A 117257-nucleotide genomic window follows, 5' to 3' on the forward strand; every position below is an offset into this window, starting at 1 on the left:
CCCCCAAAGGGCTGGGGTGGCTTGCGAGCCACCTCCCGACCACTACACCTCTGGGGGTGGCTCATAGGCCACCCAATTTTCCCTATTTTTTTTGAAAAAGAAATTAAGATTTTTTTTTTTTTTTTCGTTTACTTTTTTTTTAAAAAAATATTTTTTTAATTAAAAAATGACACGTGGCAGGGGTAATACGAGAATATTTCGTCAAATGTGACATTTTTCAAAGGTTTTGGTAATTTGGAGGGCCGGAGTCGGAGTGTGGCAGTTTGTGGAGCTAAACGCAAAACGAGTAGTAATTTGGAGGGCTAAACTGTAAATTTTTCTATATTTTATGTTTTCTAACCGTCACTAGTGAAACTCAAATCTATGGCCTTGAAATCACCAAATCATATATTGGAAATAAGCTTTATCACTAAATCATCAGTAGCCATTGTAATATGTCAAAATAGTGGAGATAAACCCTTAACCTCTCTAAATTAGGGAGGTTACATCCAATTTGTGGTGTTAAATCTAACCTCTAGTTAAGGTTATGATTAATATATATATATATAGGCTCCCTTCTAGCAGACAATTTTCGGATGATGACTACAACGTAAAGAGTTACTAACAGACACCTTTTGGCTTATTATTACAAGGTAATGTGTTGGTATATATCCAAAGTTTTGGAAGAGTAGGCATATTTAAGCCAAAATGATCTGATCACTATAAATCACCTTTGATTATATGTAATAGACTGCAGTAATCCCACATGGCAAGGATAGTTTTTCACTTGGATTACTTCATTATCTGTATAACTCTTGCATTGTCAATCAGCTGCAGGGCATGTGGCTGTACAACGGAGAATACTAGTCCCTTCTTCATATTTGGGGACTCAACTGTTGATCCTGGCAACAATAATTACATCAACACTATTCCGGAAAACCAGGCAGATTACAAGCCATACGGACAGAATGGCTACTTCGGAGAACCCACAGGACGCTTTTCTGATGGCCGTGTGATTGTAGATTTCATAGGTAATCATAATTCTCTTTAATTAATTACTCTACCATGTTTCAAAGCAAGTATAACATGGGTTTCTTAATTAATTAGAACTTTCAACTTTTTTATTTAATGGAAAATACTAGAAATACTCTCATTTATGCCCTAACATTGCGTTAGCCCAAAAAAATTTGCCGAGCTGGCCTCTTCCATGAGTAGCCGATCGACCAACCCCCAAACAAATCTCCGAGAGTGGTCGCACCATCTCTAGTATCATCGGGGTTGTCCTGACCACCCACACGTGGTGGTTGAGGGTAGCGCCGACTAGCTAAGTAAAAGTGCAAATTTTTTTTTATTAACGTTACAATGCCACATCAGCACGTAAGAGGGGGCTGGATAAAATATTAAAATAGGAGTATAGCCAGCATTACTCTCTTATTTTTATTTTTTTTTCATATATGCCAACAAGCATGAAACTTACCAAGCTTAATTATCCTGTTGATACAGCGGAATATGCAAAGTTGCCAATTATTGCTCCATTTTTGCAACACTCAGCCGAATTTATCAACGGCGTTAACTTTGCCTCTGGTGGGGCTGGCATCCTCCCAGAAACCAATCAAGGACAAGTAGGAAATTTACTAAAACGTTTTTCTTTTTTACCATTATTTGATTTGTGAGAAAAACATATATATCTATGGATTATATTCCTTTTTATGAGAAATTTCATCAGGGGCTTTTTAAAGTAATTGATTAATGTTGTTATTAGGTGATTGATCTTCAGACACAAATAAAAAATTTCGAAGAGGTCGTTGAAAAATCATTAACAGAAAAGTTAGGGGACGGCAGAGCAAAGAAGCTGATCTCAGAAGCTGTTTACTTCGTTAGTATCAGAAGCAATGACTATATGGGTGGTTATTTAGGTAATCCAAAAATGCAGGAATATTATAACCCTGAACAATATGTTGGGATGGTAATTGGGAACTTGACTCGGGCAATTCAAGTAAGCTTTTTCCTTCACAAATAAACTAAGAGTAATTAATGTTATTCTTCGTACCCGTTAATTATATATTACGTACAACTCTAGCTAGCTAGCTGCAGATGTCGTATTAACGATTGGATCTTTTATTCAGGTGCTGTATGAGAAAGGGGGTAGAAAATTTGGGTTTCTAAGCTTGTCTCCACTAGGTTGCTTACCAGCCCTTAGAGCTCTAAACCCCAAAGCCAGCGAGGGTGGTTGTTTTGAAGAAGCATGTGCACTCGCACAAGCACATAATAATGCTTTAAAAGCTGTCCTGGCAAACCTTGAACATCTATTGCGAGGATTCAAGTACTGCAACTCCAAGTTCTATGATTGGCTTCATGAGAGAATAAACAATCCCTCCAAGTATGGTACGTGTGCTATCTGCATGCATGCAGAACTCAGGGTTCATTTTTGTTCGTGCATCAGTGCATGTCAATGTATTGCCATATATATAGCCATAATCTGCAGAGGGTACTGTAATTAATAGATTAGATTTCTAATTAATTAAGAGTCACAACTTTTGCTCGTGAAGGTTTCAAGGATGGAGTGAATGCATGCTGTGGAACCGGACCATACGGGGGCATCTTCACCTGTGGAGGCACAAAGAAGGTCCAAGATTACCAATTATGCGACGACGCCGGCGATTATGTATGGTGGGATTCTTTCCATCCAACAGAGAAAATACATGAGCAATTTGCCAAGGCTCTCTGGAATGGTCCCACTTCCTCTGTAGGGCCATTCAACCTAGCTACAAGACCTCTTCCTTAGAAAAGATCAGAACCTCACCATTGCTGATGAAGTTGACGACCCTGATAGCCAGCACTTCCCCTACGAATCAGGATTACTTTCGGGCCCAGTGATCCTGTTTTCTCAGTATCGATCAACATGTTATTTGAGCAGTGCTTGTTTGTTACTCACAGTCACTGCTACCAGTTGAGCTGAAAACTGCAATGTCATGGATTTTAATTAGGACAGTAAAATTCTGTACTATTCTTACTTAATTGCTGTACTTGATTAATTAGGTACCCCCGCCCGCTTGAATTCTAGACCAGAAAATGTACTGAATATTTTGGATAAAAATGGGTTATAATCTATGATACACCTGATTTTACCCTGGGCCTGGGTAGACAGTCCATTTCGAGCAGTATAGCACTATATATTAAGTATCCAATATCTCCACTCGCCTAAAAGTGCCCAAAACCTCGATGTGTCAACTGATTTTCTGGATAACCCACGACGAAGAAGGTATGAAACACCACTCGATCTCTTTTGTCACAGAGGCAGTTGCCATTTAATATTACCTGACCCATGACAGAGAGAATTAGGTTATCAGGAACACCTCTTGTCCGAGCTGGTGAGCTACCCCATGAACAAACTATACACAACCTAGTTGAAAGGCGACATGTGACAGGGTCCTACGAAGACGATCGACATGGCCTTCTATGGGAGGGAACCAATTTTTTTTTTTTAAAAAGAAGAGGTTGAATTACACACTAATTCCAGATCTTCATATCTGCCTCTCCAAAAAAGAGAGTTAATTTTTTCAAGTTTTTACCTATTTAGACATCAAAGTATCCCGCCGGCCAGGCGCCAGCTCACTGCATCAAACCATTAAACCAAGTCTTCTTAACGATTGCAAGTCCCCTCAATATAGAATTGATCGATGGTGCACATTTCAGCTTCACTGCAGGCTTGTGGCCAGCTGATAGCCACAGCCGGGCCTGATCGGTCAAGAAGGCTAGCTAGCTAGCTAGCTCATAGCTGTAGATACTTTGATTTGGACAAACACGTATCATTAGCAGTTAGACTCTTAGACTCACCCACCCAAAACTCGTACGGAAGTAGTCGAAAATCCGAACACTTAACAGGTGACAAAATTCCATTGGGCGGGTATATGTGAAAAGGATAAATAAATTGAAAGAAATTCATGTTGTACGTAGGCTAGCACACAGTGGCTGACCAGGAAATATGATTCTGCACGTGCGTACGTTTAGAATGATATTTTTTTAGAGATTAATTACGTTTACACATAATTGTGGATTGGCACAAATAGATATATTATATGGTCGATATCAATAGTTTTTCAAGTGGTATATGCTTCACGTGCCGGCAGCCCAAATGGTATATACTACAAGCCTACAATTTCCCATGAGGAGAGGCCATATTGATTAGAGTTCCTAATTACCCCCCGCCCCCACACGCCCATAGTGAACAAGGAAGGCAGATATTTTGTTCACGTACGGCAATCCTAAAGACTTCTCTACCGTTGCCTCAGACGCCACCATGTATTATATTTTCTTCTTCTTCTTCTTCTTTTATTTTTTGTTTCCCTTTATCTTGTTTAATCACGTGTGTGTATATCATGTTCTTTTATTTATGGCTTCATAAATGCATATATCTTTTTCTACTCTTAGATGTGACCGGCAAATATTTTTAAAAAATTATAATTTTTTTTTTTTAAGTTATTAAGTAAATTATTAAACGAATGGAATAGATGAAATCCATATCTAATGTCTACCTTCAAATAAGTACTAGAAAGAAACGTAAGTTAGATCTAAAATTCATCACTTATAATTACGGACTGAGTATGTAGCTCTTCATTATATATTCCAATTGGCGGGCAACTCCTCTTCCTATAGAACGAAGCACGGGCGGTCAGTAAGCCTTTGATCCTCCAACTGAAGGCTCTAAAACAAAAACTCATTCTCTTTTTAAAATTATTACCAAACAACTTTTCTTCACCTTTTTTTTTTTTCTCACAAAAAAAAAAAATTCAATTTTATTGTGTATCACATTAATCATTTCTTTCTACTATTCAAACAAAAAAATCTATTACAAAACTCTTTACCAAACGATCTCATTAAATGTTAGTCCCTTTTTTTTTTTTTTTTTTTTTTGTGTATCTTATTGATTTTGGAAATTGTGAGGTATTACTATTTTGCAGTCTGAGGGATGGGGCGACGCACATTTAAGGGTGTCCCAATGTACGGTAAATGGTCAACGGAAATCAATTATTGGCAGGCTGCCTGTTACCAATTTTACAGGCAATCGTGGGTGCAACTGTGTGAGCAAACATATCAGAACTGGTTTGGTTTGATGACCGCACTGCACATCACCATATAATTCTTTTTAATTGCAATGAAAGGCGTGAGTAGATTTATAAATTGCACAATCAATTTTCTGGTAAAGCCATTGAAGTCAAAGCTACGTGACCGCCCCGAGTTTCGATGAGTGACTCACTCGGTCGAGGCCTATAACGTTTTGGTTGTTAGACCACAATGACACGTATTGGGACAAGTCCCCCTAATCACGCCTTCGATCACCCGCCTCCTTTTAACTAATAGCCGGATCGAAGGAAATGGTTTCATCCTTACTCCGATCGAGTCCAAGGCTTTCTTTGTTAAAGGTTTTTTTTGGAAGCTTTCTTATGATAAATTTTTATTATAAGCTCTTCTTACGATGGACTTAACTGAGCTCTTTTATGTTTTAAATCAATTTTTCGAATTAAATGATACCTGCCTTCTAACTTCAGTTTATATAAAACGTTGAATAAACCATCAGCAATATTTCTTTATTTAGTAATAAAAATAAATAATTAAGCTTGGGTATAAATACTATATATAATGAGTAGTCTAATAATAGATCAATAGAGACATGCACTAACATAAAAGCAATTTCTTATCCCACAAACAGAATATTGAAATGATAAAGTTTCCTTCAAGTTAAATTGAAAGAAATTTATTTACTTTAATTTATTAAACTGAAATGAATTGGGATTTTTACATGTATTTTTTATTCTCAGGTTTACTTTAACATATATTATAATTTAATAAATTGAATTAAAAGAATTTGAAAATTGTATATATATATATTTTTTTTTTGTCTTTACTTGAAAGATAAAAGAATAATGACGAGAATATTGATAAAAGTGGTGAGGCTAGGTCGGGTGGATGCCCCCAATAAATACGTGGAGAACTTTGCAAAGTCCAGTTATTGTCCATATCACAAGAATTAGTAAGGCTTTTCTTCTGGGCAAGCAAAGACAAGTTAAAAAGGAACACGTTAAATGTTAATAAGGTTGGTGAAAAAAATAGCAATGATTAAAAATGGGAAAATTCAAAAAATTCCGATATTCAAAAGAATATAATAAAAACTATATAAGTATATTTATGATTATGTGTGGATGGATCGGTGACCGAAGTTGTGGTGTTGATTTGATTTCATACATCTCTTTTGGATCTGGGCTTCCCCTTTCTCTGTGTCTCTGTATCTTTGAAAAACAACAACAACAACTACAGCTCCATATAAATAACACCGCCAATTATTAGCTGCTCCCTCTTTCTGGTTTGGACCTTCTCTTCTGGAACCTCCCATCTCTTTCCTGCTCGGATCTTTTCAAACCTCCCTCATCGTCTCTATTTCTGTACGTATATATTCCGTAAATATATTTTTTTGGTACATATTCGATCTCTCTCTCTCTCCCTTTATTTGATTCCGTTGCCTTCCCCTTGATTAAAGATCTCTGCCTCTCTTGCCAAATAAGAGCGTTGGCCGGGAATGGAAGGAAAGGAGTTGGTATTGGAATTGTAAGGAATAAGAATAAAAACAAAACACTTAGTAATAGTAATAGGGGAAGAGGTCAAAGAGCATGTTGTATTTGAAGCAGCCGAAGTCCATTCACTCCATTGTATGCGAGACTAATTCGAACATAATAGCATGCCATTCTACGAGTAATCCCTGAGCCTGAGCCGGAGGCTCGGGGAGGGGCTTGATCTGGAACAAATACACTATCAATGGCGTCGCCAGAGAATGGGCCCTCCCTCTCTTCCTCTGCCGCTGATGAATCCCTTAGTCCTCCGCCTGCTCACGCTTGTATGTACAAATTCAAGCTCTACGAGACTCGATCGGTAATCTCTCTCTCTCTCTCTCTCTCTCTCTCTCTCTCTCTCTCTCTCTCTCTCTCTGTGTTTTCTTCCCGTATGCATTTATATATTTACATCTCTTCTTTTCCAGACAAATTTGGTTTATTTTAGCATTTGGATTTGTTCTGCTACATTATCAAATTCGGTGTTCAAATGTCATGTTTAAAAGGAAGTGAAACTTGTTCTTGGATAGCACAATAAAACTAATTCAAGTTGTATGCGCTAGTGTTTGTACTAGAAATAGAACAATTATTAGAGGTCTAGCTAGTTGGCGCATTTTTCATATCTTGTTGGATTGGAGTCTATGGTCGAGTTTTCAATCGGTGTAACCAAATGCTCAGCTACTGATTTTTTTTTTTTTCTTACTCCTTTTTACTAATTATCTTCTATGAAATGCGAGTTGCCATTTTGATATGCTTGTTACCATTTGGGAACAATTTTGTTTAGCTTATTGCACTTTTCAATCATTAGGAGCCTTAATTTATTTATTTATCATATGATAGAAGACCTTTTATTTATGAAAAGATATTTATATCGTCATCTTTGCCTATTAATAATATGTTAAATAATTCGCATGAAAGTCATCCTTTAACCGGTTTATTGTGCGTTGCAGAAACTTGTCATGGACAAACCGACTTAGGTTAATACTTACTATGTTTTATGCTGCAGAACTTTTACATGATAGGAAGGGACAAGAGTAGAACGTATTGGAGAGTGCTTAAGATTGACCGGCTGGATCCATCAGAGCTAAATGTCCGTGAAGATTCGACCACATATACAGAAAGTGAGTGTTCTGACCTGTTGAGGCGGATACATGAAGGAAACAAATCCACTGGTGGACTAAAGTTTGTCACTACTTGTTACGGAATCGTTGGTATGTGGACTGAAGTATGCATTCTTGTATCTTATTAAATTATCAATGTTATAATAGTGCTCATAGTGGTTTGCTGTTGCAGGGTTCATCAAATTTTTGGGGCCTTATTACATGTTGATTATCACGAAAAGAAGACAGATTGGTGTGATCCGTGGTCATAATGTATATGCCATCTCCAAAAGTGCGATGATTCCGCTTCCAAATTCTACTGTTCGGTCCAGTATCGCTAATTCTAAGAATGAGAACAGGTCTTAGTCCCTTCTGCATGTAAATGTATTTTTTCCATGGTACTTGTGAAGAGAACCATGAATGTTACTCGGCTTTGTATCTGTATTTTGAGAAAGTTAGTGCTTCTGTTGTGATTCTTCCATTCTTAATTTCCCTTTAACTGTTTGGGAACAGGCCATCTGACTTTGGAATACATTCTCATATTGCTAGACAACTTTTGTGCGCTTCAAATGCATAAGTTAGAGCATAATAGTCTTGTGAATACAAGAATATGGTTTGACAATGTTAAATGAATTTCTTTTAGTCGGCACCATGGAAATATTTTACTCCTTCCTAGTTTTAATCTTTCTTAGAGATAGCATGAATTGTATTGGTTAATTATCAAGTTAAATTAATTGCTTCATCGTTGATTGGTTTTGAATTTTTTGAGGCTATATGTTGTTGAAGTTCTGCAAATTACAAGTGAAGCTCAATTCGTTTTTTCTTGTGACAGTTTCTTATTTAAATGTACATCTTTCTTCTTTTTTTTTTTTGATAAAAAATGTACATCTTTCTTCTTAACCAATTGTTCTTGCTCCAAACTTTGTTGCTATTGACGCTAACTTTTTATTGTATGTTGGATTGATGGCTTAGATACAAGAAGCTCCTATGCATGGTGGATCTCACAAAGGACTTCTTTTTTAGCTACTCATACCATGTTATGCGTAGTCTTCAAAAGAACTTGTGTAATAAGGAGACTGGTCCTGTTCTCTATGAAACAATGTTTGTCTGGAATGAGTTCTTGACTCGGGGAATCCGGAATCACCTCCAGAATACTTTTTGGACAGTTGCTTTAGTATATGGCTTTTTTATGCAGGTAAGGAATTAATAATGTTTTTGATGATTGGACAGTAATAAATAAGTTTGGGTGGATGAAGGAAACTTTAATTTTGCCAACTTCTGATGCTGTTCTTGTGAGATTTAATTCATTAATTGAGGTCTTTCTCTTTGAAAATGAGATCATTCAGTACTTTCCTCTCAATTGTCTATTTGATTCTACTGGTCTCCTAAACATGCTTTTGTTCTTTTGAGTTAGTCTTATGAAGTGGGTGTAATGCAGATGGATGATGTTAGATTACTTTCCTAGTGCCAAACGCTGGATCAATTCACACCTGCAAAAAAGAAAGAACGTAAGAACTAGAGCCTGTCATTGGGGGATAGCTTTGATGCTTTAGTTAGTATTGTTTGAGAGAAAGAGCTGAATGCACTACGTATGAGTTTTGAGCTTAGGGCCAAAAGTCCTTTTTACCTCGCTTGAACTTACCCTTTATAGTATTGCTGCTGTAACTGCCTTCATGTCATGCTTTGGCCTAATCTTGGGTTATTTCCCACGATGGCCTAGGTTTAAGCATCCCACATCCTCTCAATTAGGAGCGTATCCAGCATAGTGGGGTTAAGCGTGATGATTTGGCTTGGAGTGCAATTTACTGTTATTGGGGTGGATTCCCTGCTATGCGTGGTATGATGGAATTGGGTTTTGGACCGGTCTTGGGCTTATGGATCGGTTTTACGGCTTTTGTATATGAATTTTATGGGCCGAGTGTGCATGTCAGCCCAATTCCCAACACGTTATTTTGGAATGTACCAGTGCAACTGATTATTGTTATTGCTGGTTTGGTAAATTCATGAAACTTGTTGAATCTGTCCATTGCCTACCCAACTATGCAGATAATAACTGGGTCCTTTTTGAGGTTCACTATTGTAGATTTCTCTAATGGATACTTGCTGTTTGAATCTAGGCAAAACTTTCTCTATCCGGACGAGAGTTCAAACTGACCCTCATTGCAAGACGTTCTCGTCACTATGCAGGCACCAGGTAGGAGTACATGCAGACTTATTTTTTCCTGTATATGGTTTTGATACCTTCCACAAGAATTGGATATTGTGTTCTCTGGTAACCATTGTTAAAGAATAGTAATATGGTCAAGATTGGGACTTTATTTATATACTCAGTTGACTCCACATAACATATGAAGCCTCTCACTTATTGTTTACTTCTTATTTAGGTATCTGAAACGAGGTGTAAATGAGAAGGGCAGAGTTGCTAATGATGTCGAGACAGAACAGATTTTGTTTGAGGATGTTCCAGAAGGTTTTCCCATGCAGATAAGCTCTGTTGTCCAGAACCGAGGCTCAATCCCTCTTTTCTGGTCACAGGAAACTTCACGCTTGAATATTAAACCAGACATTATATGTATGTCCTTGCATAAGTACTAGCTGCTGAGGGTTTGCCATATATTCCTTTTACTGACTTTTGCCCCATTCCAGTGTCAAAGAAGGACCAAAATTATGAAGCCACCAGACTTCATTTTGAAAACCTTGCTGATAGATATGGAAACCCCATAATTATTTTGAATTTGATTAAGGTGAGTTTCTTTATTTGATTGATGGGTTTTGTATTTTTCATCATCATTGTTATTCATTGCCTTCACATCATCATGGTGTCACTATCAATTTTTTTTTTTTTTTTTTTTATACACTTGCAAGTATTATTTGGGTTGCACTTGTATACATCCTGTGTATTTGGGTTATGTCTTTGTGCTTTCAATGATAACTCGTTTACTTATAAGAAAAAATACACTTGATTGTCTGTGTTTGATGTTTTTTATTTTTTAACGTCCCTCGCGGTTGCTTTTTGAATTTTGCCAATCAATAGACACACGAGAAGAGGCCTCGAGAGTCCATTCTTCGTGCAGAGTTTGCTAATGCAATTGATTTCCTTAATAAAGATTTGTCAGAGGAGAACCATCTTAGGTTTCTTCATTGGGATATACATAAACATTCTCGGAGGTATATGTCTAACATGCTCAGTTCTTGTCCCTTTGTACTTTCAAATAATGCTATTATTTATTTATTTACACTTTGACTTGTACTGAAAATCATTTCTTTCCCCCCCTCCATTTCCAGCAAAGCTACAAATGCTTTGCTACTTCTGGGCAAAGTGGCTGCATATGCATTGACGCTAACAGGATTCTTTTATTGCCAACTAACACCAGTCTTTAGGCAGGAAGGGTGTCTAAGATGGCTTTCCTCTGAGTAAGTATTTTTCCATCTCATCCCAGTATCTTCCTGAATCATGTGTGTGATTTTGATCATCATGACTCTTCATGCATACTTGAGACTTACATAAAGGAAATTAGTAAAACTTGCACATGGAAAGCGAGTGCTTAGATTTTTTTTTTCCCAATGATCATCTGATCATTTCATCAAATGTAATAATTAAGACACTAGTTTACATGTTTTTTACTATTACTTTTCGTATCTGATAGTGTAGCTGGCATTTCAAATTTGACGCAGGTATGTGGACAATGGTAACTTTTCTCCCCAGAGATACTGCAACAATGATAACAATGATAACGGGGATGCTGATAACCTAGAGAGGAAACTCAGTGGTGATAATAATGGTGCTACTAGTGTTGCTAATGGGTATCACTCTGTCAAGCCATCCATGTTCCAAAAGGGGGTGCTCAGGACCAATTGTATTGACTGCCTGGATCGCACAAATGTTGCACAATATGCTTATGGATTAGCAGCTCTTGGACTACAGCTTCATACTCTCGGAGCCACAGACAACCCAAAGATAGATCTCGATGCTCCTTTAGCAGATGATTTGATGGGTTTTTATGAGAGAATGGGTGACACACTAGCTCACCAATATGGTGGCTCAGCTGCTCACAATAAGGTAATTCTCACCTTTGATGCTCCTTCTATGTGCGTAGTGCTTAGTACTTTCATAACCTTAAGTGTGGTGTGTTGGAATTATGTATAACTTTCTTTCCTTTTATTTTCGCCCTCCCAAATTTGATCATACAGAATTACTGGGTTATATTGTCACTTTAAAAATTGTTCTACTGGTCTAGGGTTTGTCTATGGATCTAGTTTTGATTTCAGTACCCATTTTGTTTAGGGGAGTTCCAATATGTTAATCCATTGAGAAGCTGAATGTGCTAAATTTTCAACTGACAAATCCAACTTCTTTAAAAGTTAATTCTTTTCGAGAGCAGTTTGATCCGATTGATAGCTTGTATGTTTCTAAATATAAAATAATATCAACCATTATGTTACCCAAGAACTAATGGGGGATGTAAATTCTGTACCTGCCATTAGATAAGGTTGTGTTTCTTTTCAAAGAAGATGCATTTGGTAGCTTCACTAGGGGATGAGAAACACTTCATTGTCACTGGCACTCCTAAAATCCAGGAAAATGCAAAAAATCTACTCAAGAAGAGAAGGATAAGCAGCAAGAGGAATTCTTCCAAGGATGACCTTTAAACGTCCTACCATTCTCTCCCCCCAAACACCACACTAGGCATAAAGGAATAGCCTTCCAAATCTTACTACTACTATGCCTACTAAATTGCTCTGTCCAACTAGCCAACTTGTTTGCCATCGACTTGGGCATATACTCAGTTTATCCCAAACAAACTAAATACAAGCTACCAACACTCTCTAGTCAAATTGCAATGGAGTAAAAGATGGTCCACAGTCATATCTTTCCTGATCTTGTGTCTCACTTATTACTTTGTAAACGTTTCATCTCTAACCCTTCTATGTATCTTCCTTAGTCGAGTCAAATTTTCTATATAGGATGGATTTTCTCTTTTGTTGATTAGGGTTGGAGTTGTTTCATTATTTGTACTTTTTAACCATTTGCAATGTTGTTAGACCACTTGGGATTTCCAATGGACCAATGAAGAGAAGAATTCTTTCCTTGTTAAATCGATCATATATACACTTCCCTTCTTCCCCCATGGTGCCCCCTAGATTCTTCCCTCTCTTGTGGCAGCGTGTGTAGGCGCATCCCCCCCTTTTCTCGTCTTTGGTGTTCTGGTTCTTTTCGTTTCCTAGCTTTACTTGACTTGGGTAGGCTCATGGTTAGCTAGGAAGTTGTTCTCAACGCTGTTTGTGGTGTTTGCTGCCAGTTTAGCCTGTCAGAGTGATTAGTTGGTGGCTTTTTTTGGTGAAGGAGTTGGCATTGCTTTGTCAACAATGGGGCTTGTTTCTCGGCGATTAGGAAGCTAGAGCATGGGCCATGCACCGGCTGCTCCATCGTGTCTTACAAGGAAGCGTTGTTGGGTTGTAAATCCAATGCGCCCAACAACAACGAGGCATGACTTTTGATTCATACGGACAGCTGTAAGGGGGGTATGGGTGAGGCTAGTGTCATTTTTTGCACTGATGACATTTGTCAGAAAGGATGCGTGGCAGAACGGGAGAAGGCTATTTTGGCTATTGTCGAGAAGCAAAATCCCAATTGGAGCGTATGAGAGAGGAACTGGACTGTTTGATTAAAAAGCTGGATATTGGCCTGGGTCTCTTTGGGTCGGCCCAAAGGATGGAAGTTAACACAGATGAGGGACTGGGCCATTCTAGGCCCGGTTCTTTTAGTGATCTTGTGCAACTTTGCAATAAGGGGAAAGGGATTCTAGGTGTCGACGTCGATGTCACGGCCGATGGTGGTCCTTTGCCTAACTCGCTGTTCGGGTGGTACAATTTCTTCTAATCTGGATGGTTTGGATGTGTGTGGTGCAGAGAAGATTGGTGTGGCAGGCTCGGAATTATCTCTTTTTACAAGGGACGAGCCCATTATGTGTGAGCCTTTGAGCTGCCACTCTCCTTTGGCTTCTAGCTGGGATCTACAAAAGGTGAAGATCATTCAGCATGTAGTTGGGCTTTCTTGTGATGGGTTTGAAGGATAATTTATGGTGTTCCTCACAGCCATTGAAATGAGTCATAATCAGGAGAAGTGGAATTCCAATTCCAAATTAGCCGTCAAAAGCCGTAGAGTGCTGAAAAGATTATCTTGCTCTATCAACTATGACTTTATGGGTGGTGGTTCAAGTCGTAGCAGAGTTAGAATCAGAAATTTGGAAGCAGGTGTTATATGTCTCCAGGAGACCAAATTGGAGAATATGTCCTATAATGTTGTGCGTAGCTTGTGGGGGTGTAGTCGTGTAGATTGGTGTTATCTAGACTTCGCGGGGGGTCTGGTGGTGTTTTGCTTATGTGGGATAGGAGGGTGGTGGAGAAAATTGATGGGTGCGTGGGTGAATTCTTAATGGCTATTTCCTTTAGAAATGTCGAGGATCATTTTTCTTGGGCGTTTTGTTTATGGTCCAAATGCCGACGGTGATTGAAGGTTTTTGTGGGATGAATTGCTTGTTTTCTAAGTTGGTGGGATACCCTGGTGCATTGGTTGGGGACTTCAATGTAACTCGCTTTCCGAGTGAAAGATCGGGTGAAGCCTGTATGTGCCAAGCTATGTTGGAGTTTTTTAATTTCATTTATGAGCAGGTGCTCATGGACATTCCCCTTGTGGGCGGTTCTTTTACGTGGTCTAGTAACAGCCTAACAGGGACCCTCCCTCTTGGTCTCGAATTGATAGATTCCTAGTTACCTAGAATTGGGAATTCCAATTCCTTGATTTACTCAAAAAGGGCTTTCTAGACTTTGTTAAGATCGTTTGTTGATTGTGGAGGCATTCCTAGAGCTAAAAGATACTTCAAATTTGAGAACACGTGGCTAAAGTCAGAGGGTTTTGTAGATCGGGTGAAGCAGTGGTGGTCCTCTTATCACTTTCAGGGTTCTCCAAGCTACATTCTAGCCACAGAGAAAAAGAAACAACTTCTTTTGGCTGATTTATGGGCTCTTGAAGGTATGGAGGAAGAGATGGGCTTAGATGAGCAGGAGACATTGAGGAAGGTCGTGGTGACTAATGAATTGGAGAGGGCAACACTTTTGGAGGTGTGTTGGAGGCAAAAATCGAGAGCACTTTGGTTAAGAGAGGGTGATAAGTGCACAAAGTTCTTCCATTGAGTGGCCAATTTGAATAGAAGGAATCATTCCATGGAGCAGTTGGTGGTTAATGGCACAGTTTGTTCAGACTAGTCAAGGATCAGAGATCAAATTGTGCAGTTCTATGATAGCTTATTTACCGAGCAGTTTAGTTGGCGTCCCAGGTTGGATGCCCTCTCACTTGATTCCATTGGGGGGAGGAGGCCTATTGGTTGGAGAGACCCTTTGAGGGTGATGATGTCTTTGAGGTGGTGAAAGCCCTCAATGGTGACAAGGCCCCAAGTCCAAATGATTTTACTATGGCTTTTTTCTAAGCTTGTTGGGAGGTGCTTAAAGCAAACATCATCTTCCAAGATTTTCGTGCTAGCAGCATATATGTTTTTCATGTGCCCAGTGATTAAAAAAAAAAAAAAAGTACGTTTGTAAAAAATTTCAATGCCACCTTCATTTCTCTTATTCTGAAGAAACCAAGGGCTGTTGACATTAAAGAGTTTCGACCTATTAGCCTAGTGGGTGCAGTGTGTAAGATTGTGGCCAAAGTTCTAGCTAATAGGTTGAAAATGGTTGTGGAGAAAATCATTCTAAGCCTCATAATGCTTTCATCAAGGGTAGGCCAATCCTTGACTCAATTCTCATTGCCAATGAGTGCATTGACAGTAGGCTTAGATTTGAGGTTATAGGTGTGTTGTGCAAACTGGAACTTGAAAAGGATTTTGGCCATGTCAATTGGGAATTCCTTTTGTATATGTTGAAGAGATGTGGTTTTGAGGAAAGATGGTGTAAATGGGTGGCTTACTATATTTCCTCTATGCGCTTTTTTGTCTTGGCGAATGGGACCCCATCGGGTTTCTTTAGTAGCCCCCGTGGCCTGAGACAAAAAGATCCTTTGTCTCCCCTTTTTTTTGTTATTGTCATGGGGGCGTTAAGTAAAATGATTTCAGATTTAGTTGATGAGGGTCTTTTATCGGAGGAGTGGTGGTGCTGTCAACATTTCTCACCTTTTGTTTGCTAGTGACACCTTGATTTTTAGTTATGCTAATCTAGATCACCTTCACAATTTGCACAGTTTGTTTTAATGCTTTGAAGCAGTTTTTGGTCTAAGGATTAATCTAGCTAAAAATCTGCGTCAGTTTCGGTTGTCAATGTAATGAATGTTGAATGTATAGTATTTTGGGCTGCATGGTATCTTCCTTACCTATGAAGTATTTAGGTCTTCCCTTGGGAGCTTTGTTTAAAGCTAAGACTATTTGGGATGACATCATTGAGAAGGTAGAGCGTCGTTTGGTTGAATGAAGGAGGATGTACTTATCAAAGGGTGGGAGAGTTACTTTGATTAAAAGCACTTTATCTAATCTGCATATCTATTACATGTCCCTTTTTCCCCCCTTCCAGTCGGTGTGGCCAATCGCCTAGAAAAGTTGTGGTGAGATTTTTTGTAAGGTGGCATTTGGTGAAGATTTCAAATTTCACTTGGTTAGCTGAACTAAGGTATATACTCCGATATCTCAAGGAGGGCTGGGTGTTTGGAATTTACTTGTGTTCAACCGGGCTCTTCTAGGGAAGTGGTTGTGGCGCTATGTTCATGAGAGAGATGCCTTATGGAAAGTGGTTGTGGATTGCAAATATGGTAGTGCTTAGGGTGGGTGGTGTTCTAAGAAGTTGGAAAAATATTAGCAGGGGCTGGGGGGAGCTTTCTTGTCTCGCCACACTAAATTTGAGATGGGAGATGGCTCCAAAATTTGGTTCTGACATGATGTTTGGTGTGGGGATCAAGTTTTCAAGACACCTTTTTTGGACTTGTCTAGCATTGCCCCTTTTAAGGATGCAATTGTGGTAGACCATTTGGAGCTTTCTAGTGCCTCCCATCAGTGGAATATTATTTTCCTCATAGCGGCACATGATTGGGAGATGGATCTCTTTACCTCTCTCTTCACTCTATTGTATACCATTGGAGTGAAATGGGGTGGTGAGGATAGACTTTGTTGGATTCCTTCCAGGAGATGGTTGTTTGATGTTAGATCTTATTATAATGTTCTTTTCTCCCATGATAACATTCATTTTCCTTGGAGGAGTATTTAGCGGAACACGGCTTCCTTGAGAGTAGCTTTCTTTGCTTGGTCGGCCGCCTTAGGGAAGATCTTTACCATGGATAATATAAGGAAACGATATATTATCGTGGTTGAGTAGTCTTGCATGTGTAAGAAGAATGGGGAGTCAGTGGACCATCTTCTACTCCACTGTGATGTCACAAGTGTGCTCTAGAATACTATCTTCAGCACTGTAAGGCTGGCTTGGGTAATGCCTAAAAGGGTGGTGGATCTCTTTGCCTGTTGGAGAGTGCCAGGGGATAGGTTTCAGCTTAATGCTGTTTAGAAGATGATCCCACCTTGCATTATGTGGTGCCTATGGAGGGAAAAAAGATTGTAGCTTTGAAGATCATGAGATGACCTTACTGGAATTAAAGGCTATATTCTTTAAAATTCCCTTTCTTTGTGCTGCTGCCTCAGATTTTAGTCTTTCAAACTTTCATGTTTTCTTAGATCTTTTCTCCGCTACTAGCTAGGCTTCTCTCTTGTATACTGCCTGTATACTTGAGTTGCGCCTTTGCACTTTTTTATGAATTGGCGATTACTTATCATAAAAAGTTCTACTGGATCTGATTTGATCACAGGCCTAATTAGTCAGAAGTGCATCCTACTAAGTCTCCTGGTGTGAGAATATCGTTTTAGTAACAATCAAGAACTTGACAGGCTGCAAAATTATATTATGGATCAAATAGTTTGCTTTGAAGATCTGTTCTGGTTTGTTTCTGGGAAGAGAGATCTATGTTTTTCAGAAATTTATAATTGTGGGTTTCTAAGCTACACTTATGTTCAATAGGAAGGGGCTGTTGTTCTTGGCAAGAGCAGCTCCATGTAATGGGGAACACGTGCATTTAGTGTTCTTGCTTAATACTAAAACGTAATGCATGCCTGTTTATCAAATTTTGAACTAAATGTGGCTGCTTCACGCTCAAAACAGAAGTTGTCAGAATGAGGGTTCAGAAGATTTGAACTAAAGAACAACTAGACTTCATACCATGATGGTGAACGTTTAGTCCCCAAAGCTTAAGTTGTTAGGAAACTGCTGCACACTTGTAACACCGATAGCTATGCTCATATTTTGGATGTAAACTGGAACAATAGTCTTTGGGGATTTGATGGTGATTTATGCAGTCTAATTTGACATGGTTACTGGTTAGGTACCTGGTTGTGTATCAATCCATTGACACTTCTGCGGGTATTAACTATGTTAACTATGCCCTTTTTTGTTTTAATAACTATGTTAACTACGTTGCCTAAGTAATCATGTAAATCTTTACTAATGTGCTTCATTTGTTAACTGTTTTATTTTTCCGATGCCATAGATTTTCTCGGAGAGAAGGGGTCAGTGGAAAGCGGCAACCCAGTCTCAAGAATTCTTCAGAACTCTTCAACGGTATTACAGCAATGCTTATATGGATGCAGAGAAACAAGATGCAATTAATGTGTAAGTCTTGCATTTGAAACCTTCTATAACTTTCTAGGAGCCAGTTGTATACTTTTTTACAAGTTGGAAATACTTGTCAGTGTGATTCTCTAGTTGGGGCATCTGTTTTCAGTGTTTTTCACTATCTTGGCTCAAATTACATAACTTCTCCTCTTGCCTGTTCTAAGTAAAGATTCAGTGGCAGTGAAATGAGGCTTAGAGAGTGTGCCATTACTGAAATTCCATTACGTGCTGGCCTTTGGAACAAGTTGTAATTTAACATGGTATCAGAGTGGAAGTTTTGAGTTTGAACTTTGTCCCCGTAATTCATCTCTCATTTTAATTAAATATTTCACGTGTTAGACATCACTTATTAAGGGAGAATTTGAACTTACACGTGAGGAGGAATGTTATATTATTAATTAAATGATTAAATTCATCATTTCTTATTGGCTTAAGCTTTTGGGACAATTGGTAATTTAATAGACCTCATGTCATGGGTATCAGGTGAGGAAAGAGTTGGAGGTGGGTTTATTCCTTGTTTTTTATCCCACTGCTGCCATTGGTGAAAAAAAAAAAGGAAAAACAAATATTGATACAGCTAATTCATTTTGCTTTTACTTCAAGTATAAAAGTCTGCATTTTGTATTACAGTTTTTTTATTCCAATAACTTGTGCAGATTCCTGGGGCACTTTCAGCCCCAACAGGGCCAACCTGCTCTCTGGGAACTGGATTCAGACCAGCACTGTGATGCTGGGAGGAATGGGCATGCAAATGTGGATGAAGATGGAAGGTAAGTAGCTGGCTAAATGAAGCCTTGAATTCCATCAGTTGATCACACACGGTGGATAAAAGATAGTCTAAGGCAAAAATAGATGTATGCCTTTGAATGTGTTAATCTGCCATTCTGAATCTCAAGTTAACTTGATCTCTTTTCTTTCAAGAAGCATTCTTGAAGAGGCTTGGCTTGATACTCAATGACTGCTAATATATCCACTCGTGAGAATTGAGGTCAAAAGTTAGTGGTCCAAATATACTTCATATCATTAACAGCATTCAAAAATATGATTTTGATAAGAGGCATGTAAGGTATACTTTTCAGTTATCGCTTATTGTACTATGAGGCAATTGCTGATAAAAAATTTGGGCCCCTAAGGCATTAATAGAACCAGTTGTTGCTCCATGCTCTTGGGTGAGTTATGTGGTACCTCTTGAGTGGGGCCTTTTTGCTTACTGCCTTTGTACTTGGGCTTTGTCTGATCTATCTTCTTTTCTTGAATGTAATTTTACTCATAAAAATGATTCAATTGTGAAGTATAGAATGGAAAATAATAAATCTTTTTTAAGATTGCAATGCTTTAGTGGTTAAGATTCCACATACTTAAAGGGAAGCAATAGATCAGCTGTTTATTTGACTAAAATACGACATGATATTAATGAAAATAAAATTTGCATCACGATTTTCCAAGAAATTGAACTAGGAAAATATAATGGATTGTGCTCTTTGAAGGTCGTGCCTGACTGCCTGTCTTAATTCCCCCCCCCCCCCCCCCCCCCCCAAAAAAAAAAAAAAAAAAGGAAAAAGCTGAAGGATTTGATAGATTTCTGGTTTTTCTAATGGTTATGCATAGTTTATGGATTGCTGAATTGAGAATAGTTATGCTTACTTTAACCAATATATCTTTCACAGACATTTGGTGCTGCAGAATATTTGATGCTGCTTGTGTTTTGTATTTTCTAGGTCAATTTTCAAACGATCCTTATCAGACGGGAACATTCTTCAAGAAAGAGACTCACCTGCATCAGCCACAAAAGAGAAGCATGTTTCTAACTCAGTTTTGCCCGACCGATCACAAGGAGCGAGCAACTTTCTATCTGAGTCATCACCAGAAATATCAACTTGTGAGAGTGATATAACTTTTTCAAGGTTTGGTTACATCATTTTTTCTTTGTTGGATTCATTAAAGTTCTTGTTCAATTAGTTTACCTGCTTTTTTCCTTTTTCTTATTTCCTTGGCGAGTACATTTTTTAGATTGAAAAAGAAAAGAAAAAATACTTCCCTGCTCAGCTGCACTTTTAAGTTCAGTTGAAGTGTAAATGTGAGCTTTGAAAGTCTCTTGCCTAGCAGGTTCTGTTAACTGAAGTACAGCTATGTTGTCTTGTTAGTAAATGACTATATAATTAAAGTTTCACAGCAGTCACTCTATCAGTCATTCAATTAGTGTAGTTTATTTTGCCTTGATGCAATGAAGTAGTCTGGATTCATGTTCCTTGTGTTGATTAATAACGGCATGTTACCACAAATCTTTGGCTGTTTAAGCTTTCCAAATGAATTGGGTCATGGAGAAAGTCAATACAAAAATAATGGATGGGAATTTTATGAAATATGAGTCAGTCCATGCTTCCTATATTCTAGCACTCTGTCCTTTGGGACTAGGGTTCTTTTGGTTTCTTTGCATATATTACAATTATGTGACCTATTTGTTGGATCCAATAACTGGGGTTGAGTTGAAAACATTAACCAAAAAATATTGAAGAAAAAACACATTTATATGCATATTGGGTGGGACTTTCTGGCTTGGTGGGCGTCATATAATTGTCAAAGTCTGCCAAAATACAGTCCAGTTTGTCGGATTGGTGGCAGGCACATGATTAGGTCCATGTTTTTCTGCTTGGATAGAGAATTTTTTGCTTTGGTTTTGTGTTATACATGTTTGAGAGTTACAAAATAGCTATTTTGATTTTGTTGATTACTTTGTCTCATATGCCAGCCTGTATTGACTTTTCCACCGTATGTCTTTGAATAAGTATGTATTTAGTTAGTCTTACCATCTAATTTTGTTTATTTAGCAATTAATTGAATGATATTGCCATTTGTTATATTCATATGAGCGAATGCAGTATAATGAACGGATTATATGCTGCAAGGTTTTTGTTTTGGGGTACATAATCTGTAAGTTCCACTTGATTCCTTGCCTGATTTGACTCCTCCCCTGTGGATGTCTTTGTGTAGGTATACTCCCTCAATGGCTCGCAGGCAGCTTTTTGGAGATGTGCAAAGAGATCGATTCATTGAGACCGATCATATGTACTTCTCGGAACATATGTTCAACTGCTCAAATTTTGTTGACCTTGACTGGTTATCTTCCTCTGGGAATTCATGTGAGGAAGAGCAATTTGAGAGGTAATTTTATTATTTTGCTTTAGGAAAGTGATAATCTTGTTTGTAAAAAGAGCGACCTAAGCATGAGAAGGTTAGTGCAAGGATCCCAAATTTCTTTGGTAAAAATCCCAGATGGCCAAGCGCAGGTGCACAGTTTTGATGGTTTAGAGCGGCCACTTTATAAAAATAGGCTTGAAGTTAGGATCATATCCAAATTACCCTTCCCAATGCCCTACTTTGGAAGGATAGATACTTGGTACTGGCCGTTCTTTTTTCAATAATAAATCAGTAGCTGTTTGATTCTCATTACTAGTGTGATTAGTAATAGTGTTGGTAACGAGGGTGTTGTCTGACATTTGAAATATAACTGAAGAAGTTCACTTCCCTCCATAAAAAAATGGCCGCAGGTCATCAATACTCACGAACTCTCCAGTTGCTGGGCTATCGTCAGAAAATGTTGTCAATGGAGTGATAGGAGAAACTACCCCATCCACAAGTGAATATGCATCCAGTATGAAAGTAAGTACTTTTCTTTGGATCTTTGTAGTCTTTATGTAAAACTGTTATTGCGTTCTCTATGGAGACAGGATCTAGCTAAAATTTGTAGTTCTGGATGAATTGTACATGCACTGATTTCTTGTACATGAAACTCGAAAGATGAGTAGATAAACTCAAATATCTCATTTGCAGTCATCTCTTTGATTGCCATCTTTATTTCAGTTAAATATACAGTGATCAAGGAGTTTTATTCTGAGTAGTTGCTGGAGGGAGAAACATTTAGTTATAGTTGATTGAGATGTGAACTCAATAATATGTCAGATTTGATACTAGTTATACTGCAAAACCCAGAATCGGCATACGGTGATATGTGCTAATGTTACTCCTTTTTTCCTGTGCCATGTCATGTAGGGAAGGGAGCGTACTGGAACAGAGCTATCCTTTGGTACAGCAGCAGAGAGTTCCGAAGTTCTCGAGGATTTTTCAGATAGCTTTGTGCACTGGGTGAACAATGGAGAGACAATCTGCCATTGAAGTTGGGCTAATTTTCCCCCCCTAATTCGGTATATTCCCACTCTCGTATTTCAGGTTGCTGTAACAATGCTGATCCACAGAGAGTATAGCAAGGGTAGCGGGAACAAGAGAGACCGGTGCTACGACTTGCGGCATTAAATTCCTTCGGAGAAACCCCAATCAGAACACGTCGATACCAACGTGCAGTAGTAAATAGGCAACACTTTAAAAAAAAAAAAAAAAATTCTTTTTGGAGCTCGTTGTTTTCTTCCTCCACTTGTCGCTCCTGTAAATATTATCATTCCACTCTCTAGAGCTCCACTTTTAGAATTGCAGGCCATTGATTCTTTATGTTATTTGTGGTGAAGCATGCATGCGATCCAGATGCTTGGAGGAAAGTCCTACCATTGTAGCAACTCCCGTCGTTTGAGCTGTGTCTAGTCGTAGAGCCTGGAGATCGAGCCCGTATAGACGTACTTGTCTAGACTTTTGTTCATTTGACGGACGTTTCTTTTTAAGCCAGGCTTTTGTAAGTTTTTGCACCATCCATTGTAAACTTAAGGCACAAGTAATCTGGTAAAAGTTAATACATAAATAAATGAAGAAATAAAAGATAATCATAATATTCTCAAATTACCCAATTGGACTCTCTTTTCCCTTTCTGTGAGAGGTCGCAATTTGGATGTGAGAGACGGCAGGATAGCGTAAAATACAAGAATAATGTACGTAGACAACATTTATTTATTATGTTATTAATAAATAACATGGTATTATTTATTTATTAATAACATAGGCGGAATTAGAATCCGTCGAAACCAATCCTCCTTTGGACCATCTATATTATCGTTACCCCCCTCCCCTTTCTGAATATGTTTGCCGACGTATTTGGTTTTACTTTTGTTTTTTGTTCTCAAAATAAATAAATTAGTGCACCGGAAGTTTCAATGGGCAAGTTTATACTTCAACCAGTCCACCACCAAAGATGCGCTAAACATCATCTTTGATGCAATCTCTTGGAAAAAAAGAAAATTTGTCGAGGGAGCAGGATCATCAACGCCTTAATTCGAGCAGCATAAATTAATTTTTCAACATAATCCCAAAATACAAGAAAAAAAGAGTTAAAAGCAGTGCTCCAAAGGGTAGCATCTCAAAAACATGAAGGGAGAATATGAGGACGGCACCAGAATCCCAAAGCTTCCGCCGAGAACATGCAACAGAACTGAATGATTCTTAGCATCTGGCAGAAAGGTCAACCTCCAAGAATGGGAAAGATACGAGTAATGTGCTCAAACGGGACGCTATCTGCCGCATTTTTCTTTAGCTCAGGCTGGTTGAATTCATTGCGAGGTAGGACAATGAGTTGGCCCCTGCCATGACCTTTCTGAAGAATCCAACCACAATTTGCTACCTGCTGCTCAAGGAATTTGTCCAAGGACAGACCTTCAATGTTGATAGCCTGCAACATTCCAATGGGAATAAGTTCGACTAAGGAAGATAATTATACAAAATAGTTATGAGATGTATCTATAAGCTGCAGGGAAAATATAAATAAAGAAATAATCAATACCACACTCAACGACTAAATCAAATCTAGGGCACAATAGACTTAAATCTCATGGCCTTTTCTTCCAAAATATCATTAAAAAAAGAAAAAGAAAAAGGATCAATGCTCATGTCACACAGCCTATCACACATAACCTTGAAATGTTTGGTTTCCATTATCATGCTGAGTCTTAATACATCTTTACCAGCCAGGTGTTCTATTCCTAAATGACACAAGACCTACACCAGCTACAAGGAAAACTAACCATCAAATCACATTGTGCAGAAAGCACACAGTATCAAGGCATACCTCAGCGAGCACAGGTCTGGGGACCTTTTGATAAGTCAAGGAAAGGACATGAATTGCATAGGCTTGTATTGCTTGCTCAAAACCTGCATTTTATTTACTTATAAGCAATAACAATGCATGGGCACTCTAAAACCAATAGAGGAACAAATAAAAAACAGCAGCAGGAGCAGAATCAAAGAATGACAGAAACAATATAAATTGACCAGCAGAGAAGTCACACTTTCCAATTGTTTCCTAGAGTGGCAAATCAGAATAATGAGTCATGAGCCATTTGAGCAGCAAACGGAAGACCTCAAATGTTGATAGCACAACAACCTTAGCCAACAGCAATACTATGTTGGGCCAAGAATGATGTCGACAACAACAACAATAACCACATCAAAGGTTTACATGCTTATGAAAATATCATACATACAACTATGATACCAGCAGTTGGATCAATATGATCCAAAAATCATAGCCATTAAATATCTTAACAAAAATATCTGGAAATTCATTACAATAGCTGTAACGTGTCCAAAGGAGATATAATTTTTTTTTTTTTTTTTTTGATAAGATATAATAAAGGGGGAAACCATAAGATTATCCATATCTATAACCATCTAAAAAGTGTTATATCAGGAGTTTATTCTTGTAGTTGTATGAAAATGTCTCTCCAATGTGTCAAAGGCACTCTCTATGAAATAATCACGCCCCCATGTTTTCTTCATAATTCCATGATCTATAGGTATAAAGTGATTCTTCTACTAATACCACGATTTTTTTTTTTATATAAATGGAACAATTATATTTATTCAACTACGTAATAGAAATATTTAAGTAACATATATGACCAACATATACCGACAATTTTACTCCACAATCCATTACTACCTGGCACAGCTTCAACTATGTGACGACTCTTAGCTGCTTCATCCCAGAATTGACGGAATCTTCCTGTCTGCAAACAAAGTAGGTAAGGGGCATTCATACTGGAGGCATGGCATATATGAGCCAAGAAACAAAGCAGAAAAACATACCTCCAAGTAGTGTGAAAGAACTATAAGAGTCTTGAACTGCTCCTCCATTTGCTGATATAATCAATCGAAAGAAAGGAAAAGTTTCACCAACAATGGCTATGTAGCCCAAAAGTTGAAATAAATAAACGTCTATCAAATGATATATGAAGAAGCTTATGAAAAAACTGAAGAGCTAAAGCAGTTTAGCGCATCATAAATATCAGGACGCCATTTGCTCTGTCTCGTGTAATAGAACCCTATTTATACATAACCTCGATCTCTCTCTCACACACACCCACCCACACACATTATATATCTATATATCTACTTGGCCAAACCCCTGCGAGAAATCCATAGCAGGGTCATAAACCATGTGATATTGGTAGCAGAATGCATAAGAAAAAGGGAAAATATGCAAAATGAGAGAGAGAGAGAGAGAGAGAGAGAGAGAGAGAGAGAGAGAGAGAGAGAGATTTACCACTCGTTCTGGAATCAAAAAGAGACATAGACTGAAATCCGGAGCTGGCATAGCCATCAGTGCCTGTTCAACCAACCAAAAGAAAGAAAGGGGAAAAAAAAAGAAGAGATTTTATCCATCTATCAATCTATCTAGGCAGCAAATGTGTTGGAAAATAATACTAATCGGTCGAAGGCAAAGAGGAATCAAGCAAAGACCTTAACCAAGATGCGGGACACAATTTGGGTGCTCATTCGCTCTGGCTTAAACTGCAACAACCCAATACATGAAAAGGTTTTACTTTTATTTTAATTTTTTAAAGCAATTAACAAAGAAAGCACAACAGCAGAGAGATCTGCCAAACCAATTATACATGAATGAATGAATGAGTAGACAAACTTGAGAATAAAGCTACCTGATAAAGGCGAAGAAGGCAGAGATTTGCATCAAGGCTGTATGTTTGAGACGACACCTGGTTAACCAAACAAAAAGAAGCGCCTTCTATTTTTTAATCTTCTTCGTTCGCTTCATTCAAAGCCAGAAGACAATCGCATAATTCAAAGATTAGCGTAGGTACCTGCTCGTTCACGTGGTTCTCCAGATCATTAAGGATGTCCGGATTGTAAGGATTCACCGCCACCAGCTGCTCCACCGTGTACTGCACATCCACCTCTCTTCCCATTTTTATTTTTCTCAATCGCAAAACCCTAAAAACTTCTCTTTTTTCTAATGCTTTCTTTAGTTTAGAGAGACCGAAAGAAAAAGAGAGCAATTTGGGTTTCACCGGTCTTCCGGATACAAGAACCAACGTACGAGGGTTTTAGGCGACGCGTCAACTTAACCACCGCCCCCCCCCCCCCCAAGGCTCTATATTTACCAATATGCCACTACTTCCTTTCTTTCTTCTTTTTCCACCGCTCTCTCTCTCTCTCTCTCTCTCTTTTCCGGAATAAAAAAGAAAATAATATATATTTTTATTGATTTAAAAAAAAATTCTTACAACTTATACGTAATAGTAACGTGTGTCTCTTGATAATGTGAAAAACATTTGTTATTTTAATAGTATATATTTTTCACATATTTTTTTAATAACATTAATAAAAAAAATAAGTAATTCTCAATGCTTAAAAAATATATATTACTTATACGTGGATAGTAAAAATTTTCTGTCTTATATGTATATATATATAAAAATGCTTATTTGAGAAGAATATTTACTATTTAGAAGAGAAGTAGGTTTAAGCTCCATGTCAACAACTTGCTGACGCGGCCACACCGTCCCGTCAGAGAGGGAGTATGACACCAATTGTTATTTCTATTACAACTTCAATTTAATTACAAAAATTCTAACTCTGGGCAACCCAAAAAATGCTTCTAGATTTAACATAAGAAAGATTTAATAATGTAGTTAAACCACAGAGTGTCTGTCTGGTTACAGATTTAAGAGATTTGAAATTAAATTCCAGCCCATCCATGTCTTCTTATCGGAAGGGCGTGAAAAGTTGAGCTCAAACATCTCCTTACTAACATGTTCGCCGGATTCGCAGAAGCCCACCAACTTGGCAACAATTTCAGCACTCTCTTGTACATGCTGCATGTTATGAGGGTCCGTCCACAATTTGTTCACTAATTGCAATCTCCTTTGTTTTCCTACTGGAGGAACTTCCCATTTTGTGTAAAGCATTTCTCTTTCCTCTGTTGTTAGCTTAGAGCTCACCCTCTTGGCCAGATATTCCCTTTCTTGCTTAAGAGCCTTGATACTGCATTCAACACCAACAAAAAATACATAAATAAATAAAAAATAAAAGGGGCACAATTAGGATGAAATAGCATACAAATTAGTGCAAATGCTTGAATTGAGAAATACCTTGCCGAAACAGAGCCTGCAGGTTCATCGCCTAGAAGTGCGGGACTGGCATTGCCAAGCTCTGCAAAGTGCTGCTCCAACCATGTCAACCTTCTAAGTTCCACCTCCATATATATCTCATCAGCAGGGTCTCCCCTGAATAACACGTAAAATTGAGTACGATGCACAATTGAGACATGGCACAAATGCCATAACATGACAATTTGCTTTCTCTCATCCTCAAACTTTAAGTGCCATGGCTTTGGTGGAGTCTGATCAATTACATTGGGCTCGTCAGTTCCAGCCACATTCTCCAGCTCCAATACCTACCAAATCAATATATGGAACGAAAGTAGAAGTTAAGGCACCCGCACTCCTTGTGTTGGTTCAACAACATAATGGAAAAATGAGAACTTATATAGAGATTTCAGAGACATCCAAAAACAATCAATACAGCAATTGTACATGTTCTTCTCTACATGCTGGCATAAGACACCCACCCCCCTGGAGGAGAAATAATGATCAAATACCTTTAAGCATCCATTAAGCATAAACATTGGACATTACAAATCAATTATCCATGGGCAAGATGCTTGAGGTTATGATGATTAATAAGGTGATCGCTAAATTTATCTGCATGCAGTTGAAGCTATGGCTCAGAACACAAGTAAAAACATCTGACGATGTCCAGCATTGGAGCACATTTTCAGCCATGACATTGGTGGGCACGGAATATAGTGCATATATTTTCTCAAGAGGCAATTTCCCTTAAAAGAGTGCATAGAAAATCAGCCCAAGAAATTGAGACTGAAGGCCAGACAGTAATTTTCTCAAAAACCGAAACTTAATGCCAAAATGATCTAATGGTAACTAGTATAGCTTAATGACTCTTTATACATACCTAGTAAGAATTTGAATTGTGAAATAAAATATATGGAACTATGGGACATATATGTGCTTTTTACCTGGCAAACAAGAAGCTGCTTTTGGTATTGCAACTTTGCCACCCGTTCTTTTAACTCGGTAACATAGGCTCTAATGCTCCGAATGTTCTCCTCAGCAGCATTCTTGAACATCCTCTGCATTTTCTTCACATTAACTGAATTCAATTGCTGTGTAGCAGGAGTTCCCTCTCTTGATGGGTTACAATGACCATGTTCATCACTCTTTACTGGAGTTACTTGACAAGGCCTTGGGAATGTTACATTACTAGGCAAAACACCATTATTCTCAGGGACTTTGTTCTCTGTCTCATAATCCATCATCTTACGAGAGGACGACAGAGGTGAGCATGGGGATCGGATTATGTTTTGCATGTTTGCATTGTTGCTCATGGCAAAAGGAAGAAACTTCTTCTTTTTAGATTGGGTCTTGCACTCAGGAGTCTCTTCGCCACTTGGGAAAGATGAAACCAGCTTGTCTATAGATTCCTGAACATTCTCAAGCTTCTTTTCAAGAGATTCTATAGTGCCTCCTTGAGACTTTAATCGATTTATTTCTTCCATCAGGTTGGCCTTATTGCCGATCACAATTTCTTCAGATGCAGAGCTAACTACTTGCATGCCCTTTATTTCAGATAGCAGCTTCGCAATGGTTTCAGCAGTTTCTCCACTCCCTATTCTGTGTGAAGCAACCTCGTTATGCAGTACTTCTAGGGCCCGATTTGCTTCCTCACCAAGCTGCCTCTGCAGCTGCTCGAGTTTTCGGATTTCATGCACAAGCATGGATGGATCTGTTGAAGTAACCGATTGCCTCGTCATTGCCTGTCTTCCACCTGCATTTCTGGGCCTAGTTACTGGCGTAGATTTACTGGAAACTGATTCATTCTCACCCGGAAAAGAAAGACACCTAGCGACTTGACAAGAAGGCCCACATTGGTCTAACCCCTGAAAGTGTTATATGATTTTTAGACAAACACTCACATGGGATAAGGACAAAACTATAATTATAGACATGTAATAGTAATCACCATGGTACCTTCTGCACTTTGTGCGATTTTCTTTGTAGTTCAAGTTGGGATTGTGCAAGGTCTCTCTGGCGCTTTAGGTCTTCCATCTCCCTTTCCATCTATAAAATGGAATTTTCTTTACAGTTAAATGTATAAGAGCTTGAAGAAAGTCATGTTCTTTTTCATTTTTCAAATCATACAAATTCTTTTGCCACTTTTTCTGTTGTCCTTTTGGTTGATATAAAGACTAATAGCATATACCACTTCCTGATCAAGCTAATGCTCAAAAACCAGAGTCAATTAGATCAAAGCCCAACTCATATGCGATAATGTGAAAGACACAAGACGGTATAAACAGTAAGCCGTATGTCATCATTTGTGTCGCATTTATATCTAGCCTAGAATTGAGTAGAGAAAAAGGATTCATGTAGCCATAAACCTTTAATTGAGACTGAGTTAAGTTCATTTGAGTTGGACTTTTTTGAAGCCGTTTACCATAAGGCACGACTCAAACAAAAGCTAAATAGTTATCAAGGCACCAGGATTAAGTCATGTCATTTAAGACATATCTAGAAAAAAGTATGTCTAAGACTTCAAAAGATAGACTAGTGTCAATATTGATATATTTCACAAAAGAGAGGCTCAGGAACAAATACATTAATATATATATATTTTTTTTGATAAGTACATATATATATATATATTCCTCAAATACAATACTCTGGAATATGGTCACCTCACCACGTTTTAGAATAGGGACACTTGTCCCTTTCTTTCTAACAACTAGCAGCTTAACAAATAAAGAAACCTATAGTTATGGAAGTTCCAAATTATTAATTACTCAAGAAAAAAACATACCCGCTGTATTTTTAAGTCCTTCTCCTCTAGTATAGACCTCAAACATGAAGATGAAGAAGGCTCAGGACTTCGCAGCTCTGCTTCAAGTCTGGCCACTTCCTTCTGTAAATGCTTCACTAGTGTCTTGTCGGAAACAACCTACACAAAAATCCAGTGGCATATTTAAGCTCTATTATTGTTCTATGTACTTTCATCATGCAGACAAGGTATCAACACAACAATCACTATGGATAACAAGAACCTGAATCACTATATTTTTATTGTCGTTTGACAAAATAGAAAGATCCAACATTACATATACAAATGAACAAATAAATACATATACATAGATAGATCATTATTTTATATCTGCGTATCTTTGGCTATCAAAATGTTTAAGTATATATGTCTACTTAAGAAACAATGGATAGATCAATATAACAATATATTGTTATGTTCTCATTAAAAGCAAAATCTTGAGAAAGAGTCCACAATACTTCCAATCTTGTGATAGACCGCATACTGCCAATGTAATATGTTTTCAGCAATCCCCAAGGGGTAGCTCAATCAGCTAGAGACCACGCCTCATGAAGCGGAGGTCACTAGTTCGAATCTCCCCTCCCCTTCTTGTGTAGACATGTCAAAAAAAAAAATCCTGAAAAAGTAACTATATAGATACATGTAGACATAAATACATCCGCTTATGCTGACATGCATACACATTCTGACATTCATAAAAGATGTATGCCCCTAAGTGTCCTAATAAACTTTTATACTTTCCAAAATAAGTGTCTTGGTTCAAATACACGATTATTAATGAAAAGTAGAAAGTCTAATTAACTTCCTAAAATATTAGAGGTGAGCACAACTTTGAGAAATTTGTTTACTTTTTCGAAAACGATGAGGGTAGTTTATGAAAATGTCAAAGTAAATGTTTCTAACTAGACATCTATTTTGAGATATTCTAAAAAGGAAAACAAAAGATTTAGATTGAAACGAAGGGAGTAGTTTCTAAAGTCATTAAAAATCATTCTTCCTTAAAGAAGCCTCCTGATTCAGCATAATCTGATCTCCATTGCAAAATAGCAGCCCATTTACTTTATTTCTTGATAAGGAAGAGACCCTAGCTTCAAGCATACTATATTAGCTTCACTTTTTCTTAGTTTCTAACAACCTTATCAGTGTGATAGTTGACCGAACAGAATTTATTTTTTTAAATGTCAATATACAGCATGTAACTACAAGACTTAAGGACAGATAACAGAGTAATTACTGTCACAGATACCATTGACATCAAGTGTTTATGGCCAATATAAAGTACAATTCACCAAATGAGTTATAATTTGTTGTTATCATACCATGTTTACTTGAGCATTGTTGGTAACTTCCTTTGCACTAGTTGCAAACAAGAGCGTATTCCTTGTTTGCTCCACATGGCTCAAAGCTGGACTCATGGTACATATAATTGCGGTCCGAGCATTTCCCCCTAGTGATGACTGCAAGATTCGTGTGAGTTTTGAATCCCTGTATGGTACATGACCACTCCTTTTGCCACCACTGCAAATAGAAAAATCCCTAAGATAAATAATCACTTTGCAGTTGAATTTTCACAAATCAAGATATATTTCAGTTCCAAGAGTTTTCAATTTTTCATAAAAAAAAAAAATAAAAAAAATAAAAAAAAAAAATAAAAAAAAAACCAAAGTTTTCAAATCCTATGAGATCCATTCATCAGAAACTTCTAGTTAGTCTTCAACTGAACTGATTTTTCAAAAACTCCTATCTTCAACTATCCAGTTCAATAACAAATTGTTTTTTATAGGTTTATGGTACTGGTGCTTCAATAGTTTTCACTTGAAAGCAAGCAACTTGATACAGCTGTTAACAAGTATTGAGGGATTTTTTTCTGGAGGCCTTTTATGTTTCTAATAAAGTTAGCAGATTTCACTTGACAGCAAGCAACTTGATACAGCTGGCATTAACAAAAACTGAGGCTTTTTTTGTTTCTAACAAAACTAGATCGAGTTCTCAATAGTTCAGTTTGTCTCGTGAATGTCATAATATAGCGCTAAAACAAACTCATGAACCTGAAGTTCCAAATGTATTGAGCAGTGGTGCTTCAACATTTGCACTTGCTTACCTTAATTTCCTGATCACTGTTGTGAGTGTCAACAAGCTACGGTTGATGTGACTGCCTTCCTTCAATCTTGTACCGTCCGCATTTGTTTGAGAGGCACGTTCACTTCCAGCAAGGTCCACAAGATTCTGCAGAGTTCCAGAACTCCAATCAACATAATTTAACAATTCTTTTCTACCAAGAAGCCAAAAGAGGGGGAAGCAGATACCATACCAAACTTGCTATGAAAGATTTCACACGGCCTGAACTTTCCCGCAGGCTACTCTTTATGGTCTGAAACCAAAAAAAATGAAAATTCCAGCTTTATGCATGAATATGTAACCATTAAACGTATACATCATTATAAACAAGTACAAGAAGATGATGGATTATATCTGAAACCTAAGAAAGTGAGAAGGATATATCTACACTTGCTAGTTAAAGACATATCATCCTAGAACAGGATGGAAGAGTGCATAACAACCTAGTCTATCCTGATCAAAATTAGAAAAATAAAGGAGGCCTCATACAGTAAGAAAAGGCTAATTCTAATTCAAATAAAGTACATGATACCATTGGTGTGCATATGTGAATTCGTGAAATTTAGGCTAAAAATAAACAAATAGACAGAGTTAGCACCACCTCAACATCCTCCCCCAAAAAGGGAGAAAAGAAAATTGTGGATAAAGGTATTGTAATTGTAGTTAATAGTTTAGCAACACGTGCATGCATTATTTATATTGGAAAAAATCTCATACAAAGTGCCCATTAAAGAAATATACCAGCCTGATTATCTGATGTGATCTTGAGCTTTTATCGTTTAGAGCAGTTTCTCCCACCTGCCTTTGAGCTGCACCAACAGATCTTGTTACTATAAGATCATATGTAACATTAAACACAATACAAGGACTATCTTATTAAATGCAGTAGGCTTTAACTCTCGTTGCCCATTCATATTCATGTGGTAAACATAAGGAGAAGGAAAAGCTAGTTGTTATTACACAGTATAGTGAGTTAATTCTAGTAGCTAACAAAGCAAGATTGGATTCTGGTAGATAAAAAATTTCATTTTAGAAAACCAAATCAAACTAAAAAGATACGAGCCCCCTTCATGAGCTCAAGTATTTTTATGCATTGCCCACAGACTGATTGATCATAATACAAAAACCGAAACATGTGCCTCTCGGATGTTGATGTGAGCGCAGTAGGAACTTCATGCAAGAAAACACCTTGTAGTTGTAGAATATATTTATCTTAGACTCATACATTACCTTCACAAATGGCAACTAAATGCCGAAGATGTTGGCCATCCTTAACAACTTCTTCAACAAGTTTTTCCACAATGGTCCCTTTCTATGTGTTAAGAAAAACAAAAACAAGAAACGAAGGGTTACGGCAAAAACATTGTGAGCACATCTAAAAGCTCTTCATTATATTCTTGCAAGTACCTCAGGATCATCTAGAAGTCGAAGAGGACCAGATTCACGATTCAGAAGGTCTATGACAGTTTCATTGTAGATCTCCATTGCAGAAACTCTCAAAACAAAATCCCTCTCAGGGTGCTGTGAGATCGAAATAATTCACACGTGCAGAGCAGATACAAAATCAACTTGTAAATCTTTTATACCAAGAATTTATATATTTTTTTTTTATAAGTAAGAAGAACTTTATTAAAGAAAGCGTAAGGCGCCCCTAAGTACACAGGAAGTAAGCACAGGAAAAACCAAAGCTAACCCAAAAAAAACCCACAACACCAAGGCCCCAGAACACGAAAGAACCAAAACAAGCTACAAAAGAACCTGACTAAGAACAATACTATCCACTACCCGTTAAGGCACAACAAACCTACAACATGTGTGCCTTGCCTTTCCTACGCCTAGAGGGGTAGTTCGCGTCAAAAGCAAGAAACAACTAAAGTTTTTGTTGATAATAAGAGATAAGGTTTAACGTGAACGAAATAAGTCCTTTCTAAATCCAATATCATAAGATAGTATGACATTGAACTTGATTTATGAGCTTGAAATTATTAGTCTTGTCCTCATTTTGTTTTCAGAAATATTTTTCAATGACGAAAGTTCCCTCTCACATTATAAATGGGATCTAGAAGAACTATAAGGAATTTTGATATGAATTAAACTTACATTCCTGATGTGTTCATAGATGTCCTTAACAGCATTTTCAGTAATTCCTCTCATGGTAAATGTCTTACCACTGCTAGTCTGCCCATATGCAAAAATCGTTGCTGCAAGAAATTGTGAAGTACTTAGAATCATGAAAAGGGCCAGTATCATAAGGGAAACATAATTAAAGCTTGAAGTTGCTGGCTACATTTGCAGTAACTGTAGTTACCATTCATTCCTGTAAGTGCAGATAAAGCAACATCCTTAGCACCTTCTTCATAAACCTTCTGAGTTGAGCATTCAAGACCAAAAATTTTATCTGTGATGTGTAAAAACAACAGGAAATAAAGCTTTCAATTTATCTCAAGAAGCTAAAGGACGTCAATTTTACTGCCTTCAAATGTTCTAAAAATCCTTTCCAGTTAATGTTAAAAAGAGTTTAAATAGAACATAAAAATAAAAAAACAAATGGAAAAAAAAAATTAGACAAAAGCACAATGAGAATAGAACAGTTCCCAAATAAGTATATAACATATACCGAAGGCGTAGGTAGTTGCAGTGCGCTCATGATTTGGGTTCTTGAATACAATGGTGTGCTCATCTATGCAATCCCAAGCAATAAGATCATACATTGCTTGTTCCTTCCGGCTGAGAGGCCTCATCCGAACAGTGACTAATATTTTCTCCTCGTGAATTTTTGGACCACCTGGGGTGAATGAAAGGGTCCTTTGTATCTTAGACAATGGAGTCGCTGGAGTCCCAACCATCTTCTTCTTTACCTGATCCTCCACTGTGCAAAATTGATCATCTTATGTGTTAGTGGATGAATGCACTCTATCTAAGGCAAAGCATTCAATATGATCACCTCATTTCACTATATAATAATTGAAAAACAACAATATTATAATCATTATCACCAATAAGTCCTTTCTATTTTAATTTTTTTTTACTGTATTGGCAAGTCACACACACATGACGCGTCCAGTGCACCTTAAACCCATGATCTCATCCTGTACCCTATTCATATAGAGGGAATAGGTGCCATTTGAGCTAGAGATCATTGGCATTAATAGTCTGCAGTTTTTTGAAGGTAGACAAACTAAATTCACCGGCAAGTCACACACACATGACTAATCATTGCTTGATTGTTCTGCCGAATTGTTGTAATGCAATACCAAAAAAGAATTAGACTGTACAGAAACCTACTTCCAAGAGAGAAACCCTAGTTTCTTGAACAAAACTAGGCAAATTTCCTATGTACTCGCATACGAAATAGAGTTTTCCCCAAGAAATCCTATACTCAGCGAGTCTCACACATAGCATAATCAGCAACAATGTAAAACCTCACGGAGGACCTATCAGAAAATGCACATTTAAATTTCTTGCGAATTCAACAAAATTCACCTGAAACTGATTTTAAGAAGAAAGTAAATCTATAAATGAAAGAATAAGATCAAAAAAGAAAACAGACTTTTCACTGCATAAAAACTCAGAATAAATTTCCAAACTCCAAAGGATCGCTACACTTGAAATTTCTAATATAAATTTCACTGAAATTTATATTTATGAAGTAAATATATAAATTGAAGAAGAAGAAGAAGAAGAAGAAGAAGAAGAAGAAGAAGAAAATTGTTTTCCGGTATTTAGCAATTCCAACAAAAAACAACTGAAATGGAAAATGCAGAGAAAAAAAATTTAACAATAGAGAGAAGAAATGAGTTACTCACAATGATATTTCAATTCCTCCAAAGTCCTTGAAAACGGACGAAGAATCCAGAACGTCAGCAGAGGAAACGGCGGAACGAATGTTTGTTAGGGTCTTTTGGAAAATTATGTGAAATCAGTGATCACCGAAAGAGAGAGAGAGAGAGAGAGATTCTTGGCCTGTGGGCGTGGGGTTGGAGCAGAGAGCAAGAGAACACGTAACAGTTAACGGCTATGAGTGTTTCTTTATTTCGTTTTCTTCCGTTCACGTCTGTATGCGCGCACCTGAAAACATGCCAATTTGAATTTTGAGGGGTCCACCTCCCACATTATCTTGCATACACGTCTACGTATCCCCATTGCCCTAAAGACAAATCCGATGTTCCCCATTCCGGCCTGGATGCTGTTTGGGTTTAGTTTTCATTGACCTTGGGGTAGGCCCAGTTTAGAAAATGGCCCAATACTGATGGGTCCGATCCAATGTGTGATAAGATCCTTTAAACATTTCAACTATTATTCTTAATAGAATAATCAAGATTTAAAATTTTCACAGTTGACTAATATTAAAAAGGGTTAAAGATATATTTGGTATCAGTGGATTAAAAATTTTATTTTTTGGTACTTTAGTTTTATTTTGCTTCACATATGGTACTTGGGTTTTGAAAAAAGACTGACATGATACCTCCGTCTATTTTTCTGTCCAAAATTTAACGTTCTGCCACGTTGCACAATGTAAAAAAAATAAAAAATAAAAATCTTTAAAAATTAATAAAAATAATTAAAAATAATAAAACTTAAACAAATATATATTAAAAACAAAAATAAAAAAATTGAACAGTCACCCCCAAGGGCCAAAACTCCTTCTTTTAATTTTTTTTTTTTTTTTTTCTTTTCTTTTCTTTGGCTCTTGGTGTTGGCCGAACCACCCTCGTGGACCATGGGGGTGGTCTAGCCACCTCCAAGGGCCAAAACTCCCTTCTTCAATTTCTTTTTCTTTTTCTTCAGCCACCCCAAACCGGTCAAGGGGGTGGCTTCCCACCCCTCTTATTTTTTCTTTTCTTTTTTAATTTTTTTAATAATTTTTTTCTTTTACGTTTTATTATTTTTAATTTTTAATTAATTTTTAAATATTTTTATTTTATATTTTAAATATTTTTATATTATGCCACGTGTCAATCAGTTAAATTTGGACTGAAAAATAGATGAAGGTACTAAAGTCAGTATTTTTTCAAAACCCAAGTACCTTCTGTGAAGCGAAATGAAACTGAAGTACTAAAAAATAAAGTTTTTAAATTATAAGTACCAAATATGTTTTTAACCCTATTAGAAAATCCAATACTTTCAAACAAATGTCATCACAATTAATTTTTTAGTAGTTTTATACACACCGATGAAGTAGATCCTTATGAACAGCAAAGTTTCCTTTTTTAGGAAATTCTTTTAATTTAATCTATTAAACTAGGATGTGCTATTATAATATGTAATTTTCACGTGTATTTTAAAAAAAAAAATGTGAGAATTACATACTCTATTAAAAATTCATGTAAAAATCTCAGGTTTTAATAATATATATCAATTTAATATATTAAAATGTAAACAAAATCTGTAATCAAATTTTGAATCCTTCATATCTTGACATGTTTAGTATAAGATGCTTTGAACTCTTCGGTCTTAACCAACTAAGAGCATTCACATCCGGCTCAATAAAAATCTTCTCTTCAAACTTGCTCTTCATTTTAACTAAAAGATTACATTTTTTTTTTCTTTCTATTTTAGCTATCTATTTTTTCAAAATACCTACATCCATCCAGCTGTATGTTTTTTTAACTATCTACTTCTACTATTATATTTCGATCTTACTTCTCAACGATTTCTTTATTTTTTATTGAGATGAGAGATAACGTTATAAATTAAATAATGTTTTATTTTTACATTTAGTAGTGAACAATGCTCACAAAATTTGATAAATAATTGTAGTAGCTCACCAAATGTTATTTTTTTTTTTTTTTAAAAAAAAAAATTGCTAAATTAAAATGCAGCTCTTTTTTTGTTCATATTTTAGCATCTCCACTGCCTAAAATAATATTTGAGCAGCCAAATGAGAATATTATAACGTGACAAAGTGGTCATGAAAGATCAATGAGAGTAAATTGAAGAAAAAAGAAAAATCGATCATAATGCCATGTCAGGTGGTTGGAGGCTGGAGCCTACTCACACGGTGCATGGTCAGATTGTTCGCAATTCGCATGATATGAATCATGAATGGCTTGATTGAACACACACGCACAGTACTCCCTTCGTAAGGAATAATATATCTTTCCGATTGGAAGCCGCTTGCATATGCATGCCGTAAGGAATACTTAACACCTACCACTTTTTCATCCCCTCATCTCCCGCGGCCAAAAGAGAAATTAATCACTTTTGCGTCAAACAAATCTCAAGCCAAATTAGAGCATTCTCATTCCACTAGCTAAAGTTTAGCAAAATTTTAATTAAAATTTTAATTTCTTTTATTTATCTATCAAAATATCATATATATATATATATACCTCACTCTCTAAATCATTATATATTTTTATTAAATTATTAATTTTAATAATATTCTCATAACTCTCTCTCTCTCTCTCTCTCTCTTGAGTGGCTTGAGTTCCTCCGGTATTGCCACATTTGCATGCACCTCCAAACACTTTATCTCGTTCGACAAAACGATATCGAGTTCTGGTTCACCATGTGCAATCGTCAGTGTGTTAAAGTATATTTGAATTATCTTGAAATTAGGAATTTGATGAGTTTATAATACAATTCTCATTAAATATCTGACTTTAGGTTATGTAATCCAAATATACTTTAATACAGTAAAGCTTTGAGACTCTAATTAGCTAGGAAATGTGATAATAATAAGATTGCCCATCACTCCTCTACAAGACCCACAACGAGTGGGAGAAACTTTGTCGGCTTTTGGCACCATTATGATTAATTAGTGACCCAAATTTGCCGAAATCTCATCACCCGGTAGAAAAAAATTAAAAGTGTTATAGTTGCTAGCTATATTTGGTAAGCACGTGCAGCAAAGTCCAAAATATCTGTAGCAATAACAAAGTCCAAAATATAAGGGTAATTCTAAGAATTTTAGCCCAATTTTAACTAAAAAGTTTATTTTATTAGTTATTCCATGGAGAATATATCATATATACTCTTAAGCGTAGAGGAAAAAAAAGGTCCACAGAAGTCAGAATTAATCCAATAGCGATTGACAGTAACAGATAACCACCTCTTATTTCTTTTGAGGCACGAGGCAAAAGTGGGCGCTAACAATATAGCAACCCAACTACTTCATGTCATTGATGTCACCAACATGTCCCACTCGGCCAGACCTACTTATTGCATTGGGTTATCACTTATCAGAGACAAAATTTCACCAAATTTTCAATCCAAATCAACGTGAACATGTCTCTTTTTATATATATATATATATATTAAAAAAAAAAAAAAAAAACTCCACTTACCACTTAAGCTAACACATCTTTTTAAATATGTCTCTTAAATTTTAAAATTTTATAATGTGGGGTGCAAATTTATCAACTCGTTTCAATTACCTGGCCCATCCGTTCAAAGTTTTCATTAAATCATAACCGAAGTGACAAAAAGTATCAAGAGAAGTGATACTTACACTTCTTGTGCACAATAAATTCACTCACAGTTGACACATTGAGGTGGGGCCCAGTCATTGTGTCAACTGTGAGTGCAGTTGTTGTGTTTGTGATGTTTTTCTATCATTTTTGAAATATCAAATACTCCCTCAAAAAAAAATAAAAAAAGACCCATTTAGTGATCCATGGCCTTGTCATGGGTGGGTCATTTTTTTTAATTGTTTAATATTTGGGGATATTTGTATTTTTATGAATTCTATAGGAATATGACAAACAGTTTTCATGTTAATTAGAGCATCGGCAACAACTTTCCTAAAGTCATTCATTAAATATAGGGAACAAAAATAAATAAATAATAAATCACAAAAATTCACCTGCAGTAGTTTACTTTTTACTTCCCTAAACATTAAGAATGTTGTGCTACCAAATATATTGGGTATCACTTTAGCTCTCCTAAACATTATTTTAACATAATATATCTATCTTCTCTCTCATCTCTCATTTTTTGCCTTTCAATAGGGATTGTGTTGAAATTTTATTAAAAAAAGAAAAAGAAAAATGTGATGATAGATAGGAAACTTGTATTTTGTTAAAAAAAAATATTTTAATGATATACAAAAAGATAAAGGGAGCTATTATAAAGTGTATTTAGATAGATAAATAAAAAGTAATTTTGTTCCATAAATTTAAGAAAAATTAAAAGGAAACTATTACAAGTGCTTTCAGCCATTTAATTTGAATTAACAAAAAATTGAAAAGGTAGGGAGTGATTAAAAGGGGTTGATAAATCAGCATTAGAAATTGTAAACTTTTAAAGTTTAGGAGAGTATTGAAAAATGACTGATAGTTTAAGGAATGTGAGTAAAGTTTTCTCTTGTTTGTTTATTTATTTTTATTTATATAAATAAATTGAACAACAACAACAAAGGTAAATAAAACCAAAACAAATAGGAATTCGAGAGCGAAAACGCTCTCAACTTCCCAGCCTTCCTCCCTTGAACAGTCTCCTGGTCAAGCTTCTATGGGAGGAGGGCCCTTCCTTCCCTCCCCCTTTCCCCAGCTTTCGCCTCTTTGGAGGCTCCTATTCGGCAAGAGCTCGCTCTTGTCTTATCCGCCTCTATGGAGGTTTTCCGGCTAGATTTCTTTCTAACCCGATATGCCTCTTCATAAGATTTATCCTTATTTTTGCTCCCAACTTCACAACCCTTGCTGAGCAAAACCATCATTCTTCTTGTTCACCGCCGAGTTAGGTTAGGGATGTGGGTCGATTTTTTCACAACTAGATCTACACTCCTCAGTCGATCTCAGCATCACACCGACCTCTCCACTGTGATCCTCGTCGTCTCCAGACTCCGCCAATGCCAGAAACATATCCACCGAACCATCCTTCGCCAGTGCGTGTGGATCACGTTCCACCGCCTCTGTGATTGGCAAACTACGACGGTTCGCGGCGATTTTAGTGAGAAAGAGGTCGTCTCAAGCTGGCGCGTGTCCTCCACGCGCTACCTCCGACGGCTCCCATCCAACCAGTTTGATGTTGTTTTGTTAGTTTTTTTCCCTGTGTATTTTTGGGCTTGTTGTTGTAAATATCCTTATTGTACAGATCTTCCTCATTCTCTATGTATTGGCTACAAAATTGGTATTGGGGTTCTTCGAACTCCATTAACACCTTTAATGACCACCTTTTGGTGGTGCATTTTTCTCGCATCCGTGCGTCAAAATCTTTGGCCCGCATCTTTGGAAGCATTACTATCGTGTACTTTCATTCTTAGGTTTATTTCCATGTATTTGCTGTTCTTTCCATGTCCCAACCCAATTTTAATGTAATGTGCTCTTGGTATCTTTAATTTTTTTTTTTTTTTTTTTAAAAAAAAACAAAACAAATAGACTAAAAAAGAACACGATCGTTAACCGACTAATCGCAATCTAAAGCAAATCACCCCCCCCCCCCCCCTCTCAAAAAAAAGAAAAAAGAATGCCTCTAAATGTTATTTTTTTTAATGGATTGAACTGTTGAACCCCCAAAATTACACTACAAAAGAATAGATGTTTTGAGCTTTTTTTTTTTGGGTCGTTTTAAGTACTTTAAACGGCTCAAAACGATTTGAGACTTTTTTTTTAGCCGTTTTGAACGGCTCCACATATCCAGTATTAAAGTCTCGGTTTGAGCCATTTTAGTAAAAACGGCTCAAATCGGTTGGAGTTGTTTTAGAAAAAACGGCTCAAACCGGTTTGAGCCGCTTTAGTAAAACTGGTTCAAACTGGTTGGAGTGGTTTTAGAGCAAAACGTCTCTAACTAATTGGAGCCATTTTAAGTACCCTAAAACGACACTATTTTTTTAGAGCCGTTTTAGGTCCCTAAAACGACTCTAAATAAAAAATTAAAAAAGAAAAAAAAAATTGAGTCATTTTAGGAACTTTAAAACGACTTTAAATAAAAAGAAATTAAATATTTTTTTTTGGTAATACCTTATATAGCAAGATTACCAAAAAAATGAACTAAAACGCCATCGAACTAAAATGCCAACAAAAACGATCCAACCAAACCCTAAACTAGAGTAAACTCCACCAAAATCTTTACAAAACAAAAGAACATCCAGCTAAAATGGACCCCCTGCCATTGCATCATGGTCCAGGCATTCTGCCATTACCAAAACTCCACCACTCTAGAATGAAAATCAGATTGGAACACAATCTCAAAGACACAGAAAGCCAACTCAGAGGCCAAAAATACAAGCCTAAAAACAATTGCAACCTCAATGTAAATGTAGCATAAGTCAACATGAACAAAGCCACAAGGCCAACAACAAATACAGCCCGGAAAAAACACAAAACATAGCAACACCAAACTGGCACAGGGACAACAAACAGCAAAAACACCCCCCAAAAGACCACATCCTGCAACCAAACAACAAAGTCACAAAGAACATAATAGGCTAAAACTCTCAATGAATCCAAAACAAGCTTTACAAAAGGCTATTTAAGCCCAAAATAACCAAAAGATATTACAGTAGGAAGGCCCGAGATTTCAGGCGTAAATCCAGCCCATGCACATTCAGGCATAAATCCGCTATTTTCGAATCTCCCAAAGCTTAAATTCTCCAAACTACCGAATCAGTGATTTTCTTGGGAAAATCTTGGAGTTCTACTTAATCACCAAAGATCTGGAGCAGGAATCCCAAGCGTTCATGGCCGTACAGGTGTCTCGCACGCCCCTCCCCCCCCCCCCCCCCCCCCCCCCCCAAAAAAAAAAAAATGTTAGAGCCATTTTCTACAAAACGGCTCCAACTGGATCCGTTTTATGGCAAAAAGAGCTCCAATCACTAATTTTAATTTTTTGATAAAAAAAAATTATATATATACACTAAATAAGCATATAGTATACTAGCTAATTAAATATAGTATACGACTCCAATAGTTTTTAATTTTTAATAAATTTATTAATACATTTTTTACTCAATTTATTAATATATGTTACATATGTTACTTAATATTTATAAGTGTGTGTATTAGTTAACATATATACTAACTACTTAGCTCTAAATAAAAAAAAAAAAAAAAAAAACTACTTAGCTTATAAACTAACATATTATCTAATTAATTAACATATACTAAATAAATAAGCCGAGCTTGAACACACATTTCATAGATCTTCTATCGATCCTATCATGACGATCGGACTAGTACTTAGGATCAATCACACGTTAGATCGAACTTTTACTTTGTTAAGATAGATTGATCGAACCCTATTACGATTGATCAGACTGATGCACTAGGATTGATTAGATGTTCGATCGATCAAAGTAATACACTTGGATCGATCAGATCGTCTAGCGATCCAATAATCCTATCATGATCGATCGGACTAGTACTTATGATCGATCAGACTAATGCACTAGGATCATCCGATCGATCTGTGAATCGATTATATTATTCTATCATGATTGATCAGACTACTACGCTAGGTTTGATTGGACGTTCGATCCAACCTTCACCGTATCAAGTCTGATCGATCGAACTCTATCATGATTAATTAGACTAATGCAATAGATTTGATTAGATGATTGATCGATCAGAGTAATACACTTGGATCGATCAAATCTTCTATCGATCTTATGATCATGTCATGATCGATCGGACTAATACTTAGGATCAATCGCACGTTAGATCGAATATTCATTATGTCAAGTTTGATTGATCGAACTTAATCACGATCGATCAGACTAATGCACTAGGATCGATCGGATGATCAATCGATCATATTATTCTGTCATGATCGATCAGACTACTACACTAGGATCGATCAAACTCTATCATGATTAATTAGACTAATGCAATAGATTCGATCGGATGATTTATCGATCAGATCAGTAATACACTTGGATTGATCAAATCTTCTATCAATCCTATGATCTTGTAGAGTAATACACTTAGATCGAACATTCACTATGTCAGATAGGCAATTATGATCCTGTTATGATCGGCTTTAGTTCAAGATCAATTATTTAATTAAGCCCAAATCATAAATGAGTTAGTCTTAAAATCTCAAAGCTCGCATCATCTTGATTACAACCCTAAATACAACTTATGTAGTGCTATATATATATATATATTAAGTTATATATAGTATATAGGGTTAGAGTTATTATAAATGGAGTCGTTTTTTATTTTTTTTAAAATGGCTCAAATTTGAGACCCTTTTTTTTTTTTTTTTTTTTTTTTCAAAATGACTCTAATTGGAGCCGTTTTGATCAAATCAGCTCCATTTCGAACCCCTTTTGTTAAAACGGCCTAAATTAGAGCCATTTTAGTTAAAAACAGCTCAAATTAGAACGGCTCCAATTAATTTTGTTCATAAAGCCATTTTTTTTTTTGTATTGTTAATTTTTTACCTCCAATAAATTATAATTATTTTTAATAGAAAACAAAGTGACGTTTTACCATTTTATAGCATATATATGTTTCATAGCGTAAGATGATTAGACAACGCAAAGCGTAGTTTTTTTTTATAGAAAGCAAAGTGACGTTTTACCATTTTATAGCATGTCCATTAAGATACGTGTGATTGACCTTTTTTTTTTTTTTTCTAAAAAAAAAAAAAAAAACCAAGGAATTAATATATCAAAGTGTCTGGATCGATCTGAGTCAAGTGAAAAAGTCTGGAGCTATTTTTTTGGGAAGGTGCCAATAAAAAGTTAAAAAAAAAAAAAGAAAAAGAAAGAAGAAGAAGCTAGTATTATTCTATTTACGTCTCTGTTTTCTTATTTATTTATTTATATATTTTTTGTTGGAAAGGTGCAAAATAGTAGAGAAATGTAAATTACTCTAGTATCTTGATGATTCATTTGATAAATGACTAACAATAGATTAATCTAGAGTTTGCAGTGGCCGGTTTGGCCTCTAAACCAACAAAGAGGTACCTGTCAATTAATTATTTCTTTGTTTTCGTGACACATTAACGTACAATTGTTTCTTTTTTCTAAATTTTTGGACGTGAAGTAAATAATTCTTAAACAAATAATTTAGTTTTTGATCGGCTTTTGAAGGAGCTAGAGAGACTAAGGTTTTCGACGTAAAAAATATTTTTTGAATATATATATATATATATATTTTTTTTTCTGTTTTTGAGTGTTTGGTTTAACATAAAATATTGTTCAAGCTGATTAACTTAGGAAAATAACATTTACGAGATAAAAGATGGTTTATGCTTCTCATATACTTTAATTATTTTTCACCGCTATCATGCATACACCCTCAGATAGGCAATTATGAAAGGGTTCCTTATGAAACCTATATACCTGAGCAAGTCTCGGGTTACCAGAACAATTGCCGAACATATGGGCTCCATAAAGGCCATCTCACAATTGTGTGCCCAAATTGAATATGGGCAAACAATTATATTGAATCTTAATCTTACTATCGAATGCCTTTTATTCTCTTCCTCTAGAGCTCTTATTTGTCGTCACTCTCTTTCTTCCTTGCAGCTCTTTAGTTTAAAAACTATTTGACGCTTTATCATACGAGTCAAACATCGAAAAATATTTTTTTAACCATTTTCAATGTTGAAAACAAAATTACATAAAATAGTCATTTCTTCCAAAAAAAAAAAAAAAAATTGTTTTGAAATAAAAATATTTTTCCTGACAAAACAAAAAAATTAATTAAGGTTGAAACAAACAAACGTAACCTAAAAGATAACAGACCCGACAGAAGAGGAGTCCTATTCAAAGACTGAGAAGCAAACAAATGAATAATTGTCCACATTATATACAAACTATATCTATATATATATATATATATATATATATATATATGAGAAAACTGATACGACTCACAAGCCTGTCGAGTGGACACACTAAATAAAACCCTTGTAAAGCCCAACATGCATGCATGCATGCACCATCAAAGAAATTAAGAAGCATTACAAATAAACCAAACACATGCCACGTACAGGCTGTGGCAGGCCTTTCAAGTGATGATATATATATATATATATATACATAATAATGACACCTGAATTGAAGGCTGAAGGAAGCATATATATATATATATATATACACACACATATATATGGAGGCAATATATAAGAGACTGAAACCGTCTCATTTCAGGCCATTTTTCAAAAAAAAATTAAATATAATCAAAAAGTATTTTTTGATATCACATCAAATGACATTTTTTGATTATATTTGATTTTTTTTTATTAAAAAGAGCATGTTGGAGGACGTTTTTGGTCCCCCAAAAATCATTTCCCATATAAATATATATGCCCTCATCCCTTTTGCACTCCAGTTATCTTATTAGCTAGGAGAAAGCACGCCATTAATTCGACATATATGCCACCTTAGATTCAACCTCTCGTAGAACTGCATTTCAAGATATATAATATATATATATATATAATAAAGTAGAGTGGTGGACCATATATATATATCACACCAATGATCGATCTATTAGCTAGTCATGACGCTTGGAGTATAAGAAAAGTTATATATTCAACAACAAACAGCTCAAAAGCTAGCGATTAGTATTTGAAGTTGGTAGGCGACAAACCAATCAAACTACCCACTGCCACCGGTTTAATTTCTCACACAAATAGCTAGCTATAGTAGTTAATTATAAGGAGGTTAGTACCGGCCAGTGCAATTTTGGTGCAAAATCTTCTAAAATTGACAATTATTGTAAAGTACTCCAGCCTCACTAAATATATAAGTCGCTTTTTTTTTTCTTGCTCTTATCAGTTATATATAATAAATTGATTTGCACCTGGTAATAACAAATTTGCCTCTAGGATATATACAATTAATGCTTCGTTTGTTTCGACGTAAAATGATTTTCGTCGTAAAATGGTTTTAGGGAAATCATTTTTCAGAAAACCATTTTCTGTCGAAAGCATTTTCTGGTGTTTGGCGCGTACGGAAAATCGTAAATATTTTTTAATATTTTTATTCAATCATATTAACTTATAAAAATCAATTTTTATTCACAACATAAAAATATTAATGTAAAATAATATAAAAATCATCGATGACGAGATTCGATCACTGACCGACAAGATTCTGATAATTTTTACCTGATTCCGGCTAATATAGCCAGAATTCGAGATAAAGGCTGGAATCCGGACAGTTTCGTCGGAATCTGGGATAGCCGGATTCCGGCGAAAGTGGCCAGATTTTGGCAGTTTCGCCGGAATCCGGCACAAAGGCCGGATTCGGGCCATCTGGCACAAAGGCCGGATTCGGGCCATCTGGCCAGAGAGGCTGAATCCCGGCAGGCTGGCCAGATCCGTCCGGCCAGAATCCGGCTCTCTGGCCAGATCAGGCCAGTCTGCCGGATTCCGGTCAGATTGGTTGCCAGAATCTGGCTGACCGGATTCCGGCGAAGGTGGTCGGATTCCGTCGCCAAATTCCGGCGACATTAACCGGATGTTGTCGGATTCCAAAACCGGCAATATTTCGATGGTGGTCGGCTGCTTGAACGTGAAGGTCGACTGTGCCGTTTAAAATAGATCGACTGCGTCTGGTGTCTTCAGAAAACGATTTACGCTTTTAAATCATTTTTCGAAATTTACTAAGCATTTTTGGTCAAACAGAAATCATTTTCCGGTTGACTATTATTTTCGCCCCTACCAAACACTGAAAAATACCGAAATTATTTTTCAGAAATCATTTTACGCCGAAACAAATGGAGCATAATATTGAAATCCAAAATTATTCTCATGTTTGAATATTGTGTCATGGACAAAGAACAAAAGTCAAACCAGATCGAACAATTATCATATTTCTCTATGATATTATATATTAATATCTAATGACGTACCACGAATTAATATATGTTTTGAATCATATATATCTCACTTGATTTTATTTTACAATTAAAATTATTAATGGTTAAGTAAAGTACTCCACCATTGGATCATACCTATAACATCTTACTATATAATCGATCGACCCGGCCACTAGATTATATTGCATAACCACAACCTAGCTTCCAAGGTTAACAATATTCATGATTCTGAGAATCTGATTACTCCCCTTCTATCGCAATCTATGTGTATTCATTCAAACATTATTTTAAATATAATTACTTGATGTGAATTGGAATTAAAAAAGTACTTTCATTTTCTGTTAACTGTCAGAACAAGTTCATTTGATTTGATTTTTTTTTTTTTTAAAAAATAAAAATAAAAATCCAAAACACATTAACAAACATTCTAGGAAGAGTTTTCCTCCCTCCCTAGCTCCCCAAAGAATTAATAGTGGAATGGCGAGGACATTAATTACAACTTTGTTTGATGAGAAAATGCCATAATTAATCGGCGCCAGCAGCTGGTGGAGGCTAGGCCGGCAGAGAGAAGTGGGTTGCATGTTGCGGGTCCTACTTTCTGTGAAAGTCAGTCATCCATTTCTTGAGTGTTAATTTCGGGCGAGTTCTCAAGTGTCCCTTAAAATTGAAGGCAACTAATTTTATTCTCATAATTTCAGTAACGGGTACAAAGGGGCGGCGCGCGGATTGGGTGAAATTAATGAAGAAAATTAATACTCGAACTTCATAAACAGAGGTTGATTAAAAAGAGGGCTTCATTTTATTAAAGAGTACGTAGAGAGTAATTAATTAAGGACCACGACCTAATTAATTAAATTTGAACATTATATATGTAGCAGCTAGCAAATAACTAGGTTGGCGCAACGCAACAACATTAGTCTAATCCCACTGAAGAAAAGAATGTGGCCATGGACGTTCCACTAATTACTTCATGCAAAATGACGTGAAAGGTTTGAGAATGACCAGCCGGTATATATATGTATATCTATATATAGACTAGCTATATATATATATATATAGAGAGAGAGAGAATAACCCCTCTTTTTTTACCAAAGATCGGCAATTCCAATCTGCATGGATTCCAATATGCTGTTTGTGGAGAAGTAGTCTTGACTTTACGTTAAAGGTGTTAGGCAAACCAAACCAAACCAAACCAACCATCCATTGCGAAAAGAAAAACAGCCTGTTGGAATCACAAACATATATTGGCCCCCCCATACGTAAATCATACATCGATCGCAATTCGCACACTTTCCAACTTACCCTACTTTTCTTATTTACTGGGGCCCTAACTTGGACGCACTTTATGAAATGACCCTCTCTGCTCAATTTCTTGGTAGATTGCTGACGTTAACAATCAATTGGGTCCAATCTCAGAATTGGCATCCATTTTTATTTATTTATTAGAAATGAGAGAGAGAGAGAGAGAGAGCTTACGTACGTACATTTTATCCGTTCAAATAAATAAATTTTAAATTGTTTCCGCCGCTTTAAAAAAAAAGTCCAAATCATTTTTTTTATATATATTATCAAAAGTATTTTTGTGATTTTGAATTGAGGAAGGATAAATAGTGACTCCTAGTCTCCTATATATGATAGATCATTGCAAAAAAAAAAAAAAAAAAAACGTGTTTATATGTCATGTTCGAGAAGAGAAATACAAGTTTGTATAAATTAATTATAATTTGATCTATTTAATTAAATAACTCTTAATCTTAATTTTAAGTTCGTGACGTCGAAAATTGACAAATCTGGTGACAAGTGAGAGTGGACCCACAAGATGCTTACTATTTAATTTGATGATGGAAAATAATTATTACATTTACATTGCACAACTTCAGTACTTACACTAGACACAAGGAAGTGGGACCCAACACACTTCCTTGTGTCTAGTGTGAGTGTTGGAGTTGTGGAGTGTGAATATAACAATCACTCTTATTTGACGATTATTATTATAAGGAAAGATCTTTGCCCTCTTAGTGCACAGTTTCACCCAATGTGCCTTAGTGTTGTGTCATTGTTGTGCATGGAAAGTATTTTAATCATTTTTCTTGTTATAAAGCAAGTTGAAATTGGGTAGTACCAAACTTAATTGGCGTATTTAAAATGGGCCCAAGTATCCTGATCAAACAACCTGTCCGAGTTGGACTTGCCCCACACCTTGATGACAAATCTAAGGGTGCCTCAAGTTTATCCGTCCAGATCAGACTGGTCCCCAAGTCCCTTAACTCATGAATCAACGAATAATGGGAGGCTACCTAGAAAAATAGAAAAGTATATAATGGAAGGCTAGCCCCACAACCCGGTGGGGTTCCTCGTTTTACTTGTTGCACTTAACATTCTTGTTCCAGAAATGCACTGCCAATGTCAAGCGTTAGACTGTTGTAACACCTGTAACCCATAATTCATGCGTACAGCACGTGATTAAAGAACCATGCATCATCAATAAGTCTATGTCCTAAAACCACATATGCAGTTGTGTAGCCAACAGATTTTGAAGAAGCTGGTCTGACCACATTGGATCAACGAAAATATTAGAATTTTAATTAATGGGTCGGCTCCTTTTTTTTACTTACCTCAAAACAACCAACCAACCCCCACCCCTAGAAAAATAGGTCAGGACTCGGGGTTTTCTTTCCATTCAATTCCGTTGAAAATAATTATATTAAAAAAAAAAAAATGCTTCTTACATATTATTAAAAAAGAAAATATATATATATATTGTACCTCATTTCACTAGGTTTATAACAAGAGCGGATGGACACCACCACATAAACCAAGTGTAATAAAATAAGATGAAGGCGTAATATAGAATATTGTTTATTAAAAAAATAATAATACTAAATACCATATTTTTATCTTATAATTATTTTACAATGCTAACGTGATAATTGTGGTTAAAAATGCAATATTTAAATTTTAATGGTTAGTTTAGAATGTCATGCAAAAATTGTAAGATTATTATAAAATAAAAATGTAGTTTTTAACTAATTTTTTTTTTATAAATATATGTACTTTTTACTTTTTACATACTAAAAGAGACGAGTTTCCTCCTGATTCATTTTGGACAGTTCGAAAAGTCAATAGAAGTGCAAACTTCGGTGCCCACTATGTGGCACATTAGGCCGTAGCTCGATTCCAGTCAAGCAGCATTCCCACTTCATCATCAGCATTCTCTCCTGCTACTACTCCGATTGTCAATGTTATTCTAGATCCCGGGCATAGTTTTTCTGTTCAAGTTAATAGTTAGTTGTAAGGTTACTTGTCCGCTTTATTGTATTTCAATCGTACTTATATAAAAAAGATAAAGAAAAAAATCCAATCAAATTCGTATAATACCCTATCCAAACAAAAAATAGTTTAATAATGTCGGTGCTATTTGCCACATCAGACATCAACAACCAAGCCCCATTACTCCGACGACTTTTCTGTCCCTAAAACAATTCTGGGGTCATTCCCAAAACCTACGTGTACGAGTGGGACCAAACGATATCTGAATTGAAAGAAATGATTATATATATTTCACATGTGGATTATACGGATCTCTAGTGGTTAATTTTAAAAATATATATATAAAAAATATAAATATAACATGTCTTATAAATTTTAAAGTTAAATATCTTACATCATTTAAAAATTTTATCTTTTGTTTTTATAGTTTTTATTTTTTTTCATAAGTGGTACATATGATATGAAAAAAGACAAAAATGGTATTTCCGTCCTTTTTTTTTCATCTAAAACTGATTGATTTCTACATTAGCGACACATGACACCATTAAAATTACGATACGTAATCTCAATATTTTTTTAAAAGAATTTATGATACTTTTTTTGAAAAATATAAAATTTGTAGAAGTGACTCAGCCACTCCTTTGGGTCACCCCCACTTTGCCTTTGGAGATGGCCGAACCACTCTCAGGCCAAATGGGGGTGGCTTGTCAAGCTAAATGAGGATGGTTTCGGCTACCCCCTAAAATTGGCCTTGGGGGTAGCTTACCTTGACCAAAATGGGAGTGATCGGCCATCCCATGTGGCCCAAAAGCCCCTCCTACAAATTTTTTATTTTTTTAAAAAAATTAAAATTTTAAAAAAATATATGGGGGCTATATGTTGTAATTTTAATGATGACATGTGTTACTGACGTAAAAATTCGTTAGTTTTTGGACGAAAAAAAGGACAAAAATACTATTTCCTATAAAAGATAAAAATAATATTTTCGTTCATTTTTTTCAAAGAAGACATGTACTATGAAAAAAATAAATAAAATATGATGAAGAGGCAAAAAAATAATTTTTTTAAATTTATTTAACTTATCAGATAAACTCGAGTCCCTCCGGTTACCTCAGCTTTGTCAGGCATGCAATCGCCATATGCCACGTCATCATTAATGAGATGTTAAAAAAAAAAAATGTGTTATTTCACTGTCCCGACATCATGACCCAACACCCGTACGTACCGTGACTGGCGCCCTGTGACTTTCGCTCAGAAAGCACAGTCATCTCTTTTTTTTTTTTCCAGTTTTCAATTATACGAATTGAAATTTTTATCTAATTATGAAATGACGGAGAGGTCCTTGTGTTTCAGTGACATGGCTAGCACTCACATGGGGAGATTTTTGGGATACAAATAATCCGCGCCAAAACCCGTACGACACCTTCCAGAGGAACGGACAAGAAAAATCAAAAGAAAGCAAAACCATCTTTGAGTCAAAGACAACAGGAAGAAGCACAGAAAAACCAGGCGCAACTTTAAAAATTCACATTCACCTAATTAAATATTACTACTAGTATTACATTGATGAAGGCTTTGATAACACGAACAAATTTGTGTAGATAAAGAAATTAAGGAGGGAGAAGGAGGCGGATAAGGGAATGAGTAAAAAAATGGGCCATAGGGAAAGTGGTGATGGTGAAAAGCGGTTTTGTGAAAGCAACAATGAAACCACAGGAAGGTGTGGCGGTAATAATGCCTTATTTTATTTTTATTCTTTTTTCACGGAAACAGAGGCACTATATTCAAATCTAACCCCCATTATTGGCTGCAAGGAAGGTGGAGGGGGAGTATGAGCTCCCTTCTCTTTTTTAGTATATAAGGGTGTCTAGGCCTCTCAGCTCTTTCATCCAAAGCCCCATTTGTGCATTTCTTTCATTCTTCGCAGTCTTGCGTTTCGTGTGTGTTGAAGATCTGCGTTCATTTTGTTTGTTTTTTTTTTTCTACTTCGTCAAGTTCCTGGCATATTCTTTTGGCATTTTTGATTCCTAGGTAAGCGAATCGTCGCTTCAAATCTTTATTATTATTACTATTACAATTGTCTGATCCATATGCTACAATATTATACTTGAATGGATCAATTTTTTTAAACAACTTTTTGTATAATGTTGTTACGGTAAATATCGAACGTACCGAGGGTCATCATTTTCACACCAGCTACTGCAAAAACGTAGTAGAATTAAGGTCTAAAAAGTCTAGTCTGTGATCATCACCAGCACCACCATATGAGACGACAGAGGGCAGGCCCCACCTCTGCCTTTGTAGCTTCTCGGTGCCTTCTCTACCCTCACTCATTCACCGTTCATTAATTGTTCCCAAAGATATTTTATACATGCAGAGGCCCATCGATTGAAATAGAATCTTTTCTAATTTCTCGATCTATACTGTTGGGTTTCTTGCTTGGGGATCAAGGTCGGTGTAAGACTCTAAATGCAATTTCTTGACCCCCACTCTATTTCAATTTTCAATAACGCTCTCTCCTAATTTACGATATTTTATACGCAAATTCTTTGACCGCAAATCTCTGGCTCAATTTCGGAAAGAAAAGACAAGGAGATAACGTATATTTTGAGGTAAAAACAGTAGTACATTTACAAGAGTGTCCCTGTATTCTCTTCTAAGTTCTTAAGATTTGAGAAATACATAAGGCAAAGAAAAGTAAATACGGCGAAACTGTGATGTATTTGACCCAACTACCCTTGTCCCCGCGAATCGCTGAATATCTGAAGATATAATACTTTGACAAAAAAGCAAGAGATTTTACGGTGATTTGTCTTTGGCCACTTTTACCCCTTGCGGTTTCGCGCTCCTTCGCCGTCTATAAATTGCGTAGCCACCACCCTCGTTTCATTCACATTACTCTTTCTTTCTTGCCTCTACGTTTCTCATTTTTGCGTCTCTCTAGGTACCGTACGTCCTGGTTCTTTTTTCTTTCATGCTTTTGTTGTTTTTCTTGTTTCTCCTTTTCAAAGTCTTTTTTTTTTTTTTTTTTTTTTTTTTTTTTTTCTGTGAGAGAAAAATGCGTATTCAAAATGTTATCATGGGTCAAAACTTTCATTCAAGGCAGGAGTTTCTCCTTTGATTTTTCCTTTTCTACATTTCAAAGATGTTTTTCTCTGCTTTGATCCGCTCATTTTATTTTTCCCATGAAGACTAATTTGAGCAGTGGATTTGCGCTTTATTAACTGGCTACCACTCGTGGATATTTATATGTATATTGTTTAATGGTGATTATGGTGTCGCATGCTGCCCAAGGCCACTGGATCATACGCGCATGCAGCACTCATTCTCTGCACTGTTAAGGCAGAAATCTTAGTTGAACCATAAATCGGTGTTTAATATTTTTCTATGTGGTTGGTGGGGTTTGTGGTAGGTTTAGAAATCTATAATAGCCTCCCTTCTAGAATAGTATTAAATCTTCCTCTGTTCGGATCGTTTGACTTTCTGGTGTTTATCCGTCTCCTTAAAAGGTCTGTTTTCTGTTTGGATAAAATTGGATCTGTTGCTTAACACTTGTTTCTTTGCGTTTGCTAGTTGAGCGTTTTCTGAGAATTAAGCTAGTCATGGCGGAACGTGTTCTGACCCGCGTCCACAGCCTCCGTGAGCGTTTGGATGAGACCCTGGTTGCTAACCGCAACGAAATTGTGGCACTACTGTCAAGGTGACTGATCTAACTCTCTCTTGTGCATTTGATTCTTTCTTTTTTCTTTTTTTCTCTTCAACAAAATCACGCTTCGCTTTGGTGATAGTGTGATACAGTTAGTTCAAGTTTTGATGATGACTTGTTGTTTGTTGAAGAACTAGTGGTTTTTTGGGGGGTGTTAATGAGAATAAAACGCATGCTTACATGTGGGTGATGATGGTATTGTAGGATCATAGGCAAGGGAAAAGGTATTCTGCAGAACCATCAGCTTATTGCTGAGGTCGAAGCAATTCCTGAGGCCACCAGAAAGAAACTTCTTGACGGGGCCTTTGGTGAAGTTCTGAGATCGGCTCAGGTAAACATAGATCACATTGGTTTTTTAGCATTCCATTCTTTTCAAAGGCTTTATGGTTGTCAATTAGTCATTTTTTGCTTTTTTTTTTTTTTTGGGTTATTTAGGAAGCAATTGTTCTGCCTCCGTGGGTTGCCTTGGCGGTTCGTCCAAGGCCTGGTGTTTGGGAATACATCAGAGTGAATGTCCACGCTCTTGTGGTGGAGGAGCTGCGTGTGCCCGAGTACTTGCACTTCAAAGAGGAACTCGTGGACGGAAGGTGACTTCTTGTTGTTGGGATTTACTGATCATTTGCTTTAAGACTTGCTGTGTTAACTTTGTTGTTCATCTCTATGCAGCACCAACGGCAACTTTGTGCTTGAGTTGGATTTTGAACCCTTCAATGCGTCTTTCCCCCGCCCAACTCTTTCAAAGTCCATTGGGAATGGCGTGGAGTTCCTTAACCGCCACCTTTCTGCAAAGCTCTTCCATGACAAGGAAAGCATGCACCCGCTGCTTGAATTTCTCAGAGTTCACTGCTACAAGGGAAAGGTCTCTGTCCGTGAACATGTTCTCTTTCTTTTTTCCTCTCATTTGAAAATGTATGACTTCAATTATCTTACAAAATTATTTGGTATTCTTCTGCAGAATATGATGCTCAACGACAGGATTCAAAACGTAAATGCTCTCCAATATGTTCTTAGGAAGGCAGAGGAGTACCTGACTACAATTGCCCCTGAAACACCATATGTTAAGTTTGAGCACAAGTTCCAGGAGATTGGTTTGGTGAGAGGTTGGGGTGACACTGCTGAGCGTGTACTAGAAATGATTCAACTTCTTTTGGATCTTCTTGAGGCTCCTGATCCGTGCACCCTCGAGAAATTTCTTGGGAAAATCCCTATGGTCTTTAACGTTGTAATTATGTCTCCCCATGGGTATTTTGCACAGGATAATGTCTTGGGATATCCTGATACTGGTGGTCAGGTTAGTGAACAAACCTGATCCATTATGTTTAAATTAGTTGTTTTGTGCCAATTTAGGTTGACTAACTACTTGGTTTCTCATTCAGGTTGTCTATATCTTGGATCAAGTACGGGCCTTGGAGAGTGAGATGCTTCTTCGTATCAAGCAACAAGGCCTGGATATTACTCCTCGTATCCTCATTGTAAGCTCTTCTAATGTTTTTGTGGAATACTTTTAGCTCATACATTCATGTTATTTTGTGACTTTTTTCCTCCATTTGATGCTATATTTTATTGCCATTCCCAGGTCACACGACTCCTCCCTGATGCAGTAGGAACCACATGTGGTCAGCGTCTTGAGAGAGTATATGGGTCAGAACATGCAGATATTCTTCGTGTTCCCTTTAGAACAGAGAAGGGCATTGTCCGTCAATGGATCTCAAGATTCGAAGTTTGGCCATATCTTGAGACCTATACCGAGGTAAACTTTAGATTAGAGTTGTTTTTTTGCTCATTTCTAGTGTCAGTACTTCTACCCTTATTGTCCTATGTGATTCTAAAGTTGAACAATTTACTTCTTATTAGGATGTTGGAGTTGAACTTATTAAAGAGTTACAAGGGAAGCCAGATTTGATAATTGGAAATTACAGTGATGGGAACATTGTTGCCTCATTGTTAGCACATAAATTTGGGGTTACCCAGGTTTGTCAAAAGATATTCTTTTTATCTCTTGCGATTCTTGCTGCATTTGGTCAATGATTTTTGCACCCTGAACTACTGAATAATTTTCATGCATTCCTGTCCTTTGCAGTGCACCATAGCCCATGCCCTCGAGAAGACAAAGTATCCTGAATCTGACATTTACTGGAAAAAAATGGATGAGAAGTATCACTTCTCTTCCCAGTTTACTGCTGATCTTATAGCCATGAATCATACTGATTTCATTATCACCAGTACTTTCCAAGAAATTGCTGGAAGGTGATATATCCCTCTTGCATTATGGAATTCGCTCTTGTCGGAAATTGCTATTCTCTCGTGAAACTAATATTGTTTCCCTTCTGTGGTTTCAGCAAAGACACTGTTGGTCAGTATGAGAGTCACACTGCTTTCACCCTCCCAGGACTCTATCGTGTCGTGCATGGAATTGATGTATTTGATCCCAAGTTCAACATTGTTTCACCTGGAGCGGATATGAGCATTTACTTTCCTTACACTGAGAAGGAAAAGAGGTTGACATCCTTCCACCCTGAAATAGAAGAGCTCCTTTACTCCCCTGTGGAGAATGAAGAACATTTGTGAGTCTCCATTTGTTTTGCCACTTATATTTCCAATTCCCATGTCTATTTGTACAAATTGTTATTCATCTACTGCTGTCTAACAGGTGTGTCTTGAAAGACCGAAACAAGCCCATCATATTCACAATGGCGAGACTGGATCGCGTGAAGAACATCACAGGTCTTGTTGAGTGGTATGGTAAGAATACTCGTCTTCGTGAGTTGGTTAACCTTGTTGTTGTTGCTGGGGATCGGAGAAAGGAGTCTAAGGACAATGAGGAGAAAGCTGAGATGACGAAAATGCATGGTCTTATTGAAACCTACAAGTTGAATGGCCAGTTTAGATGGATTTCATCGCAGATGAACCGAGTGAGGAATGGTGAACTCTATCGATACATTGCTGACACAAAGGGAGCCTTTGTGCAGCCCGCTATATATGAAGCTTTTGGCTTGACAGTTGTTGAGTCCATGACTTGTGGATTGCCAACATTTGCTACTTGTAAAGGTGGCCCAGCTGAGATTATCGTACATGGTAAATCTGGCTTCCATATTGATCCCTACCATGGTGAACAAGCTGCCCAGCTCCTTGTTGATTTCTTTGAGAAGACTAAGGCAGACCCTTCTCACTGGGACAAAATCTCTCTGGGAGGTTTGCAGCGGATCCATGAGAAGTAAGTGAACTGCCTTTCCTCATCACTTCTATATCGTTATTGATACTGTTTATATTCAATTTTCTGATTCTTTGTATGGTTCCATAGGTACACATGGAAGATTTATTCTGAGAGGTTGTTGACCCTGACTGGGGTTTACGGCTTTTGGAAGCATGTGTCTAACCTTGATCGCCTCGAGAGCCGCCGTTATATTGAGATGTTCTATGCTCTCAAGTACCGTAAGCTGGTAAGTTTCCATCTAGTTTGAATAATTCCTACACCTTTGTGTTTTGGGTCTACCATGTCAAATTTTTGAGGTGGATTTGAAAATTCGTGCTCACCATGATTTGGGCCAACCTACTGCCTTATGCTATGTAGGTTTTTTAACTACTCAAGATTATGTTAATATCATATGTGCATGCATGCTTGGGTATATGATATATTTGTTCTGGTTATGATCCATTTTCTTGTAACATTTCAGGCTGAGTCTGTTCCTCTTGCTGTCGAGTAAAGGAAATTTGAAGAAGCAAATGAAGGAGGAAGCATTGGGGTGGCAGTGAAGTTTTTTCTGGGTTTTGGGGAATAATGTCCATTGTTTTTGAGATTGTGATTAGACCATGGGACAAGGCTTTTTATTTTCATTTATTTTCTTGATGCTTGTTGGATATATTTGAACTTGGGTGTTTGGCCTCCAAATATCAATTCAAGTCAGAGTGTTGACTTTGTTTGGCTGCCTATTTTGTTGTTTTCAATTAATTTTCAATTATCTTCTTGTGATGGAAGTTAAACAATGCCATTTGTGCCATGCTCTCATCCTCCCAACCATGAGTAATGGAGCTTAAACCCTTCAAACATGGATTTGTTCATGTGATGTGTGTCAATAATAGTTGGACTAGTTTTCAGAGAATGGTCTAAGGTTGTTGAGCCATCTCATATGTTTCTCAATCCTAGCATAAGAAAGCCTTGCGCTACAATATCTAGGCCTTGTGACCTTGTCTGCCCAGTCTCCTGCTACGATACCATGCAGGCATGAAAATGGTTCAGATTTTTTGTTTCCATCTTTATGCACATACTTATCCATTCTGGGTTTTGTGCGGTTGAAGTTTGCATTAGGGTTTTATTCCGTTGTTGGTTGAAGTTTGCATTAGGGTTTTAATCCGTTGTTGGTTGAAGTTTGCATTAGGGTTTTAATCCGTTGTTGGAGTCCACTGCTTCTATCCTCTATCTGGTCATTCACGCAATGGATCATGCCTCTCCACTTCTCTCCTCTCTGTTTTTCTTTATTTATTTATTCTTTTCTTTTCTTTTTTGAAGAGATAGTAGATCAATTTCATTCAAACTAAACCAATTTTTCTTTATTCTCTCTTTGCTGTCCAATTCTGTGGCTTCTTTTACCATATGGCCACTTCAGTATTATCATCATCATCCCCACCGCAATTATTAAATCACAATAGAAACTGAATGAGACCATCGATATCATCTTTCAATAAGATGGAAGAGAGCACAATACAATGATGTCACCAGCTCATGTGCTTTTAAAAGGAGTCAGATTACCAGAAATATTTGAGTTAAAAAACATCTGAAAATTTTCTGAATATCTAGGTTGAGGAACATCTGAACTTTGCTGCCGCCTATTTCTTTTTGTGAACAACAAGATCATTCCTCAAGTGTACAAATGGAAACAACCTCATTCTATCTAATCCATTGCATATCTTGTTCCAATATGTTACTGCTTTTCAGCTTGAAGGTGTATATTAACCGAACCGGGCACTTGGATGCAGCATGACTAAAAGTTTAGTGAAGCCCATTTAGTAGGCGATTCAACCACATTTATGGGTAATGCTAGATATTACTTTTTTATTCTACAATGGCACAACAACTCTAACTAATATTTTGGATTAATTTTTGTTAAAATATATATATATATATATATATATATATATATATATATATATCCAAAGGTTGGTTTGAGTTGCCACGTTATTATTGTGAGATAAAACCGTGACATCTAGAATTACTCATACCCAAAAAATTCAGAACATAACAATATCCAAAGACAAAATTCATCTTACATTTGGCTTTTGGAATTCCGATCTCTATGTGACAATCTCAGCATCATGTTCCTAAATGTATATTCAATACACAATACACTCCACGGTTTATTGGAGAAATATGGATTTGGATCTCCAACAATTTGCTACCTGAATTGCTAGTACACTTCACAATGTATTGAAGAACGATGGATCCGAATCTCCAACAATTTGCTATTTGAATTGCAAGCAATCTGGACAGCAAATGCGAGAAAGCCTTTATGGGACTCACCTGCCCAAGTGAGCGGGCTGTCTGAAACCTACTCGGATAGGTGAGCCCCAAAAAGACTCTCTCACATTTGTTGTCCGAATTGCTAGCAATCCAGACATCAAAAATGTTGAGATCTCTGTCCGAGAAAGAAGGTATAAATATGACCAAAACCACGAGACAAAATCTTTTATACACGTATATATACATCTCAGTTTCGGGATTTACCAACTGTACACCACGATCAAAGCCTCTGGTCTTTGCATATATAGCATTGGAAACCACACTGGGAGAACAGAGCATTGTACTTTGAATTTCTTCACAATCTCTTCTCGTCTGTGCTGGTCTTTCTTTTTCCCTACTCGACCACAGCCGACAAAGGCATCTACATGAGTGCAACATAAAAATCTTCACCAATAAATTTTCACTTATTTATGAATAGTCATTCTCAGTTTCTCACTTCGCAGAGGCTGTCTTGGATAGAGAAATATTGCCAACACTAAAGCAAATGCAAAACCAACCGCCCCACTAAATGGTTGGAAAGGGTGAGTTCCAGTTACCCAAAGAGGAAATTTGGGCTTGTAGGTTAAAAATCCACCCTTCAGTAAAACAAAACTTGAAGCCATTATCCCGGCACGCAACCCTATAGGAATGGCGAGACTGCCTTCACTTCTTTGATGTGCACCTGCCAAACCTAGAGATAAAAGCCAAAGCCCAGGTATTGCCTGTGGAGACCTGAAATCCCATCCAAATAAAGGAGTATTACATTCTGACTACTAGGGAACAATAGAAGCATAAACTCCAGAAAAGTATTTCACTAATTTCCAGATGTAAGGAAACATGTCACAATTAAGAGAAGAAAGTTCTAGGGGACATGCTTTGGACGATCTGGTTGGAACCTTAGAAATAAATACAAGCCAAATGTGATGGTTAATTGGAAACTGATCACAGACACATACAAAGGCAAGCAAGATGTCACTCAGCAAATCAATAATATACCTCTGGAATAACGAAAATGCAAGCCCTGAGATAATAATTCCTCGATGGTATCCCAGATCCACTTCAATTTCCTTAGGCAACCATGATCTGAAAAGCAGTTCTTCCACAAGCGCAACACAAGTGGCTGTTACAAGTCCTTGACCAGCTACCACAAGCATTTGCCCATATACTTTCAACCGTGTTAAGGCATCTAAAGGAGATGGAGTAGAAGGCCAAGAGAGATTCACACAACCAAGTAATGCATTGACAGAATTTATTGATAAAACAAGCAGGACTCCTCCAATCAAGCCCTTCAAAAAGTTATGGATCTGCAAGCAGGGAGCTCAATATTAGCGCATTTTGGCCAAGATACACAACGCCAGAGAATGGTATATACCCCCCCTCAAAGACCACAAAATTTAGCAGGATATTGAATGAAAACAAGATGAGGGCAAGTGCATTTATTGCGGAATGAATGATATGTAAAAAAAAAAAATGGGTGCATGATTTAAGCTGCTAAAAGGATTGTGTGTTTGCATGTGCTTCTGAGTGTGTGTGTGTGTGTGTGAGAGAGAGAGACAGTACATATATGTATCCTAGATCCTCACAACATTTTCTCCCTATCGAGCTGCTGAGACAGCTCAGAACTGCTGTCGTTTTGACAGAAAAACAAGTCGAAATATGTACCACATATACATCTTCAATATAACAAGCTAATTTTTTTTTGATAAATAAGAGAGATATCATTAAAAAGCGCAAAGCGCAATCAAGTACACAGGAAGTATACAAGAAAGGCAACTAGGCTTCAATATAACAAGCTAATGACCCTACATCTAGATTTCGCCAGGCAGATTTAGCTGGAAAGCACACCTTTTGTGATGATGTCAAGTCCAGCCCATATTGCTCAAGTGCATCTTCATACCCACGTATTCTTCTCCCCCATAACATAACAAGGATCATAATAGCAGTGTAAAGGCCACCAATGCAAAAAAGCTCAGCTATTCTTGAGGAAGAATTTGTCGTCCAGGCCCGCATCAGTGTAGGAAGCAATGGAACAGCAACTGGGGACCATAAAACAAGAACCATGCCGACAAACCCAAGAATCCTAAGGAAGGAGAAAGCAGGATTGTCAAGTTAATATAAACACTGAGCAGAAAAATACAAAATTCTACAGATGTATATATCTATAAAGAAAATAAAAGTTCACAGAAAACTGACACGAACATTAGAACCAAAACAGCCATGAAAAGATATGAGATTAAGAATCAAAACTGCAATTTATGGAGCATATAATAGATATTTACATAAGTTCATCATTTTGAATCCCCAAGAAATCTAGTATATGTAACATCGACCGAAATCATGTTAGTATATGTAACATCAACCACATACCTGGCTCGCCTTTAAAAAGAGTCTGTTAACATTGATTCAGTTGTTTAGTTGCTCTTCACAGGTGAAGGAAAAAAGAAGCAACGATTGTTATATTGCCTTTGTCAAGGAATAGAATTCTAGTATGGTCCAGGCACTGCGACTCAACAAGGCCTTAATTTAAACTATGAAGGCACTCATTTAGTTTTGTAGTTAAATATTTGGATACAATGATTAACTGCTTAGTATATCCTAATTGTGTTTTTTCTTCCTCTAGTACATGTTCCTTCACATAGAGGTATATATTTTAGCTGCATCCTGCACTTTGCAATGTATTGCAAATTCTGAGTACAACTGCATAATACATACACCATAGCCCCGTAACTTTGGGAGAAGGGGTGCCCCCAGCCACTAACAAGTGACAGATACATGTATCTTTTCAAGTTTCCCAAAAAACAACCCATTGTTCCATTCGATTTTACTCCATGCAACAGTGCCTAACCAAATCATTAAGAGTTGGGCACATGATTACTTTTCACCTCTGCTACAACTAGCACCCTATCTTCTATTTAAAAAACAGCAAAACATAATTATTTAAAACAGATCAATAGACAACCACAGTGGAAGGAAGAGTTAAGCACAGATGAAAAAAATAAAAGCAGAAAGAGTCAATTTTGCATGGCCAAGTTGCAGAAGCACATGGCTGAATCAAATTTCTAATCAAATGCGAAGAGCAACAGATAACAGAAGTTGCACTCCAATATGTAAAATTACGGCTCACATATTGAACCTCCAATCTGGATTATATATGCATAAGTGAATAAACTCTATAGCAAGCTAGGGAGAACATTTCTGCTGAAGCATGTTAAAAAGAAAATAGATTATAACGATTACCAGTAAACAGCAGTCAGGCTCCCCACCAAAATTGACAGAATTCATAATATGTGGATGGATTAAATCATCACAGACAGATTACAACAGTCCCAAAGATGGTAAACTACTAATGTTCAAGATGCATTGGTTTAAATCAAGCAACATTCTTTGACAGAATGGAGGGATGGTGGACTGTGACATCAATCAATTTAAACTACCTCTGAAAGAAGGGTCGTTCAGCTAAACGAAGAAACAAGATAAGCTTTTCAGTCAAACTCATTGCACCCCGTAAACCTCCCCATAGCAAAGCCAGTTTGCCAACTAGCTTCAACAAGCCACCTTTTTGACCCAAATCTGCCAACATTGAGACTAGCCTATTTCATGTAGGAAAGAAAAGAGTTAATATAGTAAAAGTAAAACAAGAACAGTTTAATCCACACATAACATATGTGTTACATGTTAAGACCTTGCTTGATCCACTTCACCATCTTCGTTCATAGGTACTACTGGACCAGCAACTGACATGGCTTTCTCAGCAAGGCTTGTAACTATGTTATTCTGGTCCTTTTCAGATACCGACTCCTCAAGCTTGTAAGGCCCCTGATGATGATTATCATTCACCTTGAAGGATTTTGATGAAATTTCAGCAGTATCATTGCCTTTGTAAAAACCCTGTGTGTTCATACATAGCAAAAAGTATGAAAAGTGCACAAATACCAAGAAGAAAAAAGTCAGATTATAGAAAAAAAATCCTTCTATGGGAGAGTATAGGCCAATTTCCTGTTGCAATGTGATATACAAGTCTATCACTAAAATATTGGCCAACAGATTGCTTCCTGGTCTAGATGAGGTTATTAGTCCCAATCAAGGGGCTTTTATCCCTAGACGAATATATTATTGGCTCAAGCTTTGGTTAGTGAATATCACAAGGAAAAGGGGTCTCCTAGATGCACTTTGAAGGTTGATTTGATGAACGCATACGATTCGGTTAGCTGGGATTTCATCATCCATTGCCTTGTCTGTTTTGGTGCTCCTCTCAATTTTGTTGGATGGGTCAAAACCTGTATTTCTACTCCTAGTTTCTCTATTGCCTTGAATGGATCTCTTGTTGGTTTCTTTCAAGGTAAGAAGGGGCTAAGGCAAGGAGATCCAATATCTCCTTATTTGTTTGTCTTGGCCATGGAGGTTCTATCTCGGTTGCTTGAGGCAGCTTGCAACAATCTTGACTTCCAATTTCATCGTAAGTGTTCTTCTCTCAAGTTAACTCACCTATGCTTTGCTGACGATTTACTTATATTTTCAGCTGCTAAGGTAAGTTCACTTCGAGTATCAATGGAGTTTTGGCTGAGTTTGAAGGGTTGTCAGGGTTAAAGTCTAATCCAGCTAAGAGTTCTCTGTTTGTTGCTGGTTTGACTTGGCCTGAGAAGAGTGTTCTGCATGAGTTTATGCAAGTTCCTGAAGGGTCTCTTCCGGTTAGATACTTGGGAGTCCCTTTGATTACGGGCTCGTTCAAGCACCTCTCGTTTGCTGATCGGTTGCAATTGATTTCTTCAGTCCTTTTCAGCTTACAAGTGTATTGGGCCCAGGTTTTTATCCTCCCTAAGGTCATTTGTTTGCTGGAACATAAATTGAATAGGTTCTTGTGGTGTGGCCAGGATACTAAGGCTAAGGCTAAGGTTGCTTGGGAGAAGGTGTGTGTCCCTAAGAAGGAAGGAGGGCTTGGTCTTAGAAGGTTAGAAGTGTGGAACAAGGCAGCCATGCTTAACCACATTTGGAACCTCTTTGCTCGAGCGGGTTCCTTGTGGGTGGCCTGGGTGGAGATGACTTGGCTCAAGGGAAGGAGTTTTTGGCAGGTCTCTGCCCCTCATCCCTGCCCTTGGAGGTGGAGAAAAATACTAAAGCTGAGGGAGATAGCTAAACAGTTCATCCATTTCAAAATTGGAGATGGGAGCAAGGTTTTTCTGTGGTTTGATAAATGGCATCTGGATGTGTGCTTGATTGATAGCTATGGATTCCGGGCTGTATATGATGCTGGAAGTCAGCTTGAAGCAAAAGTCTCTTCTATCATTTGTAATGGAGATTGGTTCTGGTCTGGTGCACGTTCTGAAAGCGTTGTGGCTACACAATGCATGCTGCCAGAGGTGAAGATTGGGGGCACTGACATGCCGGTTTGGAACTCTAAGAAGGGTGTCTTTTCTTGTTATGAGACTTGGGATCTTCTTCGAGAAAGGAGGTCTATTGTATCTTGGTGGAAAACGGCTTGGTTTTCTAAAGCCATTCCTAGACATTCTTTCCTCCTTTGGTTAACCTTCCGGGATGCTCTTCCTCCTAAGGATAGAATGTGCCAATGGGGGTATGGAGGCAATAGTCTTTGTCCATTCTGCTATAGGAGACAAGAGAGTAGAGACCACTTATTTTTCAATTGCAGTTTCAGTAGCCGAATCTGGAGGAAGCTGATGTCTTCTTGTTTTATTAGTGATCTGAAAATGGAGTGGGGGGATATAGCAACCTGGAGTTCCGTTGCTCTTAAAGGACAGGGTCTATGGACCACTTTGTGCAGGCTGAGTTTGGGAGCTGCTGTTTACCACATATGGAGGCAGTGTAATGACCTGGTTCATGGGAATACTCCTCAGACAGAAGAACAGATTGTTGCTCATGTTAGATGGGAAGTGAGGTCGAAGATCATGAATAGCGGTTGCTTTAAAGATTCAGTTAGAAACCGGAGGCTGTTGCAGGAATGCAACTTGTAGGGTGATGTAGTTGTTAGCTCTGTTTGTTAGAGAGCTGGTGTTTGTGTTTTGTTGGGAGCCTGTCTGTATTGCAGATATGGCTTTTGTGTTTGATGTTGCCTGGTGGTTTAGCAGGTCTTCTCCCCTGTTTGGGGTGTTTGTATCCAATTTTTACTGGAGAGACTCTTGTTCATTGTGTTTGGTATAAAATGTTTTAATTCATCAAAAAAAAAAAAAAAAACGCAAGCAGAACTTTAATATGAAAGAGAAAATAAGAGAATAAATCAACACACAACTAAGAGGCTTATATTTTTCGTGAGGAAGATATTTAAAGGAAGTCGCAATAAATGAGAAGACCAAGGATAAAGGTTTTTTAATTGCAAATTGGATCTCCTCTTTGGGGGTGTGATTATTCAATAAAAGGATATAAGATATCTCAAAAAGAGGGAAATACTGAGCAGCGGAAAACCAAACCAGCTCATGTATGTTTTGAGAATATAACAAGTACTTAACAATCACCACAAATATTAGCGACGTTTTACTCTCAATGAGAATAGACAGTTTATTAAATTACTAGTTATCTCAAAAGTTTAACTTAATGGGAAATAGTGAATTTAAATAATTTAATTAGTATTCTAACACTTACATCATGTGTGAATTCAAACTCTCCCCTCAAGAAGTGAGGCCCAACACGTGACGTATTTAATTGAAATTGGGGTAAACTATATAATTAGGGTTCGAACTCAGAATCTTTGCTTTGATACCATATTAAATCATCAGTTACCCTAAAAGCTTTACATAGTTAAATTTCTAAGCGTATGAAGCACAAACTGCAAACAAGATTGATGTAACAGACACACCACCTAGATCTACAAAGATATTTACAGCAAATCTAAAAAATAAATCCTCAGTCCCCTCTAGCCATGGAATCCACTTTACTCAGCCATGTTTTCATATAAAACTTTAAGAAAACAAATGAAGAAAAATATGAAAGCATTAAAAAAGAAAAAGAAAAAAAGAAGACAAACAAACTATTACCTGCTGCTTCACCAGTAAAGCAGATGCCCCTAGAGCAGCTGTAACAGCACCAACCATGACAGTGTTATTCTTTAAGTATCCCGATTCATCTTTTCTCTTTTCTCCGCTCAAGGTACTGTCCAAACTAGTACTATGACCAGATTTATCAAAAGAATTTTGATCAGTCTCTGCCACGCTGACCTTACAATGAGTTTTTTCCCTAGACTTATTGGCTTGAACATGGGTCAGAACTTCTCTCTGACTATTACCATTTACAGTAGCAACGTTGAAAGATTTCCTTAAGGCAGCTAAGCTAGAGCCTACAACAACTCCAATTGGGAGCGCTCTTCTCAAGTAGCTCGTGTCCTGAACAGCAGAGGAAATGGCTCTAATAATATGATCTCCATGAAGAGTACCAAGTTTTTCTGAAGTACATTGAATACTACCATGCTTAACTTCCACACACCGAATATGCTCCTTGTCATGTCCAACAGCCAACGACACAGCATTTGCCACAAGTTCCAAATCTCTAGCAAGCCTGGGTTTCATTTCTTTCATCTTAGATGTAGTAATCCTACGACCAACTTCAAGCTTCAAAGAATCCATAACAATACTTTTCACAACGTGCATCAACTCCTCTAGTTTATCATCGCTGATTTCAACTTTGCTATTCATATGGTTAATTGTTTCATTTTCTGAAACTTGTTCCTGTTGCTTTTCCATATCAAATATTACATATGGGGGTTCAATAAAGTTGTCTGTATCGTTTGATTTTGCAGGAACGTGAGCCTCAATCTGACTCTCATCAACATAATGAGTTGCAACATCACTGGTAGAGATTCCACTATTTCCTGGTTGTTCCAACAGCTTCCATTGACCTTCTTCTGGAAAATAGTCAAGCAATAGAGCAGTTGTTGTATCCAAGTCAAGTGATTTAGTATGTTTTTTTGAAATTAGATATTGACGTAAGAACTCGTTAGGAAAGGCCCCATTTCGATTTGCAGTTATGTACGGTGGAATACTACTTACATGTCTAAGCTTTTCTGGATTATCAGCAAGTACTTTACTACCAACTAATTGATCCTTCTTTTCATTTTTGTCCTTACTTACATTGATATTGTTCTCACTAGCCCAAGATCTATCCATACTTTTCCCATTAAAGGAATTGAGGTCGTGCATGGTTTCCTCCACTACCCTTCCAGTTCTTGGAACATCCTGTGACTGCATGCTATTCTCACGGTGATTATATACAGGAAGGTCACCTAAAGTATCAGACTGCATGCTTTGTTCACCTTCACTCTCTCCTTTCTTTTCCAACTTGTGGTCAATAATGCTAAGTTTCTCATCCACAGAATCAGTTTTCTTGTCCTCAACACTGTTCCTATCCTTGAATCCATTTTCCTCATCCCGACCCTCCTCCAACTGAACTATCATATTTTCTATTACACCAAAAACACTGTTAACAGCCACTTGGGTAGAATCATCCACCTCTGTTAAAGCATCCAATGCTTGGTATACACTGAAGGTGGGGGGACTAGGATCAGACGAAATAGGCTTAGCTTGATCCTGAACAGGCTGCATACTTTTATTGTCCCTCTTCTGATTATCATTACCTTCCGCTTCCAATGCTTGGGCCTCAGAGGAGGACTCAGTAGGTACTTCTTCTGTTATCCTGGCCGATGCCACCTTACTTTGGTCAGTTGAAGAATCTATGGATTTCTCTTCAGTTTTCAGGTTACTATTATCCTCTTTTGTCTCTGTTTGAGCTATTCCACCATCCTGGTCTTTGTGCTCACTAACTGTTGCTTCCTTGGTGCTACCTGCGTTCTCAGCCTGACTGGGAAAATTCAGGTTAACACCTGTTTCTGATTCCTTTTCACTGTAGTCAAGAACTGGAGCAGGTTTTTCTTTAGAGAACTCAACATATTCATCATTATTCCCCAACTCACTGGTGTCTTTCCTGACTGAACCAGATATATCAACTTCATCACTACTTGCTGATTGAGACTCGCCAAAATTGCCAGTTCTTGTTGATTTCTCTGAAGAGAGATCTGATTCCATTTCTCCAGTAGGTTTGTCTGTGCCAGGTTGAGTGTTATTCAAGCTATCTGCAAGTTCATCAGGCTGTTTTATTTGGTCTGAAGAATGATGATCTTTATCAAAACCTTCTGCACCTGATATTCCTCTGACTTTTTCTTGAATCTTTGACCTTAATCCTGATGAAACATCAGGGATCCGAGAAATATCAAGGAGTCCATCAAATTTTAAGTGTGTGCCTTGGGTATGCATAATTCCACTTACAGCAGCTGTAAGCTTTCCACGAACATCTTCTGGCACAGCATCTTCCAAAGCTTTCATAAGTGTCTCTCCTTGATCCACAGCAGTCAAGACCTGGTATATTACTAGATCAATATCAAAAAATATCCAAAACTATGGTAATTAAGTAACAATGTGACTGTAAATACATGTGAGAAAGTGATGAATCTAAATTAGTGTACCATTTACCCACAGTCACCAAGGAGCCAAGAGAACCACCAAAATTTCTGAAAATACAATACATTCTATCAAGTAGCTAGTAGCCTTGTTCTACATAATTTACTTAACTAGAAGAACGTCGTATTTATCCTAAAATTTTTTACTCCCCCTCCCTCCTCCAAAGGTAGATACAGCTCTACTTGTATCAATAAGTCTACCCATGACAAGGCAGATAGAAAATCAAAATATTCCTCTATAGCTGCAGAGTCCCCAGGTTCTGCACATATTCGTTAATGCAACCCACTTGACCACAAAGCATGATAATGAAACAATTACTAATCAACATTTCCAGCAAGAAATTTATCCTTTAGAAAAAAGGAAGAAAACAGAACAAAGAGCAAAAAGAACTATTTACAACAACAATGTAAAATACCATCAAAATGCTGGTAATCCAGATTACATAGATTAATAACTACAGCTAAGGCAAGTCATAAATCAATAGAGCAATATATGACCTACATGAAACAACGCGCATTAAAGCATAAATTGTCAATACCGCACTAGATTTTTTTTTATAAGTAAATCAACCTTAATAGAAAGCATAAAGGGGCGCAAACCAAGTATACATGGAGTATACAAGAGAGACACCCAAATACGGCACTAGAAAATTTTAGATAAGACCAATGACAGAATATCATCCTCAACTTTGCCCGTAATAAATTTCTATGTTCACTGCAGATGCATAGAGCACATAAGATGATGCAATTACAATACTGAATATTAGTATGATAATGGAAGTGGCATCATGAAGAAAATATCATAGACCAGAAAATTCCGAGCATTACCTTCTTTTTCTTCTCTTCTGTCAGAGTACCAGGCATGGTTTTATCAAGCATACTCATAACCACTTGTGCTGTCTGTAGCACTTGACCTCTTTCGCTATCTACCGAACCAACTTCCTCCTCCTCAACCAATTCTGCATCAACAGGGCTAATCTGCTGCACAGCACCATTTTCCACTTCTTGCAGTCCTCTGTCTTCAATGTCAGAATTTCCTTGTGAATCGCGTCTGGACCTTAAGTAGATGCTAGCAGCAGTATCACTCTGTTCAAGCATATCCTTTACAGGATCCACAGTGTATCCATTCAGAGCAGTAGACTGGGAGAGATCCCAGAGCTTGTCAAGCTCATCACTTCTTTCAGATGTTCTGCCTTCTACAAGAGCCAAGCCTTCTAAAGGGTTGATCGTAACATCCACATCTTTCAGGAGAGGATGACGACCCTTCAGAAGTCCCAGCTCCACTGCTGTAAGCCACTGCACGTAACATATATCAAAACATCACTTTTGCAAGAATGCAGGGTTAAATTCCACCAAATTTTCCAACTGGGGCTTCTTTTAGGGGAAAAGACAGAGCACTAGAAATATATATTTTTTTTTTGATAAGTAAGAAAACTTTATTAAAATAAGCGAAAAGCGCTCCTAAGTACACATGAAGTATACACAGGAACACCCAGCTAGCTCACAGAAGAAAACTCACAAGAACCTATGCACACACAAATCCCGAAGGCCCCAAAAACCCAAAATCCAGAAGAAACTCCCATAAAGCCCAAACTACAAAATACATCCCAGAAGATACCCCCACCCAAAAAACATGAAAACACCCCCAAAACCTTAAACCCGAAATACAAGCAAACCAAAAAAACAGAGGGAAAAACCCAAGAACAACAACCCTCACAAGATCCTGAGCAAAAACCAAAAGCCTTAGGAACGACCCACAAACCAACCCAAGCATACAACTCTACAACATAAGGTTCTTTCCTTTCCTACTCCTCCACTCTTATTTGGAATGGGGTTATCGAGAAGATTGAGCATCGACTGGCTAGTTGGAAAAGGTTATACCTATCCAAGGGTGGTAGGGTCACTCTTGTTAAGAGTACTCTTGCCAATGTGCCTACTTATTTTTTGTCTCTGTTTCCTATCCCAAGGAGTGTTGCTTCTCGCATTGAGAAGTTAAAACGAGATTTTCTATGGAGTGGGATGGGTGAAGAGTTTAAATATCACCTGATGAGTTGGTCAAAGGTTTGTACCCCAATTTCAGAAGGGGGGTTGGGATTTCGGAATCTGTTGAAGTTCAACTGCGCTTTGTTAGGCAAATAGTTGTGGCGGTTTGGTATAGAGAGAGATGCTTGGTGGAGAGTTGCGGTGGATTCCAAGTATGGCAGTTTGTTTTGGGGGGGGGGGGGGGGGGGGGGGGGGGTGCTCACGTGAGCCTGTTGGTGGGTTTGTGGAAGAATATTAGGAAAGGGTGGGAGACTTTCTCTAGTTTTATTAGATTTGAGGTGGGGGATGGACGTAGAACAAAATTTTGGCATGATCTGTGGTGCGGGGATATGATTTTGAAGGAACCTTTTCCTGTTCTTTTTGGTATTGCTCGGGTGCAGGATGCCTCCGTAGCGGATAATATGGAGATTTTGGGCGGTTCTATTCAGTGGAACGTGACCTTTATTAGAGAGGCGCATGATTGGGAAGTGGGTGTCTTTGCCTCCTTTTTTCAGGTGCTTCATTCCGTCACAGTGAATAGAAATCGTGCTGATAGGCTTTGGTGGGTTCCTTCCAAGAAAGGTGTGTTCAAGGTCAAGACCTACTTCAACTCCTTGAATGGCTCTGAAGGTAGTTGCTTTCCTTGGAAGAGTATGTGGCGGACTCAGGCTCCCTCGAGGGCGGCTTTCTTTTCGTGGTCGGCAGCCCTAGGCAAGATACTTACGGTGGATAATCTCAGGAAGAGGAATATCATCGTGGATAGATGCTGCTTGTGTAAGAGAGATGGGGAAACTGTGAATCACCTTCTTCTTCACTGTGATGTGGCTTCCACTTTGTGGATTCACGTTTTTACTCGGTTCGGTATGTCTTGGGTTATGCCTAAAAGAGTTATCGATTTATTTGCTTGTTGGTGGAAGTTTGGAAGACCAAGAAGTGCTACGGTTTGGAAGATGGTACCTATATGCATTTTTTGGTGTGTTTGGAAAGAAAGAAATCTGAAGTGTTTTGAAGATCAGGAGAATTCTATTGAGGATATTTTAGCTTCGTTTTTTCATACGCTGTATCTTTTTGTCACCTATGTCGATTAGCTTTTCTGATTTTCTTGTTCGTTTTTCTTTTTCTAGTTAGGTGTTTCCTTTTGTATACTTCCAGTGTACTAAGGGGCGCCTTACGCTTTCAATAAATCTATTTATTTATCAAAAAAAAGTGAAAGGCTTAGTGTCGCCATAGTTGATAGAGCTATGTAGATTCAGAAGCTCCCTCTTGCCTTTGGACTTTTGGCGCGATATTATCTTGTCACGCTGAAATTCTTCTTCCATGGCATCTCGAATTGCCAACGCCTCCTCCCCAAAAGCACCCTTTGACGCCCAATCCAAAGGCAAAACATCCCAAAAATCAACATCATCCTCCCAAACCACAATCTCCCCGTTATGATCAAAACCGATTGGCCAATTCCGAGATTGGGAGAAACCCTTACCCTCAACAGGAGAAGAACTGGAGCAGCCTCTAGGAGGGGAGGAATGCCCGACTATCCCCCCATCAAAGACCTTCCGTGGTGAAGAGGAAGTGGTTGGCAAAACCAGGCGAGGGTTGAGAAACCCCTTTCTAAGAAAGTCCTTCTTCACTGGAGGCTCAGCAACCTTCTTCGCTGGAGTCTCTGCAACCGAAGCCTTCTTAACAGCTAAGTCAGCGACCATCTTTGAGGCTTTCCGGGAATCTGAAAGTAGCACATCATTCCACTTCCACGAAACCCGTTCCCTAAGAACCCTCGTCTTACTGATATACCTCTTAAAAGGCTTAGAAACCACGGGAGGAGAAGAGCGCAACTTCTCCCCCAACTCAGTAGCTCCAGCGGAAGGAGAGGCCGTGAGTTGGGATATTGCGAGAGAAGCACTGAAAGACTTAGAGGCAGTGACTCGGCTAGTATCCACCTTCAAACTACTAGACCCTCCCCCTGAAGAAGAAGACCGAACTGGAAAAGCCCCTGGAATTGCCGGCGACAAGGTCTTTGGTAGAAAAGACGGCGCCGGAAAGGCAAAAGACGCCCCTAGAACTGCTATACCCTTCCCCAACGAAACAGCCTCCAAACCCCTAGGAGGAGGACGCGCCAGAGAGAACCCAGAAGAAGACGAACCAACCGGAAGAGCCCCTGGAACTGCTGACGACGAGGGCTCCGGCCGAGACGGAGCCGAAAAAGGAGGCGTCCCTGGTTCGATCGCCGTATGAGCTTTAGGCTTCGGCAAAAGTCGGGCCAAGCGAAAACCAGAACGTTTTCGACCCAGGCCAGACCCGGCAAGCCGGCGCAAAACCACTTTCAAACCGTTGACCAGCTTGCTCCACGTGCGCATCATAGAACGTTCAAAATTCGAATTTGAACGTGAGGAAGGCTTCTTGTCCAGCGAATCAAGAGACCGGTCTTTAACCAACGGATCATGTGGGCAACCCACCGCAAAGCTCAAAACTTGCTCAGCATGAGTCGGCGCCGGGAGGGGATCAAGAGCACCCGGCTCCTCCGGCGAAACCCTCAACCTGGAACGAGGTTCCCCCACCAAGGGCAACTTATTCACAACAGAGGTCGGAACCGAGCACAACACCTCCGCAAAGGACGGCCCCGTCCACTTTGAGGCCAAGCCCATACTTGGCCCTAGCACCTTCGCATCCTTCTTGGTCGACGAAGACGAAGAGCCTTGCCCGCTACCCACCGTAGCAGAGAGGAAATCGACAGCCTTACGCAACTCGCCGGAGAATTTCTGCCATCCCCACCCTCCACGACCCTCAAAGATGATAATGAAGCCTTTCCGACCGCCCAAACCAAATACTGTCGCCTCTATGAATCGCCCAGTTCTGTTCCCACCCCTCCGAGCAATCAGAATTTTCGAACCTTCTCGGAAAGACTTGACAAATTCTTGATCTTCCAGAATACCCATTAGCACCTCCAACATCGACGCTAACCAATTAGAGCACTGAGCACTCAGTACGACCTCACCCAGAAATTTATTTCTCTTCTCCACCACCCTCAGTACCGACGCCCCATCCAAAGCCATGAATACAAAAGACTTCGCCTCCACAGAAAATTTCTTCTCCATCTCGCTACACCCCCTGAAAACAGACGTCCAAACCTGAATGTTTACATCGCCGAGACAGTGATACACCCAACCAGAGTAGCACCGACTGACTTCCCTACGAGAAACACAACCTACAAATCCTGCAAACCGAAACTCGGACCCCAAAAATGCACGAAAGCTACTAGCAAAGAGAGAAGGCGAGAGGAATCGGAGAGAAACGACCCCTAGTTAATCTCACTCCTTGTCATTTTCACTCAAAATTGAGAAAATCCTATCCATTAACAACCAGAGAGAATCATATTAAGAGTAGTAGATTGTGAAAAAGATATGAAGCACATTTACCATGATTGATAAGTTGAAAGTAGAAGAAACTGATAACTCCAAAAGTTGCTCTTGACAAGTCAAATAGAGGTGAACTCCACAAGTGCTTGAAAATATGAAGTCTAGTGTAGGGTACTTCAAGTTTGAAAGGCATAAAATAACTGTATCTTTATAAACAATACCAACCCTTACCTAGGGAGGCCCTTCTCCAAGAGGTATCACCAAGAAGTATTAAGTACATGCCTTAGCCTTATAAAAGTATAAAGACTATACAAAGGTGCCCAAATAAGAATCAGACTTGACATTTCTAGATTTTTAATATGATGCCCCCCCCCCCCCCTTCAAGAAAATTGAGCCCCCTGAAAGGTCTATCTTATCATGATTCTCCTGTACCTTGCATGTACTTCTCTATAATATCTAGATTAAAGATTGAAAAGGGGGAGTATGATTTCCAGATCATGGTTTTTACTGTTTTTTAGCCTACAAAATTTACGGCATAGCATGATATGGTAGGTAACGCAAAACTCAATAATATACGCACCAATTAAAATCATTTGAATTTAGACAGAGCTCAATTAGAAACAAAATCATGTAGCTGACCTGCACTATGGGACTGAGACTTCTAGAAAGAGTAAAAACAAAAACAAATTACAGGAGAATCCCATTTTATTAAAAAATAAAAAAGAAAAAAGAAAGAAATCTACCCTTCCTTGGATATCGAATAATAATAAAATCTGAAATTTTCCCTGTTGCAAGACATGGACTCAGCATAGATGAAATTTTATCTACAGATCAACAAGGCTCAATCAACGCAAAGAACAATCAGAAGTGATTCAAAAAAGTCAAAGTTCAACATGGAAAGGAAATTAAACTCAATGATGAAGCCATATCATATACTTATGTTGTCAATACAACAAAAGAGCGCCTTACTTTTAGATCAGATCCCAGGAAAGTTAAACTATTACCTCCATCATAACATGCTGGCACCAGGATGTAACAGATTTGCCACTTCCAACAACACTAGATGGCACACAAGAACACAAGAGCAGGCTTGTAAATGGATTTTCTGCTATCAAACCGCGTGGAATAGAGAATAGTGGCACCATCCCATTGTCATTCTGATAAATTTACGGATTTTCAACTAGTTAGAACTTTTTTTTTTCCTTGTTGGTGAGGTGGTGGGGTAGATAATTTCAAATTAAGTAATAAAAGTATCTATGATGAATTTGTTCCGAACAAAAAAATAGGAAATTTGCAACCTTGTTTGCTAAGAAAGTTCAACAATGATAGCTCATAGGTCCCATTGTTCCAGAAGCAAATGGTTTCCAGAAATGTTCTTGGAATAAAATATTCATTTCCTTTTTCATTTTCTTTCTTCTCTTTTTATTTCTAATGTGAAACTTGGTAGAACTTAGCAAAGCTTCAAAGTAAATTTTAGGTAAATTATTTCTTTCCACCTAAAATTTTAATTTCTTTTCTTCCCAAAAAAACCAAGAAATTATTTTGTTGAAATAAGCAGAGGATCTATAGAAAGATTTTTAAACAGTAAGCAGAAACAAGACATGACTAATCTTGTACAAAAATTAAAGCAAATTGGAATTAAAGTCAAAGAAATTTGACCTGTATAAAGAGAACAGGAATCTTCACGTTCCCAACCACATCTCTTGTGCTAGACTCAGAATAAAAATCTTCTAATGCCTCAAACCCATATGATACCATAGATATTGCTTTTTCAAAATCACGAACAGACTTTGCCAAAAGAGCCTTCTCCACGTCAAATCCTTTTGCTTTGCCTTGAAATAGTTCCTAGAAATTTAGTCATTCATAAGCATAAGTTACAACCATGAAGAGATACATCACATTCACTATATGGCTGACACAAATTCGAAGCATACCAAATCGATCATTTTGTTTCTTCAAAGTTAAAACATTCTAGATGAGGGGCATTTGAACCAAAAAAGAGAGAAGGCTGAGAGCAATCATTAACCTTGTTATATCTCAGAATATCTATCAGTCCACCAGTGAGCTTCTGATCATTAGCCATGCTATGAGGAGAGGACCTTGTGGCCTCCTCCAAGTCAAAAGGATTGTCTATGCAGGTGGCAGCGGTAAGCGGTGTTTTCTCTCCAGATTCTGCCAAGTACTTTGTCAACATGTTTGCTCCATATCCCCAGCCAACACCCATCAATGTTGTCCACGGCCTTGCCTTATTGATGAACTCTATAGCTGTGGATATATCATCGCTGTCAGCAGCCGTAAATAACCTACATAAAATAAATAGAAAAGAAGGTCCTACTATCAGCTGTTTTTGGAAGGAAAAAAAAAAAAACTGGATTAGATAATTCTCTGGTACATGAACCTGAGCCCGACACTGACAAACACTTGGAATGAAAAGTCAGTGAAGGTCTCCTCCCCCATACCCACGAAAACAGAAAAGATCAATTCTAAGTCCAACCCACATGAAGAGCATTGACTGTTTCCTTATCTTTTTTTTTCTTTTTCTTTTTCTTTTTTTGCTACTTTCATGGTAGCCTGGTAGGTAAATACAACTGACTCACCCATACAGGATTGAACCCATGAACCTCTGCCCCCTTGTTTATGGGCGAAGGAGATGCATTAGTTCCAAAGACCATTGGTTCTATCTTTAAAATCACTCTATTCTTGAACTCTCACCAGGATGATTCCAACCAGTCATACCAGTTCAAGATAACCAATTACTCGAAAAGTTCAATGCAATAGAGAACAGTGAAACTTATTTGTTTGAACAATCACAATTTAGTTTCTATTCAACCTTCACTGACTTTTAGCTCGTGCTTAAAGCAGGACACCACCCAGCACGAGTCCCTACTCCTATCAACATAAACAACCCCCACACCAGAAATTGCAATGGATCTTACTATCATTTGTCACTCAGGCGGAAAAGTGAAAACAAGCAAATAAAAAGCAAAGACAGCCGCTTACCGCGCCGTGGTGAGAGGCGAACCGGCACACCCCCTGGGGTTCATGACCACAGGAAAACAACCGCGCTTGAGCGCCTCACAAACAAAGGACCTCACGTTCGTCTCCATGCTACCCCGTGGCGTCCCTGGCACAAGCAACAACGTGGTGTCCAGTCCACGCTCCTCCTCCAAGTCCAAGTTCGCCGGCCAATCCAACGATATCACCCCCCCGTCCTCCGTGCCCACACACACCCTCTGATACTCCAATCTCTCCTCCTCCGAGCTCGCCTGAAGAATCCTCATCGTCCCGCTGTTCAACCTCACGAAGTGCCTGTTCTCCTTCAGCAGCTTCTCGTTCACGTCCTCCAACACCTCCCTCCCCGTGAACGACACCGACGGGCACCGCAGCAGCACGAACCGGTTAAACGGCGTCGGACTCGTGAACAGGACCCACTCTCCCGGCGTGCTCGGCTTCGACGACCTCGAGAGGCGAAGAGCCACGCCGGAGGCGAAACCGAGCGTCAGAGGAGCGACGAATTCCAAAGAACTCAGGGAATGGAATTGAGAGATTACGTTGTGGAAAAAGTCTTCGAATTGGGATTGGACTGCGAGAATACGAACCGTTTTGAGCCTCCGGCGTCGGAAGACGCGGAACTCGCGGACTTGGAAGCTGTGTCGTTTGGGTGAGAAGAAGAGGGGACTGGGATTGGTGGGAAGCCGAGTTGAGGCGAGAGTCATAGTTGCGGGCGTTATCGTTTGTGAACTCTTTGACAGGGCTTTGTGATGATATAGAGTGGTGTGGTGGGGAAGTAGAACATGACAAACAAGAATGGAAAGCTTGAAAGCTCGAGAAACGAAGTGGATGGCTCAGACTTTGCAGAGAGTGGATCCCACCGATCTCAAGTTCTCAACCTCAACGGTCCTTATTCTCCTTCATTTTGCCGGCTTAAGTTACGTGTTTGAAGTCCTTTCCACTTTTCACTTTAGTCCCCGATAAAAGTGGGTTTCTCCAGAAAGTGGATCCCACGGTCCTAATTCTATTTTTATTTTTATTTTGCCGGTATTTTCACTTCTTTCCCTTTGACTCCCAGAAAGACGTTATATTTAATGTTTTTTTTTTTTTTTAATATGTAATTTTTAAAATCATTTTTATATCAAAATTTAATAACGACCAATTACAAATCTAATGAAATTTTAAAAATTACTTCATTATTAGAAATATATAAAAAAAAACAAGTGTATAATGTCTAGAATTAGTACTCTACATATACCCTTACACATTTTTTACACATCTCTTTACAATTAAGTTTCAAATCTACGATACACAAATTTGTAAACGAAAAATATAAGAAATGTATTTATATCATTTCTCTTAATTTTGTCGGTATTTTCACTTACTTTCCTTTATGTTTATATATATATGAAGCAATTATTTTTTAATAGATACAAAATTTTCTTTAAACAATTTAGTCTATAAAACTATTATGTGTTTTTTGAGCATTTGAGAAGCACATAATTTTTAATAATTTTTTTTTTTTATGTATTTTTCACGTGCTAATTAAAAAATTATATACTTCTTACATACTAAATGACATATGACAATTCTATAAACTATAATAAATAAAAAATTCCTCAAACCCAATTTAAATGAAATTTATTTGCTATAATAGAATGTGAAATGAATGGATTATTGTTTGGTTTGTGATTATTTGAAGACTTGTAATAAGTTGGTTGATTGTTGGGTATTTATTTATTTATTTATTTTTTTGGGTCTTTTCATTTTTGTTCTTTGACATATTAAGAGTAATGTTGTATGTCATATTTTTCTCATACAATCATCTCATAATAATGATGTGACAATTTTAATCAATTCTTAGATTAATAATTGTTAAAAAAATAAAAAAAAAAAGTAATGTTAGATACTACATTTTTATCTTACAAGTATCCCACAATGCTAATGTAACAGTCTTAAACAATCCAGATCAAACAATTTTTTTTTTTTTAAAAAAAAGAAAAATAAAAATAAAATTAAATAGTTGGTTAGAACTGTTACACCAGCATTGTAAGATAAAAATATAGTATATGGCATTACTAAAACAATTATAATAATTGATTGAGACTATCATATTAGCAATGTGAGATAAAAATATAGTCTATATAACTCTTACTTTTACATAAATAATTAAGAGTGTAAGCCGAGTAGGTTTTTGGAAAGAAAAATACTATAAATTATACTTTTATTCACTTTATTGATATGAAACTGTCAATCAGTTATTTGTTACATTAACATTTGTAAATCTTGTACACCGAAATTGTTTGGATTTCTGCTAATCTAGAACGCGTTCTTTTACCACTTTAGCTGCGAATAAAATTATTTATCAAACAAGTAATGATATTAAGCTTTGAAAAATGTTTAGTTTATATATTTTGTCCATCTCTTATCCATCGCCATTACATTAAATGGACAAATACACTATTGAGTATGTGAGATCACATGAATGTTTCATGTGGTCTTACATATTTAATGGTAGATTTACAAAGCAAAGGGTAAAAGATGAAAAATAGATAGATGTGTAACAATCTTTTATTTTTTAGACTCTGATTTTTAATTTTACAAATTTAAGTCTGAATTTATAATAATTGAAATTTCAGATTTATTAAATTTTTTCTTAAATAAATAAATAAAATCATATAAAGATACTATTATATCATTTTTATTAAAAAAAATAAAAAGCTAAAAAGGAAAAAAAGAGGTAGAGACTTTCACAGACAAAAGGGAGACAAATTAAGTCCACTATTTTTGTGGATCCAACTAATTGATTGACTTGTGAAGCCTGCAATCTTTAAAAGGTTCCGACAGAAAAGTTAAGTCCACTATTTTTGTGGATCCAACTAATTGATTGACTTGTGAAGCCTGCAATCTTTAAAAGGTTCCGACAGAAAAGTTGATCGTAAAAGGTTGGCCCATGCGCAATTGGAGCCCAATCTTTGTGTTATTTTGGGGGTGGCCCATGCGCAATTGGAGCCCAATCTTTGTGTTATTTTGGGGGTGGCCCATGCGCAATTGGAGCCCAATCTTTGTGCTATTTGGGGGGGGGGGGGGGGGGGGTGGACTTCCTTCAGTTGCGGTTCTCAGCTCCAATAATTGTTACTAACTTGAATGAAAGGCAGGCCCATTTTTTTAGCACACAAACTTGCGGTATATCCACTGATGACCTTATCCAGGCCCAGAAAAGATAACAAAAGAAAACGGCACACACTCTAGTAGGACAGACGATGAATGGTTGGTACACAACAGTTGTGCACCACTCTAAAAATATGAAATAGGTCTCATATGGGACCCATGTGGTAGAACCCATCATATGAGACCCGCCTATATCTCTAAGACTTTACACAACAGTTGTGCAAGAGTCATTTTTCAGGTCATATAAGGTAAAATCAACTTTAGTTCGACAATCCTTTTTAAAGAGTTTTTTTTTTTTTTTTTGCTTTTTTATTGTTATGCTACCTAAAAGTGAAACTAGTTTTAAATTTTTTTGTGGATATTTTGAGTTATTAGTTAATATGCTTTTTTTTTTTTTTGTTAAAAGTAAAAAAAAAAAAAAACTACATAATCCCTTTCCCCTTATTTGAATAGGAAAAAAAAGAAAAGAAAAGAAAAGAAAAAAAGAACACTTTGTCATTCTCTCCCAAAGTCTATTGACTTTCTCTTGTAAAAACAGACCGAAAAGGGGTGCCTCATGAGGAGCTTTTTTTACTGGATCTGCATATATGGTACCCTCATTTTGCTTATGAAGAACCCCAAATTCAAATGCAAATCCAAATGTAGTGTTCATCAAGACTATTTCACTGGGGACATACCTATCTCATCAATGCCACAGTGGTGCTACTCTTTGGCAGCTTTGGTTCAGCCAACATCAATACTCATTTTCTTGTTGTGGTTCTATTTCAAGCAGATCCGCCTTTGCACTACTCCTTTAAATTAGGAAAAACTTCAATTTACCCCCACAAAGTTATTACTGATTTGCAATTCTAACACCAATATTTCAATTTTGTTAATTGCACCTTATTAAGTTTTAAAAAATTCCAATCCATCCCCTTCCGTCTAAATCAACCGTTTGACTTAACGAAATCAAACAAAAAGATGAAAATGCCTTCGTCAAAACGCAGTATTTTGTGAGGGCCTTTTTTTTTCTTTCTTCTTTTTTTTTTTTTTCCAGCAAAATGCTGTGTTTTGCACTCCCTGTCTCCTTCAACAATCGGCCGACACAAACCCTAGCCCGACGAAAACCCGTTAATCCTCACTTGAAAATTGTCCTCCATGGAACATTGAAGTCTTCTCCAAGCCAAAACGGCACCGTTTGTGTGACAAGCCCTAAAACTCGTCGGGGAAGACGGCCTGGATCGTCTTCCAGACCTGGACGAAATTCCTCCGATACACGACCCGCTTGCCGCCAACCGATCAACGCCATCTTCCCCGACAACCCTCTCCTCGACAGGGCCATGATGTTTTGTACCAAAATGACACCATTTTGTAAAGGGAAATTTTGGTTTTGGTGTTTCACAAAACAATGCTGTTTTGTAGAGGGCATTCTGGTCCATTTTCATTCCTAACAGGCACGTGAACGACATGTGAGGCAAATTTCGTTAAATCAGACGGATGATTTGGACGGAATCCCTAAATTGAAAATTTCTAAAACTTAATGGAATGCAATTAACAAAATTGAAACATTGGTGTTAGAATTGCAAATTGGTGACAACTTCATTGGAGTAAATTGAAGTTTTTCCTTTAAACTATTATCTAAAGTAGTCCCTCTCTTGGCCTACGAACCAAAAACCAGACGGGTCGGGCCAATTCTCAATAGTTCATAGGTTTTTCATCGTTGCTTTTGTTGTACCGAGATATTTATTGGGTTGTCCACCCATATTTTGTGTGTTTTTTTTATTTTATGTTATTTCCCATCCCCCTTTTTCTTGTAGTTGAAAAAAATATATATATTTTTTAGGATTTGACAGTAGTAAAGTTGTTCCCCTTTTGTCAACATATTTCTTGATGGTGGTAGCTAACCAAATTACGTAATAAACTAACAAAGTAGAATCCAAAGAACTTATGGTTCACAAGGAGGAGGAAATATAGGGAAAATCGAATCTCTTTCCAAGTTGCTCATGAACCCTAAATTAGGTTGGGCACTCATGATTAAGTCTACTGGTGGATTTTATTTGTGGGCCAAATCAAGTTCAAAGATTAACTTTTTTTTTTTTTTTTTTTTCTTCTCTAAATAAAATAAGAAAAGAGGTTACAAGGAAGGATCATTACCACTCTGGATTCGAATAGAAGAGAGAATGTGAGAACCCTTGAAAATGCTACCAAAAATATGATTGGTAGCAACCCACTTACCTAAAGCATATGCCCTAAAGTTGGCATTACGTGACACCTTCAAAGCCTTCCAACATTGAAAGGAAGAAAGAAAAACACTAATATCTGAAACAATATTACAAAAACACCAAGAAGAAAAAGTTAGGAGGACTGATAATAGCTAAGGTCACCAACAGAGAGTCTCCCTCTAGAGTAAAATCAACACGACTCAAGGTAACTGATAACCGAGTAGCAAGTAACGCTGCAGTAGCTTCACCCAAAAGAACATCAGAGGAATATAGGTGTTGGGTTGCAGCCAAAATAATGGATCCAGAGGAATAAAAAATGGTGACAGCTGCAACAGAAAAAGAGCCCCTAATAGTAACATCAAAGATTAACTCATTAAGCCTTTTTAACTTCAAATCATTATTTGCTCATTTTGTCAAAATTTGACAATACAAATATAATTTTGTAACTAAAAAAGTTAAATAAAAAAAAAAAAAACAGATTATTAGTAGAAATAGTAACCGCCCTATTAATTATCATATGTCTCTACATATATATTGTACATATAAGTGAAAATTATATTCAATGAAAATTGAAGAGAATCTTTCATCCTTTTCAATATTTTTTTTCCTTCAAAAAAAAGAAGAAGAAGATTATAAATTCATTGAAGAAAATGGATTACCTCAGTCATCAGATAGCTGATCCATTGTATTGATATGCAGTTAATTAAATATTTAAACATAGTATTAGGAGCATTTAATTAATAGATGGAACGGCTGCCTGACAAGGCTGACATTGTTTCATAGATTGATAACCTAAAGCACATGCCTAAAACCTTAATAATCTTAGAATGATGATTAATATATGATCTCGGCTTGAAGTTGTTAAGCAGTAAGCACATGCAGCTGAGCCTGATTCTGGGCCCTTAAGCCCAAAGATACAGAGACACTTCTCGTGGGTCTTCTCAGTTTTATGTCTCTATATATATATATATATATATATATATATATATATATATTCATACTCTATTCATTGCATGTCCTGCAAATATAAGATTAAAGATTGTGTTTCAAAAGGAGAAGCAAAATCCATTATCGTCTCTGTTCATTGATTTTGACAAATCCTGACTATCATCCAACCCTCACTGTCGCTACACATCTAAGACAACTTTGTTTTAGCAAGGACATGAAGAATCTTGATCAACACCCTTGTCTCTCACACTCTTACTGATTACTCAGGCTAATTAATTAATTTCCTATTTTTTATTTCTTTGTCTTTTATTCAAAGTGTTATTAATACTCATTAATCATTCTCGATCGTAACAACATGCAGTTTGGCTTAATTAGCTAGTATAATCCCACCTTATATATATCCTTGACACAAAAAAATTATTTCTCAATCAGAAATTAATTAAGTTGTCATAAGATGACAAGATGTTGTTCGGTTCCAATCATTTTCTTTATTTGATTTAAAGAAAGCTTAAAAACATAGAAGAAAAAATTGTTCTGCCTATATATATATATATATATATATATATATATATTCATTATTTCCGCTCTTGCGCTGCAACTTAATGTTCATGAATAAACGTGTCATTTTTTTCTTCTTTCTTTTTTTTAGTTTTGATTTCATAGTTATACATATAGTCGATAAATTCTCTTGGAATGGCATACTTTGAAACTCTAACGTGGAGTTTGGTTCGGGAGAAATGATATAGAGGGGACGTCAAGTATTGTAGAGAAATACAGTGTCCAAATATTAGGAACAACTGATTCTCAAGTGGTGCAACAAAGTTACACTAGCCCAAGGACTCACAACCAAAAATAGAAGAGAGATCAAAACTAAATGAAAAATGTACTTCTTATTTATGAAATAATACAACAATAGAAAAAACTTGGGTTGGACAACACTTGCACAAGATAGAAGAAGGTTTTGGTGGGATATGATGGAATGAGAGACTTGGAAGCATGCTTAGGGTATATATAAAGGTTAGGGAAGGGTTCTAGAGTATTCTTACACTTAACTTAAGAAGATAAGCATGACTTTTCATGTGACCAAGGAAGAACAACGAATTTGTACATGAAATGATAATAAAGTTCCTTGGGAAAGTATAAGATTGTATTGAAAGATGAAGTGGGTTGAATGAGGGTAGCGATGGTTAGATGACCAAGGTAGAAGATGGTAGGGTGGAAATGTTAAGAAGGAGAGAATGACATGTGTCATCTATCATGTGCAAGTGAGTCCCTCCACATTTAAAATTACATTAATTCCTCACTACATCACTCAAAATAAGAAAATTAATAACTGTGGATTCTAGAAAATACACTTTAAAATTTAACACTTCCCCTTAAAGTGATTTTCTAGAAATGATACCAAGCTTCTCTCTTAGGGATTCAAACGGACCTTTGGAAAGTGACTTGGTGAAGATGTCAGCAATGTTCTCCTTACTTCTCACCTCCAAAACTTCAATTAAACCCATTAACACCTTTTCACGAATAAAATGATGCTCAATCTCAATATGCTTCGTCCTTGCGTGACAAATCGGATTTGTTGCGAGCTTTAAAGCACTTTGATTGTCACCATAGATAATTGTTGGTTTGTGAATTGGTGAATAAATATCCTCGATCAGCCGACGTAGCCAAACACATTCTTGTGCAGCAAGAGAAGCCGCTTTGTACTCTGCTTCAGTTGTTGAAAGAGATACTGAATCTTGTTTCTTACTACACCAAGAAATATAAGACGAACCACTCTCAAATGGCCAGTGAGTGGTTTTGTCCACTTCCACTTTTAATGGCCATATATGGGGTGGTTCGGTCATCTCACATATGTCACAATATGGTTAATATTGACGTGACATTTGATAGTTTTCGTTAAAATTTTGGATGAAAATTAAGTATAGGACCTATTTTTATATTTTACTTACCACAAATAACTATCAAGCAATTTGATACTATAGTGATGAGCTAATTGCAACTATATATGAAGAACAACTTAACGTAAACTAATTTTACATTTATTCCTATAATTTTATTTTTATTTTTTTTTTCCTGGAAGTTACCACCGGTTGGTCCAAATTCTAGAAAGAGGGGGCATCCTATATCCCTATTCCGAAGTCAATCAATATTTTACTTTTTGGAAATTGAAAGAAAAATAATAATAAATAAGCATTAACCAGAAAATAAATAGATTAATAGGTTGGAGACCTTGGCGACACTCTTGCACATGCCCATCGCTTTCACTAACAGTTTTTTCCAATAAAAAAGAAAGTAGACTAAAAATTCGCTAGTTTTCAGCGGGGGAATCCGATCACCGTTATGGAGACCAACAACTTTCTAGTTGGTACGTGAATATGAAGAGCAAAATTGGACAAAAAGCCCACGACATTGTTACCTGCTACATGTAAAAAGTAGGTAAATGTCCTTCCCTTCTCAAATAATTTGAAAATCTGTACTGAAACGCTGTAGATTTTATATTTTTTTCCCCCTTTCATCTTCAACCTTTTCTTTTTGTTTCATCTTTTTTTTTTTTTAATGGTAAAATTATTAGTTTAAAACAAGAAGAAAAAAAAAATAAAATAAACACATTGTTCCAAAAGAGTATGTATACAAGTAGTTAGGGGAGGCAATTGATGTTAACGTATTAGATTCGAGTCATATCGAGACATAAATATAAGATTATATAAATTAACATTAAAATGATACATTTAATTAAACATGTTAGATCTCTTTTAATCTTATCCTTCTAACTTCGTATAAGAAATTCAAGTGACGTCGAAATATGAAAATAAAATTACATATATAGTTAAACGAATCAAACCCTTTAATCATAACTTACTAGATAATTTCATAAAGCGTTAGATAACTTTACTATAAAATTTATATAAATAAATTGAATAATAATTTACATGGAACTTAATTAAATACGTGAGATAAATTTCCAGTAAAGAATATTATCTTCTGCCCACTGCCACATAACCGCAACGCAATGAAGTTTACGATTTCACCCCTCTCTCTGCCCCTTTTATAGGAACCTTCCCTCTCCCTTTCTCAGCCCCCTCCACCCCCCCCAAACCCAAACCCCAACTCTCAGCCTCTCCCTCTCTACCAACAAATTTTTTCCAAAGCCTCCTTCTCCCTCGTTCTTTATAGCTGAGATGGCGAAAGGTGGCAAGCTGACCAAGCTCAAGTCAGTTCTCAAGAAATGGAACTCATTCAGCAAGCAAGGGCGCGTGAACGTCAGCCCCGTTCCCTCTGCTGGCGACGACGATTCCTCCACCATCGCCAGAGACCTCCACCCCGTCTACGTTGGCAAGTCAAGGCGGCGCTACCTTGTTAGCTCGGACGTCGTTGACCATCCGCTCTTCAGAGAGCTTGTGGAGAGGTCCGGCAACTCTGACGACACCATCAACGTGGCATGCGAGGTCGTGTTGTTTGAGCACTTGCTTTGGATGCTGGAGAATGCTGATCCACAGCCGGAGTCATTGGACGAGCTCGTTGAGTTCTATGCTTGCTGATCATCACTGCGGCGACATGAGCCATGAGACATGGTTATTATAAGTTATTAACTCTTGGGCGGGGTGACTAAAATAACTAAGAGGGTCATGTGGTATGGGATCCTATATATGCAGGGTGATTCTCTGTGGTCATCATTCGCACGGTATAATATATATATATATATATATAGTTGTACATTCTTTGAAGTTTAATAACGATTAGCGGTGTAGAGAAAAATGGAATTAAGATAGCTACAGAAGATCAGAGGCATGCTGTGATCATGAGCGTTTGAGTGATTGAACGGTGAGGATTAACCCTTTTCACACCGGCTAATGATCTCCTGGCCTGGTGGAAATTATCATTTGTTCTTCTTCATTTGTACTTATATAAGATATGTTTATTTCTGTATAATTAGAGAAATTAATATATGTTTTCACTGATCATGAGCCTTAATTTGTTTTCCTCTTTCTTCCTTTTAATTACTACGTATATTGCTTTATTCTACCTTAATTACATTTTTGGTCCTTCATAAGCGATGTAACATAACGAATTCCTGTAATCTAGCCAAATCAAGCCACGTCATATACCTTTATCTTCGTATTTTTACTATAAAGAGTTGATTTGCAGTGTTAAATCTGTTAAATATAATAATAATTATTAAAAAGAAGAAGAAGAAGAAGAAGAAGAAGATAAAAATGTGATATATATCCAAAAAGGGGTACATTTTTGGGTAAAAAGATAAGATTTGAACTTGTTTGAGATAAGGGGGTAATACGTACGTAGGGCCTCAGCCAAGTATTTGATAGTGAAGTAATTCCATCGCTCGATCACCAGCATTAATATATAGAAACTCCATCTTCATGGGGGAGTGTGAAAATCACAATACTTGTACAATAACGGGAAATGCACTTTAACTCTTCTAAGCTAAATGGACTAACTTATAAAGGTGTTCTGAATTGATCGAATTGGCTCATCAAATTCAATTGTTACATCAGCTACAGTCATTGATCGAAGATAAGGCACATGCTATACGTACGTATACAGCAGATCGATCAGACAACAAATTCTTGAATAAGGTTGTTGTAATGTTGGATGACAATAATTAAGCATCCTCAACAATTTCTCTAATTAAAACCCATTTTTAGTCAAAATTTGAAGAAATTTTACAAAAAAAAACCTTATACATTAAGCTCTCGATCTATTCCCTCTCCATTTTAGAGATTGTCATACACCAAGAAGCCAAATATGGAGAGCAAAAAATTCATTATCTATTCTAATAATAGCTTTATATATGTATGGTCAACAATTTAATTAAATGGTGTTATTTCAAAAGTGTTGCTTCCACAACCTCTCTCTTGTGTTATGGGATCCACGACCACTACAGGAAAGAAGGGGGTGTAGAAGGAACATATTTTGAGGCAAATTTAACATTTGTATTTAATTAATCAAAGTAGCTAGTTAATAAGTCACATGATTGACATCTTCCAATAATTTTAAATCCCATGCAATAAAATTGTTGTAATTTCTCACATAAAACTACTCTTATTGCTATGTAATAACAAGACAACCTATTACGTACACGGATCCCAATAACCTCCAACCCGCCATAGATGCACAAAACAAAAAACTAAAATGGTCACTTTTCAGTAACAAAAGGTAGGTGCAGAAAATGTTCATATTCTGAGACAGCAGGGAAGTCAACAACTTTTAAGGAGGCACCTTAATTAACCCCAGGCCCATAATAAAAAGTTGATTAATATATATATTGGACTTACATATCATCAGGTTGGAGAAGTGCATAAATATATAGTTTAATTATTGTGCTAATCATTAGGTTGTTCAAGATGCTTTTGCAGTATACACACACGGACTGTTTGTTTGCTTTGCTGGTTAGATATCATCATACCATCAGACTCTCTTTAATATATATATATATATAAGCAAACTTATTCAAGACCTCGATCATTTATATTGCAAAGTGGAAGACATGGAATCCGTCCAACACACGCTTTAGTACCTGTAACGCGTTTGCAAGCTGCCATTGCCGCCCTACCTACAAAGCTCTGCTTGCTTTTACAACAATATTAATTTTATCTTTCTTACTTTTAGTGTATATATATATATATATTTTATTTCTTTTAAACAAAGATATTAATAAACTATTTAAAACTGCTTATGTTACATCAAAACACTTTAAATAATCCAAATTAAAACATTAGCAAACTAAGCCAATTAATGAAAGAGCTATGAGCTGAGTAACTGATGCCTGGCCTAGCGAAAAATGAAAAAGTAATTAATGCTTCGTTTGCTTCGGTGTAAAATAGTTTTCGTCATAAAATATTTTCAGGAAAATTATTTTTCAGAAAAATATTTTTTGTCGAAATCATTTTTCGGTGTTTGGCCCGTACGAAAAATTACAAATATTTTTTTAAAAAAATTTTAATTTAATCATATTAATTTTAAAAAATAAATTTTATTCACAAAATAAAAAATGTTAATATAATTTTTATTTTTATTTTTATTTTTATTTTTATTTTTATTTTTTATATTTGACACGTTCAAATTCCGACAATCTTTGCCGGATCCCGGTTAGTTGACCGGAAGCCTGCCGTCCTGGCCAGATTCTGGCCAGCTGGCCGGGATCCTGCTGTTCTGGGTGGATCCTGGCTGAACTGGTCGGGGATTCGGCCAGAACAGCTGGATCCGGCCGTTCTGGCCAGATCCAAGCCGAATCTGGCCAGTATCCTGGCAAGATGGCCGGAGATTCGGCCTCTCCGGTCAGTCTGGCCGAAAATCTGGCGACGGTTGCCAGATGTCGCTGGATCCCGGCACCGACCGGTGTCGGGATCTGGCTTGTCGGAATCCGGCGATAGTCAACTGCTTGAACGTAAAGGTCGATTGCGTTGTTTAAAAGAGAGTCGACTGCATTTACCATCTACGGAAAATGATTTATGCTTTTTAAAAAGCGTAAACCATTTTCCAAAATTTATTAAGCATTTTTTGTCAAACGGAAATCAGTTTCTGGTTGACCATTATTTTCGCCCCTACCAAACACCGGAAAATACCGAAATCATTTTACGCCGAAATAAACGGAGCATAAGCATGCAATCCACGTTCGGGTAAAGCCTAAGATTTTTTGACTTTCTATTCTTTGGTTTATTAAAAATTGGAGACACCTACTGGGTTTAGATCGATTCTTTGCCTCCTTATGGCCACTAAGATTCTTTGCCTCCTTATTCTAGTGTTATTCTGGTGTCCATCTAGAAGAATATGAATATAATAAAAAAATAAAAAAATTATATTCATATCATTCAGAATGACATAAATGGACACAAGAAGAATACTAGTAATTGTCTAATCAATATGTTTCGGTGGATGGATCAAAATTTAATTAATCTAGTAATTAAAGACGAAAGAACCGCAGGGTGACAAAGGAATAAGTAGGTTATATATGAAAAGTTAAACTGATTGAGACTATCCCATGCTTTTCGATCAACTGAAACAAAAAAGTGCAGAACAAAGTCTAAGTGGGTCAAAAAATCCCAACAAATATAGAAAGAAAAGAAAAGAAAAAAAAAACCAATGAAATGATGACTATGTAGCTTCATTGTTAGACAAAGTGAAATATATATTAAAAAAAAAAAAAAAAAAAAAAGGCTCGGAGAAAAGTAGCTTTTCAAAGACATTTAACGGGTAGTGATTTGGAGCCTGGAATATTATTTTTCATTTGGTAATTTTACATTAGCACGAGCGAGCAAAGGAAAGGAAAAAGGCACTTGTTCTTGGAGAATGAGCGGTGCACGCATGACACAACTTCAAGAGGAACGAAAAGACGAGAATGCCCTTGGACCTGCCCGCTTGTCGGGATCGATGACGACAAAGCTGGCGGCCGTCATTCGCGGCTTTTGATGAAAAGATGCCCCCAATCATCTTTGCATTGATATGCTTTGCCCCGCTTGGGGGGCATTTATGTCTTTTAACAGATAGCAGAGTGACCTCGGTCAGTCAGTAGGCTAAGGACCAGCCCACGTGGGGAGCGGGTCGATAAATCAGATTTTGGCTCGTCAACGACGTCAAGCGACCCCCCCACCTCACGAGTCCTCCATGTTACTCATGGAATTTTTGTCCCCAATATTTATGAATGCACTCCTTCACTTTTTGGACCGTATTTGTCCAGGTTAGGTCGTTATTGATGATTTCATAGTTAACATTTCTTTTTTAACGTTAAAAGGTTTGTGATTTAGGCTGTTACAAGCATATGACTTGTGAGATTTACTTAAACTCTTCTAGCTTTTATTCATTATGGATTATAAAAGAATTTACGGGCCCTAATTTTTATATTAATTTCTTATTAGATAAAATTGAGATTTATAAGTGATTTTTTTTGTTAAGCTTCAATTGCAATTAGACTAATTAAAAGATCGAGGATCATGTATAGTTCATAATATTTTTCCCCGAGCTTAAATATGTTCATGTTATATATACGTACATTCGCTATATATTTATGAACTCATAAATAATTTGATTTGCTTCCTTTCAAAAATTTTCTAAGAACAGTTACAGTACCAACTCACTAGATCGACCATCTAAATTCGGACAATGTACGTTGCCTCAAATAATATACGTCTCCACCACGTACGAGGCATTGAAGATGAAACGACGACCCATGTTTTGTGTCGGAGGAGGGTTAAGACAAACGTACCATGAAAAAACACAAATATGAATGGGGTAGTCATGGGACCAAATGATATGGCATTATTTTGAACTCAAGGCCCACAGCATATTTATTTAGTAGATGCGGGGGTTGCGTGTGGGGTTTGGCCACCAACAGCCAAAAGGACAATTGCTGAGAAGAAAGCTAGTTATAGCGTCAGTTTGTAGAGAGATGGAAGACCGTCTCCATACTGTCCATTGTCCACGCACTACTCTTAATCTATATATATATATATATATATATATATATACCAACAGCCATAATATAATGGCATCGACTGTACTGGCCGGCGATATTCTAGAAGGGCCTACCCGGATCTCTACAAAATGAAGCTCGATCATGAATTATGCTTATTGAGTTAACGCATATTTTGATTTTATGTTAAATTATTACTTATTTAAAAAAGAAAAGAAAAGGAAAACCAATGGAACTAATTGTTTTCTTCCATTAATGGTGATGTGCATGTGTGAGCTAGGCATGGGACCTGGCTTTCTCTGTAGAAAATACGTGCTTTGCATGGTCCAAGGAATAAATTAAGGTACAGCCACGAGGAAAAGAGGAAAAAAGGGAAAAGAGAGAAGACGCCGCTATATATAGGTTGCTTTCAACTAACATTGTATTTTCGTTTTCCACATAACTTCTGTCGCCACTACACTCCATATGCTCATAACCAAAACACATGGCTTGTGATGCCTCAAGTCTAAATTCCCACGTTCCCACCATCTTAAACTGTGCGTTCTATTCATTCCCCCCGGCACAAAGAGAGAGAGAGAGAGAGAGAGAGAGAGAGAGAGAGAGGTCAAAGAAAATAGGGAGGCAGGCATGTGGAATCAGAGATCCGGATAACTATGATCAGTTTACGTACACAAAACAATGTCGTTTTGTTTGCTTGACTGATCATAACTTTGTTTGAACAGGCCGGCTGCTATAGGTAGAATTTCAATGGTCGAATTGAAGACCCAATCAACAACGTACGCATCCTTCGATCATGTGATGCATCACAAAAAATTATAGAGGATAGGGTTTTAACTTTTAACCGCCGCTTCGACCATTGCTTGCCTACATACATGCAACTTAATATATAGTTAGGATTTTTCACGTAAATTTTATTCTATTTTGATATGATTTTTATTAGAGTTAGGGTTTTTCAGTGCATGTAACCTATAAAAAAAATAAAAATAGTCTTTTATTTATTAGTTATAAATTATTAAATAAAAAATATTTATATTTCTTGGTAGATTCTATAAATGTTGTTGATGGATTTCTATTATTCTCATCAGCTGATAGATTGGAGATTTTCTTGAGTTAAAAGTTGCTTAATTAACTCTTATATTCCATTTCCATATCAATGATATCATGCTCAGACGCTCTAATATTCCACTACTCTAAATGTAAATCAACCGATTATGGTTTTGAGTCGGTTTTTCAGTTATAATATATATATATATGGAAATGGACTCATTAGTCTAATTAGCTAGCCTTAGGTGATGCCATCCCAGGTCCTTTTCTTGAGTTTTAAAAAAGAAGGGGTGGGGAATGGGAGCATTAATGAGCCACGTACAAATACAATGGATATGCTTGTAGGAGTATAGGCCTATCTAGAGACATGCCTTCAGAGAATCAGAGTTCAGGCCATGGCAGAAGTTAAGGGTTTTTTTTTTTTTTTTTTTTTTTTTCCAAGTAGACGAAAAAAGGGGAGGAAAAGATACATCAAATAAAAAGCATAAAATGTGGGTGAGGCAATCAAGCAAATATCCTAATACAATTAACATAGTGTTGAAAACACTTCAGAATTGTTAGGAATGGGCCAAATGATTGTTTCAACGTATCCATTGGATTCTTGGCTAATGGCCATGAGAGGGGCCACCTAAATAAGGCAGTTGGTAGGGGCACTTTAGAAGCATTAATGTTTGCAATTGCAACAAGAAGTAACCTTGAAAACCAAGGCAGGAAGAGGAGCATTGATGTTGGTTAAACCAAAGTCGCTTATTAGGAGGAGCACCACCACCGTGGTGTCCAATAAAGAAGGTACACAGAGAAATAAGCTTGGTGGACACTACATCTAAATCTGCAACTAAATATGAGGCTCTTCATAGGCAAAAAGATGATGTTGGGGATATTTCTAATAGGATCGGCCCACCATGAATAGTAAAAGACTGGCCCATCTCTCGGGGCCGGCCCATCTTGTATATATACTAAGGATAGCCTCTCAAGAGAGAGTGTGAAGGCTCAGATAAAAAAGCCCAAAATCCTATAAACAAGGTCATAGGCCCAAGACCAGTAGATTGATTAGAGATCCTCTAAGCACGCTGTTAAAGGAGACGCAAACACTTCGTCATTTAAGAGAAAGGTGACTCGATTGATTCTTGTCAGAAGGAATATCAACACCTACCCTAAATGATTAGATAGTAGCAGGGCACCAGAGGTGCCGCCCCTACTTCCTAGCAAAACCCTGGGGATATACAATAGGGATTTGATTATTGCACTATACCATCACAACAACTGGACAATAACCTTTCATATGAGGGTGGGCCCCAGTGTATGAGACCCATCTTCATGTGAGAGGTTATTGTGGAGTTGTTGTATTGATGTTGTAAATTTAACATTTTCCTATACAATAAGGGCGTTGAAATGCCACTCCTATAAGGAGACAATCCGAATAGCCCTGCTACAACTGAGATTTCGGGCGTATGTAGAAGAGTGACGACAGTAGGTGTAGAGGCACTCATGCGAGTGCAAAGCAATGATAGCAAGCGGAGAAGTTTTCCCTTAACGTAGAAGGAAGGATGACAGGTATAGATGGTGCCGAGCAGGGGAGGACTATAAATACAACCCCTATTCAGGTAACACAGGAGGCTCCTTCTTCTTCTGGCTCTTCCTCTTCTTCTTCACTTTCTTAAAAAGACATTAAGACTGATTTAATCATCAGAGGAGGTTCCGTCGGACAATCCCCGGTGTCCTTTACTATTTTGCAGGCTGTTGAGTAGTCAAAGGAGAAATCAACCGAGAGCTGACATGTCACCAACCCAAAAACTATCTAAACAGATGATACAAACTATGGAGATCCAATGGAAAAGGAGGGGAAGCCGAAGATTAGTAGCATAAGCAAAAGCGGGGTTGTGATGGCGGTGGTACATGGTGAGTACACACCGAAGCTGGGGTGGTCGCTAGAATCAACTAATGTTGGTGATCAGTCTATGGGGGTGGTACCAAGGATGAATCAAATGGGAATTAAGAGCGATCATGCATGGCCCCTTCGAAACCCCTTCCTCCCCCCCTCCCCCCCCCCCCCCCAAAAAAAAAAAAAAAAAAGAGATAGTTTTTTTAAGCGTATTTAGAGTCTCTATTGTAAACCCTATTATGATGGCTCTCTTGAAAAAAAATCAATAATACACCCCGAATCCTTAAGAGTTAAATTCCTAATTAATTTCATCCCTGTACTGGCGCGTGAGCGAAGAGAAAGGAAATGCAGTAGATTTGGCCTACAAGTTACAGACCAAAAAGGGAGGGGGGAAAAAAGAGAGAGAGAGAGAGAGAGAGAGAGAGAGAAAAGAAAAGAAAAAGGAAATTAAAGGGGAAGGAAGAGGGAGGAGGCTCCTCGTCCTCTGTGATTAGGGGATTGAATAAGTGAATTGGGTTGTTATGGTATGCAGCTGTACGTAAATAATTAATTAGTTGGCAGGACGGTTAAGGCCTGATAGGTTGAGAATTAACCATGTGAATAAAAGACCCTGCATGCATGCTAAATGTAAATAAATACCCATGTTTTGTATCATTTTGATATCAACCAAGTGAAAGTTCAATACAATTCTGAATTGGAGGTTTTGGGTATCTCCAAGAGCTACCCAATTCCATTCTATTCTCATCTCTCTCTCTCTCTCTTTTTTTTTTTTTTTTGAAAGTCCCGTCTCTTTCTTTTACATTTCCTACAATTTTATACAGATTCACAAAAATCTACATAAATACAAGTAGAAACGTTACAAGATGTACTATTAGATAAGATAAATGTTGTACTCATTTGTGGGAAAAGCGGCCGGTTACAATGAATTTATGTGATCAAAAGAGCTTAGCCACAATCGGTATGGCACATTTTGCCATTCCTGCCAAAGCTACTACAATTTCCTTTGACTGATTGCGCGCAAGGATGGGCGGGGTACGAGGAGGCCGGGCCAAATTAATTAGAGTGCCTTAATTGGAAATCTCTGACAAGTAGTGTAGAGGAATCCCTATAATCCGGGCAGGGCCACATTCAATTTAAGGTAATATCTATTTTTTTGTTTTTTCTCCTCTCTAGAAGGGTGTTCTGTTAACGCCCCAACAGAATTACAAACTCGATTTGGAATCTCGTAAGCGAAATGCATGTACAACTTCACGTTACCTGCTCCCGCCGTTCATGAAGTTTCCCATATAAATACCACATGCACGCACACGACAGATGCACCCACAATACGAAAATCCAATAGCAATAATGGGTATGAACAAGGCGCATTTGGCCGCTCCGGCATTGTTTCTAGCCAACCTGCTCCTTCTCCAACTCCTCCCAATAGTTGTGTCCGTCCCGATCACAGCTTCATCCAAAACATCAAAACTGGACACTTGGATTGAGAAAAACATGAAAGAGTACAAATTAACCTCCTCTCTAGGCCAGGCCCTCATCCAGTCCGACGACAATTCCGACGACAACAAGGTGATCAAGGTAAGAAAAGACGGTTCTGGAGACTTCAGCACTATATTTGACGCTGTGGAGAGCGTCCCATCAGGAAATACAGATCGAGTGATTATATGGATTGGTGGTGGTACGTATACGGAGATGGTAAAAATTGACAAGTCGAAGCCGTTCATCACGTTTTATGGGGAAGAGGGCGACACGCCCAAGATATCGTTCGACGGTACCGCCCAGGAATACGGGACATGGGATTGCGCCACGGTGGCCGTGAATTCAGACAACTTCATGGCCGTCAATATTGAATTTGTGGTGCGTTCCTATTTTCCACGTGCGCATGCATGCAGTAGATTGATCTCTATTGTTGTCTAATATTTAATTCTATATATATATGCTCTAGCCTCTATATATGCATATGATAGGTGACCAACCTAGGCTTCAACAACATTCATATTATATATATTTAACACGTACGTACGTTATATATGTTGGGTTGGAAATTTTATTTATCTTTATGGCCGTATTAATTTTGAGGATAATTAAGTAATTAGTTTAATTAATGAGCTAACATGAGCTTGTAAGTATGGTGTTTATAGAATTCAAACCCAGCTCCAGATCCGCGAAGGAATGATCAACAGGCGGTTGCATTGAGGATATCAGGGGACATGGCAGCATTCTACAATTGTAGGTTCATAGGGTACCAAGACACTTTATGCGATGACGTGGGCAAGCATTACTTTAAAAACTGCTACATCCAAGGCACTGTTGATTTCATCTTTGGAAATGGGAGATCCCTCTACTCGGTATACATATATATATTTCAAGAAAGAAAGAAAGATAGATAGATAGATAGATATGCTTACAATTAAGATGTGTCTGCAGGACACCACAATAAATTCGGTTGCAAAGGGTTTGGGCACGATCACAGCACAAGGAAGGAACAGCAATGACGATGACAGTGGATTCTCATTCGTCCATTGCAAGATAACCGGCACCGGAGATACATACCTTGGCCGCGCATGGAGGCAGATGCCCAGGGTGGTGTTTGCTTATACAGAGATGGGTAGTCTCATCGACAAGGAAGGGTGGTCTGATAGTACTGCAACCAGTCAGTCCAAAGAGTATGCAATCTGCATCCCTAGCTTAATTGTTTTTATATATATATGCAATCTGCGTCCCTAGCATAATTGTTTTATACATATATTTCCAATTAATTCTGATCGATCATATATGATGGTGTTGGTGCGTTAGTGGCATGTATTATGGAGAGTACCAGTGCACTGGACCAGGGGCAAGTTCTTCCGGCCGTGTCAAATATGCAAAGATTCTTTCTGATGAAGAAGCACAACCCTTCTTGAGCACGAGTTTCATCCAAGGAAGCGAGTGGCTTCAAAACCCTCCCAGTCTCTGAGCGGGAAATATTATAATACTCGAAGGTTGTGAGAAACCAAACCAACTGGTTGGGATTTGTGTTTTGCAAAACTTTGAATCATTCTTATATTAATTAGTACGTAACTTCAATTGATCATGGATTGTAAATTAAATTTTGGAATAATATATCTACGATCGCCCGTTCTTATTACTAAACAATTTTGTCAATTAAATAGGGGATCGACCTATCGATCCCACCAACTAAGATCCCCTCTAATTTTGCGCCGGCCTGAATAATTATTAACTATGGTATATTAGTTATAATGTGAAGTCAAATTCAAATTTATTTTTTTATTTTTTTCTTAGACTATGCATGTTGAGACTCCCAATCTCAAAACAAATTAAACAGACTTTAAAAGGTACAATACGTTGACTTTTTATTACTAATGGCTTCAACAGTACTATCCATTACAATCATCACACAAATCTCCAACGTATACGTTAATTATTGCTAAATTAATTGACGAATAACTATATATGTTTATATATATATATATGATATTTACATCGACACGCCAAGGTCAGAATGCATCAACGTACGGCATATAACAAAGTTTAATATTTATAAACAAAAATAAAAAAGGAAAAAGTCATGTTTAGCTCCAATAGAATTATAAAATACTTGCATGCACGTTCATTAATTTATGGAATTGTTAGGTTCTCAAATTATAAACATATTCGTTCCCAAAGGATTGTTTTCTTCTGAAGGACGCTGAATTTAATTTACGGAATTATGATTTGGGTCAAAGTCCCGGCCCATACAATCAAAATAGTAAGAGAACGAACGAACAAGTAGCTTTCCAATTAATATTGGATATTTCAAATTTATCAACTCCAACTATATATGCACCAGAAATTCAGAAAGTACTTCAAAAAAAAAAGATAAGAAGACCAGGAGCTAATAATAGCAAAACAAGAGGATCGACCCAAGAGAATTTTAGGCTTTTTTAGGGGACTTGGGGGCTTGTCAGCGTCAGAAGACCCGGTCTTCCTTGGCAACAAAACGGGGTTGATCGATGTTGGGCAGACCTATATATGGAGATCTAGTTGAGAAGGAGGGGAAACTGAGGATCCGCGCGCTGCGTGAGCAATTAAAAGCAGAGTTGTGATGGCGGTGGCCGGTGATCGAGCACGCACGGGAGATGGTGTACGTGGTTGTGGGAATATTCAACTGATCAGGTGGTGAGCCTGTGGAGGTGTCACATGGACATGGACAGTGAAGAGGACGGAAACTACGATATTATGCCCCTGGCTTCTAAGTTACAAACAAAAAATAAGAAAAAATGATCATTAAAAAAAAAAGAAAAAAAAAAAAGAGAAGAGATAAAATGAAATGAGAGGGGAGAGGGAGGAACATTTTTCACAAGGGAACATCAAGAGAGATGGAGGAGAAGAAAGACAAAGCTTTCTATGGAGAGGGCCGTGATTAATAGATGTGTAATGCTATATACCATATTTTTATTGTATAAATATCATACGTACAATGATAAGGTGACGGTATTAATGATCAACTCTTGAATAGTTTTTTATTATTTTTATTAAAATGATTAATTGATCCAATGGTTGATCGAGAGTATGAGACTACCACATTAATATTGTAGGATAATTATGAAATAAAAATATATATAATTTATAGCATTAATCTGAGTAGATTGAATAAGTGATCGATTTGGCGGGTTGTACGTTATGCTGCAACTGTAAACAGTTTGTTGGTTTGACAGTTAAAGCTTAATTGATAGGCTGAGAATTAGCCCATGTGAATAAAAGACCTTGCTAAATGAAAATAAATATGCATATTTTGTATCATTTTCTAATGAAGCAAGCTAGCTAGCTAGTGAAAATTCTAAATTGGAGGTTTTGGCTACGTACGTACCTCGAATAGCCGATTTCATTCTATATATTTGATCTCATCTCTTTCTTTTACATTTTTTACAATTTTATACAAATTTCCATAAAAATCTACATAAATACAAGGAGAAGTACTGTACGTACGTGACATATTTTCTCCCTCAATTCGTTTACTATATCTTGTTTCAACAAATTTATTTTTTTTTTTTGTTAGGTAGGAGGTTGTGGCAAACTCTTCACATGAACATTTTCGTAGCATTTTATATATTGGTAACTTCATATTCCAGATCAAACGCCAAATTATATATGCTACCTTTCAAACAATTGGACCCATCTTCTCGCAACAAGTCCTATATTTCTTTCTTCATATATATGATATGCATTGTGCACAGTGAATTCTCCCCTTAATTGTGGTTCGTCTCTAAATCATGGCGTCTCCCTCATTGTGATAACTCAATGGTAGCTTGCAAATAATCCTCACATCATCTTGTGTAAATATCTTTCTTAGAAACTCAATAGTCCACCATTTTGTATCGTGGTCTTTGAGCTCGATCATTCACTTTAATTAGTATTTGCCGCTTGTATTGTCCTTAATTGGTGATTGGACGAAAAATGTAGTCGGCTATCTCTTAGGATCTTGCATAAAAAATGACTGATTTTTTTTTTTTTGTTATATATATGAAGATAAGGAAAGAGTAATGTTCATAAATAAACTTCGAAAGTCACCCTGGCACATTCATACTATATTAAACATTAATAGATCATCATCTGTGTCGTCCTCCCTTAAATATTTATCAAAGGTAAAACTCATCCTCCTTCAAGTGAGGAAGTCTAGTAATTAAGGAATACCTAGGAAGTTGTTACGATTTTTTAAGCGTTTTATATGGCTTAAATACAATTTCAATAATGTGTATATAAGCTCGAACACATACACCTTCCCCTTATAAGCGGATTTTCAAGAATAAGTTATACCCTCATGTTTATTTTCTTTGGTATCGATCAAGCACCTTAATTAGGACCTATTCCCTCTTACTATATATCTAGGCCCTCCTCTACAAAAGTTTGGCTGGAATAATCCTCGATCATTGTTATGGGCTTAATTTCTCAAGTACATAACGACGGATAGAACAATGATAGTTCAAGAAAACCTATCACTTCCCAAATCAACTCTAGAGCTAAATCGTATTAATCTTTGTTTTTTTTATATTAATAAACTTATGGTGTCTTTAAATAGACACTTACAATGTATAGTAAAAGTCAACTACTTCTAATGTTATCAATAATGATAACATATTATCTGTAACATTTAAATCATAATCTAATCTTAATTCTAATGTTATCAATAAAGATAACTTACTATCTCTAAGTTATTCTATTCTAAATAATTAAGAGAGTCTAGCTTGTTACTACAAGAATACTTTTGCCATAAGATGTAGACCGTAACAATTATAGTTTTGGGCAATACACAAAGCCATTTGAATAAAATGTTGTGGATGGGACTTTCAGTTCAATTGTTCAAAGATGGCATCCATCAATCCAGCTATGACTCATTCAGCTGGCAGAGACCTATTCACATAGTAGAGGCCGGCTTAAGATACGAGGAGGGCCCTAAACAACCAATCAACAATCGAGATTAGGTAAATAATTGTGAGAGCTAGGTCCCTTATAAGGCATTTCTCATTGAGCAAGAAACTTGCTCGTCCAAGCCTATTAGTTTGAACAGGTGTACATTCGGACAGTCCACCCCACAATTCAAACAGAGAGTGCCCAATGTGATTATTAAGGATCCCAATTCCAAAATCAAAGTCCAGGTTTATTTTATAGTTGTAACATATATTCTGTGTCAGATTCAATTTAGAGTAATGCTATGTACATATATATATATATATACCAATCAAACATATTATAAATACTTCACAAACCTAATGTGGTAAGGTCTAATAACTCTTGAATCACCCCTAGCTTGTTAAAAACAATTTATTCAATGACTATTATTAGACCTTCTTATAATTACATCAACTTTTTGTAAAATCCTGATTCTTAACACCTTGACACCCTGATTCTTAACATTGGACACGTGTCAAAAAACAGTTGGCCAGGAAAAAATTATTTTTTTTGTAGTGATATAGAATTTTTGTGTGGTACGCATGCAGCAGTAGTACTCTACAATTTATCCACCGCTAATCCAGCGTAACAACATCTTGTTACCTTTTCAATGGTAATTAACATGTATTTCTCCGAAACCCCGGCCAATTAACGTCCTAGTACCGGCCACTAGCAAAAAAAATTCCAATTAATTCCTAAAATATTCCAGGCCATATTTTCGTTTTTTCTCCACTCACGAAGGGAGAGAGTTTCGTTAACACTGGTACCCCAACAGAAGAAACTCAATTTGGAATCTCCAAAGCGAAATGCACGTACAACTTCACGTTACCCGTTCCCGCGCGCGGTTCATTTCGCTTCAATTCTCATATAAATACCACACGTACGCACACACCAGATGCACCCCCAATAAGAGATCGAATCCAAGAGCAATGGCTTTGAAACTGACGCATTTAGCCGCGCCAGCGTCGTTTCTAGCCACCCTGCTCGTTCTCCAACTCCTCGCAACAGTTGTGTCCGTCCCGACCACGGTTCCGTCCGATACATCAAAACTGGACGCGTGGATTAAGAGCAACATGAGAGAGTACAAGGACGTCTCAGCAACCAAGTCTATAGACCAGGCCCTCCTCATTGCTGAGAAGAAGGATAATGTCAAGGTGATCAGGGTCAAAAAAGACGGTACCGGAGACTTCAAGACCATAACCGACGCCGTCAAGAGCGTCCCTTCAGGAAATACGAAGCGAGTGATTATAAAGATTGGTCGGGGTGAGTACAAGGAGATGGTAAAAATTGATAGGTCGAAGCCGTTCATCACCTTTTATGGGGAACCGGGCAACATGCCCAGGATATCGTACGACGGTACCGCCAAGAAATACGGCACATGGTACTGCGCCACGGTGGCAGTCGAGTCTAACTACTTCGTGGCCGTCAATATTGCCTTCGTGGTGCGTTTCTAGCTATTTATTTATTTATTATTATTTTTTTTTAATGAGGGAAAATCCCCAAAGCTATATCACTTCGTTTAATTTACTCATCTTTGAAGGATTAATTTGGTTGAAATAATTATTAACGTAGAGGGTATGGTTATTGTGAATGGTGTATATAGAATTCAGCCCCAGCTCCAGATCCTCGAAGGAATGATCAACAGGCTGTGGCAATGAGGATATCAGGGGACAAGGCAGCATTCCACAATTGCAAGTTCATAGGGTACCAAGACACCTTATGCGATGACGTCGGCAGGCATTTCTTTCGAGACTGCTACATCCAAGGCACTGTCGATTTCATATTTGGAAATGGAAAATCCGTCTACTTGGTACGAATTACTCTCCATATCTATCTACATCTCTCAGAGTGATCATTAATTAATTAGTACTATTCTTGGATGATGTAAATGCAGAACACCACGATAAATTCGGTTGCAAAGGGTTTGGGTGTGATAACAGCACAAGCAAGGGAAAAGGTTGATGATGTGAGCGGATTCACATTCATCTACTGCAAGATCATCGGCACCGGCGATACATACCTTGGCCGCGCATGGAGGAAGATGCCTAGGGTGGTGTTTGCTTTTACAGAGATGGGTACTCTCATCAACAGTAAAGGGTGGTCTAATACTGCAAGCGGTCAGGCCAAACAGTATGCACCCATCCCTTCTTCTTCTTTTCCTTTTACCTTGGCATGCATATATATACGTTGAAAATAAAATAATAATAATAATAATAATTTTTTTTTAAAAAAAAAAGGACACATGCAGGAGGGTAGTAACTTTGATTTGGTCAACTCTAGTTCAAAGTTGGCATTTGTTGTTGTTGCTTCTTCACGAACCATATTGTTGATTAATTATGATGATGATGATGATGATGCTGTTGATACGTTAGGGGCATGTATTATGGAGAGTACAAGTGCAAGGGACCAGGAGCAACCCCCGCCGGCCGAGTCAAATATGCAAAGATTCTATCCGATGCGGAAGCAGCACCCTTCTTGAGCATGACTTTTATCCAAGGAAACAAGTGGATTCTCGCACCTCCCAAGCTGTGAGCGTTAAGTATTATATTATAGACCCAAGGGCCAAGGCTAGGCAATCCACATCTTTATATGGCAAGGATGGATGTACTGATCGTTGTGAGCTACCAAACCTGCCTGGGATTGGTATAATGCAATACTTGATTTTTTTCTTATAATATCTTTTTTTTTTTCTTTTTCCTATTTTGGAAATTTTGAGTGATATAACACATTGAGTTGATTACAAGATTTTGGAATATTATTCAATTATCTCGACACAAGGATTGTTAGAATATAAAATAAATGAATAAATTCATGTGTTCTTGTAAACTTCAACTTTTGAAATAAATGATAATTTAATATAATACCAGAACAAAAGTTATGAGTTAAAACCATTGTCCGTCATTTACTTTTCAATTTAATTAAATATTTTGTGTTTGGCAACACATTCTTTTCCTTCTTTCCATTTCTCTAAAAACAACAAAAAATAAAATAAAATAAATTAACATCTTTTTGTTTTTTATTACAAGGCAACTTTATTCATTTTTCTCACAAAATATATTAAATCTTATTTCATCTTTATATCACATTGATCATTTCTTATTACTATTCAAACAAAAATTTACAACAAAACTCTTTATGAAACAAGTCAGAGCATCTTCAGCAATGAAAGTTATAATAGTTATTGCAAAATTTCAACTCTCTACTTTAATTATTATTTATCCTATATTCTCTCCAACAGTTTTACTATTCAACTTTTTACTTACATTTAAATATTATTTCTCATTCTTTTTTTGTTATATTTTTTATTATTCTTTTTTTCTCCTTTTCCCTTCTTTCTCGGTTTCTCCATACACTTCTTCCCACCTTTTCTTCTTCCTGTCCAACCACTCTTTCTTGTTCTTTCTTTCTCTTTTCGTCTGAAACACACCGAGAGAGAGATCAAGGGCTTTAGGGAGAGACCCATGAGAGGAGAGCCGGAGATGGGAGAGACGCTAGAGGCCGAGACTGATCCGAGAGAGAACCCGCTGAACCCGACGAACCCAAACGAAACCCATAAACCCGATCCTCCATGAGTCGAGCTCCGGTGGCCTGAGACGAGTTCCGGTTGAGCTAGGCGCGAATCTGGCGGAGTCAGAGGTGATTTCCAGTGACTAACCAAGGGGTTGATTTTGGTTGATGATTTTTAGTTGAACCCATCTGATTTTGAAGCTTGAATGTGTCTCCCTTGTTTCGATTATGTGTATCACGGCTAAAGCAATATTTATAATTGATTTTGATTATTTTGGTTGGTTGTTCATTGCCGGCTATTCTTATAGAATCAAAGAGGGTCAGAGAGAGAGAAAATATTAATAAAAAAAGTGTAAACATATGAATAGTGAATAGCCAATATGTTCACTGTTAAGGAAAAAACGCCAAAGAAGCTAATTTGCTGGAGAGAAAAAAAGTGCAAAAAAAGTTAAATTTGACTATTTTGGTTAAAGTAGCAACTCTGTTAGAGATGCTCTCATTTATTTATTTTTTTGCCATATCTAAGATCTCTCTTTTTTAATTTTATTACAATGGTCCATTAAAAACAAATTTTCAATATAATACGACCCATTTAGAGTATAGTTTCCAATTTCATTCATGGACCAAACCCTCCAACTAGGATCCGCTCAAATTTCATGAAAGTTGAGAACAAGAGATGTGAGGCTTATGGCATTCAGGCAAATAGGCCCTGCACTTTAAATTGCTCAAAAACTTGCTCAGCACCTCCGACACGCGTCAATCTCTCTCATTCTTCGCTGCAATTGAAACACGAAATTCGAACCTTTTTTCTTTTTTTTTTTAAGTCATTGTCACACATTATCTAGCCAAGTGAGTAACGAGCAAAAACTTACATCGATGCTTAACATTTCATATTTTTGCCAATTAAACAAACTAATAATAAATGGTTAAATACATATACTTTGTTTAAAAAAAATAATAATAATGGCCTCACCATTACAATCATGATATCATCACATCAATACCTTGAATGACATACAAATAATTTCTTCAACATTAAATTATTACTAAATTGACGAATAACTAAGTACATATGATCGATGTTTACATCGACATGAAGCAACGGCTTAGTTACGTGAGAAACATTAGTTACGGTCATAGCATATAAAACAAAATTTAACATTTATAGATAAAAATAAAAGGGAAATTATATTTAGTAGCTCCATTAAAATGAAGAAACGGGCAAGTTAATTTATCCACAACACATGTCCTCCTCAGAGCATTACATAGGACAATTTGGGCCAAAGCGCCGTACTATCAAAATACTATGGAATTAAGTGTCTTTCCGTTGGATATTTCAAATTTACCAACTACAACTATGCACCAAAAACTGTTAAGGATCATGCAGATTAGTCTATTCATTGCACATACTTTTAGGCCTTCATTGCACATTATAAATACTTTTACTTTTGTTTGTATCCAGCACATTAGTTTTCATTGAACATTAGTTTATTTAACACATTAGTTTATTCATTGCACATACTCCAAGGTCTTCATTGCACATTATAAATACTTTTACTTTTGTTTGTATCTAGGACATTAGTTTATTCAGCACATTAAGTACTTTTGTTTATATCCCACTCATTGTATGTAATCCCTTACATTATAAATAAGATTAAAATCCTCTGCCTTGAATGTTCATCAAACAGAGAACTTATCAAATCTTACATTCTCTGCTTGATAAAGATTCAAGGCAGAGGATTTTAATCTTATTTATAATGTAAGGGATTACATACAATGAGCGGGATACAAACAAAAGCACCTAAAAGTATGTGCAATGAATAAACTAATGTGCTGAATAAACTAATGTGCAATAAAGACTAATGTGCTGAATACGAACAAAAGTAAAAGTATTTATAATGTGCAATGAAGACTAATGTGCTGGATACAAACAAAAGCACCTAAACTAATGTGCAATGAAGACTAATGTGCTGAATACAAACAAAAGTAAAAGTATTTATAATATGCAATGAAGACTAATGTGCAATGAAAACCGAAAAGTATGTGCAATGAATAGACTAATGTGCTGGATACAAACACTTCCAAAAAAAAATATTAAAAAACGATCTAATACAAAAACAAGAGGATCCAGGAGAATTTTAGGCTTTTTTGGGGGACTTGGAAGCCTTGGGGGTCTTTTCAGTTTCAGAGGTAGCGGTCTTCTTGGGCAGCAAAATGGGGTTGATGTTGGGCAGAACTCCGCCGCTGGCAATGGTGACACCTTGAAGCAGTTTACCCAGCTCCTCGTCGTTCCTCACGGCCAACAGCAGGTGCCTCGGGTTGATCCTGTTCTTCTTGTTGTCACGTGCCGCGTTCCCCGCCAGCTCCAGCACCTACATTTCATTACACCAGCCAAAAAAAAAAAAAATGAGCCTCCGTTTCTTATTTTCCATCTTTTGCAGCCAAGATGGAAGCCGATAAAATCCAGGAAAACCGAAAGCAAATTCTAATATCCAATCATCTAATCTCATCTCATCTTCCTCAAATATCTCGGCAGCCAAACATTATATGTACTTGAGTAAATATCAATGTTTTGGGAACCTAGAGAACATCTTGCGTAACTAATGCTAAGGGATGCAAAAAATCTAAAATGTTTTGGGATCCTAGAGAGTACCTCAGCAGCGAGATATTCGAGAACCGCGGCGAGGTAGACAGGGGCTCCGGTGCCGGTTCTCTGAGAGTAACGACCCTTTTTGAGGAACCGGGCGAGCCGACCCACGGGGAACTGGAGCCCCGCCTTGACCGACTTCGTCACCGACTGCTTCCTCTCACCGCCTTTTCTTCCTCCGGCTCCCCTCGTCGTCGACTTCGCGGCCTCCATAGTGAAGAAAATATTTCAAACCTCACTGAAACAAAAAGATTCCTTTTAGGAGGGAAACTGAACCAACTTTGTAGCGCTTGTGTTTTGAAATTTGATGCAAGGTTCAGCGAGGCGGGCGGTATTTCATTTATAGCGTGTGGAGTCTGAGATTTGGGTTTTTTGGGATTTAGATCGGACGGCTGAGAGATTTGACACGCTGGCGATCCGGGGGTTGTGGTTTAGGCCAATAGGATTGTTTCTCTTTGGTTGAGATAATTTTTGCTTGAGTTGCAAAGGAATTGACCAAATGGTGCTCAAGACTTTTAAAAAGTGAATGGTAGGTCAGTGCGTATCTGACGGCTGGGAGATTGTTGGTTGGATTTCAATACGATCTGAAGGATTAGTCCTTTGACATGCTGGCAATCCGTGGGGTGGTGTCTTCTTCTTTACGTGATGTTGTGGGAAAGGCCAGGCTGGCAATCCGTGGGAGTTTTAGTTTGATTTCAATTTAATTTTGAATTTTCAATTTCGACACTCAAGTTTTTAAATTTTGCCTTAATTTCAAAAAGAGATGATAAAAAATTACAATACTTACATAACTATCCTAAAACCCAAGACATATTGGGTAGGACCCACCTAATATATCTTGGTTGTGAAATAATTGTGAAATATGGGTTGTACATAAATCACTTCCCAATTTCAAATAAGCTTCTCCATTATTTTACCATCAAAATTAACATTTTTTTTGTTCGTTACAAGTGCCCCACATTCGACACATCATATGCACGTGGCAATACATCAATATATTTGCCACGTTCTACATCCACATCAACCATAGGGTAAAAATGGCACCCTCCTTTGCTGCAAAAATCTTTAAGACTCTAATTTGCTGAACGACTATCCCATCAAGGCGATAGTCGAACCTTTCAAGTGCGGTGACTGCCTTGTCAATAATCTAATGACTAATTCAGTAATTCCTAGTCCAATGTTTGATGTCACTCTACGCATTAGGCCTTAACCCTATAATCTCATACTCTAACCATCTGAACCACCTCCTTGGAGTTGTGCTTCTATGGGTCTTCATTTATTTTATCTGTCATAAGTATTTCTAAATCATTGTATTCGGAGGAAACAGAATCAGTTCTTTGGTTAATTTAATTGGATCTGACTTTAGTGTTATAGTTTTATTGTAAAAACGATTAAAGGATTCAGATTATTTTGGAAATTCCTATAATCTAAATTGCTTCGTTTTGATTAAATCTAAGAACTTGTGAACCAAACGACAACCGTTTGGTGCCTTTGGAGAAAAAGAGAGTGGTGCCATTTCAGTAAGGTTTTATTAGATTGGTCCCAAGTGTTGATTCACCGATAACCGAAGTATTAACTAAAACATGATAAATGGATGAATTTTAAAAACTTTATTAAACTTAAATGCAGAAACGAAAAGTCATAAAATATAAATTCAACAAATTAAAGAGTTTCTTAGAATCTCTTTTGTGCCTTTGAGCACTTACTGAAATTGAAATGCAATGAAAATATAGCATAAATGCAACTTAAATATGTCCCGGGCCCCATCTAATTATGCATCCGACCTCCCCATTTGCTGAAAAAGGAAAATAAAAATTGATGACCGAAACATTTCCAATTAATTTGAAATTGGTTGGGTCAAAAACAATTTTTTTGTTCATAAAATGCCTTTCAATCCAATATTATAAAAAAAATTTCATTTAGTTCTAATATAATTGAACTTGAAAAATTATACTTCAACTTATTGAATACGTGGGGTTACATAATCCAATATTTGAGGATTTGGTGACACTTGTGGCCACGAAACACCCTAACCATTTGATTAACTATTAGGTGTATTAAAAGTGACAAAATATGGTGATGGGTCACGCTCTTTTCTGTGTGGCGTGTTTCACCCCAACTCTGATACCGTATTGTGTCTTTTTTTCTTTCTCTTAGGCCAAATATTTCGATCAAGCTCTTCTTTTTGCACATGTCCTTACCTTTCTTTAAACTTATGCTTGTTTTTTCATTTTAGGACAATGTGAAAGAGGGCTTTTTACTTTCTTTTCAAAATCTTAGAATAAATATATGTCACATTGAGTGTTTTGGATATTAAACATCGAAGCCATCTTCTGCCTACCAGCAATTTTCTCTACTCTCTTACAAATTCTTCCTATTTATTGATATTCTGAACCATAAAAAACAGTATAATTACCACTATAGTACTCATAGCAGCACTAAAAACAAAAGGGTGCAAAATTAAGGTTGATATATTTAGATTCTCAGGTTTGGGTATGGTCCCTTGGACAATATTTTTGTCGAGATGCATACGCGCGCGGTTGTTTTCATCATAGTCAGTGATTAGCCACCACGGCCAGCAACTAAAAAAAAAAAAATATTTGAACGACAGCATAATCACTGTGATCCTGGAATCACGTGCATATTGGGAGAGAGATTGAAATTGCCCAATCGATCGTCGTTCAAGGCTTCACCTTTAAACACTACTTAAAACATGCTTTTTCATAAAGGCACATCAACGGAATTAAGACAGCTCATTCATGGGATTCAATTGGGAGAGGCTCACGAAAAGGAAAAGGAAAAAGAAAAGGGCACAATGAACTTGACAAATAAACAAAAAGATCGACGATGATGCTATTGCTTTCTCATATTTCAACCACCTTTTCCTCACAAGAAGTAATGTACCCGTTATCCAAACAAAAATCACATTTTGATATTTCTCTGGCCCTCACCATGGATGCTTGATTTGTTGGCTTCAATGCATCCTCATAACAATTAATATATCCACATTGGATGCTGTCAAGTTTTAAACAACAATTTCCTTCAAATTTTAAAGAATCTCAATTTAAATTCATTCCTATTTTTTATTTTAGAGGAAATGCTTTCATATGTATCATTTATATTTATTTTATTCATTTCTTTCTCATTTAACCTAATAAAAATAAAAAATAAAAAATAAAAACTTTCTTTTATCTCTCCATAATTCTGACAATACGTCACATTAATCGGTGTGAAATTTGTGTGAAGAGAGTAGTGTTACTAAAAAAAAAGACATTTTCCAAAATAATGAATGGGACATAGAGTGTTTTTCAAAAGTGATTATTCAAAATATAAGAGAAGAAACAAGTTATGATTTAGATTATGAATTCATTTTTTAATCCATTATGGATGCTATGAGATGTAAATACAGAAAATTAGGGGATTAATTAGGCAAACTAACGGTCTTGGTGAGAACATACCGATCGATCTCATATTGTAAAGTACAAGAAATTTTGGTGGCTTTGAAGACTACATGACAACTGTAAACATTCAATGATAAGTGTTTCATATGATAACAATTGAATAAACTCAGAGGATCACATGAAGATATGCTTGCTGAACAATTAACGTGTTTTATACCCAATCAAACATCAGATGTACGTAGGTCACACCCCATTACAAAGAATAGAAAGTTTGCTCACAAAAATCGTCCTGACCCAATTCATCTGAAAAACTTCTAACTAAAGCTTCCTATTTTCGTCACTTAAATGCAAACGAAAAGAAAAATCTGCATACAAGGAGACTCTGCTTTACACCAGAAAAATCAGCCCTAAAATCTGGAGCAATTAAAAAGATCAGTGTAATTACTTACTCTTCAACCGTTAATGAATTTCCTACTGCAAAATAACCAAAAAAATCCAAAGGTTAGTAAACCAATATGATCTCACGCATCACAACATAGACTACATAGTATTGGAGAAAAGCATGTAATGAAAAAAAAAAAAAAAAAGATCAAGGGCCTTCAAATGCAACTTCAATTAGTATGATCTCTAATTGCTTAATTTAAATGCCTATAAGAATTTATTTCATCAATTGTTCATTCGACAATAAGAATTTCTTTGGATCCAATCAGTCCATATACTTGATCTACTACTCCTTAACTTACACAAATGCAACCTATTGCGCATCCTCCCTGAGTCCCTCACTGTTCAACCCCCAATTTTACAGTCTTCTTCCAGAAAAGAAAAACAAATGTCCCCTAAATAGAGTATTGGGCTATAGGATGATTGTGTAAAAGTAACTCAATTTGATCAGGGTTTAGAATTCAGAGAAGTATATGTATTTCCATTTTGTACTTGTTTATTTGAACTCAAAAATTTCAAATGCATTCATAAAGCAATAATTAAGGAAAGAAAAACAGTGATAATAAAGAACCTTTTTACCTGAGCTGCCATTAGGGTGAGCCTTCTGATGGTTCTCCATGCACTTGAGAAGGTACTTGAATGTCTCAATCTCGCATGGGATCGTGAGCCCGCCACTATGGTCAAACCCAAACTCCTCCTCAGCCTTTTCCAGCAACACTTTGAACAGGGAGTGGCTAAGATAGCTAGTAGGAATGATAAACCTCCGGAGCTCCGACCCAACATAAACCGCCAAATAGCCTTTGGGGACGTCGATCGGTGGTTCAGGGCTATGGCAGCTGTCCTCGTCCGAATCACAATACATAACATTGGTTAGCCTCCTATTAACAGCTGGCAAAATGCCCTCTCCATGATTTTGATGAGGTGTATCGGGTGGGGGACTACTCGGCCTTGGGCCAACCGTGACAGACTGCCACTTCTGAAGGATTTCCTTTAGCCTAATAATCTGTCGGATTCCTGTCACCTTGCTACCGCCATTGTCATCCATTGCCAAACGTTTAGCACAATGCTGGAAAGGATGACACAAGGATTGAATTCTCAATGGTGTCTGATTCCAGATGAAACAATCTCATCAGATGAGCTTCGTCTACATGCACACAAATACATGAGTCTCTATGCGCATAAACAAAGCATCTGAAGACAAAAAAAACCCTGTATGTGTAAGTTAAAGAAAAGTCAACACCAAAGGCGTTCCTTCCATCTACAAATATGGACTCGGAGAACTAAAATGTGAGCTATGAAATAGTTAATCAATAATCATCATTGTTCAGCTAATCCAAATCCCTATAGGGAAACAATTAAATCTGTAATAATCGAATAAATGCATGTAACACAATCCTACAAATATTGATGACCATCTCTGAATTTTTCAAAAACCTATAGGCTATAGCACAATTTAGATTTCTCCTAGCTGGAGAAATTTGGCCCACGTACAGTTGAGTGCTCAACTTTCTTAATCTTCAAAACCAAAGAAAAATATCACACATATTTATTATCCTCCTCAAGTAATTGCATCAAATCAAATTTCATTCAATAGTTTCTCCTCATTTTTGGCCAAACAACCACTGAAATTTAAAAATGATGCAAACACAGATATGACATCAACCGAAAATAAAGATCGTAATGTATCATTAGCTTTCTTGATCCAACATTAATTTCACCACTCTCATTCTCTGCCCTTACGATCTCTGACCGGATAGAAACTACGAGGAACATTCCCTTCTTTTACACGTTGAATATAAGTGGAATTAATACGAATATCATATTAGATCCCTCAATTACAAAAGTAGATCATATAAATACACCAACAGAGCCAAGCAAGAAAAAAGAAAGGAAGAAAGAAAGCGTAACAGATCTGAGAATTGAAAGGCAGTAATAGAATCTGCGCATGTATATATGTAAGAATCATAAGATGTTGAACACCTGGAAAGGAAGACTTAGCTGAGAAGCCGAGGAAGAAACGCCATGGCCATGCCGAGAGCGAGCTCGATCGATCGCCCAACAGAGAATTTGATTGTTTTACCTTCACCCGAATCCCAAACAGAGATTAGGGAGCCAATGTTTGGGCAGTTTTTCACACTTTATCTCTCTCACGCTGGACCCAATGGTTTCGGAGGAGTCTGTTTTTTCAGTTTTCTGCCTAACCACGCAAAGCTAAAACCAACGGTTTCTATGCTATTTATTTATTTTTATTTTTATTTTTATTTTTTTTATTGAAGAGTACTAGAGCATTTCCTGTTGTACATATAAAATGGCATAGATGTAATTTTTTTTGATTAAAAAATTACGATGGCATAGATGTAATTTTTTAATTACATTTATAGCATTCCAGATGTACACCAGAAAATGCTCTAGCATTTATCTTTTTTATTTAATGGGAAACCGATAAATAAATAAAAAAATAAATACATGACTTTTTTTTTCTTTTATAAATTAAAATACGAGGTAACCTATAAGAAATGAATAATGATTCTTAATTTGCAATTTACACCCTAGAACAATCAGATTTGTCAAAGGCCCCGGCCCTAACCTCCTTCCCTCAGGTAAAATTTGAACAAAAAATTTCTAGAGATTTCCATTAACTATGGGCCTTGGTGTGATAGAAGTTGGCATGTGGTTGAACTTCAAGTGGTTGAACTTCAATCAACACATGACATTGAATTTTTCTTTTTCTTTTTTTCTTTTTCTTCTTTTTTTGGTATAAATTGAATAGAATAAGGGGAATTTTTAGTTTGAAAATTCTTATGGGGTTCAAATTTCAATGACGACTAGGCTTAGTAAAGAGAAAATTAGATGAAGTCTTTAATTTTAATTGTTAACCATATTCCTTCGAAGAACCAATTTGGGTAGATAAACAACTAAAATAATCCTTTCTTAATCTCTTCATTTTTTTTTTATAAAAAAAAATAGTACTTAATCATCAAATTTATAAATAAACCTTGTTGATGTAGTTGATTGTACCATCAAATTCAAACCACAAATGATAGTGAGGTTTGAAGACTTGTGGAGGGTGCCGACTAGAAATAATTCTCATGCTTAACTTAATAAAGGTTTTTGTCTAATGGAAAAGAATATAGAGATTATGTACATGGAGTGGTTGTCTTCCCTTATATGAAGTATTTATTTTCACCGTATGGCTCTAACCAAGTGCGGTTCATTGATGGGACATGACTATGGCCAAGTGTGACATTTCGTCACATTCAGCTTACGTCCTCTAGTGACGTATGGTCCTTCACCAAGTGTCGTTCGCTGGTGAGGTACGGTTCTTATAGTGTAGTGACACTGAATTCCTTACCTCATGCACCCGTTACCAAATGCCATATTGTGCTACTTGCCTGTTGGTAGGTTAAGGATGTTGCCTAATTTTTTGTTGTAAATATCATGACAGTTAGAATGACGTGACATATTAGGTTTTAAGACCCAAGGCTTCGGCTAAACTCTTTCTTCTCTCTCCTGACTCAAAAAAAAAAAAAAAACTCCTCTCTACTGACGAGGAGGGGGTAATACTCATCCCCTCCTCCTCCCCTTTCCCCTATGCCCCCATTTTCCTTCTTCCCCTCCCCTTCTCGCCTCTTCTTAGGCTTCAACTACCTCTCCGAAGGCCCTATTTGCATCCTCAAAAGCCTTAACAGTCTTATTGGAAGTCCTATTCGCCTCTTTGGAGGCCTTATCTTAGTTCATCTGCTCCGACGGCTCCCCCTCCACCTCAAATGGCCTGGCCATCTCCCTCCTCTGTGTCTTCAAAAAGATTTGTCAAGGATCTTAGGTCGAAATTTTTGAAGGTAGATCTACTTTCGTATGCCAGATCCAGGTCAACACGCTCCAAACCATTGTCTTCCCCGTCATCTTTCGCCTGCGCCAACGCCACCCCCGTCTCCAACAGACTCCCACACGCCGGTGCGTGGCCATCCCTTCTCCTAGCCTTCCCCCGCTGCAGCTATTGGTTGTTTGTGGTGGCCCTCTTCCTTCTGGCCACACTTGCAAACGTTTGGTTTTCATGAGTTGGCGATCGACCTTTAGGCATCGGGAATCTTAAACCCCCTCCGCTCCACCAGCTATTGATGTTCTGATTTGCTTTTTTATTTTATGTTCCTAGTTTGCTTCGGGCTGTTAAAGCCATCTCTACTATAGGCTTCATTTTGTCCCCCATTAATGTATTTTTTAATGAGGTGATTCATCTTTGGGTGTGCCACTGTAACTGTTTCTTTGTTGGGTTATGGATTGGGTTATTAGACTTTTTGAGGTTTGTGATCCTTCTCGTACCTCTTAATTGTATCATTTGTGGTACGCCTTGCCTTGTCACCTTAATTGGCGACCACCTTTTTTGGTCTTTGTGCCAAGAAAATATAGGGCCATGTCATTTATTTGTTGCATTCTCTTTTATTTTTTTTATTTACCTACACTAATGAGGTTAATTCCGAATTCTTTGTTGGGTTGGCATGCCCTATATTTTTCTTCATTGGAAT

The 117257-nt window shown here is 37.2% G+C and overlaps 11 protein-coding genes across 17 annotated transcripts; 6 read left to right on the forward strand and 5 right to left on the reverse strand.

Annotated features, from left to right (window-relative positions):
- The first annotated feature begins 745 nt into the window (after window positions 1-745).
- LOC133856894 (GDSL esterase/lipase 5-like) lies at window positions 746-2871 on the forward strand. The gene is made up of 5 exons (XM_062291942.1): window positions 746-1010; window positions 1483-1601; window positions 1742-1975; window positions 2106-2364; window positions 2529-2871. The coding sequence occupies exons 1-5, from the start codon at window positions 746-748 to the stop codon at window positions 2762-2764; spliced, it is 1113 nt and encodes a 370-aa protein (XP_062147926.1). The 3' UTR covers window positions 2765-2871.
- A 3304-nt stretch (window positions 2872-6175) lies between these two features.
- On the forward strand, window positions 6176-23173 carry LOC133857791 (phosphoinositide phosphatase SAC3). The gene is made up of 16 exons (XM_062293138.1): window positions 6176-6903; window positions 7588-7792; window positions 7875-8040; window positions 8654-8876; window positions 9799-9875; window positions 10066-10253; window positions 10328-10425; window positions 10716-10849; window positions 10967-11095; window positions 11357-11741; window positions 18261-18382; window positions 19042-19155; window positions 20104-20289; window positions 21377-21547; window positions 21934-22045; window positions 22436-23173. The coding sequence occupies exons 1-16, from the start codon at window positions 6790-6792 to the stop codon at window positions 22556-22558; spliced, it is 2547 nt and encodes an 848-aa protein (XP_062149122.1). The 5' UTR covers window positions 6176-6789; the 3' UTR covers window positions 22559-23173.
- A 414-nt stretch (window positions 23174-23587) lies between these two features.
- On the reverse strand, window positions 23588-26681 carry LOC133857792 (eukaryotic translation initiation factor 3 subunit K). The gene is made up of 8 exons (XM_062293139.1): window positions 26422-26681; window positions 26260-26316; window positions 26063-26113; window positions 25866-25928; window positions 25409-25459; window positions 25263-25329; window positions 24390-24472; window positions 23588-23993 (listed from the first exon to the last, which is right to left on the reverse strand). The coding sequence occupies exons 1-8, from the start codon at window positions 26524-26526 to the stop codon at window positions 23787-23789; spliced, it is 684 nt and encodes a 227-aa protein (XP_062149123.1). The 5' UTR covers window positions 26527-26681; the 3' UTR covers window positions 23588-23786.
- A 396-nt stretch (window positions 26682-27077) lies between these two features.
- On the reverse strand, window positions 27078-36639 carry LOC133857270 (kinesin-like protein KIN-7B). The gene is made up of 15 exons (XM_062292470.1): window positions 36439-36639; window positions 35250-35501; window positions 34941-35030; window positions 34733-34833; window positions 34040-34153; window positions 33863-33944; window positions 33374-33441; window positions 32826-32885; window positions 32616-32740; window positions 31834-32032; window positions 30497-30634; window positions 29668-29757; window positions 28656-29576; window positions 27712-28016; window positions 27078-27604 (listed from the first exon to the last, which is right to left on the reverse strand). The coding sequence occupies exons 2-15, from the start codon at window positions 35476-35478 to the stop codon at window positions 27277-27279; spliced, it is 2850 nt and encodes a 949-aa protein (XP_062148454.1). The 5' UTR covers window positions 35479-35501; window positions 36439-36639; the 3' UTR covers window positions 27078-27276.
- Window positions 36640-53280: 16641 nt separating this feature from the next.
- LOC133858058 (sucrose synthase) lies at window positions 53281-59311 on the forward strand. Of its 3 annotated transcripts, none has more exons than XM_062293483.1 (14): window positions 53281-53341; window positions 55195-55321; window positions 55532-55658; window positions 55763-55914; window positions 55994-56186; window positions 56283-56618; window positions 56704-56799; window positions 56904-57077; window positions 57182-57298; window positions 57408-57574; window positions 57667-57891; window positions 57978-58541; window positions 58629-58767; window positions 59002-59311. In XM_062293483.1, exons 1-14 carry the CDS (start codon window positions 53296-53298, stop codon window positions 59029-59031), a joined length of 2493 nt encoding a protein of 830 aa, XP_062149467.1. In that variant the 5' UTR covers window positions 53281-53295; the 3' UTR covers window positions 59032-59311. The 3 variants fall into 3 exon arrangements, with proteins under 3 accessions (XP_062149467.1, XP_062149468.1, XP_062149469.1); XM_062293484.1 differs by lacking the exon at window positions 53281-53341 and adding an exon at window positions 53494-53652; XM_062293485.1 differs by lacking the exon at window positions 53281-53341 and adding an exon at window positions 54421-54565.
- Window positions 59312-60541: 1230 nt separating this feature from the next.
- Window positions 60542-79522, reverse strand: LOC133858057 (uncharacterized). 2 transcript variants are annotated; one of them, XM_062293481.1, is made up of 11 exons: window positions 78645-79522; window positions 77671-77947; window positions 77304-77489; window positions 76649-76801; window positions 71104-71571; window positions 67805-70174; window positions 64504-64709; window positions 64256-64411; window positions 62667-62901; window positions 61818-62125; window positions 60542-61553 (listed from the first exon to the last, which is right to left on the reverse strand). In XM_062293481.1, the coding sequence occupies exons 1-11, from the start codon at window positions 79358-79360 to the stop codon at window positions 61247-61249; spliced, it is 5382 nt and encodes a 1793-aa protein (XP_062149465.1). In that variant the 5' UTR covers window positions 79361-79522; the 3' UTR covers window positions 60542-61246. The 2 variants fall into 2 exon arrangements, with proteins under 2 accessions (XP_062149465.1, XP_062149466.1); XM_062293482.1 differs by having other exon boundaries at window positions 77671-77909; window positions 78645-78763.
- Window positions 79523-88044: 8522 nt separating this feature from the next.
- LOC133857869 (auxin-responsive protein SAUR76) lies at window positions 88045-88930 on the forward strand. The gene has a single exon (XM_062293236.1). It carries the CDS (start codon window positions 88138-88140, stop codon window positions 88495-88497), a length of 360 nt encoding a protein of 119 aa, XP_062149220.1. The 5' UTR covers window positions 88045-88137; the 3' UTR covers window positions 88498-88930.
- An 8729-nt stretch (window positions 88931-97659) lies between these two features.
- On the forward strand, window positions 97660-99265 carry LOC133856641 (putative pectinesterase 63). Its single transcript, XM_062291701.1, has 4 exons — window positions 97660-98166; window positions 98451-98657; window positions 98737-98975; window positions 99106-99265. The coding sequence occupies exons 1-4, from the start codon at window positions 97660-97662 to the stop codon at window positions 99263-99265; spliced, it is 1113 nt and encodes a 370-aa protein (XP_062147685.1).
- A 4402-nt stretch (window positions 99266-103667) lies between these two features.
- On the forward strand, window positions 103668-105349 carry LOC133856633 (putative pectinesterase 63). Its single transcript, XM_062291693.1, has 4 exons — window positions 103668-104180; window positions 104342-104548; window positions 104633-104868; window positions 105111-105349. Exons 1-4 carry the CDS (start codon window positions 103668-103670, stop codon window positions 105268-105270), a joined length of 1116 nt encoding a protein of 371 aa, XP_062147677.1. The 3' UTR covers window positions 105271-105349.
- A 2065-nt stretch (window positions 105350-107414) lies between these two features.
- LOC133856538 (histone H2A.1-like) lies at window positions 107415-109208 on the reverse strand. The gene is made up of 2 exons (XM_062291589.1): window positions 108899-109208; window positions 107415-108617 (listed from the first exon to the last, which is right to left on the reverse strand). Exons 1-2 carry the CDS (start codon window positions 109103-109105, stop codon window positions 108384-108386), a joined length of 441 nt encoding a protein of 146 aa, XP_062147573.1. The 5' UTR covers window positions 109106-109208; the 3' UTR covers window positions 107415-108383.
- Window positions 109209-112483: 3275 nt separating this feature from the next.
- LOC133857548 (protein SMALL AUXIN UP-REGULATED RNA 54) lies at window positions 112484-114925 on the reverse strand. Of its 4 annotated transcripts, none has more exons than XM_062292815.1 (3): window positions 114715-114925; window positions 113314-113839; window positions 112484-112767 (listed from the first exon to the last, which is right to left on the reverse strand). In XM_062292815.1, exons 2-3 carry the CDS (start codon window positions 113777-113779, stop codon window positions 112739-112741), a joined length of 495 nt encoding a protein of 164 aa, XP_062148799.1. In that variant the 5' UTR covers window positions 113780-113839; window positions 114715-114925; the 3' UTR covers window positions 112484-112738. The 4 variants fall into 4 exon arrangements, with proteins under 4 accessions (XP_062148799.1, XP_062148796.1, XP_062148797.1 ...); XM_062292812.1 differs by having other exon boundaries at window positions 113314-113878; XM_062292813.1 differs by having other exon boundaries at window positions 113314-113925.
- Between the last annotated feature and the right edge of the window lie 2332 nt (window positions 114926-117257).

This window comes from Alnus glutinosa, chromosome 14 (assembly GCF_958979055.1).
Source record: "Alnus glutinosa chromosome 14, dhAlnGlut1.1, whole genome shotgun sequence".
NCBI lineage: Eukaryota > Viridiplantae > Streptophyta > Magnoliopsida > Fagales > Betulaceae > Alnus > Alnus glutinosa.

What these genes read in the sequence shown, in the direction of transcription:
- LOC133856894 (XM_062291942.1), top strand. Translation starts at nt 746, where the DNA reads ATGGCAAGGATAGTTTTTCACTTGGATTACTTCATTATCTGTATAACT. An exon ending in TGTGATTGTAGATTTCATAG is followed by an intron (nt 1,011 to 1,482) that starts GTAATCATAATT and finishes CTGTTGATACAG; the next exon opens with CGGAATATGCAAAGTTGCCA. An exon ending in CAGAAACCAATCAAGGACAA is followed by an intron (nt 1,602 to 1,741) that starts GTAGGAAATTTA and finishes TGTTGTTATTAG; the next exon opens with GTGATTGATCTTCAGACACA.
- LOC133857791 (XM_062293138.1), top strand. Translation starts at nt 6,790, where the DNA reads ATGGCGTCGCCAGAGAATGGGCCCTCCCTCTCTTCCTCTGCCGCTGAT. An exon ending in TATTAAACCAGACATTATAT is followed by an intron (nt 10,254 to 10,327) that starts GTATGTCCTTGC and finishes GCCCCATTCCAG; the next exon opens with TGTCAAAGAAGGACCAAAAT. An exon ending in GAGGAAGAGCAATTTGAGAG is followed by an intron (nt 21,548 to 21,933) that starts GTAATTTTATTA and finishes AAATGGCCGCAG; the next exon opens with GTCATCAATACTCACGAACT.
- LOC133857792 (XM_062293139.1), bottom strand. Translation starts at nt 26,526, where the DNA reads ATGGGAAGAGAGGTGGATGTGCAGTACACGGTGGAGCAGCTGGTGGCG. An exon ending in AGAACCACGTGAACGAGCAG is followed by an intron (nt 26,317 to 26,421) that starts GTACCTACGCTA and finishes TTGGTTAACCAG; the next exon opens with GTGTCGTCTCAAACATACAG. An exon ending in TGTCCCGCATCTTGGTTAAG is followed by an intron (nt 25,929 to 26,062) that starts GTCTTTGCTTGA and finishes TTGGTTGAACAG; the next exon opens with GCACTGATGGCTATGCCAGC.
- LOC133857270 (XM_062292470.1), bottom strand. Translation starts at nt 35,478, where the DNA reads ATGGTTGGGACTCCAGCGACTCCATTGTCTAAGATACAAAGGACCCTT. An exon ending in ACAGTGATCAGGAAATTAAG is followed by an intron (nt 32,033 to 32,615) that starts GTAAGCAAGTGC and finishes TTCTATTTGCAG; the next exon opens with TGGTGGCAAAAGGAGTGGTC. An exon ending in AGGACTTAAAAATACAGCGG is followed by an intron (nt 29,758 to 30,496) that starts GTATGTTTTTTT and finishes TCCATTTTATAG; the next exon opens with ATGGAAAGGGAGATGGAAGA.
- LOC133858058 (XM_062293483.1), top strand. Translation starts at nt 53,296, where the DNA reads ATGGTGAAAAGCGGTTTTGTGAAAGCAACAATGAAACCACAGGAAG. An exon ending in TTACTCCTCGTATCCTCATT is followed by an intron (nt 56,800 to 56,903) that starts GTAAGCTCTTCT and finishes TGCCATTCCCAG; the next exon opens with GTCACACGACTCCTCCCTGA. An exon ending in ATCTTGAGACCTATACCGAG is followed by an intron (nt 57,078 to 57,181) that starts GTAAACTTTAGA and finishes ACTTCTTATTAG; the next exon opens with GATGTTGGAGTTGAACTTAT.
- LOC133858057 (XM_062293481.1), bottom strand. Translation starts at nt 79,360, where the DNA reads ATGACTCTCGCCTCAACTCGGCTTCCCACCAATCCCAGTCCCCTCTTC. An exon ending in TCGCCTCTCACCACGGCGCG is followed by an intron (nt 77,948 to 78,644) that starts GTAAGCGGCTGT and finishes TATTTTATGTAG; the next exon opens with GTTATTTACGGCTGCTGACA. An exon ending in GAACGACCCTTCTTTCAGAG is followed by an intron (nt 62,902 to 64,255) that starts GTAGTTTAAATT and finishes CTCCTTCCTTAG; the next exon opens with GATTCTTGGGTTTGTCGGCA.
- LOC133857869 (XM_062293236.1), top strand. Translation starts at nt 88,138, where the DNA reads ATGGCGAAAGGTGGCAAGCTGACCAAGCTCAAGTCAGTTCTCAAGAAA.
- LOC133856641 (XM_062291701.1), top strand. Translation starts at nt 97,660, where the DNA reads ATGGGTATGAACAAGGCGCATTTGGCCGCTCCGGCATTGTTTCTAGCC. An exon ending in CCGTCAATATTGAATTTGTG is followed by an intron (nt 98,167 to 98,450) that starts GTGCGTTCCTAT and finishes TGGTGTTTATAG; the next exon opens with AATTCAAACCCAGCTCCAGA. An exon ending in GCAACCAGTCAGTCCAAAGA is followed by an intron (nt 98,976 to 99,105) that starts GTATGCAATCTG and finishes TTGGTGCGTTAG; the next exon opens with TGGCATGTATTATGGAGAGT.
- LOC133856633 (XM_062291693.1), top strand. Translation starts at nt 103,668, where the DNA reads ATGGCTTTGAAACTGACGCATTTAGCCGCGCCAGCGTCGTTTCTAGCC. An exon ending in CCGTCAATATTGCCTTCGTG is followed by an intron (nt 104,181 to 104,341) that starts GTGCGTTTCTAG and finishes TGGTGTATATAG; the next exon opens with AATTCAGCCCCAGCTCCAGA. An exon ending in ATGGAAAATCCGTCTACTTG is followed by an intron (nt 104,549 to 104,632) that starts GTACGAATTACT and finishes ATGTAAATGCAG; the next exon opens with AACACCACGATAAATTCGGT.
- LOC133856538 (XM_062291589.1), bottom strand. Translation starts at nt 109,105, where the DNA reads ATGGAGGCCGCGAAGTCGACGACGAGGGGAGCCGGAGGAAGAAAAGGC. An exon ending in TCGAATATCTCGCTGCTGAG is followed by an intron (nt 108,618 to 108,898) that starts GTACTCTCTAGG and finishes AATGAAATGTAG; the next exon opens with GTGCTGGAGCTGGCGGGGAA.
- LOC133857548 (XM_062292815.1), bottom strand. Translation starts at nt 113,779, where the DNA reads ATGGATGACAATGGCGGTAGCAAGGTGACAGGAATCCGACAGATTATT. An exon ending in TCACCCTAATGGCAGCTCAG is followed by an intron (nt 112,768 to 113,313) that starts GTAAAAAGGTTC and finishes GTTATTTTGCAG; the next exon opens with TAGGAAATTCATTAACGGTT.